The sequence below is a fragment of the Xenopus tropicalis genome, chromosome 1 (genome assembly GCF_000004195.4).
Source record: "Xenopus tropicalis strain Nigerian chromosome 1, UCB_Xtro_10.0, whole genome shotgun sequence".
In the NCBI taxonomy this organism is placed as follows: Eukaryota; Metazoa; Chordata; class Amphibia; order Anura; family Pipidae; genus Xenopus; species Xenopus tropicalis.
In genome coordinates this window covers 56,060,005-56,204,183 of record NC_030677.2, presented here as the reverse complement: position 1 = coordinate 56,204,183, position 144,179 = coordinate 56,060,005, and the positions used below count along the sequence as shown (strand labels likewise).

The 144,179-nt window shown below is 37.9% G+C and overlaps 1 protein-coding gene across 2 annotated transcripts; it reads left to right on the top strand.

Annotated features, from left to right (window-relative positions):
• Positions 1-48,691: 48,691 nt before the first annotated feature.
• On the top strand, positions 48,692-140,586 carry fam160a1 (family with sequence similarity 160 member A1). 2 transcript variants are annotated; one of them, XM_002933497.5, is made up of 12 exons: positions 48,692-49,064; positions 78,233-78,476; positions 91,885-92,511; positions 100,907-101,065; positions 106,221-106,307; positions 123,650-123,817; positions 125,529-125,608; positions 129,286-129,470; positions 133,092-134,081; positions 135,813-135,991; positions 136,398-136,536; positions 140,017-140,586. In XM_002933497.5, exons 2-12 carry the CDS (start codon positions 78,375-78,377, stop codon positions 140,244-140,246), a joined length of 2,946 nt encoding a protein of 981 aa, XP_002933543.3. In that variant the 5' UTR covers positions 48,692-49,064; positions 78,233-78,374; the 3' UTR covers positions 140,247-140,586. The 2 variants fall into 2 exon arrangements, with proteins under 2 accessions (XP_002933543.3, XP_004911204.2); XM_004911147.4 differs by having other exon boundaries at positions 48,692-49,074.
• The last annotated feature ends 3,593 nt before the right edge of the window (positions 140,587-144,179 follow it).

The following is a 144,179-nucleotide window of genomic DNA, read 5'->3' as shown; positions in this document are numbered from 1 at the left end:
TGATAAAAAAAAGAGCTGACTCCCATGTGACAGTGCATACATAGGTGAAATGTCTCCAGAAGCTATGCATCCATGAATATACTGATATTCTCATGCACCATTTGGGCTTAATGAATTACAAGGCTTGAAGCCATGTTTGTAATGTTGGATGCTATAGTAAGCTAGTGGCCTTATCACTGCAATACCTACAATGTATAACACTGTAGTTACATAGTTACATAGTTACATAGGGTTGAAAAAAGACTAGTGTCCATCAAGTTCAACCCATCCAAGTAAACCCAGCACACTTAACCCACACCTACCAATCTATACACTCACATACATACACTATATATATAACCACTAGTACTAACTGTAGATATTAGTATCACAATAGCCTTGGATATTCTGATTGATCAAGAACTCATCCAGGCCCCTCTTAAAGGCATTAACAGAATCTGCCATTACCACATCTCTAGGAAGGGCATTCCATAACCTCACTGCCCTCACCGTGAAAAACCACCTACGCTGCTTCAAATGGAAGCTCCTTTCCTCTAATCTAAAGGGGTGACCTCTAGTTAATATTAGGCTGGTATATTGTGCTACATCAAGGTGCTATGATGTCACCTCATTGTGATTATTTGTTACCTTACCCTTATCATCGTGTATTGGGTAATCAAATTATTTTTTAGGGCCAAAGCTGCCTAGGTAGAAGCCTTTATGTTTTTACCATAAAGGACTAATGCAAATTTAAAGGAGAATGAAAGGCGAATCTAACCCACTGTTACCACTGAATTATCCTACTATTTGAGTTATTGTGATCTCCAATTTGATCTTTCATTTTGTGAATTTCCTCCTAGTTGTTTTCAACAGAAGTCAAAGCTTGCATATCATGGATCGGGTTAATTAAAGGTTTTTTTTTCAATTATCCAAAAGGGGATCATTTCTGCTCTTATTTCTACTACTTTATGTGTGTTTGGCTAGGGCCACACGGGGCAGATGTATTTGTATGTAGATGTATTTTAGCATCCCCTATGTTCCTTTATGATGGGGCAGCCATATTTGTGCAGCAGTAGGACATTAGCATTAGAAGCTATAACTGACAGTTTGAGAAGAGACAGTCAGGTTGGCAAAACAGTCAGGTTTAGTAACTTCAGGTAACAATTACTTAGAAAAGCAGCCCTATCAGCGAAAAACAATCAACATGACCTATAGGTAACCTTTTTATATGCATTCATATTTTAAAGAGTTCTTTTAAGTGTCATTATCATTTTAATTCTTTGCCTTCATTATCCATTATCTTTCCATGTTCTATCTATTCCCAGTTTCTTTCTCTCTTGAATTCTCTTTTCTCTTCTTTCTGCCTACCATTTGTCTCAGCATTCTCTAAGGGGGTAATATGAAAGTGCAAAGTTACTGGTCTAACCCAATAGCAACCAATCAGAAGGTATGATATATAGGACAGCTATTTGAAAATAAACTTTTGATTGGTTGTTGTATTCTACTAGACTTGGGCAAAGTGTGAGCCTTTTATAACAACCAAGTGCTATTAAATGCAATAAATCTTCATAAAGGAGTATTCCCTTACAGAAATTGTAAATCTTGTAACAGTGTTATGCCGGGAACCATCCTTTCAGCACACCAGTGATTTTTGTGCCATTCCAAACTGATTGTACTTAAAGGAACAGTAAGGGCTCTGGCGACAAATCTCCCTGTTCGCGGGCGACTAATCTCCCCGAGTTGCCTACCCCTGCCATCCCACCGGCGAACATGTAAGTCGCCGGCGGGATGGCAGACGCGGCGGGGCGATTTGCGCGAAATCGCGCCGCCGCGTCTGCCATCCCGCCGGCGACTTACATGTTCGCCGGTGGGATGGCAGGGGTAGGCAACTCGGGGAGATTAGTTGCCCGCGAACAGGGAGTTAAATCGCGGGCGACTAATCTCCCCCGTGTGCCAGAGCCCTCAAGGCAACTTCCGCGATTTCACAGGTGACTAATCTCCCCGTGTGCCAGAGTCCTAACACAAAAAAATGAAAGTGTATAAAAGTAATTACAGTTTAAGGCACTGTTGCCCTGCACTGGTGCACTGGTGTGTTTGCCTCTGAAACCCTACTATAGTTTATGCTGCTGTGTAGCCATGGGGGCAGCCATTCAAAAGAGAAAAGGCACAGGCGCAGAGCAGATAACAGATAAAACACCATTATATTCAACAGAGCTTATCTGTTATCTGCTAAGTAATGAATGGCTGTCCCCATGGCTACACAGCAGCTTTGTTTATATAAACTTTAGTAGCGTTTCTGTAGCAAACACACAACTTTTATGAGTTCGGGGAACAGTTCATGGAAAAAGTTTTGATCAGACTGCATGCAATTGTGATTTTCAAAAATGTATCTGAAGATACCCCTACTCGCCAGTTGTGGAAATGTGAAGAGTCCCTGTTTCCACTTAAACGTGTTCTGAACAGATTTGCATTTGCTCCTTATTTTCTTGGTATTTTAATTGCAGAATTGCCTGGCAGAAAATTATTTGATGTGTTATCTCTCTTAAACTTTTTTACAGAAGGGTAAGTATTAGCTTGTCTAGCAAGGTAGCTCTTTAACACTAATTATATAGTGTCTTTTTTACCCATTCAGTGCGCCTCCTTAATGACAATTCCCAGTTAATTTGCTAGGCTAGGGTTATGATATGACTTTTAACTTCCTTAGATCTTATGCTATTTAAGTTTATATCAACTCACTTGACTTGTTTCTTGTACCTGAGGAAAGGTTTATATCTTTCCCAAAATACTGTGGCTACATACCTGTAGTGTAACCTGTAGCCTTCGGACTGCTTATTTATCAGTTTAAATTCTCCAGACTGATTAAATATAATTATAGTTAACTGGTTTAGAGGACTATTTCCATCTGATTTAGATAATTTTCCCCTCGGTCACCTTATTATTTAGATTAGCTCAAAAGTTTTTTAACAGTCTGGGATCAGCCCTGCTTATACTCGGCAGCAGTACATCAAAAGCTAGTAATGCTAATTAACCTTCTCTCAGACATGCTGGAGTCATCATGTGAGTTACCCAGACCTGTGGTGACCAAGCCATCCAGTCCTGTCATTTGTGGCTGACTGGAAAACTACAGAATTGTATGTGGGGTCCCCAAAATAGTGTTTTGAACACACAAGTTGGTCAAAAGCTAGGGATGAACTACCCCCATATATATTACAAGGCACAAAATCTGCCCAGGTGCAGTAACACCTAGCAATCAATAAGATGATTGGATCAAGTAGGAGACCAGTAAATGCTGCCTGCTTATTGGTTGCTATCAGTGAAGACATAGCAAACTTTGCACCTACTATTATAGTGATCCCCAACCAGTGGCTCAGGAGCAACATGTTGCCCTTTGATGTTGCTCCCAGTGGCCTCATAGTCGGTGCCCATTTTTGGCTCGTAGGCAAGTTTTGGAAGCACAGAGACACAGTTTCACTCCTGCAGGCTAGCAGTCTACAGGCGGCTATCAAATAGTCAATCACAGTCCATATTTGACATCCCCAATGAATGTTTTCATGCTTGTGTGGTTCACCAACACTTCTTACATGTGTGTGGCTCATGAGTAAAAAAAGGTTGGAGATACCTGTCCAATTAAATAACTTCATGTACTTGCTAATATGTGTTTTCAAGTAACCTGTAGTATCACTTTCAGTAGCTCTTTGTGGCAAATTATTATGCACTCTTACTTCACTGTTGCATCCCTAATAAAAATACAAAATTCTAATAATAGCAATATAGGGAATAATGTACCCCTGTTTGTAAATAATAAAGATATCTAAAGAGGATTTCCATGGACATATAAAAGCACAATGAAGGAAGCTAAATGCCTTTATGAAGTTCATGAACCTTTTGCAACATGGGGTAGATTATTTCTTGAAATACATATGTTTCAGTAAATCATCTGAGACAAGTGACATCACTCATATTGTTTATAAAGGCTGTATTTTACAGGTTATTTGTGTTTTTTGTTATAATGCTGTATACTAACAGCAGAGATTTGGGAATAAGCAGAAGCACAATATCCAGTTTATATCAGTGAGTTCCGGGAATGCTTCAGCTGTGGATCCTTAAACAGAAAAGTGCATAACACACATTCCATTATTATGTCAAATATTTTGCTGTTTGCAGGCCCTTTATTGAAGTAATACTTGTGGTACTGGGTGTTTGTGAAATCAGATATATTTGCTTGTGTAAATGTAGATTTATGGAACCCTTCTTATTTGCACCACCTTTCAGTCTCTTACATACCTTCTGTGCTGCCCGAGGGAAAACAAGAAATGTTTAAAGCTTGTATTTATTGCAAGTGCAGAATTACATAATATTAAAAAAAACAGTGTTGGAATGGGTGTGGAGAGCCCTCAGGGAAAGGCAGCTATTGTAACTCACTGACCAGTGGAACATTAGGAGCCGGTGAGAAAGAGACACGTTCACTGCTATTCTTATAACTCTCTACAGTCTGTGAAATGCTAACTATACACCTAGCTTTATGATGTTTAGAATAAGCCAAGTATTTTTATGTGCCCTATCTGAGGAATATTTGTATGTGCCCTGTCTGAGGATACCTGCAAATCTTTTTTATCCTTTACCATGAAAATACATAACTATGTTTTCTAGGTATGCTGCAGGGCTCTTTCAGCTGTCTGATGGGAGATGCATTATTGGAAAATGTTAGCAGTTGAAATCTAGTCCTGGTAGTTTGTCTCTTGTAGCACTTGTAGTAACACACATCGCCTGCTTTGCTCAGTGAATGGGAGATGCTCCTATGGAACCTGCCCCTGGGTGGCAGAATTGCTTGGAATTGCTTTAGCATATAATGTATATGATAAATGAAAGTTGTATGCCTTATTTGAATAAGCAAATTCTATCTTATGATATAAGATTACCAAATCATTATTAATATTTGTGTTGCAGATGATAATGTCATGTACATTATGGGTGTGGGGGTTATTTAATGCAATAAAAAGTGTAAAAAAAAAAGGGGCAGAATTCCCCATGTTTTCAGCGCTTTGTCTCCTGCCTTGCATTTTTAAAAGTTGCCTCAGGTCACTGTGCTTTAAAATGGATCACAGAGACCTGTGTATAGTGAGTATAACTCTGTCTGCCCTTGGCAGAGCTGCATTCATGGAGAATAGGGGAAGCATATGGCCTTTCCCTCTCTCCATCCTCAACCACAAGTTAGGGAGTGCTGGTGGGCACAGGCACCACCTTCTCCTTAGTTCTCTGGAATTTATGTCTCTGTAGACAAAGTAAATGACCCCTATTGGCTGCACATTGGCAAATGGTGTGGCTTCCAGGCTCTTGGCTCTCCACATAGTATGATCCAGGCTCGGACTAGCAACCTGTGGATTCTGGAAAATACCAGAGAAGCTGCTGCAAGACATGGACAGTCAATAACTATTTAGTGAGCCTGAGAGGGGCTGTTTGGGACTCGGTGTACTTGAAACACCAGGGCCTATTTTGAATCCTGGTATGGTCTACTGCCACAGTTATACCACTAAGCCAACTCAATTGCCCAGTGACAGAAACTGCTGTCACAGCTTTTCTCTATTATGCTCTGGCTGCTGGCCTAGTTTCAAAGTTTCCTTTTTACCTCAGAACTCTTGTACCATGTGTGTGTCAGCTTTTGCATGGCAGAGGGCCATGGACAGAGCAAGTTTCTTGCACTTCCAATCCAGTAGGTGCTTAACTTTAGCTCTTGTGTCAAACTACTACTGTCTTTCTGGTCCCTAAACCTGTATGTTTTTTTCCTGCTTTCTTATAAATCCATACCCTTGGCACATGGCTCTAATTTACCTCTTGTAATTTATTGCCCTCCTTGTGCTTTAGTGACTGATAACACTGAAAACAAGGCAGGAGTTTAATATCAAAGTGATAATACCTGTTTCCTCTTATTAAGTTCTCCTATAACTGGTGAGGAGAAGTTTGCATAATTACTTATAATATATGATAAACAGCTATAAAGATGTGCAGAGACAGGTATAGTCGAGAGATCAGTAAAATCCACTACAAGTACAGACACATTCAGGTTTTCACAATGAAAGGCCTATAACCAGGAACTGATTGCAAATCCATGTTTTTTGGAAGTGTTTGGTAATGCTCACTTGGCTACAGTGACTAGGAATCCCAGGGAAGGACTGAAAAATGGAACTTATAAGGGAACTTGGTAGCCAACCAAGGCAGAGCTGGGCCAAGCCAAGGCACCCTAGGCAACCCGGCTGGCATACTGTCAGCAATTCAGTGTGTTCCCCCCCCCCCCAGCATCATTGCGTGCACACATTCTTTTGTGAACGCTCAGTGATGCTGCTGTGGGAGGAAGGGAGAGGCACTGACAAGTAGCGGGGGAACAAGGCACCACTCTGAGGGTAGGTGAAGGAAGAGGTACGTGCGTAGTGCCACCTCTCCATGATTATGCCCTAGGCACGTGCCTCTTCTGCCCACCCCTAGTTCCTGCCCTGAACCAAGGCGACATTTCATTGATCTCATTTCATTGACCTCCTTAATGGCAACCTCAGAATTTCAGTTGGAGATAGTCTTTGTAAATGCTTTTAAAGGAACAGTAACACCAAAAATATATTTGTACTGTTGGCCTGCACTGGTAAAAGTTGTGTGTTTGCTTCAGAAAGACTACTATAATATTATAGCCATGGGGGCAGCCATTCAAACTGGAAAAAAGGACAAAAAGCACAGGTTACATAGCAGATAACAGATAAAACACTATTGTATTCTACAGGGCTTATCTGTTATCAGCTATGTAATCTGTGCCTTTTCTTGTTTTTTCCAGCTTGAATGGCTGCCCCCATGGTAGGTAATCAGCTTTGAAGGTGAAATGTTTTTAAAGCTTGCTGTGATTATTATCCTAGTTCACCAATAAAGGTATCACATTTACATACTATTATGATTTATTATTATTAACATTTATTTATTAAAATATTAAATATATTTATTAAACAATATTTATTAAATATTAAATATATTTATTAAAGCGCCAACATATTCCGCAGCGCTGTACAATAAGTGGGTTACATACATTGGACATACAGAGTAACATATAAAGCAATCAATAACCGATACAAGAGGCGAAGAGAGCCCTGCCCAAAAGAGCTTGCAATCTACAAGGAGAAAGGGTTGAGACACAAGGTGTGGGACATAACTTTTGTGATGCTTCATATCAAAAGTTTTACCCTATAACTTTTTTCAGCTGGCTAACATGGTACAGACCACTTTACCTGGAACTATATATGCTGTACAGATATCGGACCCCTTATCCGGAAACCCATTATCCAAGTTCCGAATTACAGAAAGCCATCTCCCATAGACTCCATTGTAATCAAATAATTTACATTTTTAAAAATGGTTTCCTTTTTCTCTGTAATAATAAAACTGTACCTTGTACTTGATCCCAACTAAGATATAATTAGTCCTTATTGGGGGCAAAACAAGCCTATTGGGTTTATTCAATATTTAAATGATTTTTAGCAGACTTAAGTTATGGAGATCCAAATTACGGAAAGACCCTTTATCCTGAAAACCTCATGTCCCAAGCATTCTGGATAATGGGTCCCATACCTGTATTAAGACTTTATAAGTAATTCAAGGGAAGAGAAAATTGCCAGTGCTGGATCAACAAAAAAGTGAGCCCTACTCAATCCCCATGTGTCATCTGCCCCCAGCTGCTCCCACCTAACACTGCTACATCCCCCGCCTTGCTCTTAAACTCATTTCGTCCCCCCACTCATAATCTCTTCCCCTCTCTCCCTGCTACGCTCGCAACATGCACAAGAAGTACCCAATGCCGTCCTGCTCCAAAGTTGACAGGCCAGAACGGAGAGTAGGCAGGTAGAAGAGGTCTGTGTCTAGCTCCCCCCCACTATTGCTCCCTACCGCCTCTTTTGCCTACCCCTAGTTCTGGCCCTGAGAAGAATTGCTAATTTCTTCCAGCACATATGGTAGTATATACTTCTCCTCAGCTATGATAGGGGCAAAGCTGAATCTGTCTGTGGTTATTTAGGGAAAATATTGGGGCCTGGTATGACTTAAAGTAGTGCCCCACCAGAAAATACAAAAGTTGTCACACTGCAAACCAGCCTTCTGTAAAGGTAATGAGATTCAGGATGCTTTGGATGTGATAACCCCTGCATTTTGGTTAACTTGAAAGTTTAATACCGAATCTCATAAAAGAATAACTAAGCCTTTTTATTTTAAACAGCCTCCTCCTAGCTACACTGAGTCTGATGACCTTTCTAAGGTATATTCTGAAACATGGCACAGAACCCAGTCACTTCTTTTCTAGAGGGAAACTCTGGCCCCTACTGGAAATCATGATGGGGAATACTATGACTTTATAGGAGCATGGCCAGTGAAACAAGGCCATAAATTGCACATTTCATAGCAGAAACAACTCATTGTATTTTCTTAGATCCTGTATACTATGGTTTAGAGAGATACCAGAAGCCTGTGCCAACACAGATATTCCACTGTACTGAGCACTAAGTTCTACTGTTTGTCTATTAAACTGGTTATTATATATAGCAAATGTTCTTCAGAACTTTTAATTTCAGCAAGATGTATGGTTTTATGAAATTCATTTTCCTTATTTACATGTGAGCGTGTACAAAGCACCTTTGTGTTACACCCTTGTGACACGACTCAGCTCCTGAAAGAACAAAATACGTTTATCATCTTTGGATATACACAATATATGGGCTCATAATCTGACTCAATTGCTTACATTATACCTTAATGATTTGCTGTTTTCCAATGGTAGGATGCTGTAATATTTGTGATAGTTTATTATAATAGTGAAATGCAGGGATTTTAGTGTTCCACAAGAGGGAACTGTTGTTTAAGGTACAGCACATTGGTGCAGGCATTTCTTATCAGTGATTTTGTGTCAGACAGAGGGCTAATAGCACCTGTTTTAGTCAGACAGTCTGGCTTTCAGATGTTCAGTGGCTTGAGACAAATGGCAGCAATCCTACATGTAGCCTTACAATTCTAGTATCCTTTATGTGTTAGAATTATAAGGTTATGCGTAGGATTACTGTATGTGTAGTAGTCTTCTTCATTTTATAAGGTTGAACACACACCCTAGGGGTAAAGACCACAGGGAGAAAATACAAACGTCTCACAGAGTGTGCTTGGGTTAGACTCAATCTCCAATGCTACAAAGGTGCCGTGTAAAAATAATACTTCAGGCCTTGCTGCCTAATTAGTATTGCAAAGCCCAATGGACCAGTACACAAATACACTAGTTTTGGTAAACTGGACCAACCTGGAAATTTGTTCTTGCTACTTTCTCCCCAAAGTGACACAAAAATGTAAGTCGGTAGAACCTTGCAAGAACCAAACATAGGTGCACATTCATCAAAGTACGAGTTTGAATCCCGAAATGGGAATAATTCGGATTAGATACGATAATTTCTGATGATTGCAAATATCACGAAAATGCTTACGAAAAATCGGAATAATCACAATAATATCGTATGGGTGATCCGAAAGTCACAAATTTTTTTGTATCGAACGACCGTAAACGGCAGGAAATCCTTTCCGACTTTGATCCTTCTGTGCATGATTTTGGAAGCCTCCCATAGGGCTCAATGGCACTCTGCAGCTCCAACCTGGCCCAAGGAAAGTCTCCCATAGGGCTCAATGGCACTCTGCAGCTCCAACCTGGCCCAAGGAAAGTCTCCCATAGGACTCAATGGCACTCTGCAGCTCCAACCTGGCCCAAGGAAAGTCTCCCATAGGGCTCAATGGCACTCTGCAGCTCCAACCTGGCCCAAGGAAAGTCTCCCATAGGGCTCAATGGCACTCTGCAGCTCCAACCTGGCCCAAGGAAAGTCTCCCATAGGACTCAATGGCACTCTGCAGCTCCAACCTGGCCCAAGGAAAGTCTCCCATAGGGCTCAATGGCACTCTGCAGCTCCAACCTGGCCCAAGGAAAGTCTCCCATAGGGCTCAATGGCACTCTGCAGCTCCAACCCGGCCCAAGGAAAGTCTCCCATAGGGCTCAATGGCACTCTGCAGCTCCAACCCGGCCCAAGGAAAGTCTCCCATAGGACTCAATGGCACTCTGCAGCTCCAACCCGGCCCAAGGAAAGTCTCCCATAGGACTCAATGGCACTCTGCAGCTCCAACCCGGCCCAAGGAAAGTCTCCCATAGGGCTCAATGGCACTCTGCAGCTCCAACCCGGCCCAAGGAAAGTCTCCCATAGGGCTCAATGGCACTCTGCAGCTCCAACCCGGCCCAAGGAAAGTCTCCCATAGGGCTCAATGGCACTCTGTAGCTCCAACCTGGCCCAAGGAAAGTCTCCCATAGGACTCAATGGCACTCTGCAGCTCCAACCCGGCCCAAGGAAAGTCACGATACCGAAGCTTGAATGAATCCGAAACTTTCGTACTCGGCTCAGCAATACAATTTTGTTGCGTAATTTTTGGCACACAGTATGAAAAAGTCACGCAAATTCACAAAAAAATCTGCGAAAATACGCAAGGTACTAAAAAGTCGGATTCGGACCGATCGTACTTAAAAATCTGCCCTATAAAGTAGCTGCAGTTTCCCTGTTTAGCAAAACAAATAACAGGACCATATATTTTTCATGATTAAAACAACAGGCAAAAAGTATGTTCAGCATAAGCCCTATTTATTGCACTCATGTTAAATAAGGGGTATACTGTCCCCTTTAAATAAGTCCATATCTGATTAGTACCAAGTCCTCTGTATTTGTGACTTTATTTACATGTCCTAAATCAGTTATACTAATTCTGTATATTCTTTAACATTACATATAATTTCATTTTGCAAACAGTAACAACTGTGCACCATTTTTCATGTGTTGTCTTTTAAAGTTTGCATGTGTTTTTTTAATAAAGAATCAAAGATTTATTTTTTTTTGTTGTGTGTTGTGAAACCCTATCTTTTCTCCTTTTCTGTGGGATTGTTCTGTTAGCTTTGGGCAGTGTAACTTGTGGCATGTGATTCTGTACCATATGTTCAGTCCTAAACTGGGACAGAATGTCAGGAATCTCCTCGCTGCTAGGAAATGCTACAAATGGGATAAAAACCATAGCTCTTATTTATATCGCTACCCTGAGGAATTTTAGGAAGTCTGAGTTTTGCATGCCATCGATACCTGACTGTCAATTATTTTAGGAATTTGTAGGCCAACACATCTTGCGATGGCTTATGTCTGGTTTTAATTTCCATTGTTATTGCACATCCTGTTAGAGTAAGTAACTGAGCCCTCGACGGGGAGGCAAGGTAAAGATCTGTAGCCAAAACGCACTAGCTGCAATGATCTGAGCTTTCTTATATCCTCATATCAATAGGCTTGTGTAACTAAGAGGGTCTTAATTAACAGTTTCTAGAGCCATTTTCATTGCATTGATAAGGAATAAATTATGTGTGTGCAGATTCCCACAGGCCCCCCTGACTTGGATGGATTCTGTTCCCTAGCTAGCCTTAGTTACGTCAACTATGGCCTTGAATAAAGAACCACTTATTTGGCAAAGAGCATCTCCTTGTTTTCTGTGCTGTGAACCGATTTTTCTATGTGTGTACACTGGTAAACTTTTAACACCAGGGCTGTGCGCTAAGGGGTCCCAAACCACTGCAATATAGGGTGTAAAATAAGTGGAAAGGCATGTGCAATGCAGAATAACTGTTGTGCCCAGTGATTGTATTTATGTCTCTGGTGAATATCTGCAATAGGGCTCATGGTTTCAGCAGTAACTGAAATTAATATTATTTCACTGTACAAAACCATAAACCAACATTGTTACTATAAAACTAGATATTTTCACCAGCAGCTATGGTTCATGCAGCCTCAGCAGCCTATGCCCATCTTATTGGTTTCCAGTAGCGCTGGATAATGCAGAACCACAAACCACAGCATGACAGGCAATGTGGTGTCATTAGATTAGTACATTCTTAGAGAATAATCTCAAAAGTCTTTTCCGTTGTCTGTCTACTCCTCCATAGGATTCTGGAGCCCTGTAACACTCTGGAAAGATCAGGGGTCCTGAAGGATACTGCTATTTTCTAATACTGCAGTGTCATGCAAAAGGTAAAAGTCTAAAGGTGCCCATACACTATAAGATCCGCTCGCTTGGCGATGTCGCCAAGCAAGCGGATCTTCACCCGATATCCCCACCTACAGGGGCCAAACGATCGGATTACATTTCCGGCCATGGGGCAGTCGGTTCGGGGACTGCATCAACGAGCCGATGCGGTCCCCGATCCGACTGGATTTTCTAACCTGGCCGATCGAGATCTGGCCAATTTCAGGCCAGATATCGGTGGGCCAGGCCGCTCGTTTCTTCCCATACACGGGCCGATTAGTATGGGGACCTTTATAAGCGCCACAAACATTTCTATTGTGTAGTCTTATGTAATTACCCAGACAGTCGAAAGCAACTGAAATTGCTAAGTAATCATTGAAAATGTTTCACTACTCATCCGAGCAGCTTCTTCAGTTCAACGGTATAGGATGTCCTCAGCATACAAACTCTTCCACTAATCCAATCAATTCAAAAATGCTGTGGAGTTACTTTGATAGGATTACCAAAACTCAAAATTAGCAACTAGATACTAGATATACCATGACCTGGATGAATGAAAATCTTCATAGTCATAACAAGAAAGTGTTTTATAATGTTATTTATTTTAAAAGCATTTTAAATTCAAAAAGGTGGTATAGGTTGTGGTTCAACACTCAGTTTACTTACATATTTTAACAATACAGACTTATAACATGCAAAATTTTGTAAAAATGTTTTACATACAAGCTTATGTATAGAATATATACAACCCAACAATAGGCAGTAAAGCACTACCAGAAAGTGCATACTCTTGAGCTAGTGAGAATTACCCCAATGTTTTGGTGCAAACTTTTGTCAAGGGGAATTCTTTAGGAATGTAGGAAACACAGGCACAATGTAGTCCGTGCTGGACCAAGCTGGGCAACCTGGTCAGCTTGGCCCGCCCCAACGCCGCCCACCGTGTGTGAACATGCGCATGTGCAAGCGAGCACACAATGTGCACACACAGGGTGGTGGGGTTGCCGGGGCCACTGCAGTGGGGGGAAAGGGTCCGGATTTAGAGCTAGATAAAAGAAGAGGTACCTGCTTCCCCCCCCAAAGTTGCGCCCTAGGCAGGTGCCTCTTCTGCCTACCCCTAGTTCTGGCCCAGCACGTAGTGGACCAGTTATATAAAATACAAAATGTTCACTGGCTCAATCAGAATGATGATATTAGAGAAAAAATTATGGGTCCCATGGTCAGGTCAGCCACAAGATGGTTTGGAGGGCCATGCCTTGTGCGTCTATCTTAACAGTTCTGAGATACAGATACCGTGATCCTGGGCCTGAGATACATAGAATACCATGATAAGGGAAAAGAAGAGGATATACTCACCATCATACAAATAGAAAATCATATAATTTTTTATAAAATTTATGTTATTAAGTAATGTATTTATGGCTCTGTACCTGCGGACATAGAGTAACTATTGGCCATTGCCTTCATGACATAAAGATTTTATTCTAAAGAAAGCGTCCCTTGATGTATTTAATTTTAGCTGTATGCACATTCCTGCAAGATATTTCAAGAGCTTTTGTTTGGGTTTTGTGCAGCTGTCAGTATGGCCTCCTGCCTATTGACTACGCCCTGTAAGTAACTGCTTACTAAACTGCTGCCTGCAAACAGGGTACAATATTACTTACTAGTAAATAACCCTGTAAGTTGAAGTTCATGAGAATCAGAACACGTACCTTATCTGTGCACACATGTATTTACTTTATAATTTAATAACATTAAAACCCAGTGTGAAAATTGTGTTTACTATTTCCAGATATGCAGTTCTCTAAATCTTGTTTTAGATTCAGCAAATGCAATGACTAGTGATAAAAGACTGGAATATATAATACTTGTATAACCCAAAGGGATGCACTTGCCAAATACTGCTATTAAATATTCTGCTTGCTGAAGTATATTTGTCAGCTATTCAACATCTTGCCAGTAGGTGTCAGTGTATCATTAGTTTATGTATCAAAAAAAGCCCCTTTATGTACATAGTTAAAAAAAGGTCAATCCCTCTCTTTCGGGAAAAGAATGGTGACTTTGAAAGTTTTAGATGGAAGGGCAAGGGGAGTTTTATTTCCTGCTGGCATTTACAGGGGACTGCAACAAACCGCAATTGAGACAGGAAGAATCTTCAACCTGCATTAGTGTTGCCACCCATTTTGCAGCATAATACGAGCCATGTCAATTTGGGCAGCGCAATTTTGAAAATGGATGAATGGGGAGTGGAAATGGGTAGGCTGGGCAGGGAAATGAATGGAGCAAATGCAAGCCTGTGCTTATAAAGGGTAATTAGGCAGTGGAGAAGATAAGAAGAAGATAGAGATTTATAGGGTATTACAAATATATCAACAAGTATATTGTCAGTAAACACTGGTGCCAGCCCTAGCTGGTGATTTACCAATTGGCCCAATCAAATACTTGCCAACAACCCTAAGGGTAAGACCCCCATGGAGATCCTCTCTTAGTTATTAGCTAGCATTAGCCAGTCTTTATTATAGGTGTGGGTCAAAACCACTTAGTGCCAGTGAGGGAAACTGAGCAGCCTGAAGATCCAACAGGAGGTCAGAGGGTTAGTACTCTGGTTGTACACAGGTAGAGACCTGGCATCCCAGCATAGAGGCCTCAGTGATAAGTTAAAGGAACAGTAACACCAAAAAATGAAAGTGTATAAAAGTAACTAAAATATAATGTGCTGCTGCCCTGCACTGGTAAAAGTTGTGTTTACTTCAGAAAGGCTACTATAATTTATATAAATAAGCTGCTGTGTAGCCATGGGGGCAGCCATTCAAAGGAGAAAAGGCACAGGCACATAGCAGATAACAAATAAAACATTATTGTATTCTACAGAACGTATCTGTTATCTGCTATGTAACCTGTGCCTTTTCTCCTTTTTTCCAGCTTGAATGGCTGCCCCCATGGCTACACAGCAGCTTATTATATAAATTATAGTAGTGTTACTGTAGCAAACACACCAGTTTTACCAGTGCAGGGCAACAGTGCATTATTGTTCCTTTAAGTTGTTTCTATAGAGAGGATGACCATTCTACAAGCAGTGTCTGCATTGCTCATATACATTTGAAAAAGGTTATAACAGTTTCCTACTATTTTCTGATCATTTTGGCAATTGCTCATTTTATTATTTTAAAGTGGATGTTCACCTTTTAGACAAAAATCAGAATTTGAACAGCCCCTGTCAGAAAAAACATTTTTTTAATAATCTTTATCAATACTTTACCCACTTCTAGCTAATGAGGCCCTTGAATCCCAAAGCTGAATATGTCCAACCCTTTGGCAGCTAAAAGGAGTACATAGTGCACCAACCTGTGTGTAACAGGAAGGAACTGTTAGCAGCAGTTAAAAAAAAATATTTAATCCATTTTTATTGAGATGTTTTAGAAAGTTATCGTTTTTCAGCAACAAAGTGATTTGACTCCTGCTGCTCTCCATACGTGGCAAGTTAACTGATGGCAGTGCTAAGGCAAGGGCACCAGACCCAAAAATGCAGTAAAAAGCTGTTTCAATGGGTTCAGTGCTAAATGGACAGGAGAGACATTTTAAAATTCTGTCAGTTGTTAGTTCAAGGGTATCTTTTATGCACTGCTTCTTTTGTGCAGAAAATAAATCATATTTTTGTGCACAAATAAATCATGTTAATATTTTAGTTTTACCAAAGGGAAAAAATGCAACACTTTCTTGGAACTATGTGTGCGGATTTACATTTCTAAGTACTTCCACCCTATGCGCTATTTCAAGAGCTAGAAGCTTTGATAGCAGTAATGAGATTACGCTCCAGAGAAATCCTTCCCCTGTGGCCGTCATGCCTGCACATATCCATAAGTGGTATCTCCAGGGAAGCCGATACACCTACACAAAGCTCCTGTTATGCACCGTGCTGTCCCCACCAACTCAGTTCTGAAGCCCCAGTGCATTACATATTCTACCCATACAGCAGACTCAGAGACAAAGGTATCCCTTGGAGGCAATTAAGCAGCTATTCCAAAATAAATCAGCCCTTGGATGCCTTGGTCTCTGGACAAAATCATTATTATTACTCCATTTATTTATCAAGTACCAGTGTATTTTGCAGTGCTGTACACAAAGGCATATAATACCATTTAGATAAACAAATAAGGGCCCTGCCTGCAAAAGCTTAGAGTCTATATGACTGGAATAAGTGGGCCACAAGATATAAAACTTTGTTTCTGTATTGGGAAGTATATGTTGGAATAATATTAATGTTAGTGTTAGTAAGAGTTAATAGGTTAGTGTGTAAGCTCAATGGAAGTGAGTTTTAAGGGAACATTTAAATCTTTTCTGGGTAGGGGAATGTCAGATGTTGGGTAATGGATATCAGAGGTATGGTTCTGTGGAAGGCAAGCATAAGAAGCAATATAGTCTATTTGGAGGGAATCTGAAGATGACTATGATATGTAAGGTTGGACATTGTTACCTTTGCAGGTAAGAGTCAGGATTTTATAATTGATGTAAGAATGTAGTGGTGGGTTCAGAGGGGGAAAAATTGTTCCTGACTCCCAAATTGCCAGTCCCTAGTCCCAACTTTGCACTAAGAGCTATTTTCAGTAGCCCTGTATTTCCTCACTTTCTTAAAAGCCATTCAAGCCCCTTCTTGCAACTATCTTATACATTTGCCAGTGCAACAACCTTAGGAGAGTTCCACAATTTCACAATCCTCACTGTAAAGCATGTTCTGATGGAAACTCCTTCGAGATGAAAACTCGAATACCTTGAATTTTCCAGTTTAGAAACTAAAATAAAACTCAAATATCTTGAATTGAAAATATGGCGTGAGTTTGCCTAGGACAACCATTGACTTCTATAGAAACTCGCAAGCTTTTAGATGGTGAAGTTTTACATTCGAGTTTTCTGTTTTTTTGCACTTTATAAATAGCAGACATTTTTAAGTTTTTAAACCATAACTCAAGTTTTAGCACTTAAAAACTCCAATCGTGAAAGAAAACCACACTCAAACGTTAATAGATCTCCCCCAAAGTGTAAAACCACACATACAATGTACTGAAAATCTGTTCAAATTTTCCATTTTGGCAAACTATACTATAGGTAATGCTGTAGTAAATTGCGCGCTAATTGTCACGTCTTATTTAACGAAAAAAAACGTGCAATAAAATTTATCGTACTTTAGTGAATCAACCCCAACATGAGGAACTGTATTAAAGGCTCGCGGCATTAGGAAGGCTGAGAACCACTGACTTAATGGAATAAATCAATGAACAAATGAATGAATGAACAATCATGCATGATGCTAAAATGATCTCATTTAATATAAGTATACAGGTATAGGACCCATTATCCAGAATGCTCGGGACCAAGGGTATTCCGGATAAGGGGTCTTTCCATAATTTGGATCTCCATACCTTAAATCTACTAAAAAATCAATTAAACATTAATTAAATCCAGTAGGATTGTTTTGCATCCAATAAGGATTATTTATATCTTAGTTGGGATCAATTACAAGGCACTGTTTTAATAATACAGAGAAAAAGGAAATCAGTTTTAAAATCCTTTATTATTTTATTAAAATGGAGTCTATGGTAGACATGCTTTACGTAATTCGGAGCTTTCTGGATAATGGGTTTCCGGATAAGGGATCCCAAACCTGTATTACTAAACCTAGAGTTTCCCTTCCCCTTCAATGTTAGGGTGCATCTGTCTTTAATAGTCAGGTTTAGCTCACAGGAAAGGGTTAAATTAAATAATGGAGTTGTTAATATCCAGATATCTGCTTAAATTCCAAACCGGAGAGCTGTGTAAAAAAAAAAAAGCTAAATTTAAAAACGGCAAATAAAAAATGAAGACCAATTGCAATTTGTCTCAGAATAGCATTCTCTACATTATACTTAATTTTAAGTTAAGTAGCCAGTAGGTAAACAACCCCTTTAATACCTTTCTAAAAAAAATCCTATTACTTTTTCATTTTCAATTATCTTTTTCCTGTGCAGGTTTCTCACCCACAGAAGCTCCCTTGCAGGCCTCTTGTACAAATCCACATTAAGTATATCTGCTTTTTCTCATGCTCCTTATCTCTCAGGCCTTTTCGCACAGCAGAAATAGTCCAACAACAAATTCTGACATCTTCATTAGCTTTAAATCTTTTACAGGGTGCGATTATTCCTGGTGATGCTGACTACTGCTACTCGTGGATGGGGGACAAAGCACAGTAAATGGAGTCTATGGAAATCCCATACATGACAGCAATCTGAGGTGCCTGTTATACACCTAAGCTACAATCCCAGGCCCAGACCTTTGTAGGGAATCCCATACTTGATGGTTAAGAGCAAGATGATCAGCTGGTGGTCCTCAAGTTGATACATCCCTCTAAGAGATTTATGTGGGGACTACTCAGGGGCACTCCAGACATAATTATCATATAGTTTGGCCCCAGGACATTTACTACATAAGATAAGGTAAGAGTGTAAAAAACTAAAAACCCAGTCCATAGAATAAAAATCCCACCAAAAGAGCTCAATGCTTTGCTTTTTGAAAGGGGTTGTTCAATGTCCACATTTTATTTAACTGCACTTTACTCACTGACCTTGTGGATGTATATGTGTCCTTGTCGGATGCAGGGAATGCAGCATTCCCTACTGACCTGGTTTAAGAGCTTACAGGAGAGATAAAAATGAACAAATTTAAATTGTAAAAAAGTGTAAAGAACAGAAAACAGGAAAAACTAGACAACATCATTATTTATAGCATACTATTTGACCATTAACTACCCTAATTTTCCAATTTTTCTGAGACCCATGTTGTAAGTTGACATTAGAGGGCAGTAAAGATGAAGCTCAAATACCAGATATTATGAAATCCCCTTCTGTGGCTCGTCATAATATGAACTATATTAAAAAAATAGAATTAGAAAAAAAAGTAATGCACGGAAAAGTTTATTCATCTTTATTAGGCTTTATAGTTGCTTTATAGATGCTTTCTTTATGAAAAAGAGCATCCAATTGATTTAAAGGAGAGGCTTGCATCAAAATCCAGCAATTCCATTTAAAAACGAAGGACTTTTTTCTACAACAAAAATCTGACTCTGCTTTTGGAAAGAATGTTTGTGGCTACACAGAGGCATGTAGTACTGCAAGTGACTAACCAAATGATTTTCATCTGAAATTACTTCTCAACAAACCATATTTCCAGGAAAAACATCTTATGGGAGATCTCCATAGCCTTCATAAGAATTAATAAAGCAACTGTTGTAAATGCAGATGCAATGTGCAAAGACCAAAAATGAATATACATTTCCATGTCTTTACCCACAATACTGCATTTAAGTGCCAATGTAGGCACCTGGGTATATAGTATGCACAACTTGTGCACAACTTACTTGTGAGCACAAAGATTTTGGGTGTGCCAATGAGTGCAGCATCAATCATGGAACATGTGATTTACTAGGTGTGCATGTAGGTGCAACACACTGATGGAACCCTGGTAACACCTTGGACATTAATAGTATTATTTGGAGGGCACTCCCAGTGCAGTATCCCCATCATAATAAAAATGTGACTTTATTATGAGGCGCTAGAGTGATTATCATCTTTCTTTTTTAGCAGGGGGTTTTATGCTTTATAGTCGACTGCAGCCTACCTGACTACTTTTGGTGGGTACTCATGTACCTCCCACACAGTCAGGACCAAATCCTGACCACTTCCACAGCTATTCAACCTGGTGCACCAGTTGCAACCAACTGGTGAAATTGAACATTGCATAAATGGTTTACAATAATATATTTCAACTCTTTTATACCTGTATTTGGAAAACTTTACATTTATTGCCCAATCTCTCTTGGTTGGCTGATTTCAGCAAAAAACATAGAAATCATAACCTTTTACATTTCACAGTTATTTATACAGATAAATCATATTTTTATTTATTTGCTGCATGGTGTAAAAAAAAACTGGTGAGCAGCATACAAATGTACTGTCCTCTATCTACTGCTGGCAGTGACATCCCTGTTTCAAACTCTGCAAAAAAAGATTACCAATAAGAACGTGTTATAAATATCATTATAGATAATGTGTTCTTATTTGTGTGCAATATGACATTAATAAAACATAAAGGAAAGAGTTGAAGAACTGCTTATAAGAGCAAAAGAAGAGAAGCAAAGTGACTGACATTTCCAGGTTTAGCAAATGGACCAAAAGATTGCAGTGTTTGTCAGAAAGAGAGGGTGGCCGGGACAAGGCGACATAATCTGAAGTTGGATGAAGGAAACTAAAAGGTGACATAAGCACTTTATAACTTAAATGTTGTTATTCCAGCAGCTGAAGCAGGGTGTAATCTAGTGAAGTGATTGGAAATGTACAACACTTATACAAGACAAATGTAAAGTCTTGAAAACATAGAAAAGACACCACCTATTTCTCTCTTTATGTATGTATATATATATATATATATATATATAAGCAAAAAAGAGTACCGCACACGTAGGGACTTTATGAAAAAACAAAAAAGGTTTATTGAAAGAGATCCGACGTTTCGAGCACCAAACTGTGCTCTTCCTCAGGGACAAACCAAAAGACAAAAGTGCATACACAACCCTTAAGAACCCTAGTGTACAAAAATGGCGCCAAAATGTACAAACCGTAACCATGGTAACCCCTATACACAAATAGTATGTACCAATGAACAACATAAAAGACATAAAAGACATAAGTGAGAGATCAAATGGGGTATTAGTTTGTATGGCAGATTATTATTGTGCTGGAAAGAATAAGCAAAAAGAAATAAACGAAGTGAAACAAGTGGATACGTGTAACCGATGCTCTCACTCAAAGTGTCAAACAAAAATAGATACAGTGTTACAGATCGGTAAAGAAGGAAGCTCATAGCAAAGGCAGGTATAGCTTACCATTAGAGGTACGTAGAGAGAATATGCCAATCGATCGCTATCAGAAAGCGATAAAGCGACCGATCTTGTGAAAAGAGGATCACTGCTATGCCACGGGGTTACTGCCGCCCGACGAGATATCGCCATACCCGTGGTTTGGGACGTCATCATGTGGAGTCAAAGCACGGCGCCGTCGTCATAGCAACGGCCGAAGCCGTACCGAACGAGGGGGGAGTAGTAGCGCACCACACATGAAGAAAAGCCTGCATGAACCGCTGGGCACAACAAGACAGGTGCAGCTTCGGTTGGAACATAATATGTAATGTGAAAAATGATAAAAGGCGGGTCACAAGTTAGGTGCCACCAAGGAAAATACTTGTCTATAACACTCAGTATATCATATGAAAAAAATCACTGAAGTCTGATAATGATCTTATCATACGTCGGGCTGATAAAGGTGGGGCCATTGTCTTACTTGATAAACAATATTATCGAACTGAGCTTCTACATCAGTTATCCGATATAACTACTTACAGCAATTTAACCAAAGACCCTACTACTGAATATAGCCACGAATTGGGGCTATTACTTCGCCTGGGATTAGACAGTGGCTGGATTGATATGCCCACCTATGAATATCTGCTTAGTCCCAACCCCAGAACTCCATTCATATATACCATCCCAAAGATACATAAGTCTCTGGATAAGCCTCCAGGAAGACCGATTATTTCAGCCACAGACTCTCTATGTCAACCAGTAGCTGTTTACCTGGATCATTTTTTACAGCCTTTAGTAAAGTCCATGGATTCCTACATACAAGATAGTACTCATTTGATTTCTATGTTACGTACTTTATCCATTCCTGCTGACTGCACATTAGTCTCCATGGATGTGTCCAGCCTCTATATTATCATTCCACATAAGGCTGGGTTAGATGTGATCCGTTCATCCCTTACCAAATTTGGTCACTCAAAACCCCCTACTGAGTTTTTATGTGCCCTCCTTGACTTTGTGTTGACACATAATTATTTTTTATTTGAAAACACTTTTTACCTGCAGACCTCTGGCACCGCCATGGGGTCTAATGTTGCCCCCTCATTTGCCAATTTGTTTATGCATCACTATGAACTCACATACATCTACCCCAGAATAGGAACCTCCATACTATTCTATAAACGTTACATAGATGATTGCTTTATGATTTGGCAGGGTTCGGATTCTGACTTGTCTGACTTTGTTAGTTACTTAAATGACTTACCTAGCCCAGTAAGGTTTACGGCTGAGTGGAGCGACAATTGTATTCATTTTCTGGATCTAGAAATTTTCAGGTTTGGGGACCATTTAGGTACTACACTTTTTCGTAAGCCCACGGACCGCAATACCATCCTACATGCACAGTCGCATCACCCTAGTTCAACCTCAAGGGGGGTCTTGTTTTCTCAATTTCTTCGGGTAATCAGAAATAACTCTGACCGTAATAAAGCAATATCCCAGGTCAATCTGATGGCTGAGAGTTTCCTACAGCGTGGTTACAGTCAAAAACTGATTTTGGAACAGAAAACTAAAGCACTAAAATTTACCCAGAACGATCTTTTATTGCCTAAGACTAAAGCCTTGGATAAACAGTCTCCATTGATTTTTACTAACACCTTTTCCGTTGAAAGTAGAAGCCTACAGCAAGCCCTCCTCAGCAGATGGGACATCGTTACGTCGGATGCTTCACTACCCTTTTCAGGTATTAAAAAACCCCTCATGGGCTATAGGAGAGCAAAGAACCTGGGCGATATGCTGATGGTCAAGGATCTAAAACCCTCGATAAAACCGACTGGGTTTATTACACAAACCAGGGTGCTTTAAGTGCACTGGCTGCCAGACATGCAGTGGGATGGTCCAGGGAACATCTTTTAGACACCCACACACTGGCCAAACTTTCAAAATTCGCCACAGACTGACTTGCACTAGCAATTATGTGGTATACATGGCATGGTGCCCCTGTGGCCTCGCATACGTTGGAAAAGCTGCCACTGCCTATAGGGACAGAATGAACAACCACCGATGTGCGATTCGAGCTGGTCTTTCCTCTGGGAGTGCTGATCAACCTGTAGCCAAACACTTTGTGACTGCCAAACACTCTCTCCCCCAATTCAGACATATGCTCATTGACCATGTCCCTGTCCCTAGGAGGGGCGGCAATCGAGATTTGGAACTACTCAAACTGGAATCCAGATGGATCTTCAGACTGGACACTGTTAATCCGCGTGGATTGAATGAAGTACTTCCTCTCTCTATCTTTATTTGATTTCTATGACTGACATTATACTAGTATTTTCTATTTTTTTATTTATTTTTTCATTTTGTTGCTTTTTCATTTTTTTTATCTTTTCCTGTTGTGCATTTTTTGCTAACTTCCTGGTGGCAACAAAGCCGTACTGGACTTAAATCCGAAATCCCTGCAATTGATTAACACTATAATTGTGTTCCAACTTATATAGATAACTTAGTCTCTTCCTGCTTTAGAAAGTATATATAATTGCTTTTTCCTCTACCCAGTTTAAGTCTGACTAGATTACACCTGTATTGTTTACAAAAAGTTTCTCTTTATATATATATTTTTATCATAATTTAATGTCGTGTATGTTGTTTGCTGTTCCCTAAGCACTTAGACCCTCACTCTTTCACTATATCTGGTTCTATACTTTTCCTTGCTTTTACTCATTTTAGTCTATGATCCTGCAATGCTAGTAAGGTAGACTACTTGCCATATGCCCACCACCTACTGTCTAATGGAGTTGTGCCCGTTTTTTGAAACAATGAACTTGTGGCATTCTACATCTCAGCCATGTGTTATGATATCAGCACATATGGGTCGGTAATCCTTTTTCTGACATTTTAAAGTCGCACACAGTGCCTATACCGGAGTGCTTTGTCTTATACCCACTGCCCGTACAGGTGCCCACTCTGATGTAGGCACCATTAGCCAAGTTTGTCACCCATGAGCCAAGTTTGACGCCCGCAGTGGTGTATATGAACCAGCACTCATGATAGTGTTATCACATAATGCACATAGTGCCTTCGTGAACAGTCTCTAATGAGTGACACGGAGCAGCGCCCATAAGGGTGCTACTACCAATGCCCTCTGAGATGGTACTGTTCAGCACCCGCAGTGGTGCAATTGATTAGCGCCCATAGTGGTGCGTGCTCGGTACACCTGTATAGACACGAGTAATGCCCGTAGTGGCATATCGTATTGACATCCTTGGTGGTGTTACTACATGAGACCTGCACTGGGGCTCCTTGTACGGTTTTTTTCATATGATATACTGAGTGTTATAGACAAGTATTTTCCTTGGTGGCACCTAACTTGTGACCCGCCTTTTATCATTTTTCACATTACATATTATGTTCCAACCGAAGCTGCACCTGTCTTGTTGTGCCCAGCGGTTCATGCAGGCTTTTCTTCATGTGTGGTGCGCTACTACTCCCCCCTCGTTCGGTACGGCTTCGGCCGTTGCTATGACGACGGCGCTGTGCTTTGACTCCACATGATGACGTCCCAAACCACGGGTATGGCGATATCTCGTCGGGCGGCAGTAACCCCATGGCATAGCAGTGATCCTCTTTTCACAAGATCGGTCGCTTTATCGCTTTCTGATAGCGATCGATTGGCATATTCTCTCTACGTACCTCTAATGGTAAGCTATACCTGCTTTTGCTATGAGCTTCCTTCTTTACCGATCTGTAACACTGTATCTATTTTTGTTTGACACTTTGAGTGAGAGCATCGGTTACACGTATCCACTTGTTTCACTTCGTTTATTTCTTTTTGCTTATTCTTTCCAGCACAATAATAATCTGCCATACAAACTAATACCCCATTTGATCTCTCACTTATGTCTTTTATGTCTTTTATGTTGTTCATTGGTACATACTATTTGTGTATAGGGGTTACCATGGTTACGGTTTGTACATTTTGGCGCCATTTTTGTACACTAGGGTTCTTAAGGGTTGTGTATGCACTTTTGTCTTTTGGTTTGTCCCTGAGGAAGAGCACAGTTTGGTGCTCGAAACGTCGGATCTCTTTCAATAAACCTTTTTTGTTTTTTCATAAAGTCCCTACGTGTGCGGTACTCTTTTTTGCTTATTGGAATTTTGTTTGACCAGCACCGAGGGCATTTGTTTGCCTGAAGGGTGTGCTCCTCTCTGTTCTTGTATATATATATATATATATATATATATATATATATATACTGTGTGTACACTGTATACAGTGTGTATACACACACACACACAGGTTGATTCATTACCTAGATCCATTATTCAGAAAACTCTGAAATATAGGATTTCCATGCATTTTCCATAGAATCCTGTTTAACCAAATAATTAATTTTCTCTATAAAAATAAAACACTAAGCTGCATAATACATGTTGGTGTCAATGCAACCCTATTGTTTTATTAGCTTTAAAGGAGAATGTAAGTCAGAATGTAAAAAGCATACTGCCCAATAGTCCTCCTATTGTTTAGTAAAAACGCCACACTTTTGGCTCACCTAATCAAATATTTACTCAGTCACTCTTACTTCACATTTTCTAGAACAGGCAGCCATCTCTAAAAATGTATTCTCCCTTCCTTTCCCTCCTTGCTTCATACTGCACATGTGTTTCATTCCCTCCCCCCCCCTCCCCTCTGCCAGATCCGCTTCTGATTGGCTGGTGGGCATGTGTAGCTCAGAACAGGAGACAGGATCAAGTTACACACATGCTCAGAGAATAGGAAGGCTGCCGCTGGCACCTACAGGAAGGGAAGAGAGATTTCAGTGATGTCGCTGTAGTCTTCACACTGCTGTAGGCTGCCAGCACCATATCTCAGAGAAGCAAGCAGGGATCTGGGAATTTAGATATGCAGTAAGTACTTAAAAAGAATGCTTTTAGACTTACTTTTAATTTATATTAACCTTTCGTTGTCCTTTAAGGAATAAGACTCCAAAGTAAGAAAGGCCCATAGGTGCAATGTATTCTAGATTATATATACATACAGGGCCAGGGTGGGATCCAAAATAGGTCCTGGCATTCCAAGTACTCAAAGGCCAAGCAACTCCCCACAGGCCAATAGATAGTTACTGTCTATGGCATCATACAGCACTATATATCTATATATCTATATATATATATATAATAAATAGTTACTGTCTATATCATCTTACAGCAGTAGATATATATATGGATTAATAAAGATTTTTTGTTCTTTTTTAAAGTCCCTGTGTGTGCGGCAGTCTGGTTATAAACTTCTGGCCAGTGCCTGGGGCAGTTGATTGTTTGTTTCTTATATATATATATATATATATATATATATATATATATATATATATATATATATATATATATATATATATATATATGTATATACATACATACACACACACACACAACCTGTTTCCAAAGAGAGTTGAGACGCCGTATAAAACCATTTAAACCTGTATTTAATTTCAGATAGTGCAAGGACATATCAAATATTGAGACTGAGGAATGTTATTGTTTTTTGAAAAATACCTGCATTTTTCAAAACGTGTTTGCATTCTGTTTTGCACAACTTATTTGGAAACAGGGTTGTATATCAACAAGGAGGAGCACTCACAAAACAGGTCAAACCACTTCTCAGGGTGCAGGCGAAATTATTTTGTAATAGCAGGACTCATCATAAGAATTAGGTTTAAAAATTAGATTTCAAATTAGCATCTTGCACGTAATCTTGATGAATGTGGTATATATAGTGGTAAATATATAACTCTGAAATTTGTGTATTATTAAAATAATAGACCTCTCTTTTGTAAAGTATATGTATCATATGGTTAAGGAATTCCTCTATGACTTATAATATACTTATCTTTTACAGTAGGATGTACATTATTTGTTATATAATCTATAGTTTGGACATTTTCCTATTGAACAAGCTTATTTCCTGAACAGTGTTTTTGTTATTAGAATTAGTAAGGGGGTTGTAAACCAAGATAGCAATTGTCTCAAAGCTGACCATTTCAGCTCTTCTGTAGTAGCAGACATTTCTTTATAAAATATTTATTTTCATTGAAGTTGTAGTTGCAGTGTACATAGCTTTATGTATGTTCAGTATTGTAAAATCCACATATTTCTTTCTAGTTTAGACTAGACTTACATTATAAAACTGTAGATTTCATGTGTCTGTTAGCCCTTCAGCATCTAAAATATATGATGCAATTAATATTTATGGTGGCTTTTTTTTTTTTTTACAAGATTTTGTGTGCCTGCAATTGATTCCTCGCCTTGTATGCCTCAGTCTTGTATGCATTCTACAACTAAATTTTCTTAACACTTGATAAACAACAAAAGGTAAAAGGTATTTCATTTATCAAAAGGAAATTCAACATGCTGTGGACTTCTCCATTAAAGAGCATATGAAATCAAAGATGGTTGCTTATAAATCCCAATGTGAAAATAAGATGATATAATCAATGTGCAAAAGGATTCTTTATGTTTTCTGATCAATAATACAAAGTAAATATCAGTTTCTTGCATTAACGAATGTTTCATAAGAAAATACTTTATCTAGCTTGCATTATTATCTATGACCTTTAAAACTCATGACCTTGGGGTCCAGTTTAGATTATTTTAAATGTTTTTTACCCTTTCTTTAATTAAGAGCTGAATTTAGACTGCAGGCTTGTTTTTTTTTTTTTTTAGAGAATGGGTCATTATGTTTTGGGCTCCTGTACCAGCCCAAGGCAACCACAGCCCTTTATCAGGGAAGATCTGTGTCTCTGAATGTGCCCCCAGTAATTCCCCATCTTCTTTTCTGCTGATTGACTGCATATGCTCTGTGCTGCTGTCACTTACTGAGCTTAGGTACCGACTTACAATATACTGTATATTTAGAAAATACAGTAAATGTCACAACATAAGGCTGGTGAGTATAAATACAGATTATTGGTACATGGCAGCTCTGAAACTTGTGTACTTATCACCAGAATTGAATAATCTTCGCAACAACGCCTTAGAGCACACTGAGCATGTGAGTGTCACAGACACTTCTAACAAAATCCAAGATCGGGAACTCCTGTGACAATTTTTAAGGCCTGGATCATTACTATTATAGAGATGCCAAAACCTTTAGGCTGTTGCAACAAGTTCAGTAATAAAATATGGCATTTCCAGGTATACAATTTTTAGGGTTTAGTAGCTATTTAGGGTGTTAATTGTTCATGTTACATGACAGTGTACATTTTAGCACAACTGCCGGGGTAAAGATGTTCCATGCAATGGCTGTGATTGGTTTATGGTGACTCTTTTATCATTAATGGCATACAGGGCAATTCCATGCATTTTGTTGTTGTTGTGCATTAATAGCTCTTTGTGGCGAGCAAAACACCCAGAATTCATTCCATGGGGCAATTGCTGATCGGTTGCTATGGGCAATATCATCAGTGATGTTTGTCCTTGATGTTAATAAATATGTATTTGCATATGTACTTGCACTCATGCATAGGTGTTGCTCAGTAATGCATTGGTTAGTGCACACCCACCATTAAGCTATTAAAACCAATTGGAAGCAATTTTAGGAGTTTTTCTGGCCACCCAGAGCTATTAAATGCATGGGTAGCAAAACATAATGTGGTACTGACCATTTAAATGCCTGGCACTGTGTGAATAATTTGTGAAAAGGCAACATTATGGGCACAAAGAAGCCATGTTTCCTTAGTGTAGTGTCATTAGTGTCTGTGGAATGAAATCTGAATGAAACAGTTGGGATGCACTCAGAGACACAAATGCAAATTTTAAATTAGGCTGATTTTACATTAAGGCACTTGCTTTACTTTGAAAATGACCCTCCAGATATAAGTATGCATATATGAAAAATAAGCGTAAGGTTGCTTTTGGATGGATAAAAACAAGTTGCCAACTCTGCATTAGACCAATTAATTAATAATAACTTTATTGCCATATTAGATGATCCAAGTAGAATTGTTACTCATACAACACCCCCAGGTGAAATTAACAAACCAGAAGAGTCAACACGGAGTTATGTTGTTTCTTTGTCTTTATTTTTTAGGTGTTTTCATCAGGTTATAGAAAACAAGTGTACAAATTGGTTTTAAATCGCGGCAAAATGTTGTTGCAAAATGTTGTTACAAAAATGAGTTTTGTATTCTCCATAATGTAGGAAATTCCATATTTGTAGACAAAAATAGCAAGAGTTTGTCAAGGGAAAGGTGATTAATGTTTATGCGGAAGCAATACCTTGATTGGTTTCACTTGTGTCCACATATCAGCCCTGCAAGAACAATTTAATCTTCTTGTTTTTGACAAATTGCTTAATGTGCAAGGGATAAAGTAAGATGGGAATGATACCGGGAGCAAGGAAACTAAAATCTCACTTATCTGGAGTATGTTGTTTTTCACAAAGTACTGTATATACTATTTGTGTACTATTTTCATGTGGGCATTTGTATTAAAAAATTACAATTACCTTGATTGAAGATTTAGCATTTTTTCTTTAAAAAGACAATTATATCATATATATATATATACATATATATTCTTATATACAGTAATTGTCCTTATTATAGGTTACTAGCTGTGCCTAGTTTTATGGTACAAAGAGGTTGTTCCAGCTATAGAGATTTCTCTTTACAGCAGTCTTTGTGGTCCACGTCTCCTGGACTGACAGACCACACCACTTCCTGGCATTGTGTTCATATTTGATGAGACAAAAGTAGGTCTATGGGCACTGATAAAGAATGCTGTAAACAGTCAGCTTGAAAGATAGATTAAGTAAGTAAGTAAGTAAGTAAGTAAGTTAAAACAGTAAAGCTGGCCATACACCATGTGATCCTCTCATTTGGGGTAGTCAAAGGGCAGAATGTCTTCTTTCTTAATGTTCATGCTCCACCAAGAGGCCTGAAACTGTTTTTTTTTCTAAAATATTTCAACTATTTCAACTCATGCTCCGTTATTATAATAGTTTAGTCTATCTCAAGATACACAAACTAAGTACTATTGGTGATTTAATGAATCCTTGCTTATGGACAATACAGTTACTGACCAAATTATTGACGATCTACAGGAATAACAGGTGAATAATCTAAATGAGAAACTCACTATGAGCATTATATGGGCAGCCCGCAAAGCATTTGTTAGGGGTTAATTCATTGAAGCTGCTTCATACTGTATAAGAAGAAAAAACAATCCAAAGAGAGCTTAAAAGAATCAGAAGCAAAACATAAACTTAATCCCTCTCCAGTGATTGATAAACATACCAGCTTAAATAACCTTCTTATAATGAAGGCAGAGAAATCTATGATTAGGTATATGATAATCATATTATCATAAACCCATACGCTTTAGAATCAAGGATAAAGTATATTAATGGTGGTATAAAAAGGGGCCAGGGAGGGTAATGTAATATTTGATTTGTTGCATTTGTTTGCTTGATTAGAAATGGCTTGTATTGGTACTGGTTATTATTGGAGTTAACTTGTGCCACGTTGCCTTAAAAAAAGAAGAGGAATCCAAAGAACAGCATCCCCGATGAGGGGTCACATAACCTGAAACACTTAGGGAGCTGCTTCACAGCTGGAACAAGCTGACCCATCCTCCTTCACTGTTTGCTAAGGACATTAAAGAAAATTGAGATTTCTTCAGCCCAAAAGACCAGGGGGACTGCAAAAGCTGAAAAATACTGGTGCTCAGCGGAGGAGAAGGGCATACACATTGGCTACAATAGCAGGACTCAAGATGAACACTAATAAGTATACTAATTAATGTCCACATGCTACGTAACCTGATTAAACAGACTACTTGCCTGATATGTATTTTTAAAATCAAGCTGCTGACCAGTGTTTTAGTGAATAAATGAATATATTTAGTGATTTTTTAAGTGTTTTTATAATTTATACTATTGGTGCGCGCCATGCCAAGAAAGGATGCCGTCAGGGATGCCCATTATCCCTGTTATTTGCTTAGGCCATAAACCCTTTAGCTCACATGATCTGAACAAATGTAGACATCTTGGGTTACAACAAGGGAATCATTAATTACAAAGCTAGTCTTTATGCTTGACAATTACCAAGCCCCTGATTAGCCCCAATTTATTTAGATTTTGAAACGATACAATAGCCCCCTTAAAGGAGAAGGAAAGGTAAGAACTAAGTAAGCTTTATCAGAAAGGTCTATGTAAATACAGCCATAAGCACTCACAGAAACACTGCACTGACTTCTCTGTCTAAAGATTTGCTGTGTCTGTTTTCCTGTGCCAGAGACACGCAGCTCTCTGCTCTCTCCTGCTCCCCCCTCCCTCAAGATTGCTAAGACCTCACTTTCCCCCCTTAGGAATGTGGATCTGAGCCAATCAGCAGGAAGCTGACTTATAGTCTAACTAACTGAGCATGTACACTGGTCTTGCTTTTGGTGCAGGAGTGAGGCATTATGGGAACTTTCTTTATCCAGCTCAGCATTTTTTCTTCCTGTTTGGCTTCTGATCATCTGAACGGGAGAAATATGGGGAGACTTAAGGGCACTATTGAGAGAACTGAAGGTATGCCTGCAGCTTGAGATTAACTCTTTATTAGCCTTTCCTTCTCCTTTAACAACCTCCTCCTTACTTTGTCTGACAACAGAAAAACTTAAAACTATGGATTACTGTTAAAGCTAAACTTATCGCCACCCCACATATAGCTCTCTGCAACCTTTATTAGGTAATCCAGACTTTCCACCTGGCCTAACACCCTCTGCATATCATTGGTGGACCCAGAACAATTTCCACACATTAGATTACCTACTCACACCCAGAGGCATTAAATCCTTCACAGTCCTCTGTAAAAATAGCATCCCTTTAACTTACTGTCCTGCAAGTATAATTTCACAAATATACTCTCAACTAATAGAACTCAGTTCTGACACCAAATGTAAATACATGGGAAACTGATCTTCAGGCACAGATCTTCTCCTTTGAATGGAAAAATATTTGGGCAACTATATGCAAAGTTTCCCCATGTGCAATTTCAAGAAAACAGCCTACAAACTGCTTTCCAATGCTATATTAACTAGGATGCCTTAGGCATAGAGGTGGGGCAGACAGTTACTTTCACTTTGAATTCAGAACTTATTAGATGTTGCTAAGCTACTCACATTCCCCCTCCCTCCTAACCATATAATTTCGTAACCAGTGCATGGACATGGGTATGAGGACCCCCCAATACTGGCACAGAAACAAGATTTTGGCAGGATGCAAAGCCTGCCTTAATAACACTGTCCACAAAATGGTGCCTGCCTGCTTGCTGCAATTGGGAATTCCAAGGCTGAAGAAAATAAGATTAAAATAATTTCTACGGTGTAGGTGAAGTTTATTTTGCTTGACAAACACAGTAGAAAACAATTGGGAATTATTTTTTAGGGTGACAGGTCCCCTTTAATAGCACTAAATGAGTTATACCCTGTCCTATTCCTGACCCAATTACACTTTTGTTTAGATTACATCCAGTCCGCATTATCTCTCGGCCTAAATTATTATTATTTTGCATACTAAAATTTAATTTAAAGAGGAACCATCCCTTTACTATAAATGTTTATTGTGTATTACTGTTGCCACCCTGTATGGCAATTTTATGGCATTACTAAAACACATACCTTGTCTGTATATAAAAGATTACTCAAACTATAAGATAAGTAAAGACGCATAAAAAATATACAATATAAAAATGTATCTCTCTGCAAACACTAACATTTGCAAGAATCCAGGCTGGCTAGGTGGGTGATCTGAAAAGTACTTTCTGGATATGGGTTTGACCCATACTGTACCTGTTACTCTATATAAGAATCAGTAACAATTACAAACCTTGAAGTGAGAATAAATGGTTTTTTTTTAATATGGATCAGAATTATTTTTTGGGAAAATATAGCTATTTTTGGTAAAACAGTTCTCTAGTTTGTCAAATTTTCTATCATGATGATGTTTTTCTTTGGAATAATAAAACCTTGTACTTGGTCCTAAATAAGCTGCATGAAACCATATTGGTGGCAAAATGATCCTATCGGGTTTATTTAAGGTTTATATGGCTTTCATCAGCCTTAAGGTATGGTGATATAAGGAAACAGGGGAAGAACCCTTAACCAGACAACCCTAGATGCCAAGCATTTTGGATAATTGATCCTGTAGCTGTACAGTATTTCTGCAATGCAGCACTTGCCTTTGTTTCAGTAAAGTAATTTTGATTTTGCAAGCCTAGATTGGAGAGCCTTTGTTGTACCTGGCAATTATTTCTGTATGCATTATATGCCTTCCTATGTTTTAGGCTTATGGTATGGCAGCTGTTCCCTTTCGTTAATTTACAGTTATTCCTGGAATTATTTTTTTTTGCTTGGATGAGCTTCTGTAGAAGTCAATGGGAGATGTATTTTCAACAAACTTTTTTCTAAAAAGTGAAATATAAAAAAATGAATTTAACATGGTGATTTTCATGGAGTTATTCCAAATCAAGTTTTTCCATAAATGTTCTAGTGGTCAGGAAAAAATTCAATTGTAATCTTTTCTCTCAACTGAGTTTTTTCAATAAATCTGCCTTCAAGTTTAATTATAGTAATTGGAACTATGATAGGAAACCACAGTTGTGAACACAATAGTAATTATATAGCTTAAGAGAATTTAGTATTTACTTGTACTGTATTTTTTGCTCTATCAATGTAATAATTATGAACTAGAGTCCAAATTACCCTAGCAACCAGGCAGTGATTTGAATGAGAGACTGAATTATTAATAGGATTGGGCCTGAATAGAAAAAATATTCAATGTCATAAAAAGTTGTCAAAGTTTGGTGTTTTTTTGCATTGTAATAATTATAAATCATTTAAATTAAGTTAGGTAGTTCCACCCATAAGGCTTAGATAGAGTAATATTCATCTTTGATCAATTTTGACGATGGCTTCATAACTGATTTTAAGAAATGCATCACTGCTTGTTATCCATTATTTCACTTGGATGATTCCAACACCTGAAATACATTTGCACATTAATAGACAGATCAGGTAGCACCCACCATATTGTTAACAGTGCTTGTAAAGGTAACTCCCCTTTCCCCAAAGCAACATTCATCTCTTCATTCATTGCATTAAGCGTTCAGGGCCCAGGAGGGCTTGAAGGCTTTGGGTAGTACCAGCTGGGTGAGTGTGTAGTTAGGCTGAGACAAATACAGATGAATTTTTCCCAGTTCAGTACTCACTGACCTTCCAATGATGGCAGGCACTATAGGCTATTAAGAGTGATCTTCTTAAATATTTATTTATCCTTCTGTGTAAGTGTGAACTGCAATAATGGTCAGCCAAAGGGGATGTGTGTGTAGTTGCACAGGGTCTTTCTACACTTGAAACACCAAAAATTCAGCAAAATTGACTTTTTTACAAATCATCTAAGTATGCTCTGAAAGGTAACATTTTGTAGGCAGCTTTCAAGCAGGCATGGATAAATGGACTACAGTACTTTGTACAGTGATTTTGCACAATTTTGGCAGCTATCTGGTTGCTAGGGTCCAAATTACCCTAACAACCAGACAGTGGTTCATTTGACGGACTGGAATATGTCTAGGAGAGGAACTAAAAACATAGTAATAAAAAAGTAAATAGTAATAAATGCTCATAGCATAGTCACCCACTTGAATTTCTTATCAGATTGTAGTAGAAAGAACACATAGTTTGAACCTATGTTCCCTTACAGATTAATGCTTGGTGTTAATATCACACACTGAGATCTTGGTCCAATTGGTCATTTATATTCCAGAATGATTTTTATAGCCAATCTTCTTGTGAACAGGCTGTACACATGCATTCCTACATTACAAGCAGATTGTTTTGATCAGTATGTACATACCACAAGATATACTGCTGTCCTGTATTATGAAACAAGCACATACATAACTAGCCTTTATATTACTGTTATACACCTAGAATGGAAATGTTTCTATTTCTTACATTTTTGGAAACCTGCCAGTATGAAACTGAGCATGATGTACTGCTAATGGAATTACAGAATTCTAGCCTGTCAGTGCTTCATTTCTAACTGTAGGAGGTCTGATCTAGGTCTTGTAATCATTTTATGTTATTGTTTGCTGTCCCACAATATATTTTTCACAGTAAGATTGTTCGTCCTTCTTTTGTCTTGTCTCATTTATAAACATTTTCTTCTGTGGAAACTTTTATAAATCCTAATTTACATCAGAAGGACGTGAAAAAATGAGATCTGATGGATGCAGTTGCATTAACACAATAGACACCAGCTTTAAAACTCTGCATAAAATAACATGGTTTAGATAGTATGATTTTTTTCTTGCCTGCTTATTTTTCTCTAGTCATTTTACTTTATTCTGTTAAATATGGTAGCTAAAGGCAAAGTTAAAGTTTAGGCAAATGCAACATCAATAAAAAAATTTATTTTTTTGCATTTGTCTTAATTGTTGATATTAATTGCTTACCTGGTTAGAGTGCTGATAATGGTCAGAGGCAGGCAGCAAGCAAGTAGATGAAATCCAAAAGAGGCACCAATGTCAGACAAGCCAAGTTACCAGCAGGGGACTAGGATAATAATTTGTTTCTCTCCAGGACACTCAAGCAGTTCTTAAGGTTAATGCCACACAGGTAATTTTCTTTGCTGATGTATATATATAACGAATGTTATCCCCTCTTGTAAAATATAAGGATATTATACATATGTCTATGTATATTTATACAGGTCATGGGACAATGAGGTTTCTTCTGGCATCTGCATCTTTTACAACAGGGCGTAGATTTTTTATTATAATACAAGTTTCAGTGAGTCATGTGACAGAAATGACATTGTTAAGCAAGTAATAACTGATATATAACTATATATATATATATATATATATATATATATATAACTATATATACACACTAACAACAGGATAACAAGCTTTTAACTTACACTTTTGCACTCTTATGTTGTGCAAAAATCATTAACTGAAGGCAGCCGTGATGTTTTGCCTGGAACATCCTTTAGTTAGCTTTAGATGCATGATAAACGATCATGTACCCCCTCTATGCCCATAATTGATTTCCACATCATACTGTTATGAAATTATTTGACTAGTCTACATATAGACTGATTTAGTGGCTGTCAGTGCACACACATACAAGGTACAGAAAGCAATGGGCTGGCTTCTCTTCACTGATGTATGTATGCATGTGGAGAAAAACGACCCGTGTCCATGACCCGTTAGCCAGACGTGCACAGGAGCCAAAACACAAATCAGTCAGCATGCACATAAACTTGTACAAACTCATATATAAGTAACATGGAAGTAAATTACATGAGAATAATCTGGCCCCATGTGTACCACCAACACCACCTCACAAGAGGAACAGAGTTGGTTGCATTGCAGCTGTGAAATTATGGCACGCTCACTGTGCGACCAACACACTCGTGCTGTGAGTCACTAATAGATTTTACCTCTTATGACTGGCAGATTCCAGGATGACTGGTATATTATTTAAATTATTTAAATATTATTTAAATAATAGTAATATTTAAATAATATTATTTAAATAATAGTAATTATTTAAATAATAGTAATAATAATACTTGGGTGCATGTTTAAATCAGTGACCATTCCCCTTTAATTACTTGATTCAGCATTACTAAATGAACGTTTCACAATCCATTATAGCAAATACAGTTTTAAAAGGAATCTGGGCCATAACCAAGGAAAAGTCGTTATTCAGAAAGTTCCGAATTATGGAAAGGCCATGTCCCATTTTAATGAAATATTTCAAATTTTTAAAGACTATTTCCTTTTTCTCTGTAATATTAAGACAGTACCTTGTACTTGATCCCAACTAACATATAATTCTTCCTTATTGGAGCCAAAACAACCTTACTGGGTTTACTTACTATTTAAATGATTTTTAAGTAGACTTAAGGTATGGAGATCTAAATTACGGAAAGACCCCTTATCCGGAGAACCCCAGGTCCCAAACATTCCCATAACAGGTCCCATACTTGTATAGAAGTTTTGGTATGAAATGAAACCTCTTATCAACCCTTCTTTGGCTTTTACTATACTGTATATAATCCTAGCCTGATACTTGCCCTATGCCCCTTTCTAGGTCAAGTTCATCCAGTTGACAAAACTTCTTGAATTCTAATGTTAACTTATAGGATTAACATACAACAACTTATGCATCAAAAAAGGGTTAAAAGTGTTTGCTTTATTCCACAAAAGAAAATAATATACTACCTGCACATGATATAGAATCTGACATATCCTGTTACTTTTGGTGGCAGCACAGCCTGACCTTCTGATCTTAGTTTATGATCCAGTGTGCAATGCAGCACAGCCCCCCATTCCAATAATATAAAAAAAATGTGCTGTATTGATCAGTGATATTGAGGGTTGCAAACAAGCACCATCTGCCATTAAAAATTCCATTGTTGTTAGGAAAACACAATTGAGGTCATCTGCAAAACTGTTTGCAAAGTTCTCCAATAATTGTTTTCCTGTTGTTTTTAAAAAGGTGCATTATATGTTCTCTAAAGGTTGTATACACACCATCAAATATTTAACACACACAAAAAGAAAACCTTTTTAATTCTTTCTGGAATAGTTTGCCATGCTCTTCTACAACTAATTCTAAATCTTTGCCTGGGCCAGAAATAGAGGCAGGCAGAAGAGGCACCTCCCTAGGGCACAAAGACAAGGGGCACCAAGCAGGTACCTCTTCTGCCTACCCCTAATATATTATATATTACTGCCAACTTCTCTCATAAGCTGGGAAATGTTTGGGACCTCCTGTTTTTTCCAATGCCTGGCAATTAAAAGTCTCACTGTATTTGATAATTGAAAAATTACTATTTCCAGACCTTTGTTAAGAATTTTGTCATAAATGTTTAATAACACCAGTTCTGGGGATATAACAAAATCTCGTGAAATATACAGTAATTCGAAATCAGAAAAAATGCTGAAGTCCAGAAGGATTGGATGATAGAACAGGACCACCATATGTGTAAAATATCTCCTATTTTTGTGTTACATCTCCAACAAGTATTAACATTTCCTGGATAAATCTGTGACAATTTAAAGGGGGTTTGGTACCAATTATATAAAATTTTGTAAAAAATCTCCTGGTGTGTTATGCATTTTGTATAGCTCTATGTCCTGGTTATTGCTTTTTGCCAATCTTTCATAGAAAAGTTTTTATTTAGACATTTTTCCCATTTCTCCATTGCAGGGATTTTTGTCAAATCTTTAGGTCTTTTTAAAAGATTGTTCATTATTTTTATAATGTTATTGGCAAAAATAAAAAGAGCTTATGTGCAGTTGTGGTAAATTTACCGCAGTCAGTTGCGTGAAAAAACACTTTTATTATGTTACTTAAGTAGTCCTTCCTTTTAAAATGTTATTCTTGCTCCAACAAATGTATTTTTTTTAGTTGTAATATTGGTGTGTAGGCACCATCTCCGTGCATTGTGCCTGACTCTAAACTTTCAGAAGGAGCCAGCGCTACACATTAGAACTGCTTTCAGGTAACCTATTGTTTCTCCTACTCCCATGTAACTGGAGGAGTCCCAAGCCAGACTTGTATTTCTTACAATTAGTGCCATTCTGATACCTACTGGGAGCTGCTATCTTGCTCCCTTTCTATTGTTTTGCTGATCGGCTGCTGGGAGGGGGGGATATCACTCCAACTTGCAGCACAACAGTAAAGTGTGACTGAAGTTTATCAGAGCACAGGTCACATGGCTGTGGCACCCTGGGAAATGAAGAATATGACTAGCCCCATGTGAAATTTCAAAATTAAATATAGAAAAAAAAATATGTTTGTGTTAATGCAGGATTTGGCTGGAGAAGCTCTATTAATGTGATGTGTGTTTTGAAAAAAAAAAAATGTTTTCCCATGACAGTATTCCTTTAAGGGGCAGATTTATCAAAATGTGAGTTAAAATGTCAATATATTAGGTATGCACTGAATCCACCAATTTAGGATTCGGTCGAACCACGAAGATTTGGGCGAACACCAAACCGAATCCTAATTTCCATATGCAAATTAGGACAAGTGAAAGACATATAGATTGTAAGCTCTACGGGGCAGGGACCTCCATCCTCTTGTGTCTTTGACTCTTAACTTGTTGCAACTGTATTTATCTTGTATTTATCTGTATTTATTGTTATACCTTGTATTTATCTATTATTATCTTATTAACCCCCTGTTTGTATTAATGTATTCTACTGTACAGCGCTGCGTACATAAGTAGCGCTATATAAATAAAGATATACATACATACATACAAAGACAATCGTGTGGGTAGCACGCGGCAAGAAATGTTAAGTTTCCGTGTTTATGTGACAAAAAGTCACGTCAGATCAGAAGCATGGATCTGGCCGAATCCTGATGAAAAAGACAGAAACCGAATATGTTCTATTCATGGGATTTTTTTCTATGGGATTTTTTTCTATGGGATTTTTGAAAGCTTATTTATCAAATCGTGAACTCTAACTTTCAACTATTGATAAATATGCTTTGAAAAATCCCATAGGAATGAACATGAAGTTGGTGAGTTTTTATGTATTAAGTTCTAACCTCACATTTTGATAAATCTGCCCCTAAATGTTCTGTTGCCCCATATGGAGCATATATACGTACCATAACACTTAAAAAAATAGCATTTCTAAATGTTAGCACCTTTTTCTTATACTCTGGATTGGATGCCTTCATTTCAGCAGTGTCTTCAGTTTCTTAATCTTTCATTTTATATGGCTATTAAAATATTTAACAGCTTCACACTGAGTATTTTATGCTCCTCTTAGAGCATTCAGTTGTGTTCGTGATCATGGTTTCGTGGATTCTAACTCTAATAGTAGTTAAGCATTTTTACTGGATGTTGTGAACTGAATATCTCTGTTATTTCACTCTACTGAAATGCACTATACAATGATCCACATTCTTCTATTCACTTCTATACTTCTGTAACACACCCTAAGCTGATATACACCTACATTAATGATACAACATAATTTCTTTCCTAAGCACAGCTATGCTCTTCAACCGTTTTAGTGTTGTGATCAGCACTACAAATTGTAAAAGGTGTGTGTCAGAAAATAATTTCTTTTATTCTGATCCCCTTTTTGATTTGTCCCATCAGAGCACATGAGTTCCCCTATGGTGGCGCTTTCATGAGTTCAGCCACAAGGGAAAGCTTGAATTAGTGTGATTGAAGAGAGAACTGCATAACCTCATGTGTTTGTAGTGGAATGTTCGTCTGTAAAAACCCTTACAGTGATAGTTGTAGGAGAGAGGCAGTGGCAGGCTCTATTTGCTGCCTAGCCGGGACCACCCCACCAAAATGGCCCAAATTAGGCTCCCCAGTTAATAACACTTACCCTGGCATTAAATAAAAATCAGTGTGCTTATGATGCAGCAAGGCTTAAATGATGTGTTTTGGTAAAAAAACATGTTTTCCAATGACAGTATTCCTTTAAGGGTACCTGTCACCCACACATAAAAAGCTGTATAATTAAAATCTTTTGAGATATGCAAGAATTATATTTGGTTAATAACTGTGCAGTTTATTGATGTAATAATATACAACTGTATATACCATTGATTATATTGTTATGTAACATGTCATTCTCAATAAAAAGTTAAAATAAAAAAAAAAAAAAGCAGCTGCCCATCTAAAGGGCATGTACATAAAAAAAGTCCTTTGAAATTGAAACATGGAATCAAAAATTATTTATTTATTAAAACATATATACCTGTTATAAATATGTTTAAAAATCTGAGCCATCAATCATATATTGTATGCATAGAGGCGGGCAATCTATTACTTTCACTTTACATTCAGCACTTCCACTTTACATTCAACCACTTGCTATGATTTTAAATTCCAGGACTGAAGGAAATATAATGTATATAATCAGGACATAAGTAAATAAGGCCCCAGATCCCAAGCATTCTGAATAACAGATCACATCCCTCTACCAATTTACATCAAGACGGAAAAACGATAAGGAATTATACTTTTCAGCCTACATTGTTTAATGTGTAAGACAACTTAGAACTTTACAAACACATGATTGATCATTTACAAAGGTACAGGCAAGGTTACACAAAAATTCATCAAATATTGATATTATTTCAAGAGTTAACAGATTTTAAATATGATTTAGAGGTTCCTTTAATCCAAACTGACAAATTAACATGCCATTTTTTTCATCAGTTACAATATTCTGGACATGTTCAGTGTTTTGCCAATCTTTATATTTTCTTAGATTAAAACATTCATACAAGTGACACATTCACTTTTCCAGTAGTTTTGGGTTCTGTGTGGATATGTTTAGGTTAATGCCAGACAAGGCGTAGGGTGGATAATTTTCGGCAAGCGGAATAGCGATTGCCGAAAATTCCACCCTACACCTCCTACATGTGCCTGCACCCGAATAAATGGAATATCTGCCCGTGTATGGGGACCTTAAATTTAAATACCCCTAAAAAAGCCGCAGACAACGGGGGAGCAGCCTTGCCAGACTTTGAATTATATTATTTGGAAGCCCAGCTATCACATGTAAAGCCCTGGCTTACTCCTGGTTCACTTTGCCCCTCCTCAGCGATACTAATGGTATTGAATAATCCAGAAAATCCACTGCTGCAGGGGGTAATAAAAACCCCATTAGGTAAGGCTCGTAAAACAGCCCATGCACTACTACAGTTGGCCTGATAATTTGGTCATGTGCACAAACAATATGTGCTTATCAACCCAAACACCCAGATATACTGATATGGGGTAATTTGATACTTCATGAATTTGTTCACATAGAAGCCAAACAAGCATGGAATAATAAAGGTGTAAAACTGGTACAACACCCAATAAAATACAGCCCACTTAAATCTTTTGACAGGATCCACCAGGAATTTGAGATTCCAGATACTTAATAGTTGATATATAGGCAGATACAACATGCTTACCTGACTAACCCTTTTAAAGTGGGGAAACCACTCTTCGGTAGGATACTGGAGTTACAAGAGAATCAACACCTGATATCTAATCTATATGATGTACTAAGATTTTGTAAACATAATCAGACCAATGCTAGCCTTTTTAGTACATGGCGGCTGACATCCCCACATTCACCGATGATGAATGGCTGGATGCTCTAGTCTAGAGGCATCTGGGTTTGTCTTTTCCAACGCCAACATGATTCAGAGGCTTATCCTTCATAGGGCATACCTTACACCAGGGATCCCCAACCTTTTATACCCGTGAGCCACATTTAAAGGGAAAAAGTGTTGAGAAGCAACACAAGTATGAAAAAGGTTCCTGGAGGTGCCAATAAGAGCTATAATTGGCTACTTTATAGCCCCTATGGGGACTGGCAGCCTACAGAAGGCTCTGTTTGGCATTATACTTGGTTTTTATACAACCAAAACTTGCCTCCTTACCAGAAATTCAAAAATGAGCACCTGCTTTAAGTCCTTGGAGAGCAACATCCAAGGGGTTGGTGAGCAACATGTTGCTCACGAGCCACTGGTTGGGGACCACTGCCTTACACCGATACATTTGCATAGGATAAACCCTTTGATATCTTCCACTTGTAATAGATGTGACTCAGACTCAGGCAGGATGTGGGAGTAAACAGACTGCAAATATATTGGAGGGAAGTGTTAACTACAATAGCAGAAACAACAGAGTAAGAGACAACAAATGCACATCTGCGATTGCCTTGAGTTTACGGTTTTTTATTTTTCTTGTTTGGTTGTAATACCTTGTATTCATGTACAATGCTACTGTTGCCTTCAGCACTATGTGTAACAGCTGATGCACATACAATGTATGTTGTTTGATCAATAAAGGTTATGATGTTAAAAATAAAAATAAATGTTGTATAGTTGTCAGGGTCACTGACCCCAGCATCCAAAAAGAAAATGACTGCAAGCTATCGTTTTTTTTAATTGTAGTTCTTATTATTGCTTATTTTATTTTCAGGTTCTCTAGTACTTATCAGCCATTTTGATTTGTAAACTGGTCCCTCATTGCTAGGTTAAGTAAATGCTTTCCACCAGGTAACAGTTTAAATTACAAGCCTGGAAGATGCAGAACAAAAGTTGTATTATTTTTTTAAAAAAACACAAGAAATGAAAACTGAATTGTCTACACTGTGCTAAACGTTAAGTTGAAAAGAAACAATTCCTTTACACATCTGAGATATTTAAGGGTATTTCTAGGCTTTTCCTGTGCATTACTGATACACCCTTGTGCACTAAAAAAACAGATGCTTTAGCAAGTGTAATCCTTTCATAAATGGGTGTTTGACGTCTGTTCATAGAAAACAAGGGTGGGGTCTCATATTCTGTACTGTGTGGGAGAGGCTTGTGATAATAGACTTGTTTCTCAGGTACAAGTCTATATCTATGTAAATCTATTAGCATGTAGAACATGTGCGCATATAGTTGGAATATTGTTATGTAATTGGGTTAATGTCTATTGCAGAAATGTAGAGACTCAACCACAATCTGTATTATTTATTAAATGCATTTTAATAAAGATTTATTTTTACAGAGTAGCATGTACTTGAAGAACAAGCAAAGAATCACACCCAACCTTTACAGTCCTGCGTTTGACTTATAGACTATATTTTTATATCCAAAGCAACTGAACAAATAGCCTAAGCATTATGTATAAAATAACTATTTTTCAAGCAATTTACAGAATATTGGGCCATAGTTTATTTTAACAACTCATTAGTGGGTTGCTAATGTATGGATCAGACTACAGATAAAGGAACTGCAGATATATATATATATATATACTGCTTGTCATCTTGTCATTACAGGTAATGATGTTCATGGGACAACTACTCCATGGGCCGCTCCAATAAAGCAAAAAAACATGTATTACTGGCTTTACATAAATGTCTTAGACGCGTGCTAATCTTTCGCACAGAATGATGGTCTAACCCCATGCTGTGGGGTTATGTACTTGATATGTCATGTTTGGTGGCCATATTACTATACAATCATGATGTCATACAAAGAAGTCTGTGTGATACCATGGAAATCTCATAGACAGCAAAGTTTAACCCACAGGCCCCAGGGCCAAACGACTGAATTACCCTGGATTCTCCTGATATTGCCCACCCATAGGTGGGGGATATCGGGAGAAGATCTGCACGTTTGGCAACATCGCCAAGCGAGTGGATCTGCCCGTGTATGGGGACCTTAAGGGGCATTCAGCAGAACTCAGAATTCAGTGATTCAGGTGATTTGAATATTGTCTATCATCTTTTCCTGTTCTGATTGTATATGGGCTACATATGTACTTGCATGAAAAACTATAGTTTCTAATGAGTATGGATTGCATATGCAGCACCTGAGAACAATTCAAATGTATTGAAAGGTGCCTTTGATACTGATAACAATTCCATTCTAATGTAAATTCTCCAATCCCTTAGTATCCAGATCATTAACTACACCCCAACTATCTCCTGGATGAATTAATGTCCCTGGTCAAATGGATATGATAATAGTCTTTCCATTCAAACCTCATCCTTTTTATCCATGCTGTCTGGGTACAATCTCTGACTCTTTGACATCATTCTATAATTGTATTAATACCACTGCCAATAACTTTTCCCTTCGTAATATCCCCAAGGCACAACATTTTTTATTTATTATAAATAAATGTTAATAATAACATTCATCCAGGCCCTTATCCTATTCCCCTAGACTTTTACTAGTCTCATTGTTTAATACCATTACTGCACTTAAGTTGCAAAGTAAATATTTTAAGCAGGGCACTTGAATTATATTTTAAAAAACACATTCTATATATAATAATATTTTCATATTGGGTTTTCAATATTTGTTCTGTGTTTTTTTTAACCACCCTAGGGATGTAGGACCTACATGCAAAAAAGAAGAATAGCCAGAGTTTCTTTGTTAGTTAATTGTTAGGCACACATCCTGCTGATCCCAGAAATTATTATTGCATTTCAGTGTCTGCATAAATAGTCATTAATTGCACTAATCTGAATTGCTGCCTAATTAATTATACTAAAATTTAACAAATTCAGAATAGTGTAAAGTGACAGCTGCTGCACTGACAGATTTAATTTCAAAGGATGATCTGGAAGCACTTTAAAGGAATATTATTATCAAACGAGGAAAAAAATTCTTAGTAAAAAGCTTGCCTGATATTTCATAACATATTATGTTATATACGCTACTTTATTCCTTAAAAGAAGTTTAATATTCAGGTGCACAATTTATATTCTGGGTACACACCGCCAGAGACTGTAAAGGATAATGAAACAACCAAGCTTCTGTAGTCCCCATCTAGATTAACTAAAGCATAATAAGAAGGACATTATGGTATGACAGAATACTGAAGGACAGTTTATATGCATGTTCCTGATCCATGGCCCAACATGAAACCCCAAAATCTTAAACTTAGCCTAACCCCTAATATTCTTATTCATGTATCATGGTCACATAGCTTAGTGCAAACAAAAGCCAACTGAATACCTTATCACTTCTTATAGTTAATTTTTTTTTTAAACAAGCAAATTATTATTACTTATATCTGTTAAAAAAAGGTTCCTTTTTTTCTAGGCGGCAAGTACTCTTGCCAAATAGAAACCAACCTCTAGTTCCTATATGTAACAAATACAAATCTGCAGTTTTTACAAAGCCCTTATGTTATACCAAACTAATGAAAGCCCTTTACTTTGTGTTTTTTTGTTCTCTTTACATTCCAAGGGTGCATAAAATCTAATTGTGCCTACTCCCTACTATTTCTTTAGGTTGTCCCTCATTTTTCCCTCTCTTTCCACTCCAGTACATATAGCACTCCCTGGTAATTTTTGTTTTGTGAAACTCAATAAATACATCATAAAAATTAATGGACCAGCCATGATACAACTAAAAATTATTAATTTAACCTGGCGAGCTATTTTAACTTATCTACATATGATCTCTTTATTATCCAGAAACATTTCCGTAATTTTAAGCACTTGGTCTACAGCATTCAAATGGACTTCAAAATATGCTGATCCCTAGCCAGATATAGGTTGGACAGGCACTATTTTGGCCACGAAGTGGGTCAATAGCCAACTGGAGAAGCTAAGATGGCAGCTAATGTTGGCCCTTGTCACACTTTCTAGAAATTATGCGTAATGTTTAAGGATGCAGACTAAGTGAACATCATCTGTAACTTTTCATTTCTATATAATCCTAAAAGAATTGGTTCAGTGCTTAAAAATAGTAACATGGAATTCAGGTGCACATGGCCCAGATCTTCAGAATAGGAATAGGAAACTACTACTTTATTATAGAATCATAGGAAACAACTTGGCCTGATTAATTTTTGCCTAATTGTTTTTTGTTTACTTTACATTTAGGGATTACATTAATTAAAATTTTAGCAAGGTAACAAGACAGTATGTCAGGACTGATTTTAGAGGGACTGGTGCCCATATGCTTGATAACACTGGTAAATGGGGCATTGAGCATTTTTTATAAATGTGAGACTGTAAGACCCGCTCTTGGAAAATGGATGCAATGAGCAAAGTATACAGTATGGAGGTCAGGGCAGACAGATGGAAAATGCAGTCTGAAATAAAATCCAAAGGTTCAATATAAAGGTTGGAAGTCAAAACCAAGCAATTCATAGGATTGGGCAAGAAACACAGGAACAGCAACAGAAGCACAAGAACTCAGGAGCAAGGCAGAAGCAAAGGAACTAGCCAGGTACCAGGCAGGGATTTAGGAACTTGGGAACAAACCAGGTGTGAGGAAGGGAAACAATGCAGGAGTTACAGGAACTCAGGAGCAAGGCAAGAATCACAGGAAAGGGCAGGAATCAAAGGAAATCTGTAAGTCAGAGGTCCCCAACATTTTTTAACCGTAAGCCACATTCAAATGTAAAAAGAGTTGAGGAGCAACATAAGCATGGAAAAACTTCCTGGGGTTGCCAAAATAGGGCTGTTATTAGCTTTTTGGTAGCCCTTGTGTGGACTGGCAGCCTACAGGAGGTTCTATTTGGCATTACACCTGGATTTTATGCAACCAAAATGTGCCTCCAAGTCAGGAATTCAAAAATAATTGCCTTCAGGCCACTGGGAGCAACATCTAAGGGGTTGATGAGCATCATGTTTCTCATGAGCCACTGCTTGGGGATCACTGCTGTAAGTAGTAGCTGGCTGAATCACAGTTAAACAGCTTAATGACCAAGCACCAGTGGTAGAAGAGGCAGATTTATATAATCCCTTGATGGTGGCATTACTGGTAACTGGCCTTAAAATGAAAGTAAGACTATGAAAAGAGAGGAGGAGGAAGAGTATGGTTATTTGGGCTATTTATAAGAGGCAACTCAAAAAGCCTGTAGTGGCTCATCATAGTGTGCTGTCATGTTATCACAAAGTCCAAAATTCAAGACTAATAGTTTATAACTCTTTTTCTTTCTAGTCTGTCGCTCTCAAGCCTGAGATTTTAAAAAACTGGTAGTTAGAGTTACAGACCACGGCAAATAGAAAGCAGATTGATAATAAGTCTAGCTTTTTATCCTTATTAATATCATCAACAGTTTTTCTGCTTAGATCCTCTCCTAATGATTTTCTAGTCTGTGGCTGCTCTATATATGTCAATATTTGTCATTAGATGTGGGTTAAATTGCTGTTTGGTTAAAACCAAACTGAAGAGATTAAGAACAGAAATTCAAATACGACAAAATAAATCAATAGAAGACTGCAGAGTTTCTTAGAACACTATTGTTTTGCTAAATGTTTGTAAGCTCTGTTGAGGAGATCCCTATTTACCTCCTGTATTGGATATTATTTGCATGTTAGTTCATCATTTACATATATATTCATCTTTTGTACAGTGCTGCAGAATCTGTTGGTGCTGTATAAATACATGTTACTAAAAATAAAAAAATAATATTTATTTCTGAAGTAAAGTTATTAGCTCTGCATTAGTGCTAGAGCATTTGTCTCTCAAAAATCATTGCTTCTTGTGATTCATCACAATACTCAAAGGGGTGGTTCACCTTTAAGTTAACTTTTAGTATATTATAGAATAAAAATTTAAGACCCACAGCATATTGTCTCCGAACACTAAGACAAGAACATCCTAACAGTTCATTTAAAGGCGAACAACCCATTTAGGGCTCTGGTACACGGGGAGATTAGTCGCCCGCGGCAAAACTCCCTGTTCGCGGGCGACTAATCTCCCCGAGTTGCCTTCTCCCTGCCATCCCACCGGCGAACATGTAAGTCGCCGGCGGGATGGCAGACGCGGCGGCGCGATTTCGCGCAAATCGCCGAAAAAGACTCGCGAGGCTTTCGCCGATGAATATGAATTTTATTGTGCACCTCTGAAGGCGCTGGAACATCAGCTAAACATTAACACTGAATCGTCAGATAGAGGTAGAATATGACCATTGATTTACATGAATAAATAAAATACAAGTCAAGCAGAAGTTTACATGTGCTCTCCTTAGTAACGTAATGCAGCAGAGCATTCCATGTGTGTTATGTCCCTGCACTCATGCAAACTAGGCTGCGGGCGGCTTTGCCTATGAGGTACACGCACTGACGGGATGCTGAGATCACAAGCCTCAGGTTTCGCTGGGGGAGGGGCGTTGTACTTGGCTCACCTCAGCCCGGGACCTGCAGGTCTGGCAGCCCCTCCCACAGCTCCTCCCTGCCCCCTCCCTTTCCCTATGGCCTTTACTGATCTTATGTCAGGCACAAACTCTAAGCAGCCCGTGTAACTAATCCTGTGCCTCCCCACCCATACAGCAAAGTGCAGCTCCATGCAAGGGATTGAAGGGCTAAGCCCTAGCCTGCTGCTTAACACTCTCCCCCCGCTCTGTTGTGCATCTGCAATGAGTAGAAGCCAGAGCTGTCACTTCCCCGGAGTGTTCCCCTGACAGCCTCCCCGCTCTGTGCGACAAGGGAAACCTGTAGAACCGCGTCCTGCCTATTGTGTGCCTGGGGCTGCACAGATGAGCGGCGCCCAGGTAACTTTAGGCACAGAAGCCTGACTGTCCCCAGGGTCGCCATCACCTTGCCTGGTGTGTACAGGTACAGTGCTCATTCCCTCGCCCCTCTATGTGCCTATCGCTTTTGTGACTTTATTCCTGTTCTCATCTGTGTGTAAAGCATACTTACCACATTACTTGCTTCTTATATCTGACTTGCTCGCATTAGAATGTGTGGGTTCTTGGCTTAGTACATTGGCAGGTTGGCCTGGGCTTTCTCAACCTTCTGAAAGTGAAGAAAAGAGTAAAATATCCTGGGGTAATTATGGGATATACCCTCTTTCATATTGTGTGCTGCATGGTTATTACAGACAGAGAAAGGGAACAGTGACAGCAGACATAATTATTTATTTTAACATGAACGTGTATTCACATGCTCAGCACACACATATATATATATATATATATACTGTATATATAATGCCTGGGTACCAGTGACTATAACAACAATGCACAGATCACAGCACTTACAGGTTTAGATGAAACAGCGCACCTCTGAGGTATTTTTTTTATTATTCAGAATGCCATTGTCACGGGGATACAGAGAGCTGTGTTCAAGGAAACTATACAACAACAACAAAAAAAACCCCACATTTCTACACACATACCAACATTGCATGCAGTCAAGTTAAAGGGCCTAATACAGTTCTACCATTGCAGATATATGAAACATTTGTTTTAAGTTCATCACCGCAAAAGTTTAAAAATGCATCATGGTGCAGTTTGTCCAAGATTGCCTTTACTTGCCAGGGAGAAAATAGTTCAGCTAGCTGCAGTACAGGATACAATATGGGAGGATGGCCTTCTGAGCTGTCAGCCCAGTGAAAATAGCCGGTGCATCTAAACCCCTATACATATTTAATAACTTTATAATTTCATCCAGTGTATTCTGGGTATTTTAATTATGGACTATTTTTTATTTGTGAAGTTCTTTGAGAAGTTATTACACATCCTAGACAAATATTCACGTTCCTTACTATAGCTGCATATACCTTGGAATGGAACTCCACATATGATAATTTATTTTTTTTTATTAGGTTCGTTTCTAATTATAAAAGTAGGTGTTCTGTTGAGTAGCAATTATCAAGAAAGTACTGGTTTTGTCACATTCCTTAGGCACCTAATTTTTAATGCCCCATGTATGCAAATGTGATGACAGGAATGTTAGGCCTCTTGCCCACAGGTAACTGAGCAATTATATCCTGCACCCTTTATGATGAGCCTGACTTTGAAGAAAGGTTTTCATTTTAATCTCTGCAGGCAACAGAGATCTGAGGTTGAACAGCTCCGTGGGTCCTTAGCCTTATATTGCTTTTGTAAGCAATATAAGTCTATTCCTAGAAGACTGACTATTTAACATTATATAGCTAGAAAAGAGTGGTGACAAACAACCCAAATGGGTGTACCTTTGTGACATTATTCAAATAAGCAACTATCTGAAAATGTGGTTCCACAGCAGTGAGAAGATAAACACATGAGATCAATCTATGTTTCTGTGAGTACTGTTGTGGTAGAACAATGTGTTATTGTGAGGGGTGTGGTTGGTAGGATAATTACATACTGACAAATGAACAAGCAAGGTGCAAGGCACTTTGTGGTCACCATGGTCTGGTAAAGCTATTCTTTACCAGTATGTTTTCTGTGTATACAAATAGTAATTTCCTCCAACATCAGTAAGTCAGAAAATGACTAATATTAATTTATATTGTATATGATGCATTTCAAATGATTTTGTCACAGCTTCTGGTCCAAATGCCAAGTTGTTTGGCCACTGCCATATGTGGTGTCTTGATCACCAGTCCTCTCAATCTTCCATGGTCAAAATGCTCTTACCACAATCTGCTTTGGGTCTATGGTGCACAGGAAAGTTTTGGACAAATTTAGGCTTCATGAAACTTCCACCCTAGGCTTGTGCCCTTGAGTGCCTCTACAGAAAATCAGAAAATCTATGTGAGTGTATAGTTACCTCTGTAATAAGTATGTGTATATATGCATGTGGGTTCATCTAGAGGGGTGGAATTTGATAGGCTTTGTTTTTTTTTTTTTTTTAACCCAAATTGACTATGAAATAATGCTGAGGCTGCCAGGCATGAATAAATTCTTGTGATACCCTCAGCCTCTTAACCAACACTGGATACTTTTTAGAATTTACACATTTTCTCTGTTATATTTTCTCTTGTTGTTTTTGCTACTTTCTGTTTTGCCAGAAATCTTTATAGTATCATCTTCTAGGCTTCCCTGCAGATATACAGTATAACCATATTTGTACTTCTGGGAAACTAAAATATAGCACTGGTTTCTTTAATTCCAGTGTAATTGGGTTTGACCTCATCCATCAAAACAAATGCAACTGCACCTGTGCATTTGGTGAAATGGACTTAAAGGAGAAGGACAGGCTAAGTCACTTGGGGGTTGCCAAAATGTTAGTCACCCCCCAGTGACTTTAATCGCTTACCTTTTACCCCGAGCTGGTGCTTCTGTTAGGAGAAAACCACACCAGCCCGGGGTAGCTGCTGCTAGTGTATCATCCTCCTTATTTCTTCTGTCTTCGGAATCCCTGGGCTGGCGCATGCTCAGTAAAGTGAAAAAGCCGACTTTTTTGTTAACGTTCAGTATTTCATTCTACTGCACATGCGCAAGCGTGAAGACAGCAAAAGGGAGAGGAGACAGGTACGCTCGCAGGTACCCCGGGCTGGTGCGGTTTTCTCCTAAAAGGGGGAGCAGCCTAGAGTAAAAGGTAAGCGATTAAAGTCACTGGGGGTGTCTAATATTTCGGCACCCCCAAGTGACTTAGCCTTTCTTACTCCTTTTAGGTGCAGACCTGGAAAGGGGCCTTAATGTGTAGGCAGTGGTGATCATTAGGCGCCGAATTACACACCAGGATCACCAAATGGTGAAGTGAAGGCTGTTCATTTCTGTTCTGGTGTATATCATTAGGTTAGTAGTGCACAGATAGTCCCCATGCATTATGGACTTACACAACAGTCACAACAAAGGGTAAAGTCAAAGGTTTTATACTCGTTATCTTGTAAGGTGTACATGGAGTATATACGGGTATGGGACCTATTATCTAGAATGCTCGGGACCTGGGGTTTTCTGTAATTTGGATCTCCATACCTTAAATCTACTAAAAAGTAATTTAAAGATACAATAAACCAAATAGGATTGTTCTGCCTCCAATAAGGATTAATTATAACTTAGTTGGGATCAAGTACAAGGTACTGTTTTATTATTACAGGGAAAAAGGAAATCATTTTTAAGAATTAGAATTATTTGCTTATAATGGAGTCTAAGGGAGATGGTCTTTCCGTAATTTGGAACTTTCTGGATAATGGGTTTCTGGATAAGGGATCCCATACCTGTATATAGTAGCTTTAATCTTCCTGTTCAGTAAGTAAGAAGAACCATTGATTTTTCATAATTAAAACAATAGGCAAAAAATTTGTTCACACAAGCCCTGTTCACTAAACTCATGTTGAACAATTAGGTACCCTGCCCTATGAATAATCTAAAAATTACTATCTTAACCTTGGCCTTCCAAAATATTAGGTACAAGTAATTGGAGATTTTTTATGCATCGGATATCTTTGCAAAGAAAAACTTTAGCACTGAAATATTTTGTCTTTTGTAAGGATAAAGCTAAAGGATGGCAAGGAAGTGGGACATTGCCTATTAATACCTTTGGTTGAGAATGATGATAGGATTTCAGGCAGTGTGACAACAGTTTGAGGGTTTAGCTTGTATTTATATGTATTTTCACTGAATGGAAAAATGAGTAACCCAGAGATTAACTTTGTTTATTAATGCACATGTTTACATTGACATTAAGGTTCAGTTGCATGGCTACTGTGTTTATCTGCCTTACCTTTGAACTTGCAGTATAGATGACTGAAGAAGTTAAATGGTTTTCCTAAGTCGTTATACCCAACTATCAACATATTAACGTTATTATCATTTATCTTTCTAGCACCAGCACATACTGCAGTGGAATAACCCTAAAGGATAATCAGATACTGCAGCACACAGGAGACTTAGGGGCACATTTACTAACCCACGAACGGGCCGAATGCGTCCGATTGCGTTTTTTTCATAATGATCGGTAATTTTGCGATTTTTTTCGGCGTCTTTACAATTTTTGCGTAAAAACGCGAGTTTTTCAGCGTCTTTACGATTTTTGCGTAAAAACGTGAGTTTTTCGTAGCCATTACGAAAGTTGCGCAAAGTCGCGATTTTTTCGTAGCGTTAAAACTTGCGCGAAACGTCGCGCCTTTTAAGTTTTAACGATACGAAAAAGGCCCGACTTTGCGTGCAAGTGTTAACGCTACGAAAAAATCGCGACTTTGCGCAACTTTCGTAATGGCTACGAAAAACTCGCGTTTTTAAGCAAAAATCGTAAAGACGCCGAAAAACTCGCGTTTTTACGCAAAAATCGTAAAGACGCCGAAAAAATCGCAAAAAATACGAAAAAGTCGCAAAATGTTCGTTTCCAATCGGAATTTTTCCAATTCGGATTCGAAATCGTGTCTTAGTAAATCAGCCCCTTAGATGAAAAGTAGTGTGAACTTGAGCTCTTAAGGAGCTTGTAGTATGTGGGAATATTCTTACAAATAAACTGCTTAGCAATTTAAAAAGCGGTTTGGAATATAGCATCCAGTTTCATGTGATCCTGTAGGTATGTGATGATTCATATGCAATATGCTTTTGTTTGGAGCCCGAGTTTGTGTTTGCTAATTTCTCATCCACTTATGACTCACAAGGAAGCCCTAGTAACTTAACCACTTGTTCTGACAGGGCTAACCACTTTAAATATTTAGGCTTCTAGTTGGCTTACCAGTAGAGCTGAAGTGTGGATAGGAAGGGGCTGCTGAATGCTGTGTCATTGTGACATGACCAGTGTAATTACACTACTCAGCTGGCAAAGAATTAACAATGGCTGGCCAGCTGGCAGCCCCTGGCTAGTTGTGGTTCTTTGCAATATTTGTGGCATCAAGCCTGCCCAAGGGTGTAGAATACTAAATTCTTGACAACATTATCATATTACAGTCTGGGCCTGAACATGTTGAGATGTAGATAATCAGGCAACACAGTGCCACTGTATAATAATAAAATAATATTTTTTTCTGTGGCTAGGAATTGCTGTATTTGAGGTGCTCCATGTGTACAGGTACAGAGAATGCCACATGGAAGTCGAATGCATTATATAAAGGTTACTACAACTCCATATTATAAACACACTACTGGGGGTTTGTACACCTTTGAGTTAACTTTTAGTATGATGTAGAGAGTAATATTCTGAGACAATTTGCAATTTTTTTTAATTGTTTGTAGTTTTTTAATGATATCAGTTTTTGTCCAGCAGCTCTTCAGCTTGGAGTTTCAGCAACTGTTTGGTTGCTACGATCCAAATTACCTTAGCAACCATGGTATGATTTGAATGAAAAATTGATATGAAGAGTAGAGGACCTGAATTTATTAAACCAGCCTTTAAAAAGAACATGAATTAAAAAAGCATGAATTAAATGAATGAAAAACACAGACAAATGAAAACCACGAAAACCTCTAATACCACAAAGCAAAGAAAGATCCTCCAGTTGTAAAAAGGATACCTGCCCTTGACTTCTACATGACCTTGACAGCTTTAAAGGGGACCTGTCACCCAGACATAAAAAGCTGTATAATAAAAGTCCTTTTCAAATTAGACAAGAACCCAAATTAATTTTTATATTAAAACATGGTTGAACGTGATGGACGTATGTCTTTTTTCAACCCAACTTACTATGTTACTATGTTACATCCAAACCCATTATAAAGGCATTTAAAAATCCCAGCTGTCAATCATATATTGTAAGAACTTTAACTTTCAATTCGGCTCTCACTTTACCTCTCCCTCCTAACCATCTAATTGTGTAGCCAGTGCATGGGCATGGGCATCTGGTCCCCCATTCTGGTACATACACAAGATTTTGGGGTGATACAAATTTTGCCTTATTAACAGTGTCCTTAAAATGGCAGCTGCCTATTTGCTGTGATTGTGTAAGTCCAGGACTGAAGTAGACGAGATTTATATTATTTATATAGTGTAAGTGAAATTTATTTTGCTTAACAAACACAATAGAAAATAATTTCGAATTATTTCTCAGGATGACAGGTCCCCTTTAAGATGGTGTATTTTTACATTCAGATTTGTCACATTTTTGATGCATAATAAATGGCGAAAAATGGTGTTTTAGCGCAAACAAAAATTTAAATCATGAAAAAAATCAAATGCAGTTAAATTTATTAAATGCCCTCCTAAGTGTCACTGACAAAGCTGCTGAGCTAAAGCCTTCCTAGCAGTATAAAAATAAGAATATCTCAGAAATCACTTAAGATAGAAAATTAAAGGACATGGAAAGGCAAAGTCACTTGGGGGTGCCAAAATGTTAGGCACCCCCAAGTGACTTAAATCGCCTACCTTTTACCCCGGGCTGGTGCCCCTGTTCGGAGAGAACAGCACCAGCCCGAGGTAGCTGCCAGCGCTTTCTCCTTCCTGCTTCCGTGCGTGCGCAGGCGCTGTAGAGTGAAAAAGCTGAACTTTAACAGAGAAGTCGGCTTTTCACTCTACTGCGCATGCGCCTATGCTATAGTCGCAGCTAAATGAAGCAGGAAGAAGGAAGCGATCGCTGCAGGTAACCCGGCTGGTGCTGTTTTTTTCCTAACAGGGGCACCAGCCCGGGGTACAAGGTAAGCGATTAAAGTCACTTGGGGGTACCTAACATTTTGGCACCCCCAAGTGACTTAGCCTTTCCTTGTCCTTTAAAGTAAATTGCAAAAGTTCATAGAGGACTACCCAAATAAGCCTTTGCGAATGCATATTTTGGTGTTTAGATTCACCTGTACAGGGAATGTAACTATTTTATCTGGATGAAACCTGGTTAGATGCAAGTTGATCAGTGCAAGGGCTATTTATTAAAGATCCACTGAATCTGAGTATTTTTCAGCAGGATTTGGCCAAATCTGTGTGCCTAGCTGAACTGAATCTTAAGACCATGTGACTAAAGAAATTGCTGATGTAAATTAAGATTTGGTCCAGGATTTGGCTAAAGAATGTGGATTCAATGCATCCATACCATTTATGCAGTGTAACTATAAATTCATGTAGTGAATTTTGTCACACGTAGTTGATTGATGAGTTAATTTTTGTGTAAAAAGATATCTTTGAAAAGGAAACTGGCATTTACTATGAACTGAATGTCAGCATTCGGGTGGCACAAAGTACACACATTGTCAGACGTACAGTTTTGCTTGGCACCTGCACACTTGTGCTCATACCCATAGTATATAAAGCTTATAATGCTTTGTGCAAAAAAAGACTTGTTCTTGTCATAGTTTGTTACTGTCCTAGCCTGGAGGCCCTGCTCCTTGTGCGGATTACGATACATTTATATTTGCTAGCTCATACCTACATGCATATTAAACTGTTGATTTAGGCCATACATCATGGAGATAGTTATTTTACGAGACTTTGTATTTTGAAAATATAATGTTGCATGATTTAATCGCAGTTCTTATCTTTATTATGTTTGGCCTCAACAGAATGAACAGTTTGTAGAATTAATATTTGTTATATTGTTACATTTAAGCACTTTTTGTTCTTGTTAAAATAAGGTATGAAATATCAGAAGTTAAGGATTGTGATAAAATCCAGCATGTTAGGAAAATGTACTGCCTAGTTCACTATAAATTCTCCTGCTAAATCAAAGTTGTGGCTTAATGTTTAGGGCATGCTGGGCATTTATTTGCTGTTTTCTAGGTCAGCTATAGGTTTGTATGAGACGTTTTTTGGGCTGCATGTGACCTAACTTGCCTCTTCCAAACCTGCACCCATCCCAAAACAGTTAAACATATTTCAAGTTTTTGTCCTGACCGCCCTCTCAACAGCCCCAGATTTTAGCTTGAGACGCCCAGAGGCCACATGTTCTCCCTCCCCCCTTTTTCCAGATTGCGTGCATGCAGATCCTTCTCGGTCAGGTACAGAGGACTGGGGACAGGATGTGCTGAAGTGCTTTGCGCGTCGCCAGTGCTCCTTATCTGAGCACATTTCCCTTGTGTCTAGGCGGCATGTCGGCCCTAAATGTATGCCACCCTAGGCCCGGGCCTTTGTGGCCTCGCCACAGATTCAGGCCTGCCTCTCTGTTGACATCTAAGGTGGGTAGCATATGGGATCTTGTATAACCTGAGTTGGCAGGATAGGTAGTCATTGTAGCAGCAGCAACAGCAACTGTCATTATTGCAAATATAAAAATCACCCAAACTGTAGTGGATGTTGTAAAAATCTATTTTACAAATAGTCTATTATATTTATTGATATAGTTGTTTAGATATATCCATTAATCTTGGAGTTCCTCAACCTAACATTTTTTTCCAGGTGTGCACACAAATACTTCATGCTGTGAGTCACTGACTGACTCCTCTCTAACTGGCTGTTTCCTTGTGATTCCAGCGATTTGTAGTGCATATGGGTACACAAAAGCCATTTCCCCTGTAATATATGTATGTCTCTATAAACTTGCAGGGAAGGAGCTTTGTGGCCTTTTCGGCTAGTAAATGTTTTTACCAAGTGTTTATTTTTGTTGATTACTCTTGTTTGCTTTGATGTCCTCCATATGTCAGACATGTTTGAATTACTGATCAGTTTTGTCAGTTAAGCAATGGTGTCCATCTGCCTACTAAAATCTACAGATGGGTAAGTGCCAGTTTTAAGCAAATTTAGAATTCTGTTTTGTTCACTACTTTCTTGACAGATGTCTCGCTATTTCTCTTTTAAAATAACTGTATATATTTTTTGTAACTAACAAAAATCACTAAATGACACCTACAAATGATCGAGCAATATGGGGCAGATATTATCTGCTGCCACAACTGGAAGGATAAACACGATCAACCCTAAATAAAATTATGTATCTGATTATATTTCCCTACTATCAAATGCAAACTGCAAAGTGCTACTTCGGATGGAAAATTGAGCACACATTGATTCTATTCACAAAAAAGGGGTTGCACCCATACTTGTTTCTAGCAACTTGCAGATAGTTGCAGGGAGCACTGATGCTAGGGTTACCACCTTTTCCCCTTCTGAAAGTTTGACAGGGGGTGACATCATGGGGCAGGAACAGTGACACTACAGGTGGGGGGCGGTGATGTCACATGGGCAAGTTATGACATGGCAATCGCTGATTGGCCGATCACTATGTTAGTCTAGGACAGTCCTGCCTGGTTATCCTAATTTGGAAAACCAGACATGCAGTTTTGACCTGTACAGCCCTTCTAAAAACCGCGCTGTCCGGATCAAAATTGGACAGGTGGCAACCCTAATCACTGCCCTAGACCTACTCTGATAAATATCATGGCCAGCAGGGAACCCTGCAAGTATAGTCACCTGGGTATGGTTTTATTTACAGGGTCAATATCCATAACCGACTTTCACAAAGTAAATTGGATGCTGATGTCATTGGTGCTATGCACTGGAAGTGATGCCATTCCAACACAAATACAGTGGACATAGTGTGTGCTATGCTGACATTTTGGTGAAAAAAACAACAGCATTGTGAATAAAATACATGGTCATTTGCTTTCAAGAATTGCATCCATTACTTTGCAATCACTTTTTAAATGAGGCACACTCCTGTTTGTTGGTGCTATTTTAGATCATGCTATCAGAAAACAGTACATTGTTTGTGGCTATAGAAACTGACATCTAGATCACAATCAGCAGTGTTTTCATTTCAAACATTTCAACTACGTTTGATAAATAGAAGTGTTTAAAAAAGACACAAAAAAACCCCGGGCAAGTATAGGATTGAAAATATTTTTCATTTTACATCTCTGGACACATATATCCCTTTATTTATTTAAAACCATGATTTTCTGGAGTGGCAACTATTGACATAAAATATTCTGCATATTTATCACCATATGGGGCAATATTAGGAAAGCTAATGACAGATTACTCAGTGGGACTCCATAAATAATACATTTCTTAACTCTAGGCAGCAGTCACAGAGATCATTTAAAATCAATGGAAGTTTCCTCGGCTGTCTCGTCACTGCTCATAATTCTAAGCATACCTGTCACAACAGGAACAATCTACTACCTGCTGATCCCTGTGTAAATTAAACAAATTTACAATTTTCTCAGTTAACAGTTGGCTTTTTTTAATTATTGCTATTTACAATTTGTACATTTACCTGCACAGTAATTTATTAATAAGGGAGGGTACTTAGAGTTTTGATTTACTGATAGGTTAAAGTCATGGCAACATGAAGGGAGTTAACTTTTTATGTGTACTTTTTGTAGTTTTGAATGATTGACAGCTTCTCTGTGGGACTACTTGTAGAGTTTTTGTTGCTTTTCATTAGTTATGTATCTAGTCAGCCCTTTCCTATTCAACTCCCAGTCTGTTATTCAAACCACTGCCTGGTAACTAAGGTAAATTGGACCCTATTTTTTTTATTATCACTTATAGAGGCCCATTTATCAACATTCTCATTTTAGTGGTTTTAGAGGTTTTTAAAACAATGAAAAAAACATGAATGCAAAGTGATTTATTAAAATAGCCTTTAAAAAAAGCAGGAATTAAAAAAACACAGAAAATGTAAATTTAAGATACGAAAAGAAGAAAAAAAACCCAAACCTTTAAAACCATGAAGCAAATAAAGATTTGAAAATTGATCTTTAGCAAATGGGCCCCTTACCCTACCTGAGTCTAGATCATGCTTGCATATAAAAACAGTGATGCATAAGACCAAATGACAAGCAGCTATTCATACAATCAGCCTCTAGAATCAAGAATTATGGTGTGAATTATTAATACTGCAACAATATTCGTCTGATTTACCACCTCTTCTCTTTGTGGTAGAAGTCAAGGGATCAATTTATTAAGCTCCAAGGTTCCAGTTTCTAATGGCAGCCATACAAGGGCTGATCTCCTATGTTCTCTGACCAATCTGCCCACAGGCTGAAAGGACAGAAATCTTACGAGGGGTAAATAAAATATGTTGTTCTTTATACTGTCAGTTGAGCACATATCACTAACAATCTGAACTCTCCATTGAGATTTGTATGGATGAGCCTAGTCATTAATATGAAGATTGTTATTGTCAAGAATACAATTCCAGAGGGACTGCTGTCATTGATGTTTCTTAGTTAAAATGCTCAGGTGAGCTCATCTTCAAACCTGTGTCTAGGTAACAAGAGGCTCAATGGCTGGCAAGGATCCCATTGGGAGGAACAGTGTTAAGTTTTGATCTCTGTTCAAGGAGAGGAGAGCAATCATGTGGCTATGTGCGGGAAGTACAAGAAGACAATACTTGGCTTATATGTAGTCCTAGTTTATTGCACAAACCTATGATAATAACGAATCAAAGTTCAAGGGATGAAAGAATAACACCTTTATGTTACAAGCAACAGTTTTTAATAATTAACATTTACCTAAATTTGTGAGCACAGGTACAATCCATACCACCCAAGATAACCTCCATCCCCTTATATCCAATAATATGTGTACTTAGAAAATAGTTCAAAATGTGGCCCAAATAATGATAAAGGGAAAGCTGGGAGTTATTGATTAGAATAAGCTGAAGTGTAACAGGATGGATGGTTAATTGCTAGCAACAACTAAACGTAGAGAGCAGAGCTATAGAATTCTGCAAGGAATTGTATATTAAAACATAACAATGTGTCACTGGAGTTTTTATTTTTTCAGAGAGAACTGTGTTTCTACATATTGGTACAGGTATGGGATCTATTATGCAGAATGCTTGGGACTTGGAGTTTTTCAGATAAGAAGTGTTTCTGTAATTTGGATTACATTAAGTGGGCTAAAATTCATTTACATTTTAACTAAATCCAATAGGATTGTTTTGCTATCAATATGGATTCATGCAGCTTAATTGGGATCAAGTACAAGGCACTGTTTTACTATTACAGGTATGGGATCCCTTATCTGGAAACCCGTTATCCAGAAAGTTCCGAATTACGGGAAGTCCATCTCCCACTGACTCCATTTTAATCAAATAATTCACATTTTTAAAGCAGATTTCCTTTTTTTCTGTAATAATAAACCAGAACCTTGTACTTGATCCCAGCTAAGATATTATTAATCCTTATTGGAGGCAAAACAATCCTGTTAGGTTTATTTAATGTTTTAATTATTTTTTTAGTAGACTTAAGATATGAAGATCCAAATTATTTGATTAAAATGCAGTCTATGGGAGACAGGCTTTCTGTAATTCAGAGCTTTCTGGATAACGGGTTTTACGGATAATGGATCCAATACCTGTACAGAGAAAAACAAAATTGAAGTTATAGAATGTCCTGCTGGGTGATGTTGTGATGGCAGATTTTATTAAAGGAACAGTTCAGTGTAAAAATAGTCAGTAACCAATCAGTGACTTGAGGGGTTGGGGTGTATGGGACGTTCTCACAAACTTAACAACAGTTATGTCCCACGTGCCCCCCCCCCCCAAAGTCACTGACTAACTAAGAGGTTAGAGAGCAGACAGCAGGAAGACATCTGCTCACTCCAGCCTTTATAGATTACATTTTTGCCTAAATAACTATATTAGAAATATATTTTACCCAGTTTTATTTTTACACAGAGCTTTAATGCCTTTTACAGGGGCTTGGATGATTTCTTGCACAAGCATAATATTCAAGACTATTGTGAATTTAAGATTTACATTACAGGGCAGATTTATCAAAGTACGATTTTCGTACCTTTAAAAAGCACAGTACAAAAAAATCGTATTAAATACGATTAAGTACGAAAAATTTGTATCTTGAAATACAAAAATATTGTATCTTATAATGTCCAAAAAGTAAGTTTTTTTAATAAATAAATGGCAGGGAAACCTTTCTGACTTTGATCCTTCTGTGCATGATTTTGGAAGCCTCCCATAGGACTGACTAGGGGGCCCATTTAGGATTGGTGCCCAGGGTGGTACTGGACCTAAATAAAGCCTTGCACCTAAAGTGCCAGCTTCACTATTTATAAGTACACAGTCACCTTTAATAAATTCCACTAGGCCTTAACAAGAGATGCAGATTTTAATCACAGCTCAGCTGGTTCAGTCTTCAGGGCCTCTGTAAGTCATCCACTCCATATCCCCTACACAATTAAAAATTATTTTATAAATATACAAATGACATCTACATATCTATACACATTACACCATGCAAAAGGTTGCAAAAGTGTTATGTGTTGCAGCTGCATGTCTACCTTGCCTTGGACCAGCATGGGCCAGGTGTAAATTGATAGTTGGTATCCTTGTAAAACTTGAGGCTAAAAAGTAATGTAAAATATAGTACTTTATGCTACAAGAACCCTATGAGAGATGCAGTCTTAGCTTGTTTGTGTGACTAATGGCGTCTTTCACCTTCAGTGTTCTGATCAGTTGCATTAATTATTTCAAGTTTTTATTCTGTGGAAAAACAGTGGTGTTGGCATTGTAATCTGATATCTATTTCCTCTTGCCATTCCAACAAGTAACTGCTGCAGATCTATGCTAAAAGATAAATAACAGTGGAAATATTACATTTTAATATAATTTCAGACATCTTTCTCTATATTAAAACATCATGGCTCTTCTTCCATTATTCTATTTTTAAATTATGTGTATTATCCATATTTGAAAACCCAACTTATCTCTATTTGACAAGGTTTCAGTATGATTACCTTTTAATCCACTGACAGCAGCAATGTCTAATATTTTTACCTTTCCAAAAATAAACATTAGACTAATCAGTCATATAGTTTCATGATATTGGATCTCTTTACAGTGTGTTTCATTTTTCTTCCATTATTTATTTTATCATACCTCTAGATGAATTCAGGAAAATTATCTTATATTTAAAGGGATTGTTCACCTTTAAATTAACTTTTAGTATGATGTAGAGACTGCTATTCTGAGACAATTTACAACAGGAATATAAATAGAGGAGGGCCTAAATAGAAAGATAAGTAATAAAAAGTAACCATAGCAATACAATTGACTCACAGAGCAATGGTTTTGTGGTAGCTAGGGTCAGTGACCCCCATTTGAATGCTGGAAAGAGTCAGAAAAAACCCCAAAAACTATAACAAATAAAAAATGAAGACCAATTAAAAACTCACAAAGAAAAGACCATTCTACAACATTTGTATGTATAACTGCTATTTAAACAGTGTTTATCTGTCCTTTTTTTATTCCCTGCCCCGGTGGCTCTGGCATTTGAAACAATGTAACACAAGCCAGCAGACTGACAGACCTGCCTTGCTGGAGGAGTCTGGTTTTTGCAACATTGTTTGCAAATGCCACATTTTTAAAGCACTGACATTTTTAATACATTAATATTGGAAAGTTGCGTAGAATTATGTTTTCTTTTATTTGGCAAAAACCTATTTTTTGGGTTGAAATGTCCTTTAAGAAAGCCTTTATACAACCTGCACATAATACAGGTGCATATAAGGTTTTTTCTCTGATACATTCACAAGGAATGTACTCCTGTTTAAGTTAAATCCTTTATTTTGACTTGTAGCCAGCCAAGCATTGTGAGCAGACAGATGGTTGGCTAAATCACATGAGAGCATATGATTGTACTAGTGATAAGGATCTACCAATAATCTAGTGCAGAATGATAAACTAGAAAATAATAGGCCATTATGGGGGATATTAATGCATCACTAATAATTATATAACAATCTGCGTAGGAAGTTATAAACTGTATAAATATAATCTTTCTGTTGTTGTTATCTTTGTCATAAATTATATTTTCATTTCCTAAAAGATGACTAACAAATTAAATATAATTTAATTACAAAAAATGATTTCTCTGTAATAATGAAGAAGCCGTACAGCTTTACTCAATTTATATATATTAAAGGACAAGAAATTACTTCTCACAAATCCTGGCCATCTGGCAGGGCACATAAGAAATATATCAAATCTTCTTACCATGCGTTTAAATTGTGCCCACTTTCCCTTTCAGCTCAAAATTAAACCTAGCTAACCATTTGACTATACCTGTGAATTAGAACTCCTAGCAACTAATCAGCTAAGTGTTGTTGGATTATAATTCCCGAAATAACACTGAATGCCTAATGTGTGCCCTGAGGGGTACTTCTTACGCAGTCTCTATAGACAAATCAGACTGGGAAAATGTATGAGAAACCTCAGGAAAACACAGGGCATTTTAATATTGGGCAGAATGTTCATGGTGAAAAATGATTAGTGTTCCCAGTGCTGCTTTAGACATGCCCCCTTACCCTACCCCTCTTCTACCAAATTGGTGTGTACACAATAAAGTCTATGCACATTCAGCCAATCAGATATAACATGGGTACCCATCTAAGTGTCCAATTGTGGGCCCGTGGTTAGAAAAAAACAGATTTTTTTTTATTAACTCATCCTTGGGTGGCCCCCTAGATATGGGTCCTTGGGCCCCTATATAAAAAATAAGGTGTACTTTTGCTTTAATCAGTTCTAATGTTACAAATGTGTCCCATTGATGCATAGAACTATCTGTATCAGGGGTGTCGAACTCAATCAGAGAAGGGGCCAAAATCTAAAATCCAGCCTAAATCGCGGGCCGAATGGTTTACTGAACAGTCATAAACTGACAATGTTAACCAGAAATTTTTTAGCCCACGCTCTCCTGTGTATTTTTTAGCACACGCTCTTTAGCACTTGCCTCCTGAATCTCGCGTGACTTGTGGCTTGTGATCTCGCTGACCGTACTTGCTATCTATTACGCATGCGCATAGAATCTATGCGCATGCGTAATAGATAGCAAGTACGGCCGGCTATGCCATAGAATGATTCTACTATGGCATAGCCGGCTGTACTTGCTATCTAATACGCATGCGCATAGATTCTATGCGCATGCGTAATAGATAGCAAGTACGGCCGGCGAGATCGGATTTGGCCCGCGGGCCTTGTGTTTGACACCTGTGAAATATACAGTACATAGTGTCACAATTAGACCAAATTGGTTGGGAGTACAAGGTTATCTTTGAACCACTACAGAACAAAATACCAAACCACTCTAGGGACAACGTCCTTAGCAAAAGACAAACACATTTCTTTCAGGCTTACTTCCAAATAGGCTGGTCTACCTGCGTGTTATGATGATTGATTCTACTATGGCCGGCCGTACTTGCTATCTAATACGCATGCGCATAGATTCTATGCGCATGCGTAATAGATAGCAAGTACGGCCGGCTATGCCGCATAGATTCTATGGCATAGCCGGCCGTACTTGCTATCTATTACGCATGCGCATAGAATCCATGCGCATGCGTATTAGATAGCAAGTACGGCCGGCCATAGTAGAATCATTCTATGGCATAGAATGATTCTACTATGGCCGGCCGTACTTGCTATCTAATACGCATGCGCATAGATTCTATGCGCATGCGTAATAGATAGCAAGTACGGCCGGTGAGATCGGTGCGGGCCACATTGCAAGGCCTGGCGGGCCGGATTTGGCCCGCGGGCCTTGTGTTTGATACCTGTGATCTGTATCGTCCCCTTCTCCTTATATAGTTTAATTTTTAGTTCTAGATTTAAAGAAACCACATTATGATGCATACAAGCTATTAAATTATTACAAATTCGTGTAGTGCTGGCTGAGTCTAATCTTTAAAAGATGTAGTATAGACTGAGAAAGATGCCTTACGACAAATGTCTGCTTGATGTTCTTTCAGACCCTTTATTTGTGCTGGGCCATGACAGCTTTCAAAAATTGCTTTCAGAGTACTTGATCTAGATAAAATACTGTTATCTGGAATTTGCAACAAACCTGCTAAGCTTATTCTTTCTCTGTTCATGAAGTTAGCCAGATACGGTTCTTGAGGTATCTAACATACTGCACCCATGAGGAAGATAGGCTATTGAAATAGCTGCAATATATTCATGTCTTTAGTGTAATAGCACCAGCAAATGTTTTTTAGCAACCCCTGGCAACCAATTACCATTTAGCAGATACTGGACTACTGCAGTTAGAACAATGAAAGCAAACTTTCTGCTATAGGTTACTAGATTAAGGGAAGTGCTATAATTTTTACTCTATAATGTGCTAAAGATACAGTTTCTGCCATAATATTCCAATTTTTGACAATTACATTTTTCTGTAACTCATAACATTTGTATAGAGAGATACAAATTACTAAACTGCAGTTTAGCTTTAAATAATCTTTTAGCATGTTACAGATTAACCAAAACATTTTACTTAAACTTCATTTTTTATATTTTTTGTTTTCATAATACAAGTATGGGATCTGTAGAAAGCTCTGGACCTGGGGTTTCCTAGATAAGGAATCTTTAAGTAATTTGGATCTCCATGCTTTAAGTCCATTAAAAAATAATTTAAACATTAAATAAACCCAATAGGATAGCTTTGCCACCAATAAGGATTAGTTGGGATCAAGGATCAAGTACAAGGTACTTTTTTATTATTATTTTTATTTTGCTGAGATTAAAATTTACCATTTTCCTAGTGATTATTAAGCCCCTGAAAGTTACTTCAAAGGTGAACAGATAAACCAGTGACTAGGGCACAGATAACCCCCATGCATAATGACTCCTGCTAACAAAACAGTCACGTGAATGACAACACTCATGTTCAACAAGGGTTTATACTGCTCCTTTAATAAGAAGCTCAGCCTATAGCAGTGCAGCCCAGCCCTGAATCCAGCAGCAACACTTTCCCCACTATGCTTTAATTGAAATGGAGCTAATAGTCTTGTTATTGACTTGGGTGGCTATAAGCCATATACTATTATAAGTGAGCCTACTTTTAAAAATGTTTTATAAATGTGGTGCTTGTATTGTGTTGTGTATGTTGATGGTATATTTTTTGTGAACATTTGTGCCTAAAAAAAACTACAGAGTGGTTCACTAGTTAGAGCTTTTATACCCTTGCAAGGTGACTAAGGAAGATGGCAAGTCATGGTGAAAATTTATTTCCGTGGTATATTGTAGAGGACAGGGCTGTGGAGTCGGAGTCGAGGAGTTGGAGTCGGAGGCAATTTTGGGTACCTGGAGTCGGAGTCGGCAAAAAATGAACCGACTCCGACTCCTACTAAATTTAAATGGGAATAAAAAAAAATTAATAAAGCAAGTTTAAATGTCCCAATTCACAAACAGTCATAATTAATTACTTCTCTGCTAGAAGAATAAAGCCCAATGCACGCAGTGCATAAACGAACACCATTGAGTGACCATGAAGCATGCTTTTCATTGACTGTATGAATGTATAAAATACATTAGCATATTAAAAACAGAGGAGTCGGAGTAGGAAGTATCAGAAACTGAGGAGTCGGAGTCGGAGAATTTATCTACCGACTCCACAGCCCTGGTAGAGGAGTAGCTCACCTTTAAATTAGCCTTTAATGTACTATACATTTGCCTTTTATTCTTCAATTTTTGTGGTTTTAAATTACTTGTCTTCCTGTTCTTCCTCTTTTCTAGCTTTTAAAGGAGAAGGAAAGTTTAAAACTTTATCAAAAAGGTCTATGTAAACAAAGCCATAAACACGCGCAGAGTCCTCTTTCAAAAGAAACAAAGGATTTATTTTCTTCTTTTGTGTATACTTGTTCTTTGGTATCAGAGTTCCTTCTCTCAGAAAAATCCTTTAGGGCAGGGCACAAGTCGTTTCCCCTCTCTGCTCTCTCCTCCTCCCATCTCTGCTCTCTCCCCCTCCCATCTCTGCTGTAATCTGAGCTACCAGCAACTAGAGCTGCAGCATGGAAGCTACTGTCCCCAAGCTTTAATGGCAGCTGCTATCTTGAACAAACAGAGGGAGTTTCTAGGGCTGTTAACTCAGGTATGATAAAAATTTCTACAGAATATAGTGTTCTAGCTTGCACTATTGTGGCTAATCTATTGGCAATAAAATGCCAAAATGCCTTTGCTTCTCCTTTAAAATTCCATGTGCTTTTCAGCATAACTGACCCATATAACTAAAGACAAATGCACTTTTATTATTGTTGTTACTTTATATTGATTATCTTTCTTCAAATACAATTTCCTGTTCATCTTTAATCTCATCTTCAAGACTATTGCCTGGATGTTTAAATGATTCGGCTGCCATATAATACTGATTTATGCATTATACTAGATGCTTAAGCTTTAAACACTTTTAGTTGGTGCTTGATCATACCTACTTGGTATTATTTAATTAAAAATTACATTTTGCTTACTGTTATGCCCCCCTTACAAATCTGTAAGATTTATTTTGTCAGTTCAGTGTTGATGCAAGTTATTTTTGTTTAAAGTAAACCTAAAAATAAATACGGCTAATTTTTTTTTCATATTATATTAAAAATCACGAAATGTCTGTATATTTGTTAATTGATGTATATTATTTATGATTACTTAAAGCTTTAGTTGTGTTTGGGATGAGTTCCACTTTCATTTTTGGTAGTTTAGACACACATTTTCTACATAGTTGGGCTTTCGGATGTATCAAGCAGAGCAAATAATCATTAATCCCAATTCTTACAAATTCAGGCTGAGCCTAGTGCCACTTCTCCATTCCCACAGTTTGGGAACCATTTGCCTAGAAAACTAGAAAAAAAGATAAAAGTGGGTGCATTCCCTATTCCTGAAGCACCTGTATGAAAATAAAGTATGCTTTTTGTAGCTTGTTGTTTGACAGAGAATGTGGACCAGGGAACAGACAGGAGCAAACATTTTGCCCATTGATGAAAGAGCAGTTCTTTTTATGTTTAGAGGTCATATTTGCATATACTTACTAAATCAGCCACCATGTCCCTATCTGATGTAGCTATTCCTGGCAAGGAGCTAGCGACAGTTTTTAGCTAGATTGGAACTCAGAAGCATTACATACATTAAGGGGCAGATTTGTCAAAATGTGAGTTTAGAACTTAATGCATAAAAACTCACCCACATTCTATTCATTCCTATGGGATTTTTAGAAACGTATTTATCAATGGCTGAAAGCTAGAACTCACCATTTAATAAATACTCTTCTAAAAATCCCATAGGAATGAATAGAATGTGGGTGAATTTTTATGTATTAAAGGAGAAAGAAAGGTAAAAACTAAGTAAGCTTTATCAGGAAGGTCTATGTAAATGCAGCCATAAGCACTCACAGAAATGCTGCACTGACTTATCTGTCAAAAGATTTCTTGTGTCTGCCACACACACACACTGCTTTCTGCTCTCTCTTCTCTCCTGCTTCCCCCTCCCTCAAGAACGCTAAGAACTCACTCCCCCAATGTGGATCTGAGCCAATCAGCAGGAAGCTGACTCATAGTCTTACAAACTGAGCATGTTCACTTGGTCTCGGTCTCGGTGAGAAGTGAGGCATTATGGGAACTTTCTTTACACAGCTTGGCGTTTTTTCTTCCTGTTTGGCTTCTGATCATCTGAACAGGTCAAATATGGGGAGACTTAAGGGCACTATTGAGACAACTGAAGGTATGCCTGCAGTGAGAGATTAACTCTTTATTAGCCTTTCCTTCTCCTTTAAGCTCTAAACTCACATTTTGATAAATCTGCCCCTAAGTAGCACTATATAAATAAAAATATGCCTACATGCAAACATCTATATATTACAGCACCATGACATCTTAGAGGTAAGGCCTCTGTCTGTTATCCCTCTAAGGGGCACATTTACTATGGGTCGAATCCGAGTCCGAATGGAAAAAATTCGGATTGGAAACAAACGTTTTGCGACTTATTCGTATTTTTTGCGATTTTTTCGGCGCCTTTGCGACTTTTCGGAAATTATCGCGACTTTTTCGTTACCAATACGATTTGCGCGAAAAACGCGAGTTTTTCGTAGCCATTCTGAAAGTTGCGATTTTTTCGTAGCGTTAAAACTTGCGCGAAAAGTTGCGCTTTTTTCGTAGCGTTAAAACTTAAAAGGCGCGACGTTTTGCGCAAGTTTTAACACTACGAAAAAATCGCAACTTTTTGGGACCTGTTACTCGGAATGCTCGGGACCTGGGGTTTTCCAGATAAGGGATCTTTCCGTAATTTGGATCTCCATAATAAAGTCTACTAAAAATCATTTAAATATTAAATAAACCCAAAAGGATTGTTCTTCCTTCTGTAAGGACTAATTATATCTTAGTTGGGATCCAGTGCAAAGTACTGTTTTATTATTACAGAGAAAAGGGAATCATTTTTAAAAATTTGAATTATTTGCTTGTAATGGAGTCTATGGGAGATGGGCTTTCTGTAATTCAGAGCTTTCTGGATAATGGGTTTCTGGATAAGGGATCCCATACCTGTACTGACATTTTAGATTGGTTTCCTATGTGCATGTTTTATATATCTTTATTCAGCATTTATATTTAGTGTAGCAACTGGGAGTTTCGTAAAGAAGAAGTTGTTGATCTTGATGTGGTGAATTACTCGGTTGGTTCCTTTGCTGTTTGTGCTGAAGGAACCAGTGTTACAACTTGACTTTTTGGAGCGCATCACAGTAAGCACCCAGCAGATATAATTTACTACATATCTCTTTCACCAAACTGCTAATTATTTAAAGGGGATTTTAGGCTGGTCACAGTGCAACAGTGATGAAAAAATCAATCCATTATTGGTTTGAATCTTGACTTATTAATTATCCACGTTGTTTCTAGTGTCAGTGTTAATTTGTCAAAATGTAAAGCCGGAGTACCAGACATCCAGCTCCCCAGCTGTTGTCAACTACAAATCCCCAGCTGACAGAGCTGCTGTCAGACATTTCTAATTTAACTCCTTTTTTATCCCTGGTCTACTGTTGCTGTTCGGGACCAATTGTGCTTCAGCAGGGCATTTATACAGTATACACCCCTAGCACAGAAATGCTCACATATGCAGTGGCACAAATCTGTGATTGAACTGTCCCAGACAGTGATCATTCTATTTCTCTAGTTACCATACAGTCTGCCAGTTTTTATCCCAAAGTAAAATAAAGATGATTAATAAAAATAAAGAAGATTGCTTTTACTGTGAGGCTGCAACGGTGCTGCAGAGTTTTTATGGAAAATCTGTAGATGCATATAGAGGAGGCATCTGATTTTAACATTCCTCCAAGCAAGCACTGTCACATACTCATCATTGTTTTAGCCTAATCCCAGTGTCACTGAAATTGCACAGAAATATCCAGGTACTTTGTATTGTGCCACTGAAATACGAAGAAACATTTACCTGTAAAAATTCACAGGAAAGTTCTCACACAATAGATTCACCTATTTTTCAATTTACTTTTTTCTGTCTTTTTCGTCTTTTTATTTCTAACATACATTGCATAATCCTGAAAACCTTGAGTGACTATCATTAGACATTGCCATTGCTTTTTTTCCTCATTGCACTTTAATAAATGTGAAAATTTTGAGAATAATCAAAACTGAAAATTTGCAGTGTTTGGTGCTGCATTGATTGCAGTTTAGTAAAAGGTAAATTGTGTAAGAGCAGGCCATACACTATAAACTAATCTAATATAATCTTTCCCCAAATCTAAACAGGAATACAAGCCGTCAGAATGAGGACTGCATTTATGACCCCATGTATTCCTTAATCCAACGGGAAATCAAACCTGCCTGATTGATACTCTAGGGGGCTGATTTACTAACCCACGAATCCGACCCGAATTGGAAAAGTTCCAACTTGAAAACGAACATTTTGCGACTTTTTCGTATTTTTTGCGATTTTTTCGCCGTCTTTACGAATTTTTCGTTGCCAATATGATTTTTGCGTAAAAACGCGAGTTTTTCGTAGCCATTACGAAAGTTGCGTAAAATCGCCCGATTTTTCCGTAGCGTTAAAACTTACGCGAAAAGTTGCGCCTTTTTCGTAGCGTTAAAACTTAAAAGGTGCGAAGTTTCGCGTAAGTTTTAACGCTACGAAAAAAGCGCAACTTTTTGCGCAAGTTTTAACGCTACGAAAAATCGCCAGATTTTACGCAACTTTCGGAATGGCTACGAAAAACTCGCGTTTTTACGCAAAAATCGTATTGGTAACGAAAAATTCGTAAAGACGCCGAAAAAATCGCAAAATACCGATCATTACGAAAAAAACGCAATCGGACTCATTTCGACCCGTTCGTGGGTTAGTAAATATGCCCCTAGGTTTTCTTGACCTTGACGTGTTAAATTATCAGTTGTTTTGGCAACAGTCTGGCCAGTCTGAGCTCTGTACTTTACTTTGGATTTTGTTATAAAACCTTGTGGTTGGGTCTAGGGAAGATGACTCAGCTTCTGAACTCCAAGCGTACAAGCTGAAACACTTGATATCATGTAACTTCAATGTATTGGGCATGAGAAAATTGTTGTTTGCAGATAGTGGCAATTACTATACAAATAAGGTTAGATTTGGTTTTATATTTAGAAAAATCTTTTGCAGAGAATTGAGTATTCAGCACAATACAAAAATGATGGTTCACTAGGACCAGTTTTCTGTGGGGCTTTGGCTACCAGTGAATGTTTCCTCCATGCTACTTTCTATTATTTATAATGTTAAAGTTATACACTGGCAGTGTCATAGTGCATTTAGTATTCTTTTCAGTAAACATACAGTATCTATGTGTGCATGTCGCTTATCCTGTTTGTTATGATGACTAATTTATTATCCATATAATTTTGTAAATCCGTAGACAAACACCAAATATGACTAGGTAAAATGCATGCTGTGCATGCTGACATTTAGTACACAGGTTCTGCACTAATATTTATGATTTCTAATTTGGCAGTATATGCAATCTAATCAAATACAAGTATAAAATCTGTTATCCGCAAACCCGTTTCCTAGAAAGTTCCGAATTAGGCCATCTCTTATAAACTCCATTATAAGCAAATCATTTCAATTTTTAAAAATGATTTCCTTTTTCTCTGTTAAAGGAGAAGGAAAGTTTACTGCCAATAAATTCATCACATTAGTGCCACCTAGAACAATATGTTTATTCTGCAGAAAGCTTTGCCATACTTGAGTAAAGAGCCTTAGAAGCTCCCTCCTTTTGCTGTCGACAGCAGCTGCCATTTTAAATAGCTTTCTGTTTGCAGTCTAGCCGTTATAGCTCAGATCACACATTCCTAAGGGAGTGGGGGAGGGAGTTCTTAGCATTCTTATCGGAGGGGGGAGCAGGAGAGGGGAGAGTGCTGCGCAGGCTGTGGCCACAGGAATTAAGGTTTTTTTCTGAGAGAGGAAGTCAGACAACCGAGCAACATGTTTACAAAAAAAGAGACAAGAAATCCTGTGTTTCTTTTGATAGAGGACTCCGTGAGTGCTTATGGCTGTATTTACATAGACCTTTCTGATAAAGCTTACTTAGTTTTTACCTTTCCTTCTCCTTTAAATTAAACAGCTGCTCTTGAAAGATTGTCAGGTATAACAGTGTTTATTATTATTATTATAGAATTGGTTAGCTATGATTTTTTATTATAAGTTTATATGACTACTGAATGTAGACATGCAAAAACATTTTTTGGGTTCTTGGAGATACGCTGTAAACTGTGTGCATAATAACACCCTTGGTGTGAATTACCTGCAGGCATTTTTAGTGAGTCAGCTAATTTTTAGCTAAAACCCTGTTGTGTGAGTCATACTGCTGTACAGGTATAGGACCCATTATCCAGAATGCTCGGGACCAAGGGTATTCCGGATAAGGGGTCTTTCCATAATTTGGTTCTCCATACCTTAAGTTTACTAAAAAATTAATAAAACATTAATTAAACCCAATAGGATTGTTTTGCATCCAATAAGGATTATTTATATCTTAGTTGGGATCAATTACAAGGTTCTGTTTTATTTCTACATAAAAAAAGGAAATCAGTTTTAAAATTCTTAATTATTTGCTTATAATGGAGTCTATGGGAGACGGGCTTTCCGTAATTCGGAGCTTTCTGGATAACGGGTTTCCGGATAAGGGGTCCGATACCTGTATTGACTTTTCAAGGCAATTTTGTTTTAAAGGAACAGTAACACCAAAAAATTAAAGAGTTTTAAAGTAAATGAAATATAATGTACTGTTGCCCTGCACTGGTAAAAGTTGTTTTTTTGCTACAGTAACTCTACTATAGTTTATATATAATAAGCTGCTGTGTAGCCACGGGGGCAGCCATTCAAGCTGGAAAAAAGGAGAAAAGGCACAGGTTACATGGCAGATAACTGATAAGCTCTGTAGAATACAATAGTGTTTTATCTGTTATCTGCTAAGTGCCTGTGCCTTTTCTCCTTTGAATGGCTGCCCCCATGGCTACATAGCTGCATTCTTTATATAAACCATAGTAGTGTTTCTGCGGCAAAACATCAGTTGTACCAGTGCAGGGCAGCAGTACATTATATTGGAATGTCTTTCATACACTTGAATTTTTTGGTGTTACTGTTCCTTTAATTAAATATGTCTTGTATGCTGCAAGTTAAACATGATTGTGTGGTTAGGATTTTTGGGTTTAGTGCCTGCCCATGGCTTACTGGAAGTTATTTGGATTTGATTTTTGGGTAACAAGATCAGTTGACAACACTAGAACAGTAATATTTTAACGTTCAAGTTTGACTAAAGTCTAGTAATCGATAGCAAGCAGTAAACTGTAGATTTGCCACTAGCTAAGTGAGATTGTGACGTAAAGAGGTAGGAACTGGAGCAGACTGAGGGTGTGCTATTCTCTAGCATAAAAAAAACCAGCATCAGCAAAGAATTTTTTTTCTGGCGTCAGTACTATGTCCCTGGCAAGCAACTGCCAGTGACATCTGTCACAAATCTATATACAGAGAAAGAATGGTCAGTTTATCAGTACTGTCTAACACCAAGTTTTGCTCATTATTTTTGTCCATATTGAATAAGAAAGCACCGACTTTGTGTCTTAATGCTATATAGTTTGCATTAGATTGCATTTGATGTGGATTTTTTGTTGTAATTTATTGATCATGCAGAGAATCCCTGTTGGGTTTATCTGTGTTCTTAGAAGCACCAAGAAAGCAGATGGAATTTGCTAGATCTCTGTTTCATCTATGACATTTAAATAATTTGAAGGCAGATACTTTCTTCTGGTTTCTTTTTGCTGGAACTAATTTGTTTTCATTTCTTAAAATTACAATTAAATCCTTAAAGGATGGTATTTTTGTCATTTCTACTGGTTCCTTTTATGTTCTTGTTCTGCTGGTAGGTAGAATGCATGGTGAGAATTCTGCAGTGCAGCAGATCATATGAAATGTGTTTGCGCTCAAGACTCCCTCTTCATTTTAATTTACTTCTGTGCTTTTTATTTTCTGTTTTCTTTCTGTCGATGTTATCATAGTCAAAGGCTTTGTGTTATTTTCTGATAACAAATTAAACGATTTGTTGTGTGCTTCCCAAATGTAGTGGTGTGCACAGCTGAGTGTGAATTGTGTCCAGAGCATTAAACAAGGGCCTTCTTTTTGTTGGATCTGCTCACAGTAAACCTTATTATGTCTGCATAATAGAATTATGTTTCTTTGTTTCGATCCTGCAAATTGCACACCTTATATTCCAATACTGCCGTGAATAATAAATCCTTAATAAGTCTTGATCTAGCAACAGCTATATTATTATCATTGGATCAAGCTGTAATATGAGCCTGCCAGATGCTAGAAATAAAGCACGCTATTCATTCCTTTTCTCTTTGGTCTGGATGTGTTTGTGACAAGCATACTGTTGTACATCAAGTGACTTTGGGCTTTGCTACAAGGGTGTTTGAAGTTGTGCCAGCCACCCACCCTGATTTTCTGCATGTGACGGATGCTTGGCTTGTGGCTGGTGCAGGGGTGTATATTTTAAATTAGCAACACATTCTGAACCAACTTTGGAATAGGACAGATTTGGTAAGTGCCTCCTGACTTCTGATGAGGGTGCCCATAGGCTGCCCCCATTCTCCAGAGCACTGGGGACAGGATGCACTGAATTTTATGCGTGTCCAGTCCCCAGTGCTCCTTATGTGAGCAAAATTTAAATGCAGAAGGGCGGCATGCTACCCCTTAAATTACGCTGCCCTAGGCCCGGGCCTTTGTGGCCATGCCACAAATCTGAGCCTGAGTGCCTCAGAAGAACAACAGTACATATTTATGACTGTGTTGTTACAAATGCTTTGGCAACTTACAGCGCACCCATTGCAACCAATCAGGTATTTGCTTTCAGTGCTCTACCTGCAGTTGGATGAAAAGGCATGGTATCCCAAAACCCAGAACAAAAGCCAATGTCCCTGGTCTGAGCTCACTCTTCTGCCTATAACAGCCACCTTTCGCTTCGGGAGCAACCCTCCGCTACTCGGGTGCCACCAGGACTTAATGTGAGAGAACCAAGGCAAATGTTCTGGGCAGGCAAGGGAACCAAAGCGTACAAATCAGTTTGAGGAGGCGTAGTCAAAAACAGGCAAATGGTCAAAACCGTAGTGGCAGCGAGGTACATATTCAGGATCCAAAAGCGTAGTCAAAATCAGTCAAAGAGGTCAGGCAGCAATCATCAGAAAACAGGATCAGGCTAGGTCAAACATGGAAATTCAGACAGGAAACACACCCAGGAACGTTTAGAGCAACAGAACCTACGTTGGACAGGGAATACAGGCAGAAAGCGCTTTAAATATTCAAATTTGGTGCCAAAATGACGTCACGCACGCCCCAGTAGACCACCAGGTATCGTTACAGCTAATCACTGATTGGTTGATATAGGGTACTGCCCAGGTGCAAACTTGCCCAGTCTTTTTAAATCAACCCCAATAACTCCAAGGTAACAGAACTTTTTAAGTTTACCAAACTTCCACTTTTTTTTAACTGGCCTTAGGCTTTATTTTTTGAATAGCAGAAGTATTATAAATTAATGTCACATTCATGATGGTTGACTTTCCTAGCTTTGTTATAGCATTACCTGTACATTTTACATGCAAATTCTAAACTTTCATGTCTAGGACAATTTTTCTATCCAAATCCTCTTTATTTCTGCACTAGTCAGCTTGAAATTCCTTTTGACATATCAGAAAAGTGAGACAGCTTCGACCAAAGGGCTGTGAAGGCCCAGAGTGTGTCTTTTGGTTACTACTTTGCTTGTTCTTTGCCATGTTCTGCCATTTTTGGTTAGCCAAATTCCAGCAGCCTTACATTTTTTCCAGCTGCAAATAACACACTACACAGTATGGTTGAGTTTTTTTGTGTTAGGAAAGTAATGTTAGGTTGGTAAATTGGAGCTGTGGCTTGTCTTCTCTACCTCTTCTGTCAAGGCACCATGCAGTGGCTGATATGATGCATCAACAGATGAAATTCCCAAACCTGCCTGATGAGGCAATGAGTATGAGAGCCATTGGACCGAGGAATAAGCCAGAGTGGTCCCAGGTCTGATGATAAAATCAAACCTGCCTGATCGACACCTGGGTGATTTTCAGGCAGATATCGATCAGAGGGGCCTGGCAGGGGCCGCATACATGGGCAAATAAGCTGCCAAATCTGTCTAAAGGACTCATACTGGCAGCTTAAATCTGCCTGTGTATGGCCACCTCTAGAGTTCCCTTACTGATATACTGGACTGCATATAGGGTTGCCACCTTTTATGGAAAAAATACCAGCTTTCCTATATTTTTATATTTCTTCTCTTTTGCCAATAACATTGGCAGCAAGCATCATTTTTACTGGCCAGGTGGCAGCTGTAACTGCGTATGTACCTGCCCCACTAGTTAGGGCTTTGTTATTCAAGTGCTGAAAGCTGTTATGAACTTTTATTTTCACAGTTTTTAGCCACATTGAAAATATATCACTCGATGATAGATTTTTCCCTTTTATTGTACTGGAGAGTAGGTGATAATTAATACGCAGGACAATGAGAGTTGTTTCACACCTGCACTTCATAAAGGGAAATGACTAAGCACACCATAAATAGACATGATTTATGTTGCAAACCTGCTTTCTATCCCACTCAAATACTTTTTCTGGTCATTGATGAAGTGAAAACTCCATCCTCCCCTGCAAGCTGACACACAAGTGATTTGCTACTTTTGACATTAAATAAAAGTATGTAAGTATGCTGTGTAAATGCACCCATTTGTCACACAGAAACACTTATGGTCTATTAATACTACATGTGGCACTAAGCCGTTGCCTAGTAACTTGCTGTTTGCATTGTAAGGCTTGAAGGTCTTCATGAGTACGCACAATTCAGTATTTTGCATGAAAGGCTAAACCTCTTAAAGAAATGTTTCCTTTTTTTCTCCCTTGCTTATAACAATGCAGGTCAGTTCCAGACATGAAGCACGGCAAAGATTAGTTTCAAAAGACAATGACCTGAAGAACCAGACCGTCTGTTCAGAAAACAGGTTGGACATGACTTAGACAAACAGACCTCGTAAGGAGGAGAAATATCAAGAGAGACACAATGTCCCAAATTCTGAGTGCCAGCAGCAGACTGAAGCCTGTAAACCTTCACGGTGCAGATTCAGAGACTTGCACTATGGTCTTCAAGAACCACTGGAATCAGGTGAATTGATAGTGAACAACCTTTCTCTTTAATAATGTCCTGATCATTTTAGTACTATTTTCTTTCTAGATTTTTTAAGGAAAATTTTCTAAATCACTTGGCAGAGACATAATAAAATTATAGTCTTAGAAAAATGTGCCTTTAAAACATTTTTTGTCAGTATAAGACTCTATTCAATGATTAAATGGAAACATTCCTGCTTACAATTGTGTTGTGGAAATTTCAGATACCGAAAGTCATTTGAGGTAAATAGGTAAGGTTTATGAGACACGTACGTGGATTCTGAGCAAAAGATAGTCAGAACTACAGAACAAAGACAGCACAGGGTTTATATAGACTTTGTGACAGTAGCTTATGTCATAAGAAACGTATGAGCAGAGGCGTTACTAGTTGACCAGTGTACAACAGGAATATCTGTTCAACAGAATCCATCCAGAGTTGAGGGGGCTGTGGGTGAATCTGCACACACAGAATGTATTCTTTATCAATTGCTCATGAGCATATTTTGAACTGAAATCCACCATGGGTGTGCAGCGACAGCCATGATACCATTCCTATAACCTCCATGTTATTGTTCTGCCCCTGTTACATCATTAGATTGCCCCTAAATGTGATCACACCCCCCTATGTCATCTGTCTGCACCCTATCTGAGTTTTGAAGAGGGGAAAGATAGCAACCCTATTCTAACAAGTTATTGATCCCATCAAAAATATGTTCAATCCTGCAGCACTTAGAACTATAATGAGTAATAATAGACCATTAAGTAGTAATTAGACAAGAAAACTTGGCGTGAAAAATACAGTATATTTAAATAATTTAGTTTAATGTAAATTAGAAAAAACTGCACAAATGTAATCATGTATGCATAGAAGATTACACCAAACAAGATTGCACAGAACATGAAATGTGAGAATGAGAACATATAATGTATTTGGCAACATTGATAAATAACTCCTTACTTACACTTACACATGGGCTGAATGAATCTGGCTATACACAAGAAGGATAATGTAACCATTTCTGTGCCACATAACACAGACTACAAGTTGACAAACATTTCCTGATTTTTGATCAATATTCCTATAAGCCAGAAATATAGAATGTATGGCATTGGCATTCCTGTACTTCTTTCTCAATACCATTGAGTACAAATATGGTATCTAAGGCCTCGGCATCTGTATCATATGCTAAGTGGGTACCTTTCAAGGAGTTGGATTCTGAAGATTTTATAAAGTATATTTTGCCAAAGGCATGAAACACCAGTTGGTATGAAATATTTGAAATATTTCTCTGCATTTCATTTCCCAGGCCCCTTCTTATACAACATTCTATTTGAAGGTGTCCCCATTACAGTAGGAGAATTTAGTGCAAGTGATTTCCTTGTACTCAAAGAGCAATACATTGGTCAATCTGTATACATTTAATGAGGCTGCACACATTGAGGCAATGTGTGCAATGACATTACTGCAGTTTATTAAAAAATATAGCACTTCATATGTTATTCTTTAAAGGAAAGTGGTATCTATGTTTTATGTATAGACTTCTCCTAGTAATGCTTGTTTCTAATCAGAGTATGTCAAAGGTACATCCACGATAAATAGATTGGACTATGTTTTATAATTAAACAAACACTTCTTTTACAACCATCTCTTTTGTTTTTTCCCCAACTGTCTCCTAATTCTGTGCTCTTTCTGAAGCTTTACAGTATTATGAATACTTAATTTGCCAAGAGCACAGGAGTACATTAGGTAAACAAGTAATAAATAGTGCTTCTGGAAGAGGACAGACATGGGCTTATATGTACAGTGGCAATGGAAATAATTCAGCTGTAAAACAACAGATGTTGTTTTAGTTCAGATACAGAAGGTTCGTTTCAGAGAACTGAATAATTCTCATATGGCAAAACAAACATGACAGTAGGGCAAAGGATGATTTAACACTGAAGAAAGACATTAATAAAGTGGTTTTAGTTGCACAGCCCCTTCATTACAGTAGCACTCAAGGGGACCTGTCACTCAGACATAAAGAGCTGAATAATAGAAGTCATTTTCAAGTTGAAACCCAAATTCCTTTTTTTAATAACACATCAATACCCATTATAAAGGCATTTAAAAATCCCAGCAGTCAGTAATATATTGCCTGCCCCGCCTCTATACCTTTAGCTTTCCATTCAGCACTTCCTAGATGTCACTGCACTTCTCACTTCCCCCCTCCCTCCTCATCACCTAATTATGTAGCTAGTGCATGGGTATCAACATCTGGTACTCCAACAAGATTTTGGGGTGATGCAAAGCTTGCCTTACTAACAGTGTCCACAAAATGGCAGCTGCCTGCTTGCTGTGTTTGAGTAGTTCCAAGACTGATGGAAACAAGATTTAGGGGGAGATTCATTTAAGTACGAGTTCAAATCGCGAAATGGGAAAAATTCGGATTGCATATGATAATTTCTGATGATCACAAATATCACGAAAATGCTTATGAAAAAAATCGTATTAGTCATGATAATATCGTATTGGCGATCCGAAAGTCACGAAATATCGTAACGAACGATCGTAAATGGTGGGAAAACCTTTCTGACTTTGATCCTTCTGTGCATGATTTTGGAAGCCTCTCATAGGACTCAATGGCACTCTGGAGCTCCAACCTGGCCCAAGGAAAGTCACGATACCAAAGCTTGAATGAATCGTTCGTAGTTCGTAGTCGACGATTTTGTCGCACAAATTTTGTCGCAAAGTATGAAAAAGTTGCGCAACTATACGAAAATGTCGCAGAAAATACGCACAGTACGATCAAATACGAATTTTCTGTAATTTGTACCTGTCGTACTTTAATAAATAGGCCCCTTATACTATCTGTATAGTGTAAGTTACGTTTATTTTGCTCAACTAATATGATAGAAAAGAATTTGGAGTTATTTCTTAGGGTGACAGATCACCTTTAAGAGGCAGTATACCCCAGAGATGAATATGAGCTAGAGTCCTTTATTGGGTGGGGTACAGATATACAGGATAAATTATGCACCCCCCCCCCCAGAAAGTTTATTGTAATGTGGGCTTAAAGAAACCATAAAGCTATTTTGTGAGTATGGCTCACTTCACCCAATCTGGTCTGAGGGTTTTTGTTCTGTTCATGCTGGATTGCCATAGAATACAGACTATGGATTCACTGTCACATTAACAGCAGTGGGGCTGACCAGGCTTTTGAGTGAAAGAAAGGTGTACAGGTATCGGACCCCTTATCCGGAAACCCGGTATCCAGAAAGCTCCGAATTACGGAATGCCCGTCTCCCATAGACTCCATTTTAATCAAATAATTCAGAATTTTAAAACTAATTTCCTTTTTCTATGTAGAAATAAAACAGAACCTTGTAATTGATTCCAACTAAGATATAATTAATCCTTATTGGATGCAAAACAATCCTGTTGGGTTTACCGTATATACTCGAGTATAAGCCGATCCGAATATAAGCCGAGGTACCTAATTTTACCTAAAAAAACTGGAAAAACTTGTTGACTCGAGTATAAGCCTAACATAAGCCTCCAACATAATATATTATGTTATATATTATATTCGGATTGGTTTATACTCAAGTATATACGGTACTCGGAATAACGTTTTCATTGCGCAAAGCCAGACAAGACTTCCTATTTCAATAATATTAAGATGTATAAGTCAAGAATAAGCACACACTCAGGGGCCATTACTAAAGAGGGGCGCCTACAAGCTGTTGTTATCCTAATGCACTTTCCTGTTTCCCACGCTTTGCTCCCCATTTCTATTGGACTGTGCTTAACCTTGGCATTCCTATGATATTGCACACATCATTTCAATAGGGTGTTAGATGTGAGGGCAGCTCTGCAGCACCATTGAGCTCTAACACCAGCTGAACTAGGCAAACTGCATGCAGACCTCATTAAAGCCTGCAACAAAATACATGAATAAAATGTTTGGACAAGTTGGGGGCAATTAAAACGGGTATATTAATAGAGCCGCATTCCTTTCCATAAAAGAACTATTACTACTATTACTAGGATGAACTCATTACATTACAAGTATTGTTTGTTGGATAATGTTTTACCAGTGCAAATAATTTAGTGTGAGAAACTCTCTGCTGCACAATAAACATCATGCCTGACACTCAGCACGGGATTCCTGCACACATAAATGAACAAATGAGCCCATTGGTTCCAGGCAGACCCTCACACATTGTTAATCACTACTGGTAACTTGACATAGTACAGCATTAAACCAAACAAACTGAAAAACTATAATCAACTTCTAAAAAAGAGCTATTTTGATGTCAACAGACCTATCTAGCTATTGTGCATCACCTACAGTATCTCTAACCTGGGAAAAAAAAAAAGATTTGTGCAAGTATGGTACACTATTTCAGGATCCTTTCTGACTAGGATCTAGGTTTTATCAGGTGATTTTAAATAGTTTCTAGTATTCTGCAAAGACACAGGATGCAGGATATGGATAGATATTACAGTAGCTAGAACCTACTCCCAGCCGTTACCTGAATGCAGATTTTAGTATCCGGCAAAGCTCCTCCAAACAACATGTGGGCGTACGCACACAACGCACACCACACCACACACAGGTGGGCAGGGCGAGGGTGCGACGAGCGACGGGACACACTGGGAGCGGCGCGCAGATGCTGCAGATTTGCAGGTTTGTAGATTTAGTATCTGGCAAAGCTCCTCGATATGAGGAGGCAATATGAGGACACGGCGAGACTCCCGGGTGGTAGCGGCGCGCTGAGCCAAGCCGCGCCATGGGGGGGAAGTGCGAGCGGCACCCCCCCTGAGTCTCGCCGCTCACGTGTCGTTTGGAGGAGCTTTGCAGGATGAGCAATACTGGAATACAAAGGAGCACTGACGGATTAATTGGGACCTGCGCCGGTAGGATTCTTGCCTCGAGTATAAGCCGAGGATTCCTTTTTTAGCACATTTTGAGTGCTGGAAAACTCGGCTTATACTCGAGTATATACGGTAATTAATGTTTTATTGATTTTTAGTAGACTTAAGGTATTGAGATCCAAATTACGGAAAGACCCCATATCCGGAATACCCTTGGTCCCGAGCATTCTGGATAATGGGTCCTATACCTGTACTGACTATTTCTGTGTTTGCAGCTTTTCTGTCACAGGGATAAATCTGCAGGCTCATGCAGCAATCCTGTATAGATATATCAGCTATTTCATAAGCACTTGTTTTATGTAACTATTTAGCATGAAGAGGAATTGTAAATAATCAGAATTGAATTATTATTTATGATTAATATTTTGCACTTTAAACAAAGAAAGAGATAATAAAAACAATTTTCTTCTTCTTACACTTTTCTTAATTCATGGCTTTTTATTTTCACTTTTCATCTACAAAGGACAAGGGGGAGCACAGGACCTGCACCCTCTGTTCCGTTATCAGTGCTCCCTTCTACAGAGTGCACTGTCATTGTTCAGGTATACATCTGTATTTAAACTCCCCTCCCATTAAATATTTAAAGATATTCTATACATTAAATAATAATTGGTTCTGAAATAAAATGATTCAATACAGTTGTATGTACAGGTATGGCATCACTTATCCGGAAACCAATTATACAGAAAGCTCTGAATTTATGGAAAGACCATCTCCCATAGACTCTATTTTAATGAAATAATTTACATGTTTAAAAATTATTTTCTTTTTCTCTGCAGTAATAAAACAGTACCTTGTACTTGATCCCAACTAAGATATAATTAATCCTTATTGGAGGCAAAGCAATCCTGTTAAGTTTATTTAAAGGGGAAGGAAAGGCTAAGTCACTTGGGGGTGCCAAAATGTTAGGCACCCCCGAGTGACTTAGATCGCTTACCTTGTACCCTGGGCTGGTGCCCCTGTTAGGAGAAAAAAGCACCAGCCCAGGGTACCTGAAGGAAGCGCTTCCTCCTTCCTTTCTCTTCTGCCGGTGAAATCCGTCGGCCGGCGCATGCGTAGTAGAGTAAAAAGACGACTTTGTTGTTTAAGTTCGGCTTTTCACTCTACTGCGCATGCGCGCGCAAGCGAAAAGGAAGCAGGAAGCGCTCACTGCTACCCCGGGCTGGTGCTGTTCTCTCCGCACAGGGGCACTAGCCCGGGGTAAAAGGTAAGCGATCTAAGCACTTGGGGGTGCCTAACATTTTGGCACCCCCAAGTGACTTAGATTTTCCTTCTCCTTTAATGTTTATATTATCTGGTCCCAAGCATTCTGGATAACAGATCTAATACCTGTACAAAGAATGCATTTATCAGAGGCTTTGTTTGCTGTGTGATGGCGTACGCGGCGGCGCAATTTGCGGAAATCACCTAAGTTGCCTCGAGAGGCAACTTCGGAGATCGTGCCGCCGCGTATGCCATCCCACCGCCGATTTACATTTTCGCCGGTGGGATGTCATATCGGGGAGATTAGTCGCACACAACAAGGGAGATTTGTCGCGGGTGACTAATCTCCCCGTGTACCAGAGCCCTAACAAAAATGTAGTATGCCATTATTCATTTATCTTATCTGAAGAACAATGGTCACTGTAGTGATTCATTATCATAGCTTTACTAGTTGAGCCTGTCAGGTAGAAAATAACACTTTTTGAAATGAAATGAAAGTTAATGTATACTGCATGGCTTTCTTATGATATACTGTAGTTTGTAACCAAATTATAAATTAAGTATTGCAAACCGAGACAAGAAATGTGATCAAATTGGTAACCAAAAGGGTAAGAAATAAAATATTTTGTATATTCTTTTGATTATTTTCAAAAATCAAGTGAGGGGACACAGAAGGCAACAAAATAAAATATTTTATGTACTTGTCTGTTATTGTAAATTCTTCACATAACTAAATGATAACATATTTGCTGTACTTATAAAATAGATTTTGGTAATCTATTACTAACTTGTAAAGGCTTTTTTTATTCTTCCTTTGAAAGTGCTGTTGTCCACCAGTTGCTCACATGCGTCCAGGTCAACATCAGGCTTTAGTGTTGTGACTAGTGCTCAAAAATAGCCAAGATCACAGGGTCCCACTGTGTGTTGACACTTTGAAGGCATGGATGATTACCTTATGGTCTGCTAACCCTATGGGCTGGTACAGTTTCAGTATATAAAATAAATAATTTCTAGCCATAATTTTAGACTCCATTCCTTGAGCAGTTCTCTCTGTAGGTCAAAACTTTCCGGTTATTATGCACCAGGACTTGTTCATGGATAGTAAAGTTTCCACATGGTAGCTTTTTTAGGTTCTGTCAAGTCAAAAAGGCAATAACTGCACCAGACTGTAAAACACTAAATACAGTGATAGGAAAAGGAAGAATGTAAACAAAAATGAATCTCCTTTCCTGATTATGTGATATTACATTATCATGCCCTTGCTTATTTTGCCCACAGATGTAATAAGCAAAATAATACCATTTAGCTTTTTTTCCCAGCATTTTCTATATGCTATAATATAAAATGTAACTTATAAAAGTGCTCCTAAAAACAAATGGCCTGTGTGATAAACAGAATGACACTTTACTCTTTTGTTGAAACGTGTATCAAAGTGGTTTTGATTTTCTGTTAGGGTAGTCACCCTTAATGGTAAGGTTGCGGATGGGGAACACAGAGGGAAGGGTGATGGAGGCCTTGTTTACTAAGGATCCCTAGCAAAGAATATTTCATAACGCCATGGTTTTCCACAGGTCCCTGTTTTTCTATGTCAGAAAAGGTGTTTGCTTGTGCTTCAAACTACTTGTGATCACCAGTAATGCTCTTGTGTGTAGGTATCTGTGGGTGAGTAAAATTATTTGGCTCCAGGCTGTTGCAGCTGTAAAATATAGTGTGAAATATACAAGGACCTTGCTTCTACCAATTTGTCAAAGTCAGTAAGGTGCATTAAAGGAAAAGGAAAGTAATTTTACTGCCAATAGATTAGCCACATTAGTGCAATCTAGAAAGCTATATTTATTTTGCAAAAAGCTTTACCATACCTGAGTAAAGAGCCCTAGAAGCTTCCTCCATTTGTTTAAAGGAACAGTAACACCAAAAAATGAAAGTGTATAAAAATAATTAATATATTATGTACTATTGCCCTGCACTGGTAAAAGTTGTGTGTTTGCTTCTTAAACACTACTACAGTTTATATAAAAACCCTGCTGTGTAGCCATGGGGGCAGCCATTTAAATTGAAAAAAGGAGAAAAGGCACAGGTTACTAAGCAGATAACAGATAAGTATCATAGATTTCCATTGTATTCTACACAGTTATCTGTTATCTTCTTATGTAACCTGTGCCTTTTCTCCTTTTTTCAATTTAAATGGCTGCCACCATGGCTACACAGCAGCTATTTCTATTAACTACAGTAGTCTTTCTGAAGCAAACACACAACTTTTACCAGTGCAGGGCAACAGTACATTATATTTTAATTATTTTAAAACATTTTTATTTTTTAGTGTTACTGTTCCTTTAAGGTAGTAGCTGCCATTTTAGCTTGGTCTCCTGTAGCTGTTGGTAGCTCAGATCACATATTCTGATGGGAGGGCGAGTGAGCTCTTATGAATTCTTATGTCCTTCATTCTGTCTCTACTTGTCTTCCTGGTTTAAAACTTGCTAATTTACAAATTGTGCATGGGAAAAGCTTAAAAAATATGTATTATAGAGGGAAAATATTAAATTTAAAAATTTTTTTTGCTTGTAAATGTTTTGCAAACATTTTGCTTGATATCGTTTTTCTTTAACCTATGGGCAATTATTTAAGTCAGTATTTTGGTTTATAAATATAAGTTAAATTGGTATTCTGTCCTGGGTTGTATCTCATTCATATACTACGATGATAAAGCGTTTATGAACAATCGTGGGATTTTTGCTTAGTTTTGCCACTCATAAAAAATGTCTTTTTAAATGGGATATAAGCAGCCCAGTTTAAAATGAACACTCCAGTTTTGGTTCTGTTCTTTTCTAACTGTACTGTAGTTACGATAGCTGCCAACCAGATCTTTATTTTCATTGTATTACCTGTAATAGGCTGATCAGAACAAATTGTTGCTTGGTTGTTGTAAATCTATCTGGTGTTAGTAAGTTAACCTGCTTTACCCAGAGTATATAGACATCACCTTGAGTATATATAGCAATGATGGGCTGTAGACCTTGAAGATTTTGTTGACTGTTACTGCAAAGAACACACTCAGTGTAGAAGGATGTAGGAACAGAAAGTCTTGGCATTGGATTGCTTTTAGCTATGACAGGGATTGCATGTGATCAGTTTAATATATAAGGTTTTTTATCTTTTGTCAGTCCAGCTTTTGCATATATTCCGCATCTCAAGTACACTAAGTAAAAAAAAAACTTCTTAAACAGCTTGTTCTCAGTCTTTGTTCAGTTAAAAAGTGCAGCCATGTCATCCCATTATTCAATGCCTGGGAGTCAAATCTATCCTTGTTATTGCTCTTTATTTCTGTCAAAATGAAAGCATTCTGTAAAATATTATTTTATATAAATTAAACAAATGGAACTGAATAGAGCTGGGAGCCCTGCTGTCATCCTGAGCTCTCTGTAAAAGACCTGAGATCGGGTTCTACTATAGACTGAATGGTTTTTGGGTGTGAACATCCTTCCTTTCTTTTCAGGTGCTTACTGACTGTACATTATGTTTGCTACCTGTTTGAATAAACCGTGTTCCTAGTTGAATGTGGATATTATAACATGTGTAAGTTCTTAAAACAGGAGGAAATGATACCAAGTTCAGCAGCCCAGACAATTGTGGGGCTAAATTACTATCAGGCAACATTGTATTAAGCATGAAAAATCTATTTTTTTTAAATATTTCTTGAGTTAAATAAATAATCACAACAGATGGTGAAATGGGGGGGGGGGGGGGGGTTATACAGCGGTAATCTAATTATTAAGTTCGCAAGGACCAAGCATGGATTAGCTTCAATCTCCCTGTTTTAATTCAAGAAATAACAAAAACCATAAATTCTTCCTGATTAAACGATTGGCAAAGGGTATGTTCAGCACAAATCCTATACATGGAAGGGTCTATACTTTCCCCCGATGCCTGCATCCCAGCTGAAATGTAGCAGCCTGCTAGGCAGTTTCTTGTGAATGCTTAGGGTGAGTAGGAAGTAGGAAGATTTGACTACAGTGGTAATTACAAGGGGCAGCTTACCACACTGTTAGGGCTCTGGCACACGGGGGAGATTAGTCGCCCGCGAACAGGGAGTTAATCGCGGGCGACTAATCTCCCCCGTGTGCCAAAGCCCTTAGGGTTTGGCCAGGCATAGCCATGGTAGACTGACTTAATGGTGTTGTTCACCTTTACGTTAACTTTTAGTATGATGTAGAGAGTAATATTCTGAGACAAATTGAAATTGGTTTTAATTTTTTATTATTTGTGTTTTTTTAGTTATTATTATTTACTATTTGTTCAGCAACTCTCCATTTTGGAATTTTAGCTGTTATCTGGTTGCTAGGGTCCAAATTACCTTAGAAACCAGAGACTTGCTAAGGTAGAGTTTCAATGAGAGACTGGAATATGAACAGGAGAGGGTCTGAATAGAGAGGTACGTAATAAAAAGTAAAAAGAACAATAAAATTGTAGCCTCAGTGAGCAATTGTTTTGGCTGCAGGGGTCAGTGACCCCCATTAGAAAGCTGGAAAGAGTCTAAAGAAAAAAAGCAAATAATTTAAAAACTGTATAAAATAAAAAATGAAGACCAATTGAAAAGATGCTTAGAATTGGCCATTTTACAATGTACTAAAAGTTAACCCACCCCTTTAAAGAAACACAAGATCAGATCTGGACGCTGGGAGTTGCAGTGTGAAAAGAGATTAAAAGGGCTTTAAATTGTACTCATTTTGAATTGGAAGATGCATCAGTTTCAGAAAGAAATTAATGTATAGTTCTTTTAGAATAAGTTCACCCGTGGAAAGTAAACGTTATATATATCAAGACTCCTCAGTTTTCTTTAATGGAATGTATTTTAATCTTGAATACGTGGATATATGGTATCAGTAAGATGCAGGCAGATTTTTCTCCTGTTTTTATTAAATGTGTGTCAGTAGTGATATTATTCTATGCTAATGTACCATTTTTTACAATATACAGCTACAAATTTCTGCACAAGCTACTCATTGGCATAATTCTTACCTGGTACACTTTATAACTTGATTACTTACATAGGCTAGTGATATTTTATGTGCAGATATGTAAGATTGGTTTAAATAGGCACAACCTTATTAGACCAAAATGGCAGAATGTCTGACACAGAAATGGAAATGCAAATAGACATCTATACCGTACGCCACACTCTCATGTTTTATTACTATATATACTAACCATATGAATAGGTAAAGAATGGTAACATTTGTGCTGAACACTAAATGATCAGTTGTTTTTTTTAATGGAAGTTAGAACCTTGCTTTTTCAGTATGGGGGGGGGGGGTTGTTTTTAAATTACAAGAAGGTTGATATTTAAATTGATTACCTTTCTGATGATGCCTAAGTGGATGGTCTTCAAATGCTATGAGGGCAGACTTGCCTTGGATCTGACCCATGCTATCTTTAAAATCTGATTAACACTCATCCCATAATATAACACACCTTAGCCTGCACTCCTTACACCTCCCTCCTGTTCTACTCCCACTTCAGTTCTAACCATGCAGCAAATATTCCGGCAACAAATGCGTAAGCTGAATAATTTCTCTCTATAGTATCTCCGGAAACCTGCAATACAGCACAAATTACCCCCAACTTTTTCTGAATCTTATGCTAATTGCAGCACACAGTTTCAGAGTTGGCATGGCTTTGTTTCTGGCATGCTAAAGTGTACCATTCATACTTACATTAAATTGCCTGCAGTTTGTTAGACTAGGCTGAACAGGCACATTAGCACTTCTTGGAGGAAGTTCTTGGCGCCTGTGTGGGCTTAAGTGCCTTTATGAATTGTGTCAAGGCACACTACATTCATGTCCATTCTAGCACTTGCTTTCATAAATGAGCCCTGTCATCTCAAGTGTGTTTTTCACTATAATGCCAACAGGCTTGATATGTATGGTTGTATAACGAGTGATTTAACTGCAAATTAGATAAGTAAAGACATTAGTATATAAAACTGTTGTAGTAAATACAATAATGAATGGAAATATTCCACAGCTAATTCTGTGGTGTTCTGCTTATGTGAGGTTGCAACAGGTAGGTGTTGAGATGTTGTTAGACTCCCAGTATTCCTAGGATATGCTCATCTAAATATAGAAGAAATGTGCTTTAAAAAGAAGTGTTTGGGGCTGATTTTTTTCAGTTTTCAGTTTCTCCCTAAAGTTAAGTGTGCACATGCACGGAAAGCCTTAAGTGACGTTATCTGGGCATCTGCACATGCACAGTGACATCACTTCCGGACAAGAGCAGGTGTGGTGTTGTCACTGCTTTAAAAAAATGTTCTATTCCCCTGGGTCGCCATTCTTCCAGGTTGACAGCTTTGTAAACGACTCTTCCATGATAAATAGAATGAAACACCCAGCTAGAAAACAGTGGGAGGCTGTTAAAATGACTAGGGAGGGTTTTTGTTGCTCCTAGTAAAGTGTCACCGGAGGCAAGACAATTAGACTTACCTTTATTAGTGGGTGTTGCTGCATTGCATGCTTAGCAATGCAATTTTTTATAGATGCCAACAGTGATTTATTTTAGTAGCCTCATCTGCTGTTAGACGTATTGAAGCTTTTGATGTCATTTATAATGCATACCATGGTTTTTTATCTTTTAACGAGGCAGTATACCTTCTTGTTCAATACCAGTGGAATGAACAGGGCTTGTACTGAACATACTTTTGGCCCTATGTAGTATACAGCATTACCGGAAAAGACGCAATGCACAGTTTGTGCACAATTATAATATACTTTGGGACTAAAGTTGCCACCTGTCCCGTTTTGACCCGATAGCCTGGTTTTTGGAAGGGCTGTCTGGGTTCAAATTAGGAAAACCGGGCAGGACTCACTGAGATTGATCAGCCAAGTGCCACATCATAGACCTGCCCAGATATTTAATGGCCCCTGCCTCTTCCCCGTCCCCATGACATCACTGCCCGACCCTGCCAGGAAGTATAAGCTACTCTATGTTTAGTGATGAAATAGATAATTAGATTGAGCTTCTGCTTACTAACCTTTCACAGGTAAAGTTGTATACTGGTATTTTCTTGGTAATTTCATTTTTTACCTTGTGAGGACAAAACATGGCATAGCTTCACTTTCCCTGTTTGTCCGGTTCTGCTCAAGAAATAACAAAAAGAGAAAAAGAATGAAAGATGTATCATATTATGATTATGCCATTTTTTTGTTAAAAGGTTTCTGATTTTAAAGTTTTTTTTACAGCTTTCTGATCATATATATCTCTATTTATTTAATTTTTCTCTTATTTTAAGGTCCAGCGTATTTTAGAGAGCCACGATCCTTTCAAGAATACTCAGGCCAAATATAGATCAATTTCTGCTGATGAAGTCAGCGCCGTACAGAACTATGTTGAACATATGTTGATGCTTTTAATTGAGGAAGAGGTGACAGATGCTGCCATGGGACCAATACTGGAGTATGTTGTGTCTGAGAATATTATGGAGAAGCTGTTTTTGTGGAGCTTAAGGAGAGAATTTACCGACGAAACAAAGTATGAGCAGCTCAAGATGTATGAGTTATTGGTCACTCAGTCTCACCAGCCTTTGCTTCATCACAAGCCTATTCTAAAACCTCTGATGATGTTGCTAAGTGCTTGCTCTGGTACATCTACTGCAGTGGTGGAGACAAAACTGGCTGTCCTTCTTAATCAACTTTGCTCAATCCTTGCCAAAGATCCATCCATCTTAGAACTGTTTTTCCACACTAGTGAAGACCAAGGAGCTGCCAATTTCCTTATATTTTCTCTACTTATACCATTTATCCATAGAGAAGGCACAGTGGGGCAACAGGCTCGGGATGCTTTGCTGTTCATCATGTCTTTGTCTGCTGAGAATAATGTTGTTGCTAAACACATAGTAGAGGGTACCTTTTTCTGTCCGGTAAGTTACCATATAGAAGCTGGACTTTTATACATTTTTTCCATATATCTCATACCTCATCAACATGTCTCTGCTTATCTTTTTTTCATAAACTTCATTGTCATCAAATATTTCTGAGAGTAAGCATGCGCAAATAATTAAGCTAAGGAGAAGAAAAGGTAACAATCACTGGGGGGTGCCAAACAGTGATTGTAATCACTTACATTTTCACTCTACTGCACTTCTGTTGGCCTAGGATTTTGAAAAAGACAGGAGGAAGAGGATCTCTCGCTCACATGTACCCTGGGCCGGTGCAGTTTTCTACAACAGAAACACTGGCCCAGGGTGAAAGTTAAGTGAATAGAATCACTGGGAGGGTGTAGGTGCCTAGCATTTGGCACCCTCCAGTGATTATACCTTTCCTTATCCTCATTTTCTAAGCAATCACTTGTATTTGTGTTTGTGCAATAGAAACTTAAGGCCTGCAGACATCATTGGTTACTATTACAATATGGAACTCAGCAATGCAAAGCTGTAAATCTCAGGTGCAGTAGTGCAGCTTTTTAACAGGGTTTAGTTATGCTTTGGCAACAGGGATGCTCCTGCCATGACTCAAGGTGAGAACCTTGCCTCAGGTGGCATTGTGCCCTTTGCCGTCCCTTGTAATCAGTTTTTTTAAATCAAAATTGGGCTTTTCTAGTGCACCGACCTGCTAATGATAGGGGACTACACTCAGTTTCTAAGTGTGACTATATGTTACACTTTACACCTTGCCCCACCATCATAAATGAATCCCGAGTATGTTTTTTCCTTTTCTCCCTGATTTTATATCCACTGATGGAAATTCATGTAGGTTCACAAACCACGTAGGATTTTCCTGCAGCTTTTTCTAAAGCCTAGAATTGATCTATTTAGGCTGCAGCAAAGGCTTTTTCATGGTTGTATACAGGCTTAGCCTTAGAAATACAGGTTTTTACCTAATGACTTTGCCCTAATGTTTCTGTGCCCATGGTTAACAGATGACTTGAAAATTTGGGATACGTCTAAAAAATTCTAGCCAGAAACACAGTTCTGATTGCAATTTATTTCCATGTGGTCAGTTTAACCCTGCAACATGCATTTAGTAGATGTAGCAGCACAGGACATGTGCGGATACAAATACGTGTAAGGGCTAGAGTTGACAACATTTCTGGGAAAATAATACCAGCCTTCTTATATTTTTCTTTCTTCTCTCTATTAATAACATTGACATCAAGCATTAATTTTATTGGCCAGGGAGGCATTATTTTTGCATCCAGGGAGGAAAAAAGGGAAAGGGGTCGCCAATAAGCCTGGGCTTGAACCAGCGCCCTGTGGATATTGCTATCCTTTAGGCTAATGCCAGACGAGGCTTAGGGTGGATATTTTCGGCAAACGGAAAAGTGCTTTCTGAAAATTCCGCCCTACGCCAGACAGGCTATGAACTATTTGTATATTCAGTAGCAGCTCCCTGCTTCTCAAGAAAAAAATTCAAGATGGCTGTGCTTTCCACTGTGGAACATCCAGCCATCCTGCTTTTTGACATTAAAGATCTCACTGGTATGTCTGGAGGTAACGTAGTGCTCAATGGCCATATCTACAGTCATTATAGTGTCACGTCTGGGGTTAAAATGCTAATTGTCACTTTCCTGGAGTAATTATACTGGCATGTCTAGGGTTAAAGGACATGTCAACCCAAAATATCATTTTTTTGCCTGGTAAAAGAAAAACATAATTCTAAGCAACTTTCCAATATGCACATATACCTGTTAAGGAACCAGCATGCTCATTTATATGCTATCAGCTATCAATGTTAGAGTCACTGTGGAAGGGTAGGGTGTGGAATTGAACCAGGTCTCCAAATTTTTCCATTAGTTTCTTGGTGAATTGAGCAAATCTGTCTCCCTAAAAATGCATGTGAATGCTAAGAAAAATAGCCCAATCTTCATGACCAGAATACAACATTTTCATCTTTTTCTTTAGAAATCTACTGCGGTCTTTCATTCTTTTCATAACTCAATAGCACCTGCCCACAGTTAGAATAAATTTGCCATCAGAAGTCTCCATAGAAACTGCAATAGTCAAAAGGAGAAACCATCAATAAATCATTCAGCACCTTCAGAGAGCTGTGAGAATTGCTGCATGTTAATACAACGTTTTATTCTGATATGACGTTGCCATGTAATGCTATTTCAAAGGCACTGAAAATGCTCACACTAAAATGGTACCTGTCTTGTGGCCTGTGATGTCAGACAGAGCAGTCATTTTTACAACTAACTGAAATAAAAAACTTTAAAGAAAAATGAAGGTTACTGACATTGCAGAGAAAAAGATTAAAGTAAATATAATTCTAAGCCACTTTCCATAATACCTTAATAAAAATTTTCACTGGTTTTAAAGGAGAAGAAAAGGTGAAATCCCTGGGGGTGCCAAATGATTTCCTGATACACAGGTTTCCTCTCAGTGAGCACCGTGGAGCAATCCTCTTATTCCATTTCACCTTTCTTCGCTACCCCCAGAACAGTAAGTGAAAAGGCCACTTTTTTTTTGTTGTTGTTGAAGTTTGGCTTTTTACATTACTGCACTCGTGCAGCCACGTGAAGGAAGGAGAACTAGGAAGAATATCGCTCAGGGGTGCTTACTGAAAATCAGGTATCACGTAAGTAAATACTTGCCTAAGTTTTGGTACCTACCCAGTGATTTCAGCCTTTCCTTCTCCTTTAAAGTTGTTTGTAAATATAATTGCCATAGTAAGCATTGTTTGTTAATCCTCTTCTTTTTTCTTGTTCTAAATCATAAAAAAACACAAACATATGGTATTTCTTGCTCAAATGCAGCCCTGGGTTCTGAATCCTCATAGGTACCCTGTGCAGGTGTGACTCCAAAATCAGAATAAAGAAAGCAGGATAGAACCCAGCAGTGTTATTAATTTAATAGCACTGTAGGGTTCTGTCCTGCTTTCTTTATTTTGATTTTGTAAAAAAAAAATATAATAGGAGTCAGCAGTATTACAGAAAGTTTAGCTACTTTCTCTAATACAATTATCAGTGCCTCTAGCAGGAGTTATTATGCCAGGTATTCAAAATACAATATACAATAAGTGTTTTTGAGTGTGTGGTTAGGCAGAAATTGCATTTTAAAAAAATCATGGCATTTAAAGTCAAACCCCTGATACACACATGCTACATTCCTTTTACACAAGCACACTTCATTCCTCCCAAACCCACCCACATTAATGTAATCCCTACCCTTTTCAATACAAATCTCTTATTTATAGCTTTCAATATTAAACATACAAATATTTCTAGTAAAGCCTAGTTTTGCACTGAAGTTGTTTAAATCGCATACTAGCAGCTCAGTGTCTTATTATTCTGCTTGGGCTTTTTTGCATAAGTAAAAGAGAAATCTTTGTCCTTGGCAGAGGATTATTGCCTGTTCAAAAGGAGAATGGCTTACGCTCTGCCATTGAGAATTAATATGTTCCATTTTACTATAATGATTAGTATCTTTATACCACTGTCGTTCTTAAATGATGCAACCCAAATTGACTGAAATCGACAAAGTGCTGCTGGGAATATTGATTTTGTGCGGTAATTTCACAGTTAGCATTTGGATGGTGTGTGTTCTGTATAAGGGCCATGATTCTGAAGTGTATTGGTCATGAGTGTCTCTCAGTGTAGGAAAATGGACATGTATGCATGTAGGCAAATGTTTCCATCAAGGTATGCAAAGGATTCACTACGGTCCCTCGTGTAGCCTTCTTAACATTTAGATATTTGTTTTAGCTGCTAACATTTGCTTTTTGCATGTAATTTATGAATATCACTTATTGAGTTAAAATCCACAAAAGGTTACAGTGGCTCTTCACTAGGCATTCAGATATGAACATTACAGTTAAAATAAATTGATCCCCACAAGCACAGGCATCTTTAATTACATAAATTGCTGATATTTGAAGAAGATGAGTACCTCCTGTTTCTAATTCCTGCTCCTGGGCAGTGATTCTGAGAATTGAAAAACTGATTTATTTCAGCATAGTTTATATCATTTTTAGAATTGTGTCAGGTTTTATGATGAAGTAAACTAACTCCCAACTAGGAACAAGGGCAGGGTAAAAGAGAGAGTAGTTAATGCAGGAGACAACCCCATGTGGATTGTCCAACCTGCACCCCTCCAGCTATTGTTAAACTACAGCTCCTGGTACCCTCAGAGCCAGTAGTAGATATTCAACCTGTGACCATTCTTGTCTATTGTAAATGTTGGGTGCCATATATACAGTCATGGCCAAAATTGTTGGCAGCCCAGAAATTTTTCCAGAAAATCAAGTATTTCTCACAGAAAAGTATTGCAGTAACACATATTTTGCTATACACATGTTTATTCCCTTTGTGTGTATTGGAACAGAACAAAAAAGGGAGGAAAAAAAGCAAATTGGACATAATGTCACACAAAACTCCAAAAATGGGCTGGACAAAATTATTGGCACCCTTAACTTAATATTTGGTTGCACACCCTTTGGAAAAAATAACTGAAATCAGTCACTTCCTATAACCATTAATAAGCTTCTTACGCCTCTCACCGGGAATTTTGGACCACTCTTCCTTTGCAAACTGCTCCAGGTCTCTCTTATTGGAAGGGCGGCTTTTCCCAACAGCAATTTTAAGATCTCTCCACAGATGTTCAATGGGATTTAGATCTGGATTCATTGCTGGCCACTTAAGAACTCTTCAGTGCTTTGTTGCCATCCATTTCTGGGTGCTTTTTGCCGTATGTTTGGGGTCATTGTCCTGCTCGAACACCCAAGATCTCGGACGCAGACCCAGCTTTCTGACACTGGGCTCTACAGTGTGACCCAAAATCCTTTGGTAATCCTCAGATTTCATGATGCCTTGCATACATTCAAGGCACCCAGTGCCAGAGGCAGCAAGACAATCCCATAACATAATTGAACCTCCTCCATATATCACTGTAGGTACTGTGTTCTTTTCTTTGTAGGCCTCATTCCATTTTCGGTAAACAGTAGAATGATGTGCTTTACCAAAAAGCTCTATCTTGGTCTCATCTGTCCACAAGACGTTTTCCCAGAAGGATTGTGGCTTACTCAAGTACATTTTAGCAAACTGTAGTCTTGCTTTTTTATGTCTCTGTGTCAGCAGTGGGGTCCTCCTGGGTCTCCTGCCATAGTGTTTCATTTGATTTAAATGTCGACGGATAGTTTGCACTGACACTGATGCTCCCTGAGCCTGCAGCTTGAATTTCTTTGGAACTAGTTTGGGGCTACTTATCCACCATTCAGACTATCCTGCTTTGCAACCATTCATCAATTTTTCTCTTCCATCCACGCCCAGGAAGATTAGCTACAGTGCCATGGGTTTTAAACTTCTTGATAATGTTGCGCACTGTGGACAAAGCCAAATCTAGATCTCTGGAGATGGACTGGACTTGTAACCTTGAGATTGTTGATATTTTTCCACAATTTTGGTTCTCAAGTCCTCAGACAGTTCTCTTCTCCTCTTTCTGTTGACCATGCTTAGACACAGACACACAATTCAAAGACTAAGTGAACTTCTCTCCTTTTTATCTGCTTTCAGGTGTGATTTTTATATTGCCCACACATATTACTTGCCCCAGGTGAGTTTAAAGGAGCATCACATGTTTGAAACAATCTTATTTATCCACAATTTTGAAAGGGTGCCAATAATTTTGTCCAGCCCATTTTTGGAGTTTTGTGTGACATTATGTCCAATTTGCTTTTTTTCCTCCCTTTTTTGTTCTGTTCCAATACACACAAAGGGAATAAACATCTGTATAGCAAAACATGTGTTACTGCAATACTTTTCTGTGAGAAATACTTGATTTTTCTGGAAAAATTTCTGGGGTGCCAACAATTTTGGCTATGACTGTACATTGTTTCCTTCTCTGGTATCCCCGGCATTTAAGCACAGGCCTGGGAGGAACTTTATTCTAGGCTACACAGGTACATGTATGGGACCTGTTATCCAGAATGCTCTGGACCTGGGGTTTTCCGGATAAGGGATCTTTCTGTAATTTGGATCTCCATAACTTAAGTCTACTAACAAATCATTTAAACATTACCTAAACCCAATAGGCTTGTTTTGCCTCCAATAAGGATTAATTATATCTTAGTTGGGATCAAGTACAAGGTTCTGTTTTATTATTACAGAGAAAAAGGAAATCATTTTTAAAAATTACAATTATTTGCTTATAATGGAGTCTATGGGAGATGGCCTTTCCATAATTCGGAACTTTCTGGATAACGGGTTTCCATAAGGGATCCCATACCTGTACTTGGTAAGAAAGCAGAGGCATTTTTTGGTCAGAAGTAACCATGAAGAAAACAAAATAGTAAAATCAGTTTGCGGTTTCAGGCAGTGAACTTTAGGGAAATGTCATTCATAAAAATACTGGTCAAGAAAAAACCACAACAGTAACTATACATTGTCTCCCATGTAAATTTCGTTTTGTTTTTGTTGTTATTGATATGGTTACAATTTCTGACTTTTGATCAAAGGAATATTGGCCAGTCAGTGGAGCATGGAGAGGAGCATGTAAATATGGCAGGCAAGAAGTGCTGCATAAGTAACATATATATGGGATCCATAGAGTAGAACCCCAATTTTATGTGTGGCGTAAATTCTAGGAAGCCGTTAAATCCGGGAAAGAAACGCATCTCACCCGAATAGGATTGCGACAAAATGGCATTAATATAGTATCCATAAAAAAGCTGCACTGTAGCCATGGGGGCAGTCATTCAGCCCAAAATAGGGCTAAATGCACCAAATAAACTATTTTACGATCCGGCCGAACCCTGAAACCTTTGCAAAAGTTTCGGCTGAATACCGAACCGAATCCAGATGCTAAATTGCATATGCAAATTAGGATAAAGAAGGGTTACAGAAATCTGTGCTTTTTGCAGAAAATTTTCCACTTCTATGTTTTTGTGCCAAAAAGTCACAATTTTCAAGGTTCGAATTCAGTTCAGCCATAAGCATGGATTAGATAGCATATAAACTCTGTAAAATATGGTTGTGTTCTACAGAGCTTATCTGTTATCTGCTATGTAGCCTGTGCCTTTTCTCTTTTCCAGATTGTGTGGCTGCCCCCATGGCTACACTGCAGCCTATTTATATAAACTATATTAGTGATTCAGTTTTACAAGTGCAGGGCAACAATACATTATATTTCACTTACTTTAAAACACTCATTTCTGGTGGTACTGTTTGAATCTGCATGGTATGTGTAACAGTCAAAACGTTGGCTTATGTTTCATCTGGATAAATATGCCAGTGTGCAGTGTCCAGTTCTTAGATCAAAAAGTCATGTCAACAGGATACGGTTTACACAGAACTTATGGTAATTCATAGCAAAATTTATTTGTAGCTAAAAATAAAGTCTAAACATCAGTTTTGCCGCAAATAAATTTTGTTACGATTCACTATAAGTCCCATGTGAAACTGTATCCTAATGACATAAAATAATTTATAACATTAATCGGATTACCACACTCAACAAGATTAGTGATAATAATTTGTTGTACAGAAAGAAGTCAAACTTTCCGAAGGAAAGAAAGGAAGATAACAATGTAGTGATTAAAACATTGATATTCTTTTCATACAATTAATCTTTATCTCTAATTAATTTATAATTTATATTCATTGATACAGGTATGGGATTCCTTATCCAGAAACCTGTTATTCAGAAAGTTCCGAATTATGGAAAGAATCTTCCATAGATTCTATTATTAGCAAATAATTAAGATTTTTAAAAATGATTTCCTTTTTCTCTGTAATAATAAAACAGTACCTTGTACTTGATCCCAACTAACATAAAATAAATCCTTATTGGAGGCAAGCCTACTGGGTTTTATCAATATTTGAATGATTTTTAGCAGACTAAAGTTATGGAGATCCAAATTACGGAAAGATCCCTTATCGGGAAAACCCCAGGTCCTGAGCATTCTGGATAACAGGTCCCATACCTGTATATATACAGTTATGAGATTAATTTTCCAGAAACCCATTGTACAGAAAGCGCTGTGTTATTGGGAAAAAGCAATTTCTCCATTTTAAGTAAATAATTGTAATTTTTTAAAACAATTTCTTTTTTTCTCAAGTTTGTACTTGATGGTAAGTAAGCTGCATGAATCCGTATTGGTGGCAAACAATCCTATGGGGTTTATTTAACGTTTAAATGTTTTTCAGCAGATTTAAGATATGGTGAGCCAAATTACAAAAAGTAAAAAAAAACATGGGGTTAGAAACATGTGCGCCATCATTATGACATAACATAGCACAGGGGTTAGACCTTGATTACATGGGAATTATGTGAATTTTTGACTCAGGGTGATTGTAATACTATCCTATCTAACTGTATGCAGGTGCTTGCCACAGGACTCAGTGGCCTTTACTCCTCTTTACCCACAAAGCTTGATGACAAAGGGGAGGATTGGCATTGTCTGCTGAAGGAAGATTGCCTACAGATTCCTGAACTCATCCAGTTCCAGAATTCTCTAGAGTTCTGCAATGCAGTAATACAGGTAAAAGAAGAATTAAGCTCTACTACATAAGGCTAATGCCACACGTTGCATATTCTCAGCAAGATGAAAAACACTTGCCGGAAATACGCCCCTACACTTGAAAAACATCTAATTGTGCCTGCACTGTGAAGCATTAAATACGCTCGGATGCAAGCACACACAGCCAATATCCACAAAAAAATACGAGACTTTGCATTTTTGGTGGATTTCATCCATATGTGCCTGCACCCGAGTGTATTCAATGCTTCCCAGTGCAAGCACAAGTATAAGTTCTTCTAAGTGTAGGGGCGTATTTTCGGCAAGAGTTTTTTGGCTTACCCTTTGTTGCTGGTGGTACCTTATTTGCTTCTGGGCTCATAAGTTTATTGCTTAAAAAAGCCAAGTATGTTATAAGTCTATAGAAGATCATATGTGGATATTCTAGAAGGTTGTCACCGTGAACCAAAAAACATCAGCTATATTATCAAAGCCGAGCTTACAGAGCATCCAGTGGCTTCATATGCAAGAATACAGATAAATAACAGTGCAGTCCAGAGTCCTAATCCAGACTCTGAGGCCTGCAGGATACTAGAGGCACCAATTATGCTGCTGTAGTCAGGCATTAAGGTTGAAATTGGCAGAGCCAAATCTGGACATGAATGGATAAGTGATTACCCCTACAGAGTATATATTAACTTCAAAATGTATTTCCATAGACCTCTCTAATATGACAATAAATAGCTTGTATGCCATTATTGCTTCCTTAAAGGAACACTGTAATAGGAAAATATGTTTTTTTCAAAATGCATCTGTTAATAGTGTAGCTTCAGCAGATTTCTGAACTAAAGTATTTTTTAGAAGACTAAACAGCTTTTTTGATATTTAATTTTGAATTGTGACATGAAGATAGCCATTTCCTTACTTTCCTGTGACTTATGCTCTAATAATTTCAATCACTCTTTACTGCTGCGCTGCAAGTTGGAGTTATGTTACCCCCTCCATTTCCACCCCAGCAGCCAATCAGCAGAACAATGGGCAGGTAACCAGACAGCAGCTCCCTGACACCTCTGCTGAAGGATTCAGCTGTCTGAACTTATAATGCCTCCATGGGCTAATAGCACTACTGTACTGTCTTGAATTGTAGCAAGTGGATAAACAGGCGAAACTGCCTATAAATCCTCCCAATAATTTAGGGTGGCTTCAAGTGTCTTTCTGCCAGCTAAAATACACTGTGGAAAAACTGCCCCATGTCCCCTTAGCCTCAATTAGCTTGTACAGTAAAGGAGATATAGATATATACACACTTGTGTATATAGTCCTATTCCTGAAGGCTGGAGGAGATATCAGCAATTTAGAGTTCAAAACCAGTTCAAAATTCGTTTGCATACTAAATGTGCTCACATAGTGGTAGACATGAGAAGAGCAACCAAAAGAGAAACCTGTTTTGCTATTATGTTACTTGGGTCATTGTTACTTATGGCCATCTAAAGTTTTTATGGTAGTAAACCAAAATGTGTGTAAGAAATAAAAAATATATATAGGGAGCTCATCTATTAATGAAATCCCCCATCGACTGATCTTGAGTTCAGATTTTGATTTTGATTACATTATAAATAATTGTTATCAAATATTATGGAGTTGACACATAATTAAAAGTGTGTTTTTCCACCTCAGGAGTGTGAACCATTAATTATCATGAAGGCTTTTCACATTTACTTGGAAACATATTTACTACAATATTTCTGTTGCTACTAAAAATTAAAGAAACTTTCATATGTGAGCATATAGCCCATTTAGTTAATGAATAGAGAATTGGCCTTTGTGGTGTAAACCATTACTAAACATAAGTAGGATAAATAGGACTAGTGTTGAAAATGTATTCCGTCTTTAATTTAAAAATTATATTGTCCTATTTTTTGCCATTATAAAGCAATATTGGAAAAAAGTTTTGTTTTTTAATGAACCCATTCCTACTTCCTCTTGTAAATAGGTTAATCTTTAATGGGAGATAATGAGCTCTGTATAATAAAAAGAAGCCTGAGCTGCAGCCTTTATTAGGCTTTGGGCTAAGACACACGGAACTACTTGTAGCCAGCTACTTGTCGTGGCTACAAAATAGACAGTACTGTTAATTACTGATAATTGTCTCTACATGTGTTTTAGCAAAGCTATTCTCAGTATTGTCTATGGCAGGGTATTTTCTGACGTGTAGCTATGACAAGTAGCTCTGTGTGTTTTAGCCCTTTGACATCAGGAGCAGCTCCTTACACAGAAGCCTTATCTGTTTGTTTTACTAGCTTCTCCTCTGCAAACTGCCAGAACCAGGAAGTGCTAGACTGAATGCAGTCAAAGTGCAAGACATAAAAAAAGGATAAATATTCTCAAGAAAAACCAGTAGGTAAAATATATGTTTAGCACAGGCCCTATTCTTTGAACTCAAGTTGAAAAAGGGGGTATACTCCATCAATAAAAGGGGCATAATTTTCCAAACCTGATCACTATTATTCTTCTGTGAATTAGGTTTTTTAATATGATTCCGTGTGCAGGGACCTAACCTGCAAAATGAGGGGGAATGGCAGCCATGATTATATATGTTTGTAAATGAAAGTGCGATTGTTTTTTGCTTATTAAACAGCATCATTTATTGTAGTCCTTTTAGTTCCATGCCAAATTAGCAAATTATTCGCAGTCCTGCTTTTTTTCCATTATTTAAGCTATTTTCTCTATGTCTGCAAACAAATATATGATAAAAATTTGCAATCGCACCCTTTGACTACTGATTTTACTGATGGTGCTGAATATAGCTAATCTATTTTGAAGCAGAGAATCTATTCCCCAAACATAGTACAAGGTGCCATATTTTCAGACTTTTTAATGGGCTTCTCATTGAAATAAAGTATTATATTGCTATTAGTATGTTTTAACTTCATATTTATACAATCAGCCATAATTGTGATGTGAAAATGTGTTTACAAATCTGTTAATTACTGGACTGGGATAAGCAAAAGGATTACTAATCACAAGATAACCTTAATGAATGTATTTTTTCTCTCTTGCCATCCCATTGTAGCCTGGAGAATTACTATACAAGGATAAGCCCTTATCCCTTTCAGAAAAATAATTTGCTCCATGATAACATTTTAACCTTGTCATTTTAGCATTCTCTGCATGCACGTTACCTCTGCGATATTTTTGAGACTGACATCAATAACATTGACTCTGCAGAGGGGAGCTTCATCAATCTACTTGAAATGTGCCTCTTATTTCCACATGGCTTTAAATAACAGCAAGACATTTTGTACTTGATAATTAGCCTTTTATTAATGACTTTGGTAGTCTTTGATGGGTTTTAGCAGCAAGCCAGTGTAGTTCTGCTTGAATCATTAGAAACTAATACACTGAGCTGCTTGAAGTTAGATAGTATTCTGTTAGGTCCACCTAAGAAGTTAGCAAACGTTGGTGTATCTAAGTGAAGAATGACTGTGCCATTGTACTCTATATACATACAGGCAGGTTACCGTAATTGGCTCCTGACATAGTGTGTATCAATGTGATAAGGACCTTAGAGTGTAAGCACCTCAGGGCAGAAAATGATGGAGTGATCTGGAAGTGTATATATATAATAAAATAGAAGATGCACGTTTTGAATATCTCATTTTCAGTTATAAAATGAGATAGTTAAGTTTAAAGGTGAACTAAAGCATAAAAAATAATATGGCTAGAAACGCTGTATGTTAAATACTGAACTTACTGTACTAGTAATGGTTAATAAATTAAGCCATTTAAAGAAGAAGTAAACCTTTTTTTCTATCTTTAAAATTACTCTAAACAACCCCCAAAATAACATACCTTAGTGTCTGCATTTAGTGTGATCTGGCTTCTGATTTATAAACTGAAATCTCCGGCTTCTTTCCTCTTCTTCCTGGTACAGTGTGAAGCCCCGCCCCCTCTTCCTGTTCAGCTTCCCTTATCTCCCTGACTACAGGGTAGTTAAAGAGGAGAGCTTTCTGTGCATGGCTGACAGGGGAGAAGCTTTCTGGGAATGCACAGAGAAGGAGGAGCCAGTGTGCAGCAGAAGCAGAATTTTTATGTGATCATTCATAACTGCCTGACTTACTGTACATTCCCAGAAAGCTTCTTTTCTGTCAGGCATGCACAGAAGGCTCTCTTCTTCGAATACCCTATAGTCGAAGAGATGAGGAGAGCTTAACAGGAAGAGGGGGCAGGGCTTCACGCTGTACCAGCAAGCAGAGCTGGAGGTTTCAACTTAGAAACCAGATGAGACTGAATGCAGGGTATGTTATTCCGGGGGTTGTTTAGAGTAATTTTAAAGATAGGAAAAAAAGGTTTATTTCTTCTTTGAATTAAAATTCACAAAGTTACTTGTGTCCTTACCTGCTTTTTAATAACTTCTAGGGGCACATTTACTAATCCCCGAATGGGAAAAAAACGGATTGGAAACTAAAATTTTGCGATTTTTTTTCGTCACCGTCACGATTGTTTCGTATTTGTTGCGACTTTTTCGGCACTGTCGCGACTTTATCGTATTTTGTGCGATTATTTTGTCGCTGCCGCAGTTTTTTCATATTGCGCTATAGTAAACGGTGGAAAAACCAATCCGAATGTTTCGCGACGGTGGCGAAAAAGTCTCGAAAAATATACGATAAAGTCGAAACGGCGACGAAAAAGTCGCGTAAAATACAAAACAATCACGACGGCGACGGAAAAAATCGCAAAAATACTGATCATTACGAAAAAAACGCATTCGCCCACTTTCGGACGTTCGTGGATTAGTAAATGTGCCCCCTAGTGTCCATCAGCCTACTTTGGTGAATTATGTGCAATTGCATGCATAAATGCAATGCCATTCCATGGTTCTTTTAGCCCCATGCTTCCATAGACAAAACTGACATGCAGCAAGTAAATTGGATGCTAAGGCCACATTGGGGTCTAAATGCTTGCCCTGTACGGAAAGAAACTATTTTCTAGAAACTGTATTTAAAGAGATATTAGTAGCAGATGAAAAACATATCTGGTGAGTAAGCATTGGTTGGAATGTAACACATTTCCAGATAGACTGTTAACAATTACATTTGACACTGGCAGTTCTCATGATTGACTAATTTACTCTAATATATGCAATGGAGACAATGACAATATTCTGTTTTATTTCCAGGTGGCTCATCCTCTTATCCGTGCCCAGCTTGTAGATTATATATTCAATGGTTTCCTGTTACCGGTTGTGGCTCCTGCATTACATAAGGTTAGTTTTCTTGTTTGCCTAATGTGTCACTTTATATTTACAGTGTATTGTTTTTGTTTGATAACTGTGCCAACATTAGACTGACATCTTCAACGTGGAGCTGTCACTAAATTAAATATCTCAGCATCTTACTGTTGTCTAGATAACTGATTGATTCATGTTTTCTTTGTATGAGTTTGGGCTTTTGATGCCATAAGCAATGGTTACATAAAACAAATGTTATAAAAAAAAGAACTATAAACCAGAATATCTTTCAGTTGTCTTGCAAGGTATTGTGTTTCATTATCTATGTTAACCATTAGGACAGATGAGCTTTTCTTGACCATCGTGCTCCTTTACAGCTTTTAAATATACATATATTTCTATACCTAAATGTGATTTTAGTCAGGACATTATCTGCAAGAATTTGTATATTCCTTCCTTTTATGATTTAGTTTCTTTTTACTTTTTTTAGTTTTTTTTCTGCACGCCAAAAACATAAAGGCACCTTCATTGGCTCCAGATGAAACTGACCAAGGTGTTTGTGAATGTGATAGGGACCACAGACTGTGAGCTCCACTGGGGCAGGGACTGGTGTGGCTATGAGTTATTATTAATCTTTGTAAAGCACTCAGCAATATATAAATAAAGAATAATAATTATCTGAAATGTCAGATATTCATTCTGCAGATAAAACCACTAACAAAGTGTGACATTCAGATTCTGTAAAGGAAATATATGAAAAAGCTTTGAGGACTTATTAATGTTAGATGGATATTACGAATTCTTGTCAGGATCTGCTGCTCTTTTCACAAAAGGGTAGTTATATTACGCAGAAAATAAGAACACCTCAAAAAACACTAAATAGAGCGAAAAAATTATGAATGATGTCCATGGACACCATCACTGTATGGGGACAGAGAGATATATACTAATATTCTAGTAGTGGAACATTTACAGAAAGAGGAGGCAGATCTCCCATGCTGCAATTGGAGCTTATCACCTGAAAGCTTCATTTGGCATCTTCTGTTGTAAAATGTGTCAAGTTTGCCACTAGGCTGTTTAGAATCCAAATTTGGATCATTTCATGGACCCTATCATAAAGATCAGTTTTCCAATGCTTACAATGATAACTTTTTTGGGACTGATTTTGTGATATGGTTGTTTTGGTGCATTTGTAAAACTTTATGGCAAAGCACCCGGATCTTCATACTTTCCTGCAGTTTTTTATTACAATATTGAGTTATTTTATCATTCACTATGGCAGTACCAGCCTCTTTTTAGCTGTATTACATCTCACATGGAATACTTATAGCCAGTCACATTTTTTTAGCCAAAAAACAAGAAAAAAAGGCACCATACACAATATATACCATATGTTAATTAAATTAGTAAAATATTAGTGTATTTGTCTAAAAATCTTATTTGATATTTGAAATTGGAGAGTGTGTTTCAGTTTAACAATTTATATGCAGCTGTACATAAATAATGTGTAATATACAACCCTTTTTAGGTTCATCTCTTTGGGGCTGTTCTAAGGTTGAAAGAAGAAGTGGGAATTAGCCGTATTTTTAACTAACTGTAAAATCTGCAGTATTAGGAAAATTTAACAGACCCTTTCTTTACAGTTTGCACCCAGTCTTGTAATCCTTAGAAGCCAATGACAAAGCCTAATTTTTAGTTTAAAAGCAAACATTTGATTAACTTCTATGAGTAACTGAACCTAGACAAATGTTTCATCTCTTATAACATTAGCTGTGGGGAATATAATGCAATCTAGAAATCCATGGCAGCCAGCCAGTTTATCACATTTACTGGTCTACAGTCTAGTTTCTATAGTTTACATGGTTTCACCTGGCATTTTCTTGTACCTTTTGTACTACATTGTACAGTTTATGTTACATTTTCCTATGTTAAAAAGTGTATGGCATGCCAGAATATGGAGTCAGAGCTATTTGGGTTCAAACTGTGAAAGGCAGATCAAGCCATAGGATGGGGTTGCCTAGGTGTAAGTATATTAACAATAATACCCTCTCACCACCAATTTGCATTACAGCATAACTAGTTGATTGACAAGACCATAGCTTCCCAAGATTAACTTCATAGAATCCACACCCAACTTTGCCAGGCACAAACAGCAGGGTCTGTCATGGCACAAAGAGGACCAACAGCTGGTGTATTTTTACCCTACAAAAACTACTGGCAACAAATCTGAAATCATCACATACAGGCAACTCACAAAGAACTGTACCAGATGTTTGCAGCTGCCAGTCACTTTAGTCACTCTGCTGATAGTTCTAATCAGTATTCATTTGAGTGACACAAGATGTGAATATGCTTCTAATCATAATATAAGGTTCTGAGCTAAATCTGGTCCTGAAAATGACACTGGATTGACAGAAAGTACCATAATGAGCAAATTCTTCAACACATTGTGTGATTGTGACCAAATGTGTCTGACACAAACACACCAGATGTTTCTACTTCAGAACTCAGGGTTTTAGTCAACATAACCATTTTCAGACAAGAAGGGGTTAACATGTACATTTTTTTAAAAAAAAATTTGGGATTGCCCAGTCTGCCTTTGTTTACAGGGTAACCCTTTTAAATAAAAAATAACAAAAGAGGTATAAAGGTGATACCTTTATTGGCTAACTAAGATAATCATAGCAAGCTTTCAGAACATTTTAGTTCCTTTTTCAAGCTGATTTCAATGAAGCTGTGGTGCTCTCTGATATATATACAACATTCATATCTGCCATAAAGCCAAGGCCCTGGTTCAGTCCCTTCTCCAGAGAGTTGAAAGTTTTCATCAATTTGTACTCCCATACCTTTCTTTCATTCTCTGTTTTAAAGTTTCCCTTAAGGACCAAGATTCTTAAATCGTTTATGGAGTGGTGAGGGCTGTTAAAATGGTTCCCTACTGGTGTGTCCAGTTTTTTTTATTTGTTATGGTACAGCGGTGGTGTGTATTTCTCTTTCTCAGGCTTTATCCAATCTCTCCTATATACAGTCCTAGTGCACTGTATTGGAAGAAGAACAGTTGTACTGGCCATGGATGCTGTATTCGTCTAATGTGTCTGGAATCTGAATTTGGTCTGAATTACAGATGTGTGGGCAGGTTTTGCATTGTTTTTTGCCCCAGTGATAAGTTCCATTTCTGTTGGGTTGTATCAAGGCACTTCTTGTTATTAGTCTTTTTAGATTTGGGGGCTGCCTGAATGCCAAACGTGGTGGGTCTGGGGATATGTTTTGGAGCCTCTCAGGAGACCCTCTTGCGAAGTGTACACTGTAGATCCTTGGCTATTTTTCTGAGAGTCTTTAGTTGGGCATTGTATGTGACCACTAGAGGAATTCGATTTGGTTCTTTTTTTTTTGTTTGTATTGCAGAAGTTAACTTCTTGGAATCCTGGTGGCTGTATGGATGTTTTGATCCACAATCCTTGGGTTGTAGCCCCTGTTAATGAAGTCTGCTTTGAGTGTTTTTAGGTGGTGGTCCCTTTCAATAGCGTCAGAATATATCCGATTATATTGTAGAGCCTGGCTGTAGATGATGGAGTGTTTAGTGTGGTCAAGGTGAAAGCTATCATACATTAGATAAAATGGTTTATCCGTTGGCTTTTGATATATGGTGGTTTGTAAACTATTTTCCCTGATATGAAACCGAATGAGTTCTTGTTCAGTACCTGTCCAGATTATGAATATGTCATCTATGTAGCGGAGGTACGTCAGAGGTTTGGTGTTACAGGTGGAGAGAAAGTCCTCTTCTAGTTTAGCATATTGGGGTGCAAAGCATGTACCCATACTGGTTCCCATCTTCTGTAGTTATATTTCTTGCCCGAATAGGAAGTGGTTGTGTGTCAAGGTAAACTCTTATCTGTTTGTCCCTTACAGGCCCCCTTTATATGACTTTGTTAAGACCTTCCACACAGGTATTCCTTTTTTCTGGTTATTTGATCTATGAACTGAATGTTTTATATATATATATATATCAGAGAGCACCACAGCTTTATTGTAATCAGCTTGAAAAAGGAACTAAAATGTTCTGAAAGCTTGCTATGGTTATCTTAGTTAGCCAATAAAGGTATCACCTTTATACCACTTTTGAATTTTTTTTTAATTCAAAAGGTTACCCTGTAAACATTTTGACTGGCTAGCACGGTACACCACCTTTTCCATTCTGCCTTTGAAAGCCTTGCAGTGCAAAAGTGGCACTGAATAAAAGCTTTTCAAAGCAGGGGATAAGGCAGAGTTTAGGGAGTTCAAACCACGTTATCTGCTGTAATCCTTGAGCATATTTTTTAAATGAGAGAAGGAGAAGTACCTTGGTGCTCTTATAAACCCCAGAAGTGTGATCACATAATTACTTCACTGGCTTCTAAGACAGTTGCAATTTTGCGTTAAAAAGAAAAATAATGCATCTTTTTCAGCCACAAGAATGTGATGTTCTATATATTTTCCAGTGTTGCCACACTGTGACCTCTCATCTGTCATCTTTTTATTGTTCCTGACACTTTTTAATAACGGTTTAAACCCATATTTTTAATAAACACGCACAGACGTTGATATTTTACATATTATCTAACTACAGACAATGTATAGAAACACTCACCAAAACCATTCATGATAAAACCTATAATTTTTTTGATTTAAAAATGGGAAATGTAACATAAATTATGTATTGTACCGTTTTAAGTAGAATCTTACACACCAGCATGAAACTAGAGATAATAGTTGTATGCACTTTATAGTCAGGTTACTATGAGGCACAGCGTAATGTTTGTAATGTAATGTTTTTCCATTCTCCCTCACCCAATCTATTGTCAGTATCAGTATAAGCACTGCAAGAAAGATTGGTCTCCAAGTTCTCTTCAAGATTCATAGTTAATAACAGATCAAATAGATAATATTAAAGGTTTCAAATATGCATTGTGGGTATCATGGATTAATGGCTGATTCAGAAATTTTTTTTACTAGTATGGGATCCACTATCTGGCAACCCTTTATCCAGAAAGCTCAGAATTATGGGAAGGCCATCTCCCATAGAGTACTTTTAATAATTAAACAGTTCAGATTTTTAAAAGTGATTTTTCTCTGTAATAATAATAAATAATAAAACAGTACCTTGTACTTGATCCCAGCTAAAATAAAATTAATCCTTAGGCAAAACAATCCTAATGGGTTTATTTAACATTTAAATGATTTTTTATTAGAGTTACGATATGGAGATCCAAATTACAGAAAGATCCCATATCTGAAAAACCCCATGTCCAGAACATTATGCATAACAGGTCCCATACCTGTACAGGTATGGTATCTGTTATCTAGAATGTTTAAGACCTGGGGTTTTCCCCATAAGGTATCTTTCTGTAATTTGGATCACAATAATTTGTCTGCTATATAGTAATTTAGACATTAAATAAACTCAATAATATTGCTTTGTATCCCATAATTTGTACTAATGATGAGCAGGGCATTTCACATTTATATAGCAATAAACAGGTTTCTCAAAGAATCTTGCAAATAGTTTATTGTTTGTATAATTTTACATATTGATACTTGTCTGTCCGGTTCTAGGATATGTGTTGCATTTTCCCTAAATTAAAGGGTAGGGCATACCTCTCCCTTTGTAAGTGACCATTAATATGCACTGTGGCATTAGCTGTTAATGGAAGACATTTTTAAATTATTACCAGGAAATATATTATCCCTTATCCCTAACATAACGGATGTTGGGAAATGGTTCATCAGATTGATTTTCTTTCTGTCTGTGGAATCAGATATGTCAGTATTAAAAAGAAAAAAGTATTTTTTTCAAGGTTCAGATAGTGTTTGTGCACATATGCTACACATGCCTAACTGAATGAGTTCATGTCAATAAAGGGGGTACATTTCCTTTTAATAAATTGCCATGCAATCAAGCATGGGTAGTTTTACATTTTTACAAGTTAAAGGGGTTATTCACCTTTTGTAAAACGTTCACAATTCTAACAGTTCACATTAATAGAACAATATTTGCCATATACATTGTTACCAAAAATATGCAGCTGATCCCTTACTTCTGCACAGACCCTGTGCTGGGGGGTCAGTGACCCCTACTTTTTTGTCACTCATAGTACTGACAGCAGACATAAAGGGATACTGTCATGATTTTTATGGTGTACCTTTTATTTCTAAATTACACTGTTTACATAACAAATAATTCACTCTACCATTTAAAATTGTATTCTTGAACCAACAAATGTATTTTTTTTTTAGTTGTAATATTGATATGTAGGCAACCATTTCAGTGCATTGTGCCTGAGTCTGAGCTTTCAGAAGGAGCCAGCGCTACGCATTAGAACTGCTTTCAGATCACCTATTGTTTCTCCTACTCCCATGTAACTGGAGGAGTCCCAAGCCAAACTTGAATTTCTTACTATTGAGCGCTATTCTGATATCTACTGGGAGCTGCTATCTTGCTCCCTTCCCATTGTTCTGCTGATCGGCTGCTGGGAGGGGGGTGATATCACTCCAACTTGTAGCTCAGCAGTAAAGTGTGACTGAAGTTTATCAGAGCACAAGTTACATGGCTGTGGCACCCTGGGAAATGGGGCTAGCCCCATGTGAAATTTTGAAATGAAATATAAAAAAATCTGTTTGTGTTTTTGAAAAATGGTTTTTAATGCAGGATTGCTTTGTAATGTTATTTGTAACTGTGGAACATTAAGAGATTAAAACAGTGATGGACCCACAGGGAACGGCACCCTAGGCCCTTGCTTGGCACACGACTTCAGTCCCTGTCTATCAGGGACTTACTGCTTCCTCCCTCACTGCATTTGCAATGTGCACAACACATAACTGCGTCCTGTTAAGGACTGCTTGAGGGCAGGCAGGCAAAAGAGGCACATGCCTAGTTCCCCCTACTGTTGGGCTCCCCCTACTGCCCCTAGTTCCAGCCCTGGATTGAAGCACACATTGCCCAAACAGAAAGCCTAATGGCAATGTATGTCTGCAAGAAACATAGGCAGGAAATGTAGACTAAATTAATTTATTAAGGATTACTAAGGTTTTACTGGGGCAAGTTAAGCCTTTTTTAATACCTTAAATGTATTGAATAAAATTGAATGTAGGCAAAAAAGTTCCTGCTTTTGAAAGTATCAGATTGTTTGTAAAAGGATAGCATTGCAACTAAAACCATTCTCTTGGAATAAGAAAAATACCTTAATTTCTAACTGTCCCATATCACTGGATTAATAATTAATTTCTCATTAAAGCACTCGTTTGCGGCTGTATATTGGTTCCAAAACATTTACTTACCACTTCTTGCTGGTCAGCAGTAACACACTGACTGATTCAGTTCCTGAATATAAGCAGTGCAAATGTCTTGCTTAAATTGCAAGGGGAGAATGTGGCGTAATATACACCTTGTGGAATTGTTTATATTTTACTGTTATTTCCCATAAGCCCAAATCTTCTTTGAGCATAAATACTGCACTTGTTATGCAATATCTCCAATGGCATAATAAATAGGATTTCTACTCAAGTTGTCTATTATGAAAGTAAAATTATTTGGGTAATAAAATGGATTCTGATTCTTGTTTACGCTTGCTTTTCTATTCAGGCTGGATAATGTTATTAATGAATGTATTTCTTTTATCAGATCTTTGCTGCTAAGTATTTCTCTAAGGAATCATAGTCTTAGAAGTGTAAAAAATGCATTATGTAATAATGGGAAAGCATTGAACTGAATACAGACTTGTTAATCATATTGCAATAAAAAACTCTACAGAACTTAGCCTTTATAAAGATTTTCATTGTATATAGAAAATGCATGCTTCAGATTGTAAGCTCTTTTGGGCAGAGCCCTCTTTAGATCTTGTATTTGTATATATATTAAATGTTTACACCCATTTATTGTACAGTGCTGCAAAATATGTCGGCGCTTATTAGTGATAATGATAAACATATAGCAGTGGGTGTCTCAGAAGTTCCATTTGGTAAAAAAGTTTTTTCTAAATGTGTTTGTTTAGTGTTTCAGTTTATAGAACCATAGAAGCTGTGCATAAATAAATCCTCTTGTTTCAAAGCCTTTTGTTGGTCTTTGCCTAATGTGGCCACTCATATGGTGGGTCAGATCAGGGCATCAGTGTAATAGCAACAAAACAAAGTGTAAAAATTGTTTAATTTTATGAAAAAGCGCTTAGATCTTTGTGCAAAATGCACTGAAAAGTATAATATTTTTACTTTGTTCTGTTGATACTACATTGATTCTGACCTTATATCCTGTAGTATGTCCCCGAGCAGGAGATGATCTCTTGTTTTATAATGAAAATACTACACTATATTTAGCTTTCCATTGCATATTAATATCCTGCCCTGTGGGTGTAAATTGAGATTGTGATTGCTGCTTAATACTGATGTTTCACATCTATCTATGAATAGTGATGGGCGAAATAATTCGGCGGGCATGGATTTGCAGTGAATTTCCCTGTATTTCCATTGATGGATTTTTTTAGCGAAACGGGCAAAATTGTCACATCTGTAAAAAAATGACGTGTCAAAAAAAAAAGTTGCGCACATTGATTTTTTTTTTTGAAGAGCAAGCCAAAAAATTGTTGCGTGCTTCAAAAAATTATGCCATGATGACATTTTTGCCGTTTTGTGAATTTTCTGCCGTTTGCTAATTTTTCGGGGACAGATTCGCTCGCTTGAAATATTAATGGCTGGTAAGTAGAACAGCCTTACCATTGGCACATAGAGATGCTTAGGTTTTAAAGTCTTATTGGACTAAATTGAAGGCCTTTAAATTAAGTTGGCACATAGGTCTTTTAGTATTTCTTTATGCATGCTACCCATATAGTTATAAGTTATATAAGTTTTTCTATTCTTACTTTATAACAACTTTTGCTATTTCCTCTGTAATTCAATGTGCAACTTACATAGCTCGATCATGACCAGATCTAGCGTGAAATGTTGTATTATATGTGAGCTGTTTTGCATGAATAACCACAATATAATCATTAATCATCAATAAATGTCAGTCTATTTTTCTTGGTTTTGCTTGTCGTGTCACCCAGTAAAGTCTCATACCATGACTAGATGATGACTGCCAGTTGGTCTGCAACATTACAAGGAAAGTGTGGGCAAACAGCAAGTTTAATACCTTTCTTGGCATTCATGTCAGTGAGTGATTGAATGATATCTCATATTATTAAAAGCAATGCTATACATTTAAATGCTCAATATGTGTGAGAGTGATACTTGTCAGTAAGGTTATGCTTAGTAGCAGTGCTGGTCGTGCATATAAATTGCTGTGCATACAGGCCATTCCTGTGATACTGCTGATAATAAAGAGTAGGCTTCTCTCAGTACAGATTTAGACTTGTTATTGGGTCAGCAACAGGCTTTTACTTTAGCGAAGCATAGCAGCAATAGTGATAAGGCCTCTCTTGCTCAGACGTTATTAATGATCCTAATAAACACCATGTTACGAATCTGTTTGCATGCAAAATGAACTATCATTGCTGAATGTCAGGACAAGTGGCAGACTTCTTCTTAGCACCTATATGAGCATGGTAGTCATCATCTATTCATTTTTACGGTTTATTAGGGCCCTAGGCTCAGTTATTATGCATGCCTAGTGTTATTTATGTAAAGCTACAGTACATGTCAGTGCTTTTCTAGCCACAAGGTTGAGGTATTTGCCTGGGCCACAACAAATAAAGACAGATTATTAGATAGATGATAGATAGAATTATTCAAAAGGTACAGGAAATGTTAAAGAACTAGCAGAACCGATATTGCAGAACCAATAATATAATCCTACCTCTTCTTTAAGATTTGATAGATAGTATAATTAGTTATTAATATAAGCCTCTGTAGTTGTGCCCCAGACTGACCTCTTGTCCTCACCCCTTGTCCTCATAGTGCAGTATGTGGTGAATGTAGAATGTGTACATCTGAACTATTTCACAAGTAACTCGAGAAGCTTACTGAAAGATTTCTAAGCTCCTCTGTCAAGTACCAAGAATCTTAATGCCAGAGAATCCCAATGTAGAATGGAGAACATAGTGAGTATATCAACAGAGAACATAAAAAAATTAATACAACATGTTTTACAATGTCTATGATCTATACAAACTTTGACACATCTTTTAGGCAGAAAAAAAAAGATTTTTTTTGTTGTCTTATTCTTTTTTTAACATTCCTTTTCACTGTGTGGTTTTTATGTGTTTGCACAGGCACAAGTGTAGCTCAATGTAGAGAATTAGGACACCTACATAGACATTGCTTAGCAGAATGTAGAGGAACCCAAATGCTTCATAAAATTCTTAAAAATAAGAATTATTTGGTTATATTGAACTACATTTTAAATTCTGTAATAAATAAAATACTTGAAATTTGTAATACGATTGTGGTTAGAAATTTGCATTTGTTTAACAAGGATGCTCAAATACCATGACCATAAACCTAGTATCTGTAAGAGTTGCCTTCCTTAGTCTCTGCTAGCTTCCACAGACCACAATGTACAGTTGTTTTTTTTCATGCAAGTGCAATGATTAGGGCAAACCTCACTATAACTGTGTCATAACATGCCAATAGACTACATATCCACAGACTTGGTTCCTATCAACTGGGACACTTTATTTCTGCCCAGTGTTATTTTGCAGATGCTGGATGCCACATTATTAATACTGGTTTGACTGCAAGGTTTCTTTGACAATAATGGCAAAGATTCAGTCACCGGATCAGTTATAATGTAGTGCTTTCAAGATATTAGGGTGGGAGAAAGGGCTAAGCAGACTCACACGTACCTCCTTTACTCTGCTGGAATTTCTTTGTGGTCTAGTAGTGAAGCACAAGTGCTTAATCCTCTGCATTTGACCTTTTATTTTAAACTGCCCTTCAGACATATGGTGCAGTTCTTTATCGCCATTGGGACTGAAAAAAAAGTTTTGCTTTTCATCAGGTCAAATTAGGACAGAAATTATTGCACTTTATAATTAGAACCCAGTCTCTCACCGTACATTTTCCCCTAGTTAACTGGAATATTGTTGAATATTTTGTTATGTTCATTTTAACACCATAAGTCAGGAATAGGCAACCCATGTCCCCTCATCCTATATTAATATTTTATGTAAGCAAACCCAAATTTGTACAATACAAAGCAGCTGCAGAAAAAATATGCTCTTATGCTGGGCAGCAATGAAATATATATCTGTCTACTGTAGGTGGCATACTTGTCATATGTGAAGGTGACCTTGAACAATTTGGGATTTTCGTTGATAATTTAATTTAAAAATACATGTACAAACCAAACCATGAAAACCTTAGTACTGCTAAGGGCAGACAGGGCAATGTCACAACTTACATTAGTTACACTGCATGCTGCTATATTACATGCCTATCCTTCAAGTGCTTGGAGTCTGATCAACAGTATACTCACAGACTAGTATTTAAGATTGGGGATTATTTATGGTACAAAATGTAACTGAATCTTAACAATGGGGGAAAGAAAGGCTTATAAAGGAAATATATGAGATCTAAGGGACAGATATATTAATGAAATTAGTAATGAGGTCTAATGAAATAATGAACTACATAAAAACTCACCCACTTTCTATTCATTCCTATGGGATTTTTAGAAAAAGTTTGAAAAAGTCTAAGAATATAGTGTTTGTCTGCATGAGTTATAGAATACGTCTATTGTACATAAGTAGCGCTTTATAAATAAAGATATACATACATTCATACCAGCAAAATTAAACCAGGGCTGAGGACATAAGCCAAATATAAGAGGAGAAAGAAGGGAACAGAATAGAACAGACTTAGAAGGATAAGGGGACAGTGGGAGACACACCGGTATCCGCCCCTCATGCACCCTCTCATGCCCTAACTTGCATTCTATTAAGACTCCAGATGCAAATGCATTTTAAGTGAGCACTAAGGGGCTTGCCGCAGTTGCACTCTCCACAAAAAAGTGCAAGACTGATAATGGCAGGTGTAAAATACAGGGCTCTGCTATCCCAGACATACAGTGCAAAAATAAAGGAATGCATGTTGGTGCAAGAGCTTGTATTGTGATTTGAAGGATGAAATCCTATGCCCATTTTTGCCCTTATCATTCCCCCTACAAAGATAAATGAGCCCTATAATCTATACAAGGGTAAAATAATAATGGCTTTCCATGTTATGACCATACCTTTGATTTATACAATTAGGTTCAAGGTTAATGACTCTAAATGGACTCATGTGAATGATGTTCATCTCTGTAAAGCACTGCAGGAAACATGCTGGTGCTATATTTATACCAGGAAATAATCAACTAATAAAGAGTAGATTATATAAATGTAGTTTATAATAAAGCACTGTTTGTGGTTATAAGCAACTAGCCACCTTAGGCTGATGCCACACCAGGCGTAGGGCTGATTTTTTCGGCAAGCGGAAAAACGCTTGCCGAAAATTCAGCCCTACGCCTGCTACTTGTGCCTGCACCCGAATGAATGGAATACGCTCGGGTGCAGGCACATGTAGCCCATATACGCACGAAAACGCGAGAGAATGCAAAGTCTCGCGTTTTCGTGCGTATATCGGCTACATGTGCCTGCACCCGAGCGTATCCCATTCATTCGGGTGCAGGCACAAGTAGCAGGCGTAGGGCTGAATTTTCGGCAAGCGTTTTTCCGCTTGCCGAAAAAATCAGCCCTACGCCTGGTGTGGCATCAGCCTTAAATACCTTTTCTCATGATTGGACACTGATTGGATATAGCCTATGAAGTTCAAGGCTCAACGAGCTAAGCCAACCAAATTGGTGTTGCCAGTAATCAGTATTGAGCAGTTACACACATTTAAATTAGCAAAATTACAAGGGTACCCAAGCCAGTTTTTCACATTTGATTTAATTTTATACAAGTAAACACTGCTTCACTGAAAATCTTCAGAAAACACCCCAGTACTCAGATGTTCCTGAGAAATAAAAGACATACCACTGTTATATTTTTTGTTGAAAGTGGAGTCAATTATTATACAGCCTGAGAGGGGTTCCAAAACTTTTTCATATGACTGTATATGTAACTGTACTAATACAGAGAATAAAGTTTTAGGGATCTATCCCATTGGATAGCAAACCTGAGGTTGGGTCGAATACTGGAACCTATACTAGAACCTATTTTTTGTCCCATCAAACAGTATGTTCAAATATGTCAACCTACAAACCCACACTATGTTGGCCTCTATCATCAGGTTACTGGTAGAAGCACAGTAGTAGCCTATGTCTCACCCCCCATAATGTGCACCTAACCTATGGGAGGTTAGTGATAAAAGGTGGTAGGAAACCTGCCAGCTTGATGCAGCACAGTAAGGGGATTTATTAATATGTGTGTCTGGTTACAGTGAATCAGTAATGTGAATAGGACAAAGAACGGATGGGCCCGGTGCACTGCACAAATAGTGGTTGATGTATGCATATATATTGAAAGAGAAAGAGAATATATAGTATTCTTTATACTTGGTGTTAACTACAGTTCTATATTCTTGCCTCAAGAGTACAAAATTTGCCTATATTGTACTGTGAATTTTAAAAGTATAATCCCTTTGGCCAACTTTGCCATGGTTCACACAGTTTAATGGCACTGTGATTTTAATACTGCCAGCATGTTGTTCAGACGCTGCCCTTATGAATACTTCTTAAATGCTCTTATTTTCAATTGAGCTTTAAATAAAATCTTTGGATGCAACTGCATTTCAGAGCAGTGTGGTAAACAAAAGCTTGTTAGTGTCTCTATTTTAATCGATTTTAAAAGAAGAATATTGCCTCTTGCTACACTTTTTTAAACCAAGCTGACTATCATAAATTGAAGGCAAAAAAATATTTTTAAGAACTGGTACTAATGAAAATGAAAAATTTTCAGTTTCCAATGTGAATTATTTGTCAGTGTTCTGCAATTTTACAGGTTCTCAACTGAAGAAAACTGGTGATAACCTAAGCATGCAATCTGAGTGACCCTAAAAATGTGTCTTTGTGTTTTATGCACCCCAAAGGTTGAACTAGTTTCCTTGGTGCCCATAAAATACTTGCCTGTGAAAGAAGCCCTGCTTCCTTCCTGACCTGCTAACTGTTCCCTCTTACCCCTTCCCTGACATTTATAAGGGAACATACAGTTGTGAAGGGACTTTGCATGACTTTATGATATGCACAAGGGAGCCAAGAAGCTTATAGAAGCAGGATTTTTATATCACGGATCCTCCAGAGTGGACATGTGGCTATGTTGGATATAATCATATGTCACTCTCTCTCAGTTGGCTCATGTAATGCTTTTATCACTTCATGACTTCCCTCTGAGAAATCCGTCATTCAAGGTCACATATCTTATATATAGAGTTCTGTTACTACGTAAAGGTCATATGCCTTTATATATATATATATATATATATATATATATATATATATATATATATATATATATATATATATATATATATATATATATATATATATATATATATATATATATATATATATATATATATATATATATACCCTAGTAGTAAAAAATGTTTAACAGCCTCTGCCAGGCTGTGCAGGCTTCTTAATGAAAATGTATTGCCTCTGGCATCTGTACATTTGTAACTACAAACATGGAAGACTTTTAGAACTTGCAATTGAAAGACACTTTCCTGGGTACTGGGCAATAAATGTAGGATAAAGAGTGAGGAGATGTGGGAAGAGGATTTGACTGCATCTCCATGTATGGGCAGTAATTGGAGGAGAAAGATGTTGCAAGTAGTTATAAGGTGTGAAAGAGTATGTAGATGAGAGCAGGGAGGAAGATATGTGAATAGAATAGTGACAGACAATAGAAGGGCTAAAGGGAGAGACTACTTTAGGGAGCAGTGTGCATACAATTAGTATAAATGCAATGAGCTTTGCCATTAGCAGGTAAGTGTAGTGCTGCATCTTCAGAGATTATCTGCGGTAGGTGGGTTCATCAAAAGTACATTTTTAGACATTTTATGCGGTCCATTAATTTCAGTAGCAGACAGATATCAGGGCAGTCTGTAGTTGCTCTTTTTGTTGAACTACTTGTTAATCTCATTAAGATCACTTGTTAACGAATCACTTTTAACAAATCATCCTTGCAAATGCTCACCACTAAGAATATCTTCATAAATAGGGAGAGGAAAAGCTGAGGCTGCTGCACATAGGTCTGGGGAATCACAAATGAATCTAATTGATAAAGTAGCAAACTGATCACCCAGCTGTGATAGAGGAGGGAGCAGAGGGAGAGTCAAGATGAAACCTGAGATAAAGTGACTTACAGAGTTTGTTTGTTGAGTTTATGGGGGGGGGGTTATAAAATGTACAAAACTACAGAGAGAGCTGATCATCAATATAGTATAGAAGGTGAAAATTTAAAACAGCAGGTGTAAACAGAGATGTCGAAAGTGAATGCATATGACAGTAGCAAATTTACCAATAAAAGTGTACAGACAAAAGGCCACATTTACGTATACTTTAATTTATATAGTGTTACATATGTACTCAGTGCTGTACAGCAGAATATTGATTGTTTTCTTTAATAACTATTAAGGTTTTGGTTTTTTTTTACAAAATCTGCAAGGTAATAATGAAATATTGTTATCATGATAGCATTATAATGCAGAACTTTGATCACTTTACAATATGAGATTGAGCCTTCATATTTTCAGATTTCACAGTTAGATCAGAGCAGGCAATTCACAGGAAGATCTACTTGTTTTGTAAGGTTGCCAAATAAGGGGATTTTTGCCCAGTTTAGCCATCCGCATAGGCTGATCCAACTGTTCAGCCCACAGGCCAGCCATCAGTTCACATGGGTGGGGGGGTGCAGAATTTTTGCAAGGGAGTCATTCCTTATATAGTCAGCAGGACCTTCTTCCCCTTCTGTAGTGATTAGTATTAGTGTTCCCATTAAGTGGCATGTGCATACACATTTTACAAAAACACATATGGATACTTCTCCCCCCCCCCCAACCAAGAAAACAAAAAAAATTTCCCAAGGTCCAGTGCCAAAAACATATTTTTCTGTGGTCAGCCTATTGCCAAGCAACCTATCTCCTAGCTTCCAACACTGCTTAACAACTCATGGGTGGAGGGCTCTAAGTTCAGCAGCACTGCTATTATGACTCTCACAACTGTGATTCACTGTATGCTGCTTTCTTCTCCCTTTTGTGAATTTTAATTATGAACTAATTTACAGGTCATTGCGTTACAAATCTACTTGCAGATCTCTGAATTTTAAATTGATTAGTTAGTGCTAGAAATAAGACAACTGTTCTATAATCTGCTCATTTGTAATCAGGATTCTTGAGAGAACATCTTTATATGCTGCAGGACTCCTGACCTGGTGGAGTAGCCATGCTGGGAAGTGAAGTATATATTATCTAAATAATAAAATCCGCCGTATTCAGTTTTGTATGGTATAAAGAAGGAAATAATGGCAATAACTTTGTTTTCTTCCTACAAACTCTAGAACATCACCACTATTCATTACAAAAGCTATAGATTTTTAATTAGATTTTTTTTTTCGAGATGTCAGCAGCTTATCCAGGTCTATAATTTTTGCACTTTGCAAATGAATCCTGTCTTGTAAGTGACTTTTAATCACATTTAATAATCCATCCAACAGTAATTATTTTAATGAAATCATAATGTTGTCATTTGTGGAATGGATCGTTTCCTAAGACTATTTTAATTTGGTACCCTACAAAGAGAAGAGGGCTTATTGTATTCTCGGGTTGAGTAATTTATTATTTTATACATGAAGTTGACGGGGTGCATTAATATTGTTGGGGTGTCACTCAGGAATAAGCTTTGTAAAGGTCAGCTGTATTACTTGGCTTGTAAAAGAACTGCACTTCAGATAAACGTCATCTGCAGCTTTGGTATTGCTGGCAAGCTATGGCTAAACTATTATGCATTTAGTGCAAGCTGTAGCATTTATATCTTCAAAAGTATACACTGGTTGTGTATATAATAATGTCAATATAATTTTTTGCCTATATTTCTCATTCCACCTGTATATATTAATCAGGGTTGGTTAGCCTTATCTTTGTTCTTGAGTTGGGTTAAGGGACGTATAGAGAAAATGGGCCAGGAAAAGCATATTCCAATGCATGCTGGACCCATGGAGATGTGCATCTTTAGTGATAGCAATATGCAGGCTACGTTAAACTCATCTTATGATCTGCTGTTGAAACTGTATAAGTACCAACCAGTAGAGAGGGGTCCAGATTCACATGTCATTATATTCTAGATGTAACTTTAACCAACAGAAATCAGCTAATCAGAACCAGTATTCAGAATACTATACCCACACTTATTCCTGCTTTGCTTCATTCAGGTGACTGTGGAGGAAGTAATGACAACTACTGCTTATCTGGATCTGTTCCTGCGAAGCGTCTCGGAACCCACCTTACTTAAGATTTTTCTTCGTTTTATCCTGATTCATCAGCATGAGAAAGTGCACATACTAGATACACTGGTTAGTCGGATCAATACCCCATTTCGGGTAAGTGTTGTAGTCACAGTGGGTTCTTGTGGTTATTACAGCTATGTGTGGAACGGTTTATTTAGAGATATCAATACAGTTTTGAAATGTGTAATACATATATACTAATAGCAATAGTTAGACTGGTATCAAGATACTGGGAGATGATGATTATTGACTCTGATGCTGGGTACGATAATTTAATACTGCACCATTATGGAAAAACCTGCATTGTTTTGGTCTAATACATCCCTGCCACTTAAAATAGCTACACAAGTAAATGTTTGATCATGTGGAAAAAACCCACTCTGAATACTTAGATGGAAACTTCTTTCTTTTAGCAGACACCAGGGCACCCGTTCCAATTAGAAGAAAGGAGGTTCCATTTAAATATTGGAAGGGAATGTTTACAGTGAGAGCTGTGAAGTTGTGGAAATCTCTCCTTGCTGGCTGATACATTAGATGGCTTCAAGAAGGGGTTGGATCGCTTTTTAGCAAGTGGCAAATAAAGGGTTACTGAAAGTAGCTCTTTGGACAAGTTGATCCATGGGCTGGTCCTATTGCCAACTTGGAGTCATGAAGGAATTTTCTTCTCCTCTGAGTTTGGGAAGCAATGATATTGATATATTGTCCTACTGTAGCTTTTGCCTTTCCCTCCTTCCTAACTATAAACCTCTTTCTCTGTGGTGTACCAAAATGTGGATAGACAGTCCTTTTCTTACCCTCTACTCACAGCTCTGTGCGCTAGCCCAAATCTCACTCATGCAAACCAGTAATATTGTCTGTTTTGTTCCACGATCCACAGTACTTTGTCATCACAGTAGCATTCAGCCCATAGCCTGAAGAGTATACTGAAACTTCTCAATCATATTGTTGCCCCAAGGTGCAATGAATGAGGTTTTTGTTGTTAAATATTTTTTGCACTGTAATTCTAATTACCATAACTAATGAAGAGCTCACTGTTCACTGTACATAGCTATAGTCCATATTCAAGCACTGTCAACAGCACAGACTACTGTCTTGGAATAGTGAATCCAGACAGCCATGCAAACAAAATCAATGAAGTGTAAAAGCCAAACCGGCATTGCAGAATATTAAAAGAAGATCAAGCCAAGGCATCTATTTTTCTCCTTTTCAGTATTCAATTGGGAATATCAGATTGCAGTTAGCCACAGCCTTAATAGCACTGAAGTGGAACTTTTGCACAGGTTATTACAAGCAATAGTCATTTTAAGGATATCTGTGTAGCTGAGAAAGCATGTGCAACAGATATTGGACATGGACAGAGCTGACCTCTGGCTTCATTAACCCCTAGGAGCCAAAGAAGGTGGTGAATTCACATCTGTTGCTTAGAAACATTTCTTCTTACAGAACATACATCTGTGACGGTTTTAACTTTTGCAGAATATAATGTCACACTAAATCTCGTCTTCTCTGTGCAAAACTAATTGATTGTAGACAACTATTACATTAGGTCCATAGCAGTGTGGAGATATATTTAATAGATTGCCGTGACAGGCTTTTGCAGAGACATTTACAGCAAGTTACATGATGAAAACTGAAGATATTATGAAAGGTTATTAACTCTAAAGGGACTTATCCCTTAGCTTGAAGCATCATTAGAATGAAAGCATTTGGGCAATGTATCTCACTGTGCCAATTATCATCTCCAAACAAATAACACCAGTAACTCAGTGATTTATAAGGTTCTGCGTTTTTTTTTCTCTCCTAGCTTTGTGTTGTGTCCTTGGCATTGTTCCGAACACTCATTGGTTTACATTGTGAAGATGTGATGTTACAACTCATTTTGAGGTAATGGACTCATTTAATTCTTGGTTATTCAGGGAATATTTATTTCCTGGTATTTCAGTTTCATTTTAAAAGAAAAGTTTCCTCATAGTTTAACTGTTTTATTTTTATAGCCACAATTCTTTGCTTACCATTAACTTTTCAGTGTAGATTGTCGTAATTATACGGCACTTGGGAAAATCTGAATAAAAGTGAAAAATCTGTCTCTGTGGGCAAGGCTTGTGAACAAATGTCTTTTGAGACATTTTATGGGCAGATTTAATTAAACTCTAACTTTTTTCATTTTTTTAGTTTTAAAATTCAAATAAACTCATCCCCGCGAATTTCTGACATTTATCAAAAAAATCTTTTTTCGGCGTCTTTTAGAGCTAAAAAATCCGAATTGAGGAAAAAAAATTCAAGTTAGTAAATTACCCCCTTAATATTGACTGTAGAGATGTTTACCTAGGATTGCATGTGGTATTATATTTGTATTAATAAAATATATGGTGCAGACTGGATATCTAGGGTGAAACTATGACATGTGTCTTTTAAGTAACAGAAAAAGATGTCAGGGTTCAATAGAAACTATGAAAAGCCAGTCTCTGCTTTGTGAATACATACTCTTATCAAGTCTTGCACTGATTATAGCAAGGCACTGTCAGCAGGGAGATTCTTGATGTGCTAATATTGGCAGGAACCACCAATAATTAATAGAGTGAATGCTGGGCAGTGCCAGTGCTTCTTTTTAGAGTGGCAAGCATTCTTTTTCTAAGGTTAAATAGGCTATGTATGACAGACCTGCTTGATTTGAAGCCTTTTTGTATTGGGTTTTCGGTAACAGCATTAAACTTAATCAAAGGCTACTTTGGTCACATCTATTCTCAGCATGGATGGACTAGAGATTTCTGCACCTTTTATGTGTTCTTCCTCATTGAATTCCTGCTGGGAACAAAGCTTGCCTTTTTATTCAGTAAATCCTTCATTTTATGTAAAACATCAGTTTTAAATAAAATATGCTAAATTCCTCAATGAGATTTTTTGTTCTCTAATCATTTACTGAATAGTTGCTGGTGGTCAGTACAGACATGGAGGCTCAGAGCAGGATGAGATGGTTGCAGCTTTTTTTCTCCTTTTTTGGTTCTCAGATGTTTATAGCATGAAAAATAAGTATTGAACACGTCAAAGTTTTTCTCAGTAAATATATTTCCAATGGGGCTATTGACATGAAATGTAGATGTCAGTAACTACCCAAGTAATCCACATATACCAAGAAATCAAACTAATAAATCCATAAATTAAGTTATGTGTAGTAAAGTATAATCTGATGTAGATGTCATGTCAATAGCCCTATTGATAATATATTTACTGAGAAAAACATTGACATGTTCAATACTTATTTTCCCTGCTGTAGTTTACTGATACTCTAATGCAGTGCTGTCCAACTGACACCCCTCTGTGTGGCCCCCCACCTGTCTGGCTGCTTTGATGGCTTACCTTTGAGTAAGCATTAAATGGTATCAGTACTGAGATTAACTGGCCCCCTGCATGGTTCTCACCTCAGATTCAGGCTGTAATCCCCCTGTATTGTTTAAAAATGTAATCCCCTGTGTTTTTCACACCTTTTAATACCTGCATTGTTCACCCCCTGCAGTGTTCACACCTCAGGCTCAGACTGTAATCACTCCCATTGTTCACTTCTTCACACCTCAGACATAGGTACTGTAGGCAGAGTATGGCACATACAGCCAGCATAGGGCAGGTAGAGTATGGCACACACAGGCAGCATAGGTCAGGGAGGGTATGGCACACACAGGAAGGGTAGGGCAGGCAGAGTATGGCACACACAGTCAGGGTAAGGCAGGCAGAGTATGGCACACAGAGGCAGCATAGGGAAGGCAGAGTATGGCACACACAGGCAGGGTAGGACAGGCAGAGTATGGCACACACAGGCAGGGTAGGACAGGCAGAGTATGGCACACACAGACAGCATAGGACAGGCAGAGTGCTGCCTGTGTGTGCCATACTCTGCTTGCCCTATGCTGCTTGTGGGAGGTGAACCTGGCAGGGGTTTGTTGTGGGAGTTTGTTAGCAGTTGGAAATAGCCATTAAATGGTCCCTAAGGTGTGTAATTATGTACTGGGGGTTGCCCTGCTATCCACAGGGGAGGAGGAGGCATATGGAATTTAAGGGTATATCTTAATATGACATAATTCTTTCACATATGAATGATGGTTGATATCCCCACAGTAAGGACCAAGCATTTGGGATTTTGCTGTGCTACCACCATTGTGATAAAATAGGTGTGGTTTGAAGTGGGTGTGGTTTCAAAAAGGGGAGTGGTCAAAACTGGCTTCCATTAGCGGCCCTCCACCATGTATGCTAGAGAAATTCCGGCCCTCTGCACTGTAGAAGTTGGACAGCACTGCTCTAATGTATTCTAAGACTTCACCTGCACCATTACATATATTTATGTAACTTGCCAGCAGAAGTGCCTCATATCTTAGGGAACAATGTCAGCAAAATAGTAGGCCTATCAGTTAGCATTCCCTCAAATGATCAATCAGTATCCACAAATAGCAATATAGTTAAAATATCCCTAATGTCCATGGCCAGAATCTACAAAATGAAGTGAGAACAGCATTGCTAAAAATTAAATGCTTTAGTACTGTTAAAGAAACAGATAAAATTCAAACAACTTATTGTACTTACAAGCTAATTATATTCATAAAGTGGGAATCAAAGTTACCTGCTCTCTGCGGTGGCCAAAAAGCTGATATTGTGAAAACTTTGGGGTTTATTAAGTAGCAAAGGTCTGTGCCCTGTTCAGTAACTCATAGCAGTGAATTAGATTTTTTGCTGTTTGGTTGCTGTGGATTACAGGGAAAAGCCTCCATATTGCTATTTGAAGGTATGTGATCCGTAATCTGAAACCTGTTATCCAGAGTTCTAAAAGTTCTAAAATATGGGAAGGCGATTTTCCACATACTCCCATTTTAATTACATTTTAAAAAAGTATTTCCTTTTTCTCTGTTAATAAAACACTAGCTTTCACATAATCCATGCTAAGATATAGTTAATCATTATAAACAATCCTTTATATTTAATAAATGTTTAAATTATTTTTTTTTTAATCTCTCTTTATACTTAAAGGGGTACTAAACCCTGCTGCACTGCACTGCTCAACCCCACTTTACTCAGCTGTAGATTGACTATAAACAACAGAACAATTTAACATGTAATGAAGGTTGAGATGTGCTGAGAGCTGTAGTTCAGCTACATCAGGGTTGTATTCAGCATCTATAATTATGTTTTTCGGCAACTTCTATAACAAAACTAGGGGTGCAGTGGGACAGCATTATGATTGGGTTTACAACCCCTTTAAGGTCCCTGATCTGGAAAACCCCAGGTCTTGTACATGCTGGATTACAGGTCCTATACCTTAATTATTTCTTAGCTGGTTGTCCTACACAAGAGAGTGTGCCATAACGTGAAAATCAGCAGCCCCATTTACTCTGTGCCAAAGTACTCAGCCGCTGCCTTCTCTGAAAGAGTGACTGTGACAAGAAAACAGTCTGCCAGTGCACCCTAAATTGCACTCAGGCCGGGCCTTCTGTCTGTTTCTTTTGCCCCTCAGGCTGGGCCAATTTGCTGGGTGGCCAGGGGTAAACACTCGGATTAACTAAAACTTTTTTTTTCAGATATTTGATCCCTTGCAATCATGTAATGGTCACTCAGCGATCGGCTGTTAGAGAACAAGACTGTTATTCTGCATGCGCAGAAAAGTTTCTGTCCTTGACTCCTGAATGCTGTGCTCTTACTGTCAGTAGCACTGGATATCTGGAGAGAAGGCAGACCATGTATTCTAAGTTCAGGCAAAGAACAGGTAAGGAGATCATCACAGAAATAAGACATGTTTAAATGGATAATTAAAGAGACATTAATGTGTATATTTATCATGCTGTGTAAAAAGTGGAGTAAAACATGTTGATGTTGCTCATAGCAGCCAATTAGATGCTTTGCTTTGGTTTTCTGACTGTTGAAATCTAATTGCTGATTGGTTGCCCTGGGCAACATCACTGGTAATGCTTCACTCCACTTTTTATACAGCATGATAAATATACACCTAAGTGTTAAGACAATTTTCAGTTAGTGGCAGATTTATTAATGTTCATAAATCTGTGTTCAGGCAACTGACTGATAAAATAATAATTTCCTGAACTCACTTGATTTTTTAGCAGTTGATTGCTCTGGCCTGCTGCCGAATGACATATTAGAGCGATTAAAAACAGTGTTTTTTACCATGTGCAGGTTTTTGACTCAAATTAATCGCTCGCCATCTATGACCTAACAAGCTTGTCATTTTTGTGGAAAAGAAAAACACTTTCGACATGTATTCAAGCACGTATGGGCGCACATTAATAAATCTACCCTTTAGTCTTAATTTGTATTTTTTTTATAGTAAGCATGTTCTTCTGCAAATGTCAGTCTGGGTATTTCCACTGTTGTCTGCAAGGCTTAAAGGGGTTCTCTATCTACAAAGAGTTTTTGCATAATGAATGAAAATAGAAAAAGAAAGTTCAAGAGACAAGGGAAAGGGGTTTGAGGGAGAGGATGATCGGGGGGAAAAAAAAGGCAAACAGAAGGAGTGTAGCGGGGAGAAGAGAAGAAAACAGAGGAAATGGAAGGTGAGAGAAATCAGGAGAATAGAAAAGAAATAGCAGAAGATAGAGGGTTGGGAAAATGTAAGATTAGATAAGGGAAAATCGAGAAAGGTGAATGGGGGAATGAAGAATGATAAAAGGAGATTATGGGGGTAAGGAACAGAGAAAGGCAGAAGATAAAAAGAGATGAATATTGAGGAAAAAGAGAAAAAGAAGAAGAGAGAATTAGGTAAATATTGACAAAAAGAAGAAGACAAAGTGGGAGAAGGTGTAGAAAAAAGGAGGAAAAAAAGTGTATATCTGGAGCAATTAAAACAAGAAAGAAGAAAAGAAAATTAGGACAGCACATTAAAGGAGAAAAAAAGGCTAAGTCACTTGGGGGTGCTGAAATGTTAGGCACCCCCAAGTGACTTAGTTTGCTTACCTTTTACCCCGGGCTGGTGCCCCTGTACGGAGAGAACAGCACCAGCCCGGGGTAGCAGCGAGCGCTTCCTCCTTCCTGTAGCGCCACGCGCGCATGCGCAGTAGAGTGAAAAGCCGAACTTAAACAAGAAAGTCTGCTTTTCACTCTACTGCGCATGCACCGGCCCACGGATTTCGCCGGCACAAGAAAAAGGAAGGAGGAAGCGCTCACTACAGGTACCCTGGGCTGGTGCTGTTTTCTCCTAACAGGGGCACCAGCCCGGGGTACAAGGTAAGCGATTTAAGTCACTTGGGGTTGCCTAACATTTGGCACCCCCAAGTGACTTAGCCTTTCCTTCTCCTTTAAGGGAAATGAAGTGAAGAGGAGAGGAAACAGAGAGCATTTGGCTAGTGGGATTCCCTGTGTGACCCAATCACATCATTTTAATGCTATGTGTAAGGGCACAGAGAAGTAATATTGTAGTTACCAATACTTATATACATTTATTTAAATAAAAGACCACCTCTACATGTAAATGCAGTTTTTATTTCTATTTGCATGAATAATCTGATAAATTTAGCACAATCTGCACAAACTCTATTTAGATGTTTCTGTTACCCACAATGCATTACAATGTGTTAGTAGCCACTATTCTGTGAGAAAACTAGTTCACATAAGGTCTGTGTTCTGTAGAACAAAATGATAACTGTAATTTGTCTGTCTGACTAACACAGCAGTTGCACGACTCGCAGCAAATAACTAAAATATACATTTACCAAAAACAAAGCAGAAAATATGACTTGTGCATACTCACAGTGTTCTTGAATAATGAAATGCTAATAAAAATCCTTTCTTCTAATAATTCTCTTACCAAAATATAGAACGACTAATAATCATGCCCTCAAAAGTCTTATTTCAATAGAACAAATGAAACCAGTGGCTGACTTGTCAGCTGGAGCGTATATGCCCTCTCCTCATATTCTTTCATAAGATTAAGAGGATCAGGCTGCAGAACAATTGCAATAATAACATCTCCATTTACAATCAGCTGGGTGCCAGGAGAACATTTAATTAATCTCTTTAAACAAAGATAGAGCTAGAAAAAGCATTTAGTATTAAGATTCCTTTTTATGCATTTCCTTGGGTTCACACACTCAAAACAATGTGAGATGTTGCTATACTATAGACCAGTGCTCCCCAACCAGTGGCTTCTGAGCAAAATGGTGCTCACCACTCCCCTTGATGTTGCTCCCAGTGGCCTTAAAGGTGCCCATTTTTACCCCAAGCAGAGCCTCCTGCAAGCTAGCAGTCCACATGGGGCTACCAAATAGCCAATCACAGCCCTTATTTGGCATCCCCAAAGAACTTTTTTCTTGCTTGTGTTGCTCACCAACACATTTTACATCTGAGTGTGATTTACAAGTAAAAAAGGTTGGCAATCCCTGCTATAGACAATAGGATGGATGTGAGCATTCCATTCAGCTGGACAAATCCAGTTGCAGAGGTGCTCACAATTTTAAATACCACCTCTTATGCCTTGGTGCCATCCTGGAAATATTAATGGACAAGGAAATATATTATAGATATGAAGTCAATGGACAGGCATAGCTTTAGTGTCCTCTGCAGCACTGTACCTCCTCTTCTAAGTGTAACCGTTTTGCTGGTTAGACCAGCAAAAAAAAACACTGGGTAAATCCAGATAATACCCACAGGGCACCACTCCTTCACCAAGATCAAGACCCGGCGTTTGCGCAGTAGCTCCTATTAGAGACTGCCGCATATGTGTTTGCCATGATCGGGAGTACGGATTTTCTTTCATGAACAGCACTGCAGCCACAGCACAGGCACAGATTGGCCCACAGCACATGAGAATGTATGACGTGCTTGGGTCAGCAGTAGGAGAAACTACTCATAACACTGACAGCAGCCATCTTGGTGAGGTATGAATAGCAAACATGGCGCCGGCAATGAAACAGTTCCACTTTATAGAAGGCACCACAGGAGCACAAATGGGTATTTTTTAAAACAAAGTTAATGATCAGCTACAGTAAGGGGGACTTTATCAGATAATACAGACTTTGGCTAAAGGGTTGCCTTGGTGAATACATTGAAATTTTGATGCAAAGTGCCATGCTTTTAGCCAGAATACAGAGTGGTTACTACACTTGGGCAATGTTATGCAGTGTTAGTAAATGTGCCCTGCTTTGCATGTTACTTATATCCATATCCACTTCAATATCAACTAGCCATAAATTAGTTGTTTTCAGACATATATGCGGTGCTAATATCAATATCATGCCAGTCAACTAACCCTGTATTTAAGGAGTGCCTTTCTTTCATATGTAATTTATATACTGTTAAATCGCTAATTAAACTTATTATTATTTAGAGAAATACATTTTGTCAGATTTGGTCAAACACTGCAACTTTTCGTTAACAGATTCTGATGATTCTAAGCATTTATATGAGAAAGATACCTTGATGGATGGAGATTGTGCAGAGCCAGTTGATGATAACTACCTTGAGTATTTATGGGAAGCTCATGAAAATATTCTAAACTGCTTAGAAGACTGTAAAGTTTGGTCTGCCCCATATGATGGGCAAAACCCAGACCCTGAAATCTCCCTTAAAGCCCTAATGGAGGATAATTGTAGAAGAGGGGAGTTCCCAACATTCAGACGTGCAACTAGACACTATATGGATTCATTTTCCTCTGAGACACCATCTCTAGGAGGTAAAACTCTGCTAGATCTTGAATGGGATGACAGCTATGATACTGGGATGTCTCCCGACTCTGGCAGTTGCTCCCCTCAACCCTCTATTGATGCAGTTTTACCACCAGAGCCTCCTCACCATATTCAAGAGATGAAGCGGAATGCGATCATGTTCATCAAAGGATCATACATTGAAGAATCCGATTTTCAGGATGACGTAATGGTTTACAGATTATGTGCTGTAAAGGATGCTAAGGATGCAGATATGCAGAATATAACCGATAAAAATGATATAGAGACAAATGATCAATTTACAAAACCCCAGGAAGGAAACCAGACCCAAGCAAACTACAATAAAAATGCAAATCTAAATGAAGACACTGTAAAAACACAGGTTAAACAAACATTACCCAAAGTGAAGATTCAGCTTTCTCCTGCAGCAGATGATATCTCTAATATGAATACATTAAGCCCAGACAGTGAGGAATTTATTGCAAGGTACGATGACATGCTGAATGGACTGAAAACCTCGACATTGGAAGATGTTATATCTCCAATTCACAGTTTGGCTTCTCCAATGGAAGAAGATGAGGATGAGTTTGATAAATATTCCTTGGACTTACCACAGGCAGAGAGCATACCATCCCCATTTGGGCCAAGAGATGCAACAATATTTTCAAATTTTCTTCCGAGGCCTCAGACTGCTCCATTCACTGGTAAGTCATTATATATATGTAGAAACTAATAATTGTGTAATACTAAATCAAAGATGGAGTAGCTGTGATTTGCACATTTAGAAGCCAGCCTTACCCTTTCCTAAATGGTGTAATGTGGGTGATATATATAGCTCATTGCTCTTATTAATCTGAGAGTCAGAGGTAGTTAGCTTCACTTCTCCTTCACTTGCAGCCTTTGTCTAGGATAGAGGTGCTCACCTGCCAACTGTCCCAATTTTTGTGGGAAAGTCCAGATTTGAACAGCTCAGCCCACAGTCCCAGATTCTTACTGAAAAGTCCCTTGTTTCTCCTGCACTAAACCCTAAAAAAGATACATTTCTCAACCTTAATTAAATAGGTAGGCTTTTAGCAGAGAGCCCAAAAAACATAACAAGCTAAACTAAACAGGTCTCTTGGGGAAACTGAGACTTGCAGCTTAAAGGGCAATTTCACCTTTTTTAGTGAAACTGTAATAACACATAAAACAAATCCCAAAATAACCTGCCAAATAATGTAAAAATGGGAGTGGTATTTAGGGGGTGTGGTTCCAAAAATGGGCATGGTCAAAAAATTTTCTCTGCACTATGCGCAGCATTTTTTTTTTTTTGTCCCTCTTTACGCTTTTCAAATTTTGGGAGGTATGGAGGTGTGGTTGGTCATGTTTATGGAGACAACACAGCTCCAGTGAAGAAATGCTATGTCTAAGTGGATTTCATATAGGAGCAATTGGAAGGATATGAAATCAATTCTCTGGCCTGCCATGTTTCTTCTCATTTATATACTGTAGATCCATAGCAAAAAAGTAAATGGTTTGTTATCAGCATTAAAGTTTCTGAGGAACAAAGCCAAATACTGGAAATATAAAAGACAACCTGAATGGTAAATGGCTATCTCTAAAAGTAATACTAAAGAACAGCTGGTCTGATGAGGCTATTATTATTATTTTTATTTTTACTAAGTATGAAAGATATCTGTCATTTCAGTCCCTGGTAGATTAAAATAACTACAAACATTTGATTTATTCTAAAATATTTGTATCCATCTTGCAGCTAAATTCTTGTGGCTAGCTTAAATGCCTGCCTGCCTGCCCGCGTGGCTGATTGCTATTGAGGGGGCCCATTAACCTCACCCAAAATATTTACAATTATATTTAAAGGATAGCTATACGTTTCTTTTTAGTTTGTCTGTAGATTGTCCTTTCAGCGCCCAAAATTATCATCTCTCCCACTTTCTTTGCCAGTCACAGAACACAGACAACAGCCAGCTAAAAGAGACTGTAAAATATGCATACATACTTACCAATACATAAAATACTTATTTTACTTATAATATACTTATTTATTGTATTTATTATAATACTTGTCCTCCCAGTGTGATTGTGTATATTGTAAGACTGTACAGAGCTGCGTATCCTTGTAGCGCTTTATAAATAAAGTTACATACATACAATTGTATAGTTCCCCTAACTCAATATGCACATGCACTGTTAGACAGCCAGATATACGTCTGTGGTACTGAAGCAAATTTTATTTAAAAAGTATACGAAGATAATGATTCCTAAATACAATCAGATCTTTACCTGTGAATATACATAACAAATGAGTTAATTTAGTTAGACAGAGAAATAGTGGGCAATATATATCTTGTGCCCTTTGGGTTCATCTGTTTCATGCTGGCAGATCTGCTGTTTTTGACGCATAATTATTATAATTTACTTCATTTTTCCTGCAGGACCATTCATCAGTGTTGTACTGTCAAAACTAGAGAACATGCTGGAAAACTCCTTGCATGTTAATCTGCTGTTGATTGGGATAATTACTCAGCTTGCCACCTATCCCCAGCCACTCATCCGATCTTTTCTGCTCAACACCAACATAGTCTTTCAGCCCAGCGTCCGATCTCTGTATCAGGTATTCTGCATTTACACAATGATATTATAGCTATTACAGTAACAGTATGTAATGACAAACATTCAGAAACCTCAAAGTTAGGCTGGCCATACATGTCCACATTTGGTCCGGCTATTTGGCCAATTGATACCATACTGCGTGATACTCTGGATGTGAGAGGCAGCAGCTCCCATTTGGGAGCTCTTTCATTAGCTGATATGTGTCCATTTAAAGGACTCTTCAGTTCCAGAACTAAAAATGTCATAAAATAAATATACTTTATTATGACATTGGTTAAGAGTTCATTTTAATTTGGGGCCTCATAGGGACACATAAATATAACCTTCTTTGCTTAAAACAGAGCAAGATAGAAGCAGTTTAGGAAAGAAAGCCTATAAACAGCCTTTTTCTACCCTTTTTATTTCAGGTGCTGGCCTCTGTCAAACAAAAGATTGAGCAATTAGCTGCAACCCAGCAGAATTTCCCAGTGCTCCTGGTAGAAGCTCAGCGGTACCTGCTTTGCCGCATGGACATGCCTAACCAGTCTGCAGACACATTTACCAAAGGTACATTTGATTATAATGTATGCAAGTTTAAGAGGCTGATGTGCATGAATAAAACGTATTTTATCTTTTTCCCACGCTCAATCTTGGCTTTATAAGTGTAAGCACAGCTATGGCACACATTTGCAATGCTCCATTTATTGGTCTGCACTCTTACTACTTATCTTTCTTCCATGCTGCCTTCAGATTTGGGGATTGACTTGTTGTTTGTTCTTGTCCTTTAGTTTAACTTTAAATTATAGAGAGACCTGTCAATGTTGTGCCATTTATTTGTTAAATAAACATACAGATATGTATAACCTGCTCCTCAGTACAGGCTGCTTGATTGGTCAACACCAACATTGTTGCACCTTTAGTGATAAGTAATAGAGATTTGTCATATATATATATATAGACATAAAATACCCCATGCTTCCACTTTATTGGTTCTGGGAGCAGGATAGTCCATCAACTCCTGCCTGCTTTGACCTTAACAAATCATTGTATCTGAAATGGGCTGGGTGGAAACAGTTCAGCTATTCAGATTTCATGTTTTTCTCCATGAGGGATTAAACCCTGGTAAGTGAATGTAAATACTTTGCTTTGAAAATGCAGGACTGTTCTAAGAACTGTCACTGAATATACAATATTATTTATATATAAACTACTTATGTCCTTCCTCTGAATGTGTTACAGGCTGTGGCTAGTTGTTAGAAGACATTATCTGTCATGTATATAGACTTGCAAGCAAATTTAAGAAGAAATATGCAAAAATAATGAGAAAGAAGTCTGTCTTTGGTTGGCTGGTAGTAGACTAAGCATGGCTGGCAGTTGAGGTATTGGCACGCTCATATCACTGTAGGAGAGCAGTGAGGGCGGAACTAAGAAACGTTTGCAGGGCCCAGTAACTTGCTGCAATGCTGGTTAACAATAGAAGTTCATAATATCTAGAGAACTTCATCTCTTTAATCTGCCCAATCTGCCATACTTTTGTGATGATTTAATAGTTGAGGATTAAATTAAATTCTCCTGGTTCCTGCCATGATTGTATTGGGTCTTTGTTTATCAGCATTATCATCACGCAGTATTTCATTTCCCATAGTTAGAAGGAAGCTCCTTGTCAGTTTTTGGTATTTGGGAACCTCCTGCTGTAATATGCCATATCATTTTCTGCAACTTTCTGCCCAGCGCTGCCTCTATTGCAAGCTTTGAATAAATTCCTAGCACGATTGTTAATGCCAGCCTCCCTATACACTGTGTAGTATAGAGCAAGATATGCTGGAGCATGAATATTATCTTCCTTTTTATGTGTCATAACTTGTGCCTATCAGGGAAGGATTGTGGCAGCTTAGACAAAACTTTAAATGCATTTGTTTTGCAAATTAGTGATTGGCAGCAAATGAATGGAGAGCCTCCTAATCTATAAAACATTTCCGAGTGCAAACAAGAGGATACATTTGCATTCGTCGGCAGCGAACGCAGGATTTAAAGCCTTTTATTATTCGGCACATCAATTTGTCATTGTTATTACCATTATTATTTTTATTATGAATCTTTTTGCCTTCCCCTGATTACCTTCTGCAATATCTTTCTTTCATGGCTTGCTCCATATCTTTGACAAATGTCTGGCTTCAAAGTTACAGCTGCCGTAGCATTCTTTGTTGTGCGCTCTTTAATATTTCATCACTGCGGCTGAGGCTTAGAAGGTATGGCTGATGCGCACATGATACTAAAGAGGATGTGTAGGTTTGTGTGGGTATTTATAATATGCACTAGTGGATTTGTAGCTGTAACCACTTTATGCAAGTGGAATACCATAGAGAAACATGAGGTCCTAGGTAAAATATTCCAGTTAATATTACAACGGTGACCTTTTAAAGCTTGGAAAATGGTAACATAAAGCAATAACTATGTATACATAGGGAGACCTTAGGTTTTGGCTAAATGAGGCTAAACCGATCATGTGATGCCTGTGACAACTACCAAATCATATTAGGGCTTGAAGATCTTTTCTGCAGCCCCCCTGGTCTTCACACAAAGGTATTTTCTACCACAACCAGATGTTGCCACATTGTTTCAGCCTCAGATAAAAGTCAGCAATCTGATCACTCACTACAGGCTGCCATACACGGGCCGATTTTAGCTGCCAATATCTGTCCCTTAGACCGATTCGGCAGCTTATCGGCCAGTGTATGGGCACTAAAGACACTGAAATGGCCTGAAATGGGGCAGATATCGATCGGGCGGGTTTAAAAATCAGTCAGGGATCGCATCGGCTTGTTAATGCGGTCCCTGATCCAACAGATTTTTAAACCTGATGCCTATACCCGTCATTCTAATTCAATCGTTTGGCCCGGGCCAAAACAGCGAATTAGCCCGATATTGCCCACCCGTAGGTGGGGATATTGGGAGAAGATCTGCTTGCTTGGCAACCTCGCCAAGTGAGCAGATCTTAGTGTGTATGGCCACTTTAAGTTAGCAGCCCCTGGTGACCCATGCATGGCCAGATTTAACTGCTTTTAAAATGGAAAGTGAAATGCTAAACTAAATCAGGTGAAACTGTGAGTAGGACTGGTCAGAACAGGGATGGGCCGAGCAGCTGAAAGGTAAATACACCACCATTGGACATAAGCTCATTCAACTGACTTTATGTAGAAACATAAACACTTCCTGTAAATATATTTATACTCAATTTACCAAATTCCACAGATTAAAAGGAAACAGTGATAGTCTTATTGTGCTGCAGGGACCAGTTCCACTCCCCACTTGGGCTCACAGTATAGCACAACCCTTCCCTCACCTTTTTCCTTTGTAACATAATGGATTCAGAGATTTGCTCTCCATAGAATCTCTGTACCACCTAATATGGAAAGTGTAGGGACATTAAGTCCCAGAATCTATCACTTTACAAAGGATGATGGAGGGGGTGTATAACACTGTTAATCTAAGGGATGTTGGGAAATGGCTTGTCAGAGCATCATGGCTTCCTGTGTAATATCTGTGTAAAAAACAATTATATTTATATTTATTTTTGAAAATTCAGATAGTCTTTATACACATTTTCTGCAACAGCACAACTGAATGAGCTAATATTAAAAGGGAGGGGGTATAGTTTAACTTAAATGTATTTTAATATAGGGACAGAAATTCCTATTATGTAGGAAGGTTTAATGCTTCTGGCACTAAATGTCCTAATGTATTTCTTTTATTGATATGGCTGAGTGCAGGAGAGAATATGAGCAAAAACCCACAGTCTATGTTGGTCTTAACCAAATCCTTCCTGTCACCTACACATTTCTTATTAGGACCTTCAGCCTTTCCAAGTCTATAAGCCTTTTAGGTAAAAAACAATTTCCATAATGACAAGGGAATGTTTATTGTTTAGTGCTGGGGCATGTAGGGGCAAGAGTACCATGAATACAGTTGCTAACGTGACCAATAACTAGTTTTATGGGTAAGTGATATATTTTGTTATTCAGTGATTTTGTTATTGTTCTGTTTCAGACAACATAGCGGCGAACACAGAGAGAAAACCTGCTGCTGCTGCTGCGGAAGCTCCCAGAGGAGTGGTACAGAAAGCGAAGGAACATAGAGCAAATCCTTTACTACCTCTTTCAGGAGAATCTAAACATATCCAGAATGCCATGCTGGCTGCTGCCTTGTTCCCAGAATTCCTAAAAGAACTTGCTGCTTTAGCCCAAGAACATTCTGTTTTACATTCTTTTCATCACTAGTTTTGAGGAGGGGGTGTATTATGTACATTTGTCATTTTTATCAGTGAAAAGGTTGCTGTTAGATGCGTTTGTATTTGTATGGGGATAAACTGCTGCAGAAAACAAATCAACACAATGACTGAAAGGTTTTTAGTACTTCCTGTAATACTTGATAGGTGAATGCTCTGGCCTGAACTATTTTATTGGAGGGGATATGGCTTGTAATGGGGGTTTGTGGTTATAAGATTTGCCATTTGTTTTATTATCTAATATAGGTACCATAAGGCACTACAGGTATGGGACCCGTTATCCAGAAAGCTCCGAATTACGGAAAGCCCATCTCCCATAGACTCAATTTTAATCAAATAATTCAGAATTTTAAAACTGATTTCCTTTTTCTCTGTAATAATAAAACAGAACCTTGTAATTGATCCCAACTAAGATATAAATAATCATTATTGGATGTAAAACAATCCTATTGGGTTTTAATTAATGTTTTATTGATTTTTTAGTAGACTTAAGGTATGGAGATCCATATTACGGAAAAACCCCTTATTCGGAATACCCTTGGTCCCGAGCATTCTGGATAACGGGTCCTATACCTGTATTGTAAAGTATGCTGATAATGTAATAAAAAGCTACATTTGCACCAGATCTAGCAACTCATTAGATATTTTAAATATGCAGTATCACTATATGTAGCCTAATGATTGGTTGCTGTGGGTAACTAGACCTGGTGCAAATATTTTAATACTCTACCCTCTATCTCTTCTGCGGTTGATATAGCACCTTAATAATGAAAGTAACATGCATTGTTGACACATACAGAATTACATCAACATATAACTAATGGTTATTGGCTCAAGGCCTTGTATTTGTCTTACAATGAGAATTTTAGACATCACGGCTCATTATAAGGCAAAGTTTTGGTGTAAGGTGCAATATTGTTTTAAAAATTCTTGTTTTAAACTATAAGTATTTTATAAATAGTCCTATTGCTGCAGGATTGATAACAGGGAGAATGAGCTAGTCTGATGGTCAGTTGGTACAGTTTTAAAATTGTGTGAAAATGGAGTCTACTTTTGGGAACAAACCAGCTGGGAAGCTGACGCACTACCCTATTGGCCACCCTGGCCTGTCACTGCCAACATGAATAGGGATACTGTCCATTTGGGTCTAAATCTATAATTAAGCCTATGTCATGGCAGCTTTATGTTTTATTAAAGAAACTATAAACATTCCTTCAACCCAAAGTTTAAACAAAAGACAAAAATATGAAAACAATAAGGTTATAATAGATCAGCTGGACTTCACACTAGTGAGACAACTACACACTGGGCTTTATTCTTACAGCAGAGAAGTACTTTATTATGAAAAAAAAGTTTCATTTTGTGAAAAAGGACATTGTAACATATTGTATATTTTTTATTGCAATTAAATTTATTATAAGTCAGAGTCGGTACATTGTTGCCAATTCTGACTATAGGTATCAAAAATTGCTTCTCATTCTGCTTATGTCATATATGACAATAATATATATATATATACTGTATGTATATATATATATATATATATATATAAGACTACAATTTCTAGCTGTGGTCAGGATGCCCTGGCAGTAAGTCCCTTCCCAATATTATAATTTGCAACCAAAGTTATATTGATCCTATATGGAAAAAAAAAATATTGTAAGCAATACCTTGAGAACTTTCCCAGAATATTAGGTAGAACTTTACTTACATAGAGCTACTGTATTGCATCATGGCAACCAGAGCTAATACCAATGGTCTGTGGGTACCATTTGGGAAGCATTCCCAGTTCAGTCTGCATGTGGGGACAGAATAGCGATGTGTAGTGGGGAAGGATAACTTTTGGGTCCTGGCCTGTTTGGTGGATACAGGATAGCTGCAATTTACATGATAGAAAGTAAAGAACATTTGTTGTTGGGGGGAGGGGTGGGAACAGAGAGGCACATTTAAACATTGGTATAATATTACAAATACCCAACATTTTCCCTCCAGATAAGAAAAGTTGTTTTATCACAACACATTATACATAAAGTGGCAAACTCTTAAATGGCAGTAGCTAGTTAAAGGGAAGCAGCCAGTGCTATAAATATAGAATAAATGGTTATAAATCATGTTGTTTATATATTTAATGGGTCATCAGTCACAGTTCACCTTTAACAAGGTTTAGCATCTTTTAGTATCCATTAGGCTAATATACCTAAGACTGGCTGATTCTGTGTGACTGCTGTTTCATACTGTTTAGCTCATGTATCTGTTCTTTGTTTAGGAGCTCATTATTAGAAACTACACCTAGGATTATTATTAGAGTGATATTTCTCAGTGTGCAGAAGGCAGAGCCACCTTTCCTGTTACAGCCAGTAGTCAGTGGAAGCTGGGCGTTGTGAGTTCAGATATGACTGACAGAATGTGTCGGACTGTGAGGGTACAGCAACTCGTACTGCAAGTGGCCTAGTGACGGCTGATAGGAGACAAATACAGATCAGAACACATTTTGAATTAGGAGCTGAGTGCCTATGAGATTGTCTGTTACAATAATCCAGCTATGGAGCCCTTTACAAGTTTAGCCTGGTGAGCACAACTTCAATTGCAATCAACTGTATATTAAAAAAAACACACTTTATGGTAGGTGTATCCCACCTGTAAGGTGTATGGTGCCTTAAACTACACAAGTGCCTATTTAAGGCCTTGAAAGAAATCACAGACAGGCCTTTTTCAATGCATTTTGCACACAATAGACTGTAATATATAGCTATGCAAGAGTGTAGAACATGGATGTAGGCAAACGTCTGTTTGGTTTGGGTAAGCAATAAGCCAGGGATAGGCAACTTAGTATTCCGGCTGTTGTGGCTTTCCCTGGGCAAACTGACCCACACTTGCTGCAACTCCAAAGGTTGCCCATCCCTTAAATGAATATTTAAACTACTACGCTGGAGGAGAAGCAGGTGACCAGTCATATGACTGAGCTGAATACGATTCCGATGTGTTTCAGTCAAAGTCTATTATTATTCTGTATTCCCTATGAACCAATGTGTAACACCTTATAACATAGGAGCACACACATTCCCATAGGAACAAGAGCCATCCTCTCAGCGTGTATAAACTGGTACGTTTATTATGCAGCATATTTATTTCTATTCTTTCACATTGTGTTGTATATATTTATATATGTTAAAAATAGAGAAATAAATATATAATAAAAAGTTTTACCTGTTTTAAATAATGACTTTGGGCTGTTTGGCTTCCTTGCAAATGTTCTATTGTTTGATTGGGGGCTAATGGTACATAGAGTATCCTGATTCATAGATTAGAATTCACATTGGGTGAACATTCAAAGGTAATAAAACAACTATGATATCCACGTGCCTTAAAGACTTGAAAACAAGGGCACTGCTACTGGTGGCAACAAGAAACAGCCTATTCACCCTATATCACTTGCTATGGGTAGTAACCTGCTCAACATACTCTGCATTATTGGGGATCAACATTACCACTAACATATCCATATATATTTCTATGGAAGATCGATGGCAACAGGCACTCACGTTAAAAAAATAATACAGCCTGCCTGGGTGCAGTATCAAAACGAAATTCACATGCAAAAAATATGAGCCGCACTCACAGGACTTAGTGTGAATCAAAATAAAGAAAATGTATTATAGCATACAGCTAACGTTTCGGCTGCTGCCACAGCTGTCCCTTCTAATTGGGCATATGGAGCCCTAATCACACCAACTGCAACAAGGAATGGGGTGAGGTTCTGCCAGTTTTGCATAATGTCATTTATTTCCTTTACACTGATCCCCCATTATAGAAGTCGCAGAGTAAACCAATAAAGTTTAGATCAAGGGGAACAAATTCCTTATAGTAATAAGATTGAGTATCATTACTTCTTCTCTGTCTGCTTCTCCCATGATGGACATGATAG

Bases quoted from the DNA above. Each gene is read 5' to 3' on its own strand.
- fam160a1 (XM_002933497.5), top strand. From the start codon at position 78,375: ATGTCCCAAATTCTGAGTGCCAGCAGCAGACTGAAGCCTGTAAACCTT. The intron at 125,609-129,285 runs GTAATGGACTCA...TTTTTTTTTCAG, and splicing joins ATGTTACAACTCATTTTGAG to ATATTTGATCCCTTGCAATC. The intron at 136,537-140,016 runs GTACATTTGATT...GTTCTGTTTCAG, and splicing joins TGCAGACACATTTACCAAAG to ACAACATAGCGGCGAACACA.